Genomic DNA, 144,179 nt, shown 5'->3' with positions numbered 1-144,179 from the left:
GGCTTTTAACTTAATTACTACGTTGTATAGAGGTGTTTTTAGCATTGACCTATATGAAAGTGTCAAGGGGATTAAAAAAATTCGTCTTATCGAGGAATTCGTTTTATCGAGGTTCGTACAAACGAGGTTCAACATACTGAGCGCCACTGTGTGTATGTCTCAGCTACCCTCCAGGTAACCAGCCGTAATTCGGGGACCAGCGTATATGCGAGTATGCGACCTGCCCGGCTCCACTGTGTTTTTACCCTTACTCATACTTACATTAGATTGTTCATAATAACACACAGTATTGTTATAGAAAAATTAGAACTCTGTCTTAACTGAACCCCGCATCCTGTGCTGTGGTGTGTAGAAAAAGGTCAGTAAAGCAGAATTCGTACACAGCAAGTCGGAAATGTAGTATACAACCCCGCAGGAAATTGTATTTTTTAGCGGTGAGATAATATATCAAATAGCTGAGAGCCCCGCATCAGTTGTATGTAGAAAACAGCAAGCGGTAATTTAGACCTATTATTTATTAGCTAAACCTGATCCCGCATATATCCCTTTGATTACGGTTTAGTATTAATTTAAATTTTTTAGGTTATTCCTACTGCAATAGGAATAATCCTACTGCAGGTAGTTTTGTTCAAAAACCTGAGATCTGAAAGTACAACAAAATTTTACAAATAATTTACAATATTTAAATATAGATCTGCAATTTTAACATGCAACACCGATTCGGTTCATTTGTCCAATGTGTAGAACGTGGTGTTCTATAACTTCTCTATGTTTCCATAGTTTGTAAATCGGCTCTTTTTAATGATTACTAAGAAATGAAGCACAGTGATGATTCAGTTTTCTTTTTAGTACATATATCAAATTATCCTGACTCTTTCTCGCGTTTATCCATTGTAGTATTTACGTCAACCCATATTCAAAAAGTAAATGTTTGTAGCAAACTGTAAAAGAAGCAAACTTATTGACTGCTTAAAATTAACATATGTTCTTCTTCTCACTTAATTTCTGACAACATCTGCAGTTGCATAACAAATTTTGTTTCCCATGTTAATCATGTAAAAAGAAGGTTTCCTGCACAACTTCACGTTATTCTCTTTCCAATGACATCTAAAACATGTCAATCGGTCCAGTAGTTTCGGAGGAGTAATCGTCACAAAAACCTGCTTGTGTATTAAATAAGTAAAGATATCTACTTTTTTTGACATTTTAGTAATTTAACTATTTTTGCCCACCATCGCGGGAAAGAAATGATTCACAGCTTTACAGCTGCACAGTACCCACCTGCCTGGCACCTGCCTGTTTTGATGAAAGTCAGACATCGGACGCATAGAGCGGGTAATCGTTTGTAACCATTGTAACTCGCTGTCGACCACGGGCCGCTGTGACTGTCACTGTCACTATAATATAGTGACAGTGATATAGCCTTCTCACACTGATATTATCAGTGTGAGGTCCAAAGCGACTGCATGTGGCTCCCAACACACAATGAATTTCTTTCTTCTTTTCTTATTATTATTCTGTTTTCACTTAAATCAGCTGAATGGGATGTTTACTTATTACTTAAGTTTAGACCTGCATTTGACACAACTGAAATACATGATTGATAATTCAGTTCATTTTTGTCTTTTTTAGAGAGATGTTTCCCATTTAAATCTTACTTTAAAAAAGCCCTAAATTTTTCGTAGGTCTATTTTTTATAAAGGCTGGTATTAAAATGTCGCTTCTGAATCGTCCTAAACATTCCAGTTACATTACAATCATATCCTCCATCAAGAATAATTGGTATTAACAATCATAAATTATTTCCATCAAAGAAAGCTGAGTTTGACCGATTGCAAGGGTTGAAATAAAGTCAAATTCGTTTTTTATGTAGCACAGTTTAATTTAAATGTCAAATTTAATTTTGTAAAAAATTAAGTCCAATGTTTTTGTTGTAGGCTACAGTTGAATTGGAATGTTAAATTTCCTTTCTCTTTTTATACTTTAATGCTCTTTTTGGATGTTAATATCAGATTCCAACTACTGTAATAGTTTACTTGTCCAAACTACCATAATCCGCTTTTGGAAGAGGTATCTAATAACAAGATAAAGTAAAAAAACTAAATTTGAAATATTAAAATTTTTATTAATAAAACAAGCTTGACTTTTTTTACATTTGGTTACTTATACAAATATCAAATCACGTTTGTTCCGCTCAACTCGCTTTCACCTTACAATTAATACAATTCAATAAAATACAATTCAATAAAATAGTTTTTTCCTACAGTCAATCGACAAAGTTGGCTTCCTTAATAATGTTTATTGAGCGTAGCTCTTTGGGATCAATTTCAATGCAACAAATAAAGAAACATCACTCAATAACGGGTGAACGCATTTCAGCCAACTTAACAAAATTACTTAGACTATTAGTGAGATGGGTTTCAAAACAAACAAATTTCAATTAGATAATGCTAATTCAATTTAAAACGAACTTAAAATTTCCAATTTTTATGGTGTGGCTTATGGGAACTAAAGTAGCCATGACAGTTTTTTTTTGTTTACAAGAAAAATTTAAACAATAGAATCATTGAGGTATTTCTGAACTTTCTAGACTTTTCTTTTAAACCAGTCCTATAATCTTAAAAAACAAGAAAATACCGTTAAAACCTTTTTTAAAGCGCGGAATTCACTGCAAATTTCGAAAATATACGGAACAACTTTCTCAATGCGCGGAGCATATCGCAGTGACTGTTTACTCTTGGGCACCTATTTATGTTGCCAGCTGATTAGAAACGCAATTTAATACGCAAAGCATGTTTTTTGACAATTACTCCTCCGAAACTACTGAACCGATTGACATGTTTTTGGTCTCATTGGAAAGAGCGTAACGTGAAGTTGTGCAGGAAATATTCTTTTTAGAGAAATAATCAGAGAGTGAGGCCCTGGGGCCCTTTAAAGTTTCGTATTTCTCCATAAGATTAACATGGGAAACAAAAATTGTTATGCAACTGCAGATGTTGTCAGAAATTAAGTGAGAAGAAGAACATATGTTAATTTTAAGCAGTCAATAAGTTTGCTTCTTTTACAGTTTGCTACAAACATTTACTGACTTGGTTGAAATGAAATATTTACTATTTGAATTCGGGTTGGCGTAAATATTCCAATGAAAAAAGTGAGAGAGCCTGGATAGTTTGATATATTCTGTTACGTACATCTTGAATATTTCCATAATCTTTGGGTCGAATGTTATAAAGTCATCAGAAACTATGCACGTTATTCCTTTTAAAATAACGCCTCTAATGCTTAGAAATTGTTCGAATTCGAGCAACAGGGACACTAGTAAGGATTTAATAAGCGATATATTGATCTGCATCGAAATCGGTATTTAATCCCATAATACCTCATATTATGTTGAATACATCGCCGATACAGTAAGTTATTACACTTAATAAAACGCAGATTGAACACTGATCCAATTTAGGCATGTGGGGAAGGTAGGTCAAGGTTTATGAGTATTCGTGACTACATTGTGTTTTGAAGTAAGGTTGCATTAAGAAGGTAAAGTGTAAGTTATAGGTAGGTGATCGGTTGTTTATTTGTGTTGCACCATATTATTTTTTCTTTTGGAATAGTTGGTTAAACGGGGAATCGATTAAAAAAAAATGCTTGCATATGGTCTTAACAAACCATTTACAGTATTATAGCATTGACTTTTATACAAAGTCAATGATTCTAGCTAATTACTATATACAGACCAAAAGAAGAGAACATTTGGATTTGACCATAGCAAAACTCTAACATATAATTGATGAAATGTGAAAAGTTGTATGTCATTAAATACTATTCTGTAATATTAATAATTGTTCGGAAAATCCTCATTTTAATGGCTCGGCTAAATATGGAATCTGCATTTTGTGAAACAGTAATTTGGTAACAATTCAGTAATTTAAAATGTTGATAACAGTACCCTATCCCATATAAATACTTTTATTCGATTGCCAAGCCACGGACTATACATACGTCCAGTTACAACCATAATAATAAGTAAACGAGCTGTTGGCCCGTCCTAAGTACGGGAATCGAGTAGTCAATTAAAACTGAATATGATTCAGAACAGCTAGTTCACAACTTGGTGGCCGATTCACACACACACACACCCAGGCTTTGAGTACAGTAGCTACATACCACCTTCCACTGCATACTATCACTTACCATACCTTATTTTACCTTGACCACTGAAACCTCTAAAATGATCCTGGCCTCCCGTTCTCTTCCATCCCATGCCATTTCTAAGAAAGATACCAGTCTGAGGATGTCTTTCATTACTTGGTCTTCCAAGTGGTCGTCTACCTTGTAGTACTCCTTAGAATACACTTTTAAAAGTTGAAGTATCTTATCTTCGCCATGCAAAGCCTGCCCAGCCCATCTGAGATCCGAGCCTTTTGGTCTACTTTTGGAATATACCCCTTTATAAAGTTTCTGAATCATACAGTACTACTGTACTGGGATAGTTATGATATGGTATGAATCGATTTTGGTTTCCACTGACACCCTGCAGCTTACTGGTCAGTTTTCTGGAGACCTACTACGCCGGTTGACATTTTCATTACGAATACAATGTGTACTGTATGCATACTACTACTACTTATGAATACTGTATGTATGTATACTTATATTCAAACATTTAGAAAAAGATGTATCAACACGTAAACCACTTATATTTTAAATTATTAAGCACTTAGGCCTATACTTAGACGGATTGCATTTATGACAAAACTTGATTATACGATTAGATGTTTAGTTCATAACTAAACAATCCCCTGATAACATAGATCTTTTACGGTAGCAAAGAAATTACATTCTAAAGTGAAATAGTGTGTAGGCGAACTCAGACGATCCAATATTTTTGTATACAAACAACTTGTAACATAAACATTTCAATGACAGTTAGAAACCAGCTGTTAGTTAAACCACCATTAAAACGACTTAAAACTCGCCCGTCGGCTGCTAGATTTTTTGAAAATTTAAACTTAATTTCTAAAAAAACTGAAACCCTAATCTAAAATTATGGCTTCGACATTCCCTAGTTCTCAAAATGATCTTTCGTTCAACACAAAAATCATGAAAATCCGTCAAGTGGTTGATTCAGAATCGTGAAATAAAGAAACCCTGTCACGTTTTAATACATAGGATAATTAATTACACAGGCTTATAGAAGTCCACTTTTAACCACGGTATGGATAAAATGTCTAGGATATAATTGTATAGCCTATTGAATAATTGTTTGTAGTTTATCAGAAAAATGTATTTTATTTATTCTTGCTGTCATTCATTATTAGGAATATAACTTGCATAATATTTAATTAATTCATTCACTGTACTACAATTTATTCAGTTCTAAAGCCAAACAGCCGGGAGATGGACCGGCCAACGCTTAGTCGCTTACTACAGTATGATCCATTCGCCAATCGTGGGAGTACAGCTGTTTTAAAATAAAATTAAAATAAGCTCAAATTCAATAAAAATTATATAATATCTAATATAATTAAAATTAATTTTTGGTTCTAATATTCCATCAAGGCCATTCTAGCCTAATTCGAAAGGGCTTTTCCCAACTTTAATAGCGTAGTCAAGTAATCAAGTAATCAACATAATCAATTAGTCACGCGACATGTTAAATACCACTTCCTTAACCGTCTCAAAAATAGTATTGTTAACAAAATTCAAATAAACAGCAATCTGACACATACTTTCATCCAGACCGCCTACTAGCTCCGAACAAGCCTCTCACACGAAGTATACGACAACGCGCAACATAACGCTACGATTTTATTACGAAGGTTAGCTACGTTTATTTCCCGTTATAACTTACGCATACTCATCTGCCACTTATTTTACCCGCTCCAAATTAGATTTTCAATATCTAAATTTTAGTAACTTAGTTTTGCCGACTCTTATAAATCCCCACCAGTTCCTACCTGCCAGTGAATAGCGGTGGATATATTTCGGTTTGTTTGGATCAATTAGCTACGAAAGTACATTTGTTCCGTTCGCTTAACGAATAAGTGTTACGTACATTTATTTGAGTTAATTCGTTGTTTAAATACCCCGAGACTCGTCATCTGAGTTCTAAACCCCGTTTTTTTTTGTTTTTTCTTGGCGGGTGAAAGAACCAAGTCTTGGGAGTAGGTTGATTCGAACAATCAGCTACGAATATTAATATAAAATTTGTTTTAAACCGTATCGTGATAAATTCTCCGTTCGATTATATTAAGTAAACCCCGACAGCTCTGTAGGGATTTTATTCAAGATTTTGTTTATTCGATCGTGGAATTTTTATTAATTTTTACTAGAGCTTTTAGCATCTTGTGCTTGTATGAAACACTTGCATTAGCGAAATGCATTTGTTTTAGTGTTTACCGTCCACTAAAAACCAGTTTGCTGACCACTTAGACCAGTAAAATTAGCTAAAACATTTGCCGTGCCTTTAAATCATTCTCGAAAACCTGGAAATTGTTTTAAAGTGTTTATTTTATATGTAAGTAAAAGGAATTAAAATTTATCCCACAGGGGGATGCCTCAAATCAAAGAAATAAAATAAGCCAACTTAGGCCTATATTACTTAACATAGGTTATCAGTAAGGCAGCAGTTATTTTTTCAATTCTCGGTGCAAATAGAGATACTTAAAATTAGTTTCTCCAAAAATCAACATATTACTCCAACTGTAAATTAAACGTTTGGTAATTGGTAAGGCTCGAACCCGTGAACTTCTGGCTCATACACAGCCAACTACTAGGATGAAACATAAATTCAGACCACCCATCATCCCAAGAGTACATAACACCTACGAAATGTAAATTTAACATCCAACATTTGGTGGCCTTTACAAAGACCATTTTTTATGCTCAACGGTAAAGTTCCACTTAAGCCTTCTTTCAGTTGTTTTTAACATTGGATACATGAATTATCATTTTTGTTTTGCATTTGTTATGGACTACAGCAAGTAGATATGTATAAAATAAAATAAAAATATATAATGTTTTGTTTGTGATTGGTGGGAATCGAACCCGCAAACCTCTGAGATCAAGGACTCACACTACTACCACTACGATACGATACGATACCATACCAAAAATCAACATATTACATCAACAGTAAATTAAGCGTTTTGGTGATTGGTAAGGATCGAACCCGTGAACCTCTAGTTCATACATAGCTTCATAAACTACCAACCGCTAGAAACAAACATCATTTAGATTACCTCTCATCCCAAGAGTACAAAACACCTACGAAATGTAAATTTAACATTTAACATTGGTGGCCTTTACAAAGGCCATTTTTTATACTCAACTGTAAAGTTCCAATTAAGCCTTCTTTTAACTGTTTTTAACATTCGATACATGAATTATCATTTGTTTTGCATTTGTTATGAACTACAGCAAGTAGATATGTATAAAATAAAATAAAAATATAACGTTTTTTTATGATTGGTAGGGATCGAACCCGCAAACCTCTTAGATCAAGGACTCACGCTACTCCCACTACGATACAAGGAGGGAGAGAGCTTCTTTGAATAAATATTGTCTCCGTCATTGTATTTCCAGATCTCCGGTATTAAACAACTACCGCTTACAGAGCAGCATTAACCTACAGAATTAAAAGTAATACTAAACTGTGATCAAGAATGTTTAGAGTTGGAAATATTTTTTCATACAGTGCTACATTACCGACTTAGATAGTTCAAATTCAAAGTAGCGTACTGCTTTACCCACACCGCCCGCAGGTGTGTGTGTGTGTGTGTGTGTCCACCAACGGAACGATTAATGCGGGTTCAAGTTTTTTGCATTCAACAGTAGTGTACTGCTCTACTGAATACAACCTTTTTGTACATCATACAGGCAGGTGGACAGTTATACTCTGTACGGCACGTAGCAGATAAGCTAATGGGGGTAATTTCAACTGGGAAATTGTTTAAAAGTACCAAATTTTATATATGAACACCAAACGGTTGGGACTTCATAATATCGTAGTAAAAGTCATACATTCGTACTTTGCTCAAATCTAATATGGACATACCAATATAGATTGGTTTGTTTAAAATCAGGGGGAAAGAGGTTCACACAGGTCTAGACCAAATAACCCTGTGCTATGGAGACCCCCCTTATGCAAATTACTTCAAGCTTAGTCTGTCAAAAGCGAGTGTTCTTCTTCCATCTCGACGAATTCTTCTTGTGGAATTTTTGAGTGTCCCCATGGTAAGGAACTTATCCCATTGGATAAGATGTATCTTTTATCATCATGAGTTGATAATGCAATCTTATTAAGCTCAATGGTTTGTTTAACATCACTGTGGTTTTACTCATATGAATGCCTACTAAGTTTTCATTGTAAATGGTTCGGTCGATGCAGCTATTTCCATTGTCAAAGTCCTAATGCCATCATTACAACTGTAGGCTAGCTTCCTTTTTTTATTTTGCATTCAACAGTAGTGTACTGCTCTACCGACTTGTTGCACAGTCAGTGAGCTCAGGTTTTCTTTCTGATTATCACACAGACTGAATACAACCGTTTGTACATCATACAGACAGATGGTCAAGTACTTCTCTGTACGGTACGTAGACTAGACACGTCAGTTAAGGGGGATAGTTTGAATTTGGACATTGTTTAAAAGTACCAAATTTTAGATATAAACAACCATTAACACCAACGGTGGATGAATCAAATAAACTCGATGTAGAGTAGATTGCTTTGTTGAATAGAAGTTTCGTCTTACTCATATGTACAGCTGCCAGTTGTTCTGTAAAAAAAAGAAAAGATGACCTTCCCAAGATCTCATTGTACACTGTTCGATCTATAAAGTTTGGTTTGGCAATCAATTTTTCAGCTATTTCCAATCTTACACTCGAGTCTCTATTTCTGACTTATTCCATTTACACTCGAGTTTAGTCAAACTTAACCTCGTTCTCCATCTTTTAATTCTCAGCTGTTTTGTAATGTCCCCACGGCAAAAAAGTCCTAATGCCATCATTACAAACGAATCTTTTATCATCATAAGCTGACAACGAAATCTTGTTGACTTCCACACTGTACAACTTACTCTCATTTCTTCTGTTTTCTATAAATAAAGAATAAACAAAAGAAAGAAGCTACCCTACACTATAACTGTAGAAAACCATATGATCACCCTCATACACCCCAAGTACACATCACCTATGACGTCAGCTCAAACAGTACCCACCACGTCACTTTGTGACGTAGCACACCCGCATACACCAAATTACCTCAACAACCTACGTCACTACCCACATACGTCACAAGTGACGTACCACCGGAAATCCGCTATAATTACGCCATTTCCGCCTGATGGGCTTTAAACTCAATTAATTCACCCCACCTGCCCTGACAGGTGGTGCGATAGGAGTGACCTTTGGCTACTACTCAATATTATGTTCCATCAGAGAATATAAAGTATAGGGTGCTTATTAAAAACCTTTACGTCTTAAACAACGATAAAACTTTAATTTTTCCACTCAAATAGATTTGTTAGCATTAAATTTAAGTTATTTAAGGATTTTGTGTTCGGTAGAGGGTTTTGTGTTCAGCTCACGAGTTTTTTTGGACTGTTCACAAAAATGTCGCACATCTTCATGCTGACACGGGGCTGGCCGTTCCCTTCATTGTGATGCACACTGCCGTTGTAAACTTATATAACCATAAGCCATAAACTTATAGTACCAACCTCTAATTTTAAGACTTAAAGGAGGATTCTGATCGTTTCTTAGCCAAATAATTCGTTGAACAACAACGTGATAATTGATTTCAATAAACTACACCACACAATACACTTTAAAAGTACGAGCTTTAAGAATCCATTACGATTCTAACGAGACTCACAAATCATTTGATATTATTACCATGCAACAATATAAACCAATCAGCTTATAAAATTAATATTGATTACAAAATTTTTGAGCTACTCTTTAATGTAGAGTTTTTAGAAAACTGTTATGGAATATGGAAAGAGGATTGGAGGATGGCAAAGCTGTAAAGAGTTTGTATACACCCTGTACAATGGATCCCATGCAGCCCAGTAAGCTTTACGAATTTTTTACTATATGTTTCAAAGATATAATTAAAAGAAATTTTATATTACAACAAGATTTTGTGTCTTCGCCCCTCCTATTATTTATTGCTCAACTTTGACGATTTGGGTGTCAAAGATTGACTTTTAAAATAATTGTTAACAGTAGTTACCGGTATATACTATAATATCAGGTTACTTCAATTTTGAAGATATACAGAACTGTGTAGATGGTTAAAACGTTGTTATGGTTGGGATATGTTTTATTTCAGGTGAGGTATTTCTGGTTGATAGACAATGGCCAGTTGATACATTTTTTCAACTTGTTTATATTCGTACGCTTTTGTTGTGGTTTACGATTCCAAAGTATTTGACTTGCAAAACAGCCTGAACGAGATTAAGCTCGTATAGGAGTCGACCCGAAACGTAAATCACGATTATAATGGAGAGTCGAGTCTCCAAAATGTGGCTTGAAATCAGGTTACAAAATACTATTTGGTTTCAAATTGCGCCAATCTTTGGAAAAACATTACGTTTAATCTTCGTGTCCATATTTTACGTATATCCTTCGGATGTTATGGTGTTAAAATCAGTATTTTATTGTCATTATAATAATAAATATATAAAAAACAGCGCAAACTGTTATTGTTGTAAAAATACGGTTCAAATACTTGTGATAATATATCATAGTTACTCCCACCTTTTACCCATGATAAAGGTTGTTGACAAGGTAATGAGAGAATGTATGTGTTCGATTGCTGATAACATTTAATGGTACAAGAAAATTTATTTTTATATCTCATTTTTAATATTAACTTCCTTTCAGAAACCTTAAGTTCTGTGCTCAACACGAACGTTGAACAATCTTTGATCAATATAAAGCTCGTGACACTTTGCAGTTTGGTTAAAGAACACGCCTCGCTAACAACCAGAGTGATCTCTCAACTGATAGCGAGAACCCGTGACTCGAGAATAAACTGGTAAAGGAAAATACAAAGCAAAAGTATAAAGTTGTAGAACTTGTATAGCAAACTTAGTTCTAAACCCTAAAACAAAAATTGCATTACTACAAAATATATACACAAAATATATCCTACGTACTATTTTGTTGCATGGAAATGTAAAACCTAAAATATACAATGAAAGCTCTAAAAATAAGCGTTGGCCGATTGTTTACAATATTATTATCCTTAGGAGTTATATTGTGTTGTTATTGTGGTAACGAAAGTTAATATTTATCAACTAGTGTGCATGTTGCTCGAATTCGAGCAATTACAAAGTATTAAAGGAGTTATTTCAGAATTAATAACAGTCATATTTACAATGAGTTTAAAAGAGTCAACTCAAATATTACCGTTGTGTAACTCAGACCCTGGTTATCTTCGTTATTGATAAACCTAAAGCATTCCGGACGGTTCTCTCCTTCTCTAAATGCCTCGCTGTACAGGCAACACAGGTCATTAATAGAGGGCCAATTGAGAACGAAAAGTCGTTTTGGGGTAGTGTAAGGGCGCATTTGTTACCAAATAGTTAAAGTTGTCCAGGTTCAGGTTCAGACTGTGATGAGTTAAGCCTATTACGCGCCACTGTTCTGTAGCTGTGGTCGTTATCACGATTACGCCTCCTGTCTATGTTTCGTTGTCGTTGCGTCGGAGACATTTAAAAGAAATAAACAACAATTAATAAACCAATTATAGCTACACAAAACAACGATAAATGCACAAATTTAAGTTACAATCATGCTAACACAATCCATCATAGCGATACAAAACAACGATAAATACACAAATTTAAGATACAACCATACTAACACGATCCGTCTTGGGGGTTATGTTTACACAAACTCAAATAGTAAATAAATGTACTCAATGTGTTTCATTGAATTGAAAAGTAAATAACAGCAATAAAATTATACAGCTGATCAAAATGTAAACAATTATGTTCTTCATAAGGATAAAATGGGAACTTTCAAAGCCACTGGGGCAGAGCCCAAGGGACATTTTCAAAAATATAAGGTTAGTTTGCAAATCTACGCGACACGCTCTTTCCAATGAGACGTCAATGGATAAAATCGGTTAAGAAATGGCGGAGGAGTTCAACCGACAAACTTTCGTGTAGCGTATTAATTATATAGATGATCCAAGGAGATAGCTTCCCCTAAAACTCTCTATATTCCCTTAAGCTTGGATGTAGGCCCAAAACGCTTGTTCAGCGGTATACCGCAGCATTTAAGGTGGCAATAATTTATTTGGATGTCAAATAATTAGTTTCTCGTTAAATGCTATTATTTGACATTCAAACATCATAAAACTCTAAGGCTAGTGTAATATACAGAATTAATTAAAAGAATTAATGACAAAAGTCTAATATGCCTAAGGTGTATTTAAAAAGGATATAGTATCTTTCAACTTTGAGCACAGTGTGTAAAATCAAAACTTTGTATTTTACTCATACATATACGTATTCGTACATAGACGTACCCAGATCGTACCCAGATTGTAGGGTATAGGACGTACGAAAATGACAGTTTTTAATCGTGTTTAATGGTGTTTTTAAAGAATTACATTACAAGAGCAGCATTCTTCAACCAGAAAACCGCAGACCAGGAAATATTATTTATATTTATTTTTGTTGAAAATAATTTTTGTTTTTTTTTATCTTTAATCACACATACACAAGTACACTCATAACCTGTAGAATAATTTTGATTTTATAATTTTAAGTTAAAGTTATTTATTTAATTTGTTATTTATTAAAATGTAAATAACAATATAACTCTATGAAATAGGTATTTTCTATGTTGTATTATCACAAAAGATGGTCTGTCAAAGACAGAGGAGTAACTGTTAAACTGTCTTTGACACAAAGTTTGACTGATAAACTTATCTGACAGATAACGACCTTCATATCTGTTATCTTTGTATAGTTCATTGTACAGTATAGACACAGAAAGCCATGAACAGCACAGCCACTTTTTAAACAATTTTAGTATTTGCTGCCATCTAACGGATCGTAAAAATGTGTCTACATCAAAAAGGATTTAGGTGCTTTCAAAAATTAAATTCAAATAATTATGTAATTCTAGGGTAAGTATACTGAAGGAAATGAGTGCAAATAATAACAAAATCAGAAGGTATGAAATGTTAAGGCAACCTAGTTGCAAACTAAAATTTATTAAAGCTACCATAGATCTTGCAGCAGGAATATTGTGTAACTATAAAATGTTAATACAGTGTAGAAAGAGATTAAACAGTTATTCAGTTCCGATTGAATTCATAAAATGTATTTAGTAAAATTTAATTTTGATATGTTTGAATATCTAACGTTATACACTTAGGCCTGCACAATCGTTCATGATGGTAATTGGCTTGTTCTTTTGTAACATTGTAACATGATATACACATAATATAACATAAAATATAACGCTGGCATTGCCTACACTTACACTAATCTCATTTTGATTAAAGCAATTCACTTGCTAAACAGGGCTGGTCTAATTTCCCGCTAAATGTCTCTCGGTAACAGCTGATACGTGCCGAGCATACCACGTGATGCCCAACGTTTCTTAAGTTCCCTTGGCAAGATAGCTGGGCTAATACTTGGACTTAAATATTAATATTATATTAATATTATAATATACAATTTTAATGGCAGTATGAGGCTGTGATTTTCTCATGGTGTATACAATTTAACAACAGTTAGTTAGCCATATAATATCTGTTCTTTAAAAATGTGGGACTAATGTTTGAATTTTTAACGGAAGGTGAATAAAATATATTTTTAATAGAAATAATAATTTACGAGGTGTTAGCCCGTCCTACGTACGGGAATTCAGTAGTCAGTTAAAACCGTGTACAATTCAGATCAGCTATTTTAGGCTACATATAAATACAAAGTTTCTTGCAGTTTAAATGTGAAAAATCATCTTGTAAACCAATATTGTGTGACCAAATATGTTTTTATTCCATCATAGGCCTATACGATATGCATTTTGAATCCGATAATTTTACAATAAAACAGCAATCCTGCAATTTTTACGATGTGAAAAGCGTTGAAGTGAGATTTGCAGCCGATTCGCACAGACGCACAGCCTAAAGTAGAGTCAATTGAAAAGTGTATAGACACCTAGTCAACGATACCACCTTCCATAGCTTACCTGCCTCTTCCATAATTAATTATTGTCACCACAATACAACAACTATACACAATTTCCAGTAGGTCTGAATAAAAACAACCTAAAATAAAACGACAATATCCAAGAAAATTCACAGTACACATAATTTAACTTTGGTGTCCTAACATCAAAACTAATCGTCACACCTATCCTTTATATCAATTTTACTGCATTAGTTGCAAAATAAATAAGTGTAAACAAAGAAAAGTAAAAACAATAACAGTTTGTTTTGAAACAACTGTTTGGTTCAAATAACATTCATTTGAAAAATAAAACTGGTCACATGTAGCAGGAATATAAAAAGTAAACACGCTAGTAAAGCTAATGACGTAATTGTCAATGTTTATTATCCATACCGTTATCAGTTCTATCCTTGATAATTACCCACCCTCATTGAATAAATGTACATCGTAATTTCCCATATTAGTTAATTTAAACTACAATATATTCATAGTTGATATAAAAGTGATATTTTCACGTTTGGGGGCGCTGATATAGGCACCCCCAAACGTAACCACAACTGAACACGATTTCATAAAAGGATGGTTTGTCTAATTGCAGTATCCTAGGTCAATGACGATGATGTTGACGTTGTGTTCAATCTATATGTCATCCATCTGTTTATCTTTGTATAAAACCCGGCTGAGGTTGTGGTGGTAATTTAAAATCATGATTCCTGGTTATTCTTGATCTTCTTTTTATGACATCAATATTTCTGGGCCTAATCCAAACAATGTTAAAGCAGACAAACATTAATTGTAAACAAAAAGCTAACATGAAGAATTAAAACATGTAAACATTGTTATTTTTCTAATCTTTCCTTGAAAATTGGAGCAGTAAAATAATGTGCATTTATCCTTTTTTATTAAAACTCGTGTACAGAGCCTCGATTTGTACTGTGGTTTAATTAATTTTGGTCTAAACTATTTTAAACTGTGGTCTAACTATCTCTACTAATCTAACTTATTTCCTAAAATCAATGACAAAATAAGAGTAAATAAAATAACCTCATAGTTCCATAGTTTATATTTAACCAGCTGTTAGTTAAAACAAATTATATTGATCTAAAACAAATCGAAGATTACAAAGATTGCTTTAAAAAATAATTTAAAAATCCTAGTATTTTACTACGTGTATTTAATTAATCCTGTCATCCTCTTACAGAAGAATTGAACGTATCAATGATTAGCATTATACATAGTATAAATAAGTCAACCCTAAGTATGTCTTTACATTTTTATCCAAATGCTGAATTTGTGACACAAAAGCTGAATGTTTACAGCTGTTATGTTAAGCAAATTATTTTATGCCAAAAACTAGTTTAGAATCTTAGCGTCGGCTGCTAGACTTTTTAAAAATTAAAACTTAATTTCTAAAAAACTGGGACCCTAAACTAAAATTATGGCTTCGACATTCCCTAGTTATCAAAATGATCTTTCTTTCAACACAAAAATAATGAAAATCCGTCGAGTGGTTGATTCAGAATCGTGAAATAAAAAACACTATTTCGTTTTAATATTATAGATTACTTATTGCTCGTAATTAATTATTATTAGTTATAATATGAATTGTAAAGTAATCAATACACACAACCTTTATATAATAATGTTAAACTTCGTTAGAAACAGATCCGTTAGTTCGGAATGTTTATTTGAGAAGGCGTAAGGGGGATAGAGGAATTGGAAGGTTTCAGCTAAATAGACATTGGTTATACAGTGACCGTTTAGAAAGCATCGATAAAGACATCACATGGATCAACTCGAATCAATGCAAATTTGCATTATAGTATTAATGCAAAATTTGTTTGTTGAAACTTAAAATAATTAATTGGAAAAGGTCTTAAGGCAAAGAAGATTAATAATAATAATAGGTTAAATACCTTGTATACGTCCTCAATCCAAGTCGTCTTTTAAAATGACTATAGTTTCGGGGCCAACAGCCCCATTGTCAAATTTTCTGTCTTGTTAATTACTGTTTGTAGCATTGGTCAAACGTTGAAGTACACATATACACATACACTGACACACGAAACATTTATATTTACACGTAACATTGAAAAATTATACTTTTTGGCCGGCCTAAACAAAAGTGATTACATCATTGTGCGGACCGGTACACTGACTGACTGATTCATGTTAGCCGATACCCTGGAGACGTTGACCTTGGCCTTGGGGGAGGGGGGTGATCAGCTGTTTGTCACTATTTCTATTGTTCAATGAATCGATGCGATCGAACAGAATGTTGGAATTGAAAGTTAGTTTTCCATTTAACACATCGTTTGGCGATTTTTTGAAAGCTTTATAAATTTCATAGCTTTCTAGGACGTTCATCACGGGGCCTTTATTGCATTTATGTAAAATTTCTAATCCTCCATTGGAACTTTTTATGGAATGGTTTTCTTTTTGCAGGTGTTCGGCAATCTTAGAACGCTGTGAATGCAATTTAGGTTTAGGGAGATGTTCATTAAACCTTGTTCTAAAGGAACGACCAGTTTGCCCTATGTAAATACTTGGGCAATCATTGCAGTTTATTTTGTAAACACCCGTGTCGTCCAAGTTGTTGTCAATATTAATACGCCGATTCGTGGTCAAATGACGTTCTATCTTGCTTGAGGTTTTGCATGCCAGGGTGATATTTTGTTTCCTAAGTTCATTTTTAATAGTGAAGTGGAGGACATTGCCGTATTCAATTGATACGAACTTATGATCAGACTTATCAATTTCTCGTTTAACGGTTCTGGATTTCTGTTTACTGATTATTTTATCTATGATATTACTTTGATAACCATTTGTCACTGCAATGTGTTTTAAAATGATGTATTCGTTGTCATAATCATTTTTCGTTAATGGAACTTTCAATAGTCGGTTTACAAAACTATTGTATGCAGCCATTTTGTGGGATTGGGGATGGTTAGAAGTGGCGTGTATCGTATGATCAGTTGCCGTGGGTTTCCTGTAAATTTTGTATTTGAAGCTGTTATTGTCTTTTAATAAGGTCAAATCTAAGAAATTAATAGAATCGTTCTGTTCGATCTCCAATGTGAATTTGAGGTTATGGGAAATACTGTTGAGATAGTTGTTGAATAAATTAAGTTGTCTTGCACTACCGTTGAAAAGTACAATTGTGTCGTCCACATATCTTTTGTAGAACAATATCTTGTTGGCAAATTTGTTGTTATGAGAAAAAATATGTTCATTTTCGAAATGGTTCAAATATATCTCGGAGAGAATACTTGATAAGGGTGAACCCATGGCCAAGCCGTCATTCTGTAGAAAGTATTTATCATCAAAAGTGAAGTAATTCTGCTCTAGGACCGTCTTAAGAAGGGTTATTACTTCATTTATGGCTTCGGGGCTAAGTTCTGAATTATGCAACAAATTATTCATGGTTATGTCGAGGGTTTCTGGAATCGGGACATTAGTATATAAATTAATAATGTCGAACGAAGCAATTGTGTGTCTGGTTTCCACTTTCATGTTTCTTGTAAAATCTATTAATTCTAGACTGTTTTTGAGGCTGTGGTTGTTGTTAAATCTTATATGAGTGCGGAGTAATTTATCCAAAACTTTAGCTAACTTGTAGGAAGGGGCAGATGTAAAATTAACTAGGGGTCTAATGGGCATACTGTCTTTGTGGATTTTTGGCAGTCCTCTTAGTACCGGTGCTCGTGGCTTAATCATTTTAAGGTGGTTGGATTTTTTGCCATCGAAGATGTGTTTGGTCCTGTTTAGAGTTGTTTTTAATATAGTCTGGAATTTGTCAGTTGGATCAGAATTAATTTCTTGGATGTCATTTTTATTTAAAAAATCAAAAACCTTCTCTTTGTAATCACTTAGTTTCAAAATTACTATTGACTGACCTTTATCTGCTTTAGTGATGATGCATTGGTTATTAATTAATTTTTCTTTAATGCTTTTTATGATTTTAATTCCATTATCAAAACCGTTTTTATGTTTTTTGACATTCAGAGTTGATTTAATTTTCTTATCAATGACATGTCTAACATAGTTTCTTGCGTCTTCATTCGAGATTGAATTTATAGCTATTTCAGCATTTAATATTTCGGAGATAAGATTTCTGTTTCGATTTCCACTAACAATATTATGTTTTAATCCTTTGTTAAGAACGTCGATTTCGCTGTCAGTGAAAACAATGTCGGTGTAGTTCTTAACTCTTGGAAAAAACTGGTGGTTTATAAGAAACTGTTCAAAAGGTTTTGTTTGTTGTTCAACTAATTTGTTAAGTTTCTTTTCATTGGAAAAACAATAAGGATCCAACTGACAAATTCCAGACTATATTAAAAACAACTCTAAACAGGACCAAACACATCTTCGATGGCAAAAAATCCAACCACCTTAAAATGATTAAGCCACGAGCACCGGTACTAAGAGGACTGCCAAAAATCCACAAAGACAGTATGCCCATCAGACCCCTAGTTAATTTTACATCTGCACCTTCCTACAAGCTAGCTAAAGTTTTGGATAAATTACTCCGCACTCATATAAGATTTAACAACAACCACAGCCTCAAAAACAGTCTAGAATTAATAGATTTTACAAGAAACATGAAAGTGGAAACCAGACACACAATTGCTTCGTTCGACATTATTAATTTATATACTAATGTCCCGATTCCAGAAACCCTCGACATAACCATGAATAATTTGTTGCATAATTCAGAACTTAGCCCCGAAGCCATAAATGAAGTAATAACCCTTCTTAAGACGGTCCTAGAGCAGAATTACTTCACTTTTGATGATAAATACTTTCTACAGAATGACGGCTTGGCCATGGGTTCACCCTTATCAAGCATTCTCTCCGAGATATATTTGAACCATTTCGAAAATGAACATATTTTTTCTCATAACAACAAATTTGCCAACAAGATATTGTTCTACAAAAGATATGTGGACGACACAATTGTACTTTTCAACGGTAGTGCAAGACAACTTAATTTATTCAACAACTATCTCAACAGTATTTCCCATAACCTCAAATTCACATTGGAGATCGAACAGAACGATTCTATTAATTTCTTAGATTTGACCTTATTAAAAGACAATAACAGCTTCAAATACAAAATTTACAGGAAACCCACGGCAACTGATCATACGATACACGCCACTTCTAACCATCCCCAATCCCACAAAATGGCTGCATACAATAGTTTTGTAAACCGACTATTGAAAGTTCCATTAACGAAAAATGATTATGACAACGAATACATCATTTTAAAACACATTGCAGTGACAAATGGTTATCAAAGTAATATCATAGATAAAATAATCAGTAAACAGAAATCCAGAACCGTTAAACGAGAAATTGATAAGTCTGATCATAAGTTCGTATCAATTGAATACGGCAATGTCCTCCACTTCACTATTAAAAATGAACTTAGGAAACAAAATATCACCCTGGCATGCAAAACCTCAAGCAAGATAGAACGTCATTTGACCACGAATCGGCGTATTAATATTGACAACAACTTGGACGACACGGGTGTTTACAAAATAAACTGCAATGATTGCCCAAGTATTTACATAGGGCAAACTGGTCGTTCCTTTAGAACAAGGTTTAATGAACATCTCCCTAAACCTAAATTGCATTCACAGCGTTCTAAGATTGCCGAACACCTGCAAAAAGAAAACCATTCCATAAAAAGTTCCAATGGAGGATTAGAAATTTTACATAAATGCAATAAAGGCCCCGTGATGAACGTCCTAGAAAGCTATGAAATTTATAAAGCTTTCAAAAAATCGCCAAACGATGTGTTAAATGGAAAACTAACTTTCAATTCCAACATTCTGTTCGATCGCATCGATTCATTGAACAATAGAAATAGTGACAAACAGCTGATCACCCCCCTCCCCCAAGGCCAAGGTCAACGTCTCCAGGGTATCGGCTAACATGAATCAGTCAGTCAGTGTACCGGTCCGCACAATGATGTAATCACTTTTGTTTAGGCCGGCCAAAAAGTATAATTTTTCAATGTTACGTGTAAATATAAATGTTTCGTGTGTCAGTGTATGTGTATATGTGTACTTCAACGTTTGACCAATGCTACAAACAGTAATTAACAAGACAGAAAATTTGACAATGGGGCTGTTGGCCCCGAAACTATAGTCATTTTAAAAGACGACTTGGATTGAGGACGTATACAAGGTATTTAACCTATTATTATTATTATTATTCAATCCAGGAGGCAAACATGGATAAAAAAGAAGATTAGTTCCTACTGAGGGGGCATTTTTATATCCAGAATAAATAAATATATCTTCACATTTAATTCATTAATTCATAGTCAAATTAATCCAGAAGCATTCTTCCGATAAACCAATTACTTAACAAAACCAACAAGTAATTAAACTTTCGTGTTAAACATACTTGTTTGTCCTAATATGCTAGGCATGAGCCCGGGATGTGTATTTTACACATTTATTCTGGCTAACCCTATGGGGTTGCGGCATTATCACTTAGGTTAACTCTATACTGGTGATTTATTTGGCGGGATTTTAACCCAGGACCTCAGGGCCGAAGTCCCGTCGCTCTAACTACTAAACCAGCTCGCTCACCCATGTTAAACATACTACCGAGCTTTGAATTGTAAATACTCAATTAACCGTTGAAGATCAAGTTTAGGTTTTCTCATAGGCTAAGTGATTTTTTTAATTAAATGAAATGAAACTAAGTTATAATTCAAGACCTGTTGAGATTAATCATTAGATTTTGTCTTTTGCTTGAATGTCTAATTTACATTTATGTCAACGGTAATTAGTAATTTGATATTTCATTAACTAAGTCCAAACTAAATTTCCAAGACGCAACAGTTGTTTCCTGGAAGACATTTCATTTAAATGCTAAACGCCATAACACCTCCAACTGCTACCTCCATAGCAATGTATTACTGAGAAATTTGTTATCATCATTATAATACACCACCTATTCATATTGAGGTAGCCACATATGCTTAGTGCAGACTTGTTTACTACTACTCTACTCATAAAACTGTCAGCCAAAATACTAAGAACAAATGTACAAGTTTTTACTTTACACGATTTCACGCCTTTTACAACTTGTTAGAGGATAAAATCCTCTTTGTTTGCGTAAACAAGGCAGTAAACACAGGCTAAAACTCAAGCGAAGAGCGATACTGGGACTGATGTGTCAGTTTACAAGAGTGACTTTTAGTTACTAACATTTTTTGTTTGTTTTGTGTTGGAAATAAAATTGTGCATTCGAAAATCTGAAACAGATGGAATATCTAATAAACATCCTTACGCGTTACACAAAATATAACACTAACCAATTATCATACTTTTACCGTAAGGATTACATATTAACCATGTTAAAAGGAGCTCGTGGAAAATGATAGCAGTACGATCAATGTCAAAAACTAACAAACCTTAGGATTAACTAAAATTGTACGAGCAAATGAAGTGGGCGAATTTTATGGATCAATTTCCATATATTTTTTGGGGGTTGAAAATAGCCTCAGTTTAGCCTCAGTTTACACTATTGGAGTTAAGTACCAGAAATGTTAGCCTTCACCAAACAAAGTAATGTTTTAAGTAATGTATGATTATGTGCAACCGTTGTAAGAAGTTATTGAACCTAATCCTGTTGAAGTGCGAAAATATGGCATAAATGTAACACGACCAAGTTAAATCATGCTCTTTATATTTCCATGATTAGTGATATGAAATAGGGTGAATTAGATTAAGACACGCTACGTGAAGCGATGGATCTATGACGGGTTTTGTTGGTAGGTAAAGACTTTAGCAAATGATATTACTGTTGGTTTATATTTTTGCAATTGACTTTTCAGTTAAATCTACGTTATAACTGATAAACACGCCAGCTATCAATGTACGGTAATTAATGTCTGTTTATAATTGGTAAACTCTTCAGCTGCACAGATCACCACACAACACTGAGTTTTTATGATGTAAGTGGCAAATGTCATCAGTGGTTTGTTTCACATTCAGTAACACAGCATGACTGTCATAAACTGCTGACTGGCCTGTCATAAGCGGTTGGGGCAGATTTATAATAGAGGCCGTTAAGCTTTATAGTAGGGCCAACTATTTAATTATCAAATGATTATCGTACTGAAGCTGTACCTGAGAAAGTATCTAATTAAAAATCTTTAGTTAACTTTTAGGGTGAGAGAGGAGGGAGATATCTGCACTCCTTGTTAGAGACACGTATAGTTTTAATCTATATCGGAAATCTAAATACTAAGAGAACCGAATCTCTAAGTCACAGTATTATGAAAGCTTGAATCTTTGGGGTTTGACTGGATCTGAATTCCTGTCTCCACATAGAAGTTCCTCTCTTGCTCATTGGACAAAACACGTCCCATTGATTCTTAATTATATCGTAGTTTTATTTTTATATAATTGGAATAATCACTACTTATATAATAGGTACTTTAAAAAATATAGTACTAAAAATAAAGAATTACCCATTATAATTATAAATAAACATTTACTATTGAGTCGGTTTCTCATTCGGTAACGTCACGGACTTCGGGCCCAAGCCAGCGATGTCGTGGTTTCGGATTCTTGTCACTAAATCTAATTTTTACCACTAAAGTTCACTCAGTTGTAAGCGAATGAACAACTAAAGACATACTAAAACAAATTACGTCTTAAATCTTAAACTATCTGTAAGATTTGCATTTATAGGTTCTTAGTAATGAATTCTCCAGCTGTGTCTAGGGAGTAATACAGTGTTCTTGTTTAAACCCTTTAAAACGTTTATCTATTACACACACAGTCCTCTATCGAGTTAATGCGTTACAATATGAAGCTACAGAAACTAAGTTAACTAATAGAGTAAGACAAGAAGATTACTTATATTACGCAATATTTGACTTGTTAAAAAATACAAAACTTAAATTAGAAAAGGTTTAAATACCTGCTATTAAGGAATCCAATTTTGTTGTTAGCACAACTAGTTTCGGTGTCTGTGTGACACCATCATCGGGCTGCACAAGGACAGTTTTCTTTCTTTGTGCTAACAACAAAATTGGATTGCTTAACAGCAGGTATTTAAACCTTTTCTAATATTATTTGGCAATCTGGAGGCTAACAACTACAATGAAAACGTAAATTTTACTATGTTATTTATTTTCAGGATCCAATTTAGATTCTTTACTGACATTGCAGCTCAAGAATCCTTAGTGCCTAGCTGGGCGAACTCATAAAACAATAACGAAATAAAAATGATTAGAATTATAGTGCCATGGATATTTAAATTAGGCTTACAATCACTTTGGCATTTAAAAAAATATTTTCAGATGGTGAATAACACTTCAGTGGCATTGTTCTTATAGCGTGAAAATTCAGATGGCCGTTAACCTCATAGGACTCCCTTGGAAAACATTTGCAAAGCCATAATGAAAATTTCTGTTCCCATAGCGCCCGGAGGATTCAAATTACAATCACTTTATTATTTGGAAGAATATTTTTTATTATAAATAACTCTTCAGCAGCTGTTTGAAATTAATTCAAGATGGTCACTAGCCTCCAAGGACTCTTCAAAATACAGACGCAATATGATCCTGTATGCTTAAAGATACTTTTTTCTGTTTGGTTGCTTAACTATAGAGTTCTCACTATCGAATTTAAAAAAGAAACAAAGCTATAGTATACCTTACCCAAAATATCTTGGCTCTCCCAAGTACTGTATTGAGTTTATATCCTGCCAATGACAGAAACCTTTTAGCTATGTGATCAAGTCTTACCTTAATGGCTTGGATTTAGTTGTAGATTCAACTTGAATCCACAACTAAATCCAGATTCAACTATCAGCAAAGAAAAAAAATGACGGGTTTCTAAGCGAAGAGTATTAAACACATTCTTAAAGACATAGGGTATTTGATAAATTCGTTTTATCATTTATATTTATACTTCATGTATTATTAGTCTTTCGTGTGTCAAGCACATCTTGTTTGCCGTATGTTGTTTACTTTGTAAGGGAAGTTGGTTAGTCTTAGTTATATTTTGATTCATAATTAATTAATTATTACTATTAACATGAGAGCTTTAAGAATAAATTAATACAAATAATGAAATACTGCAATCCGTATAATTGATATTTCAATTAATAACCAATCTGTCACTCTGATTAATTCGTAATTAAGAACACATCAAGCTGATGTATAACTATGACACTCCTCATTATGGAATGTAGTTTATATTAGCAGAAGTAACTAAACATATTCAGAAACAATGTTTAAATCATCCCAATGTAATAGCAAATATTATAGTTGTATGCATTACTTTTAATAAATTTAACGAGATTTATTTTGTTATAGTGCATTGCCTGGTTTTAGTACTATCGAATCATTTAACTGTGTCATTGTTTCATAGGTATTTTTATGTAAGATATATTTTAATTCAATAAATAAAGAGCAATATTTGTTATTTGAAAAATTAATAAAAAAATATGCTCACTAAAGAAAGATAAGTTAACAAGGGTCTACAACGAATCGTAGTGACTGTACAAGAAGGGGTTTGGCAGCAGACTGTACGTTAAGTGGTGTAAAGCTAAGAGCTTGAAAATGTCAAAGTGAGGAAGGATAAGTTAGATAGTCTTTTACTCATCATTATCATCTCGGTATCACTTTATACATTGTTCAGAATTCCGTGGAAATTCCTTTTTGATATTGTAATATTTTCACAGCTAATTTCAATTTCTCTATATTTATTTTGATTATTAGGCGGTGTAATCTGTACATCAACACCTTATGCGGCCATTTTTAAAGGAGAAAATTTATAATATAGCATATACAACTAGTAGAAATAAAATGAAACAAGTCATTTTCATATATTGGTATGAATACTCGTGATTGTAGGTAGGACATTTGAGGAAGGTTAAAATCCAAACTGTATGCTGAAACTATTGCCACCCACTGTATAAAGAAATCTCTATTACATCTTTAAGTTCTTGAAATTTCTATTGCCAGTTTCAGGTATTGTAATTGCATCGTGTAATGGATAACAATATTGTAGGTCATAATTTAGAGCATAATAAATATAAAGGAGTTTAATCACCAACAGACAGAATGTAAATATATTGTGCTAATACATTTTCTATCCGGACGATTAACTAAGGTACTAATATTTGTTAGTATTAAATATAAAAAAAAACAATTAATTATTTTGTAATCAATGGTGTCCAACCATTACTAAAGCTAATAAAAAGTTTTCTTTTTTCAAATAAGCTTCCTGTTTAAACCGTAAAAAAATATGTATAACTCAAATAAATCCATTCGAGAAAGTTGAATTCATCGTATGAATCCTTAACCTTTTTAGTATCTTGTCCTCAGAATTTTCAAAGCAAGCCAACTCTGAAGTTCAAACACTCATTTATTGTAAATTGTGAATTAATTTTTTGAAACTGCATTCAAATTAAATTTTAAATTAAATCTTTTATCATTCATAGGAAGATTTTTCTTTGGATTATACATAGAGTTGATTATAGATGTATTTATGTGTGAGCTTACTGAAAAAATTGCCCTTCTTGTCTAAAGTGTTCTTTTGGAAACAATATTTAATTCAGGGCAGTTTCTGAACTTTGAACAGAACCCTTAAACCAACAATAACTCCTGACTTGCTGAGACAATTGAAATTGGCCGACAACTGAAACAACTATCCTCGCATTCACTGTGAGTTGCTCTTGTAACTTGGGAGTGATCAAACTGGGATGGCTGTAGAAACAATTATTCATTTAATTTAATATATGTAATTGCGAATCAAGTATATTTGTAGACGGAACTGTATGAATTATACACATGTGGATCGCAAGGTAAGTTGCCAGGAATATGTGTTTATAACATTTTTAAAGTCTGAAAGCATTCCATAAGAATTTCTTCCTCCATACGGATGCCATTGAAAAAATGTAAGTAGTTTAGAACTGTAAATACTTCTTTAAGATCAGGTGCTTTAAGTGATAGTTTGGTAGAATTCATAGTTTTTCTCCTCAAATATAAGTAAATAGTAAATCGATTGTTATGAACCAAATTAAATAAAAACCCTAACAAAAATACAAGAGCAAGAGAGATTATATTTACGTTGAAACAAACACACAGACCCACATTACAAATTTAATTGATCGTTGAATTTGTGTACATTTTACCTTGAATACTAAGTTAATAGTTTGCTTCTCTATGACAAATTCACCATAATTATTGAGGTGTTTGTATGTCAGTTATATTACAGTATACCATGTGAAGTGTAGGTATACGTTTTTTAGAGTCCTTACTTTAGAAGTATTGGCCACATTATACAGTGTATATGGTGAATCTGTAACGCTATAAATTTAACGGTTTTTTCTAATGTTCAGTATGTCTTATAACAACCTACATTAAACATTTTAAGAATCTATGACTAGTACGAATCAAATTGTGACTAATATTTGCTCAATAATAAAATAGATTGACACATTTTAACGTGTTATGAAAACCTTTTTTAGCTTTACAGGTTTTAATTCATTTTTTAATTGCTGATTTAAATTAGTTGCGTAATTATAAATAACCTCATATTGTATAGAGTGTACAGATTCTCTTAATGAGGCCTATTAATTCGTTTCACTGATTAGTGCTGGTATCTGTTGTAAAAGCCTTTAAAAGGCACTTGAGTGATTTCAACACAAGACTGTGTTTTATCTTTTATGGAAAAAAGATCTCTTACACCTCCATAATGGAACCCATGACGTTGTGTATGTTTTGTTAAGAGATTTAAATTGTTAGCTAAGAAAAATTGAAATATATAAATACAACTTGTCCATCTATGATAATAACCACTTAAATGACTTATTGACTTATAATCGTTGATTTATAACTCGTTTTCGTTTTTACCAGTCTTTAACTTGATTAACAACGTTAAATCCTCATATATTTAACCCCAAAACTTGTCATTATATTTGTTTTTCTCGCTAATAATGGCGAATCGTTTGTTAATTGTTTATTTTTGGGTTTACATCCACGATTCTTTAGGTCATGTTTTCTAAATAACTTCTTGATCAGCACTGTACGTGTTATTAAATTTACTGAAAGTAAATAAAAGAAACGCCTTATAACACTTAAAACATATATTTACGCTTATACTGTTACTCACAAGACGGTAAATATACAAAAGAGATGGTAAGGGGCGATCGATTTCGATTGGACACTCCAATCATCATCAGACCCAATAGGCGAATGTTGGCGAATGATAGGCGTAATTCGCCAATTGGGTCTGATGATGATTGGAGTGTCCAATCGAAATCGATCACCACTTACCATTTTTTTTTTTTTATATTTACCGTCTTGTGAGGAACAGTATAAGCGTAAATATATATTTAAGTGTTATGAGACGTTTCTTTTATTTACTATCCGCCATGTTTTCTGTAATGACAAAGTCAGATTAATACAAACCAAGACATTTTAGGTAGCTTTTAATAATTTAAAGACGTTTTGGGAAGAAATTATGAAGATTAAAACGTACTATGAACAACTATCACAAATCTAGTCATGTAAAATAAATTATTGTATTGAATTTTACTTAAATGTTTCGACGCGATAATTTCAAAAACGGTGTATCTGTACACACGCACAGTGAAATCGAACTTAAGCAGTATATAAAATGCCATTATTTTCATTTATATACAAGGTGTTTCCAAATTGTCTGGACATATTTTGTGAACTTGTTCCTTGGGCCAAGACAAACATAAAATTCCGTATAAGTATGGGTCTAAAATGCCTAGATTTCTGTTTGTCGGTCTGTTTGTGATGTTTAAGAATTATTTTATATCTTAAGCATTTTTCAAGATAGACATTTCAAAATCGCATAAATGTCTATTTCAGTAGTCAAAAAGGGTTTACAAACTTTCGTTCAATTATCTCGAGCCGTTTCAATTTGGCGAACATTTAAAATCTTTAATGCCAAATTTCATTAACACGGTAAATATTAAGAAAGTTGTTTTTCAGATCAAAAAGATAGAGCATTTAAATACAAATCAAATGATACCTTTTTCATGGGACGACAATGTTCTTAATATTTGCGGATTCATGAAATTTAGCAATGAAGATTTTAAATGGCCGCCACATTGAAACGGCTTGAGATATTCGAACGAAACTTTGTAAGCTCTTTTTACATACTTAAATACACAGTTATTCCAATTTTTAAATTTCTATCTTGAGAAATGCTTGAGGTATAATATAATTCTTAAAAATCACAAACAGACCAACACACAGAAATCTAGGCATTTTAGACCCATAGGCCTAACTTATACGGAATTTTATGTTTGTCTTAGGTCAAGGAACAAGTCCACAAAATATGTCCAGACAATTTGGAAACACTCTGTATATATTTTTTAATAGCTATGGTACTGAGCACCACATACAGAATTGTTATAAACATACATATAAAAAAACATAAAAATACTTGGTAATTGGTTTAAAGTAGAGGCATAAGCTACTTTCTACAGTTTTAGGTTTCTTATTCTATTTGAACCACAATTAAAATGAATCCAAAACACTCGTAGTGTGCCAAGACTACACAAACAGACTTTTGTCTTGTGATTTCAAATTAGAAGCAATTAACGAAAGTTTCGTCTTTCACCAAGCAATTAAGCATCAACTCTGTCACATGTTGAACGTAACTTCGTGCAGTAAGAGGTTTTCTGTAACATCATTACTTGAGATTTTCAATCACATTTTACTTCTAATTGTCTCCAAACGTAACCTCAATTGAATATTGTACTATTTTCCTTATTCAACTAATTTAAGTCAGATTTACAATAACTGTTGAAACTTTTTTCTCTTTATTAGGGCTAGGAATTAATTATTACATTTAATTAAATATAATTTATTACGAAAAAATGACAATAAAAGTTAATACTAAGCGATGCCTTTTAGGTTCCACCAATAAGCAATAACTTTATGACACGAATAACAATAATTAAAATACTTTATTAAATTTATGAATTTTCTAACTGAAACACCTATACTAATCTTAAAACATTATTGCTTTTGGTAATAAAGTAAAAATAAATAATATTCAACACGTGATTTTTTGCAATCTAGTGTTAATTTAAAAAAATTGAGCGAAAAAAAGTACATAAATTTTAATAAAAAATAATCTTTAAATCAATCTCACCGAAGAAATTTCAGCAGTCAGTATTTGACTCTACGATCCTATGAACACATATCACCTGAGAACGTCACCAGTATTTAGCTGTAACCTTAAGTTATATTCGGTAGGCCTATATATCTTACAATTAGCCACTAGTTCACAACTACCGGAACTTGATCAATAATTATTTTTTATATACTCTCTTTATATGCATATGTTACAAATCCTTTTTACTTCTTCTTTATCGAAACCCTACTGAATTGCTTGTTATTTTTTTCAAACTGCCGCCCTATTTTATCATCACAGTTTTAGAAGAAGATGCTTAGATTTTGAAATGAAGATTATAAATCACCTTAGACAAATCAATCTACTAAGAAATCACAGTTCATATGTTTTGTACAAGATTATATCGTCAAAATATCCCAATAGCCAATGAAGCTGTTCGTCATCTTTTTTTATATGTACCTAATACAAAAAAAGTTGTTAGTTATACTTCGGAGAACAAGAACTTTGCAGCTCTTGATTGAGCACCGATATAAAACATCAATAGACCTAGATGGCTTACTATGGAAGTGAATTGGTATAAATAAGATTAATGATGAAGGCTTGAATGCGTCTTCCTAACGATATCCCATATTTTACCTGGCAGTGATTTATGAATATTAGCTGAAAGGACATAAAACCGATAAATTTCGCAATATCTCGGGCTGCCGAGATTTACTTCATTTATCTCTTACCATTGTTCACCTGGTGAAAGTAATGAGCTCCGTCGCTTACATATTTTTAATTTTTTTTTGGCTTAGATATTTTTTGTCTTCGTTCTAAATAAGCTATCGATAGGAAAGCATGGATATGTTTATGGCTCGGTTAGACTTTTTTTCTTTTTTCCTCCTCTATAATATTCAATCTAATTTTTCATCATGAACTTTTTAGGTTACAATACATCAAATTTAAGAAGTTGTTTTACTCTTATGTGCCAATAAATGAAAATCGGAATTCCATTCTGCCAGCTGGAACAGTATTAATGGAATTAAATAAAATATCAAATGAAATGAAATGAAATCAAACAACACTCTGCAATCGACACATGAGGTTGGCAATTGTAGAAACAAAATGAAATTATCGTATTGCTTTAAGCAAAGACAGCTTTGCAATAGAAAAGAAAATTATTTTTGCCTGAAAGACATGTATACTTAATAGTTATCTTGAGGCATGGAAGTAGCAAAAGTCGTAGATATAAGGAGCTGGGTAATTTAATTTAACCGTATATCATTAAAGCGGTGGGATCTCGAAAGAGGCTACAGGCAAAATGTCCCACGATTTATATTGGATGGGTATATTACTTAAATCGTAAAATGGGTAGGGGGGAACAAGGATTTTGGTTTAGCTATCCTTCTACGGAACAAATGTATTTGATATACATGGAATTATTTGTGTTTTCACGTCATGATTACTTCTTTGTATTAAATTATATTTTACATATTAAGTCTTATAATGTAAAAGAACTTACTACTTATCTTAACCATACCCACATTATTGAAGTGCTCATCAAACAATGGCATATGAAAACAGCATATGAGAAGCGTTTTAAATTGGTCCCAAAAATTCAACTGTTTTTTAATTATAGATAAGACATTGGAACAGACTTGTCAAATTCAAAGTTAATAGTAGTGGTTAGGTGTTTGGTCCAGGAGAGTTTCGTCAAAGTAGTCCATCCAATCGCCAATGACAGGTTTCTAAGTTCAAAGTTTGTATCAATCAATCAAGAAAATTACAAAACAAGTTTTTTAGACCAGATAACTTTTTCATTATCAGACATTTCTTCTGTGATATGCCTCCCAATAATTCATGACCCAAGTTTGTAAATATTAAAGGAAAATCACTCATCAGAACTACGAGTAACAAGTAATATGATGGCCTAAAAATGATACTTGTCAGAAGAATAATAAACAAACTTGAGATGCCGTAAAAGGAGGTCAAACGTGAGCGTCAAAAGCATAGCTTAGTCTGGTTCAGGTTTCTCTTATGGATATTTCATATCTGAAAGAAAACTGAGATATGATATTTCTTTTAATACGCCTTTAGATTTTTATGAACACCTATGTAAAAGTAATAATTTCCATAGGAATATTAACGTCTCATTTAGATAATTCTTTCCCTGTATTAAGCTGTTAGCAATTATCTACCCAAGAAAGAAGTAAGGTAACTTACTTCTTTGTGCCTACATGCTAATTAAAGATGAAGTTGATTATATTTAATTTAAGAAAATGTAATCTCTAACTAAAAAAGATTATGTCAAACTTCTTTATCAACGTACACCTTTTAACTACAGTGAACCCAATTTACACTTTATGTGCAAGCCAAACAAGAGCAACCGATATCAATAACTTGCATCATTGACTAAAGTGTACATCTCATCGTTTATGGACTATATGTAGCCTATTTTTATAGAAAAAGGTAATTCTTAAATGACCACCTGAAGTAATATGCTACATTGTAGTTATATTTACCCTCTTAATATGTGTAATTAGGACAGATTATGTGAAATTAAAAATGTACAATGTGTTTCCAAATTTAACACTAACTACATTTTTCTAAATCCACAAATAATTTTGTGTCTGCGTCGTAGTAAAATTATGCTACAAACACAAAAGGAAAAGTTTTGATAAGTTGTCTAATTAAAGAAAGCAATAAACTGACTTTTACAGCAAAATTGTACCAAAATGAAAAGCTTTGCTGAAATAAACAGTTTACAACAGCTTTTCTCCTGCAGCGTCTGAAGTTTTATTACAAATGTCTGTTAATGACAGACACTTGTCAGTTTCGTTTAATTAATCAGATTTAAACATTCATTACATTGTTTCAGAAAGATTATCTTATATTCCAAAATTAACTTTATTTACAGTGGTCCCCTTGGATCACATGAATAGAAGTAGTATTAGTGCAAATTATAAATAAGTATGTATAGTGCATAGTATGAATCGATTTATGTAATATACCTTTATAACTTATTGGCGTTTTTTTTTCGAATTTTTGCTATAGCAAACAACCTCAACATAAAAATTCAAAATAAAAATGGATGACTGGAGGCTTAGAAGCGATGCTGTCTTTCTATGATAAAGTATTTTAACCATATTAGCACTACAACTTATTGTAATCTATAGCATTAATGCAACAACTATCAAAGATACAAAAACCACTCTATAAAATATAATTTTAGACTTAAAAACACTCTTGTGTCATTGATAGCTGTTGAATAGAAAAGAACGTTGGCTCGTTCTAGTATTTTTTTCACAGCAGTAAGACTTGTTACCAAAATTGCATTCAACTGGAAGGTCATGATTTAATATTTAGTATGGTTTAACAGCATGATTACTGAGAAATGTATAAAAAAACTGTCATGCAGCTCCAAACACGATCGTATCTTCTCTTAAAAGTAAACCATCTTTAAGGTTGGTTAAGTAAACCAACTAAAATAAATGAGAAAATAGTCACTGTGCTGAATAGTCTTTTACACCAGATCTCTTGCTCATAATTAACTGTTAACAATTGCAATATATGATTTTGTTTATGAACAGCAGGTTTGAATGTAATTTATCAGATTAGGCTTAACTACTATAGACCTATTTAAAGCTACGTCGAAACCATTCTGAAAGTATCCAACTTAATTAAAATATAGGCTTTATATTATATTAATAAAGGTAGAAAAACATCCATCCACTTAAGACAATAATTAATTCTCTTTTAATTTTTTTTCGAATTCTAAATTATCTAATTAATTGTGTGTATAAAAATGCCTTCTGGCTATTATATGAAATTAATCATTAATCATATTAGACATTTATTTCCTCTCCGAGGCAATCATAAACGTAATGTAAATAGCCATGAAACTTGTGTAAGCAACACTTTTGAACAGTGAGGTGTAGTGTTTGCCAAGCTTTCAATGTTATGTTTGTTTTGATCTTTCAACTAGCCAATTATCGTATTAAATAAATAGCTCAGCTTGTTATCAAGTAAACAATTAATTAAATAATGTATACGAAATAAGCCATATTTTATCTATTGTCAATGGATTTACTGTTTTACTGTTAAATTACATAATAAGAGTAATTCATAATGACTAAGTAGTCACCTAACTATAAGAGCCAAGAATTAAATATTTTTTTAAAGTTTTTAAAACTTTTTTATGATTTTTAGACGTTGCTAAATTTACGGTTTTTATTAGCAAACACAGCAAGAGGAATTACAGACAAAATGAATTACAGAAACATGTCCTTTTCTTCTAGCTGTCTCTTTGACAAATAGCAACGAGGTCTGTTGTTTTAACTTGTTTGTATTTAAAAATAGTAAATTAATACAAACTATAATAATTCCCTGGTTGAAACCACTTGGAAAACCTATTTTTATTTTCATCAATTTTTAAAATTACAAGGGTTCTAATCTGAAAACTAATAACTTATAATAATATGTATGTTTCATAATTTTATTTCCCCTTTTAAGATAAGCAATCATATTTATTTTAGAAATAAGGGTAAAACGGAAATATTTACGCAGAATCACAGTCCAATAGGAAAAGAGTTTCAAGGTATTTACGGCCTACGTTATCTATAATCAGATATAGGCTGCATGGATACAGGTGCTAAGAACATAACCTTTGAGGTGGCTTTTGTGTGTTAACCGGGTTAACTCATTAATTAAAATTGTTCATGATATTGAGCATTCACTTGGCCGTCATAATAATTTCCTAGTACATGGATTTTTATAGTTTAGAATATGGATGGACTGTGAAATTGCAAGAAACTGTTTTTAAGAGGAGACTATGAAAGAAATCGTTATTTTAATGCAAGTGTTAAACAATATGCTATGAAATTCAGTGCAGGTTATCGGTGTAGATCGGATTCGACGGATCCCTTCAAGGAGTAAGCAGGTCTGTCTATCAGCCACTTGTGAAGCTGTGTTTTACAGGTCCTAATGTAAATCACTAGTAGTATGCACTACTATGCACTAGTAAAGTAAATCACCCCAGGTCATAGTTTAGAAAACGAGAGTTTTAGCCTGCGTCATTATTTATAGTATTGTTTTCCTTGTTAAGGCTTTGATAAGTTTTACCATGTAATTAATTAAAATCCCTGCTTTTTTTATTTGTGTCCATTTATATTTCTTCAAAATAGTTTATTCTTAGTAGTAATCAATTTTCTCTATATTGAAAGCCATTCTGCATTTGTTTGTCTGAAGATAAGCTTTGTTATTTAATGATAGATTCACAGCCTGCCTACTACTGTGTTATTACCAGCAAACCAATGTCTATGTTAATGGCACAGTTAACCAGCACCCCTTGGCCTTCAATATATACAAGCTATGTTTGTTTAGTAGTGCTTCAGGACAATTTGGAATTGCATACCCTTTGGACTATCAAAGATAAACGAAAATCTGTTATCATATATTTTTTTTACTACCAACAAATCAACATGCCTAAATAAAACTCATGGAAATTATCTAATTAGTATTGCAACAGATATGTTACAGCAATTAAAGATATGTATACTATTACCAATGTACTATGGATTAATTTTGTTGATATGACAAATGGGATTTAATAATGTATGTGGTTACGTAGCTTATGTTTTTGCACCACCAAAACCTCCTAAATGGTTCTCAAACATTGATAATGTATATTTTTATTCAAGTAGGTGATGACGCATTCTCCGATCACTCCACACAAAGCACACTGTATAGATACCCAAGCAGGTATTGAACTCCATTTCCCAGATTGCAGGTCTCTATACTCATATCATTTCGTCGTTGTTACAAGGCCCGATAGTCATTTCCTGATGGTCCTTTTGCTTTCAGTGTGGGTTCTGTCCATGCAATCTTCAAGTGATCCATCTCATTTGTCTTCAATAGTGTTCTGCCATTTTGAAATGTTTGCCAATCTCCAAAAGCAATAACATAAATCTGTATGTAAAGGGAAAAGTATTTGTTGACATAGAAAAACGTGATGTTAACAATGTAATAGCATCATCAAAACAGTGACGAATGTTCTAAGTCATCTCTGAACGCATTATGGCAAATTGCAGACCATATTCCAGCTTGAAATTGTGTAGTATGTCTAAAGGATAAAATATTATATTTGACATCATATTACTGTTAGGGATGGAATCTCGAGTAGCATTATGAATAGGCCTATGATGTTGCAATGCACAAGTTGTCTTAAGGTATCCTATTATTATTATAAGAAATCACAGAATTTGCAATGCATTCATCTGGGTGTTTGATTACAAATCCTAAATCTTTGATATTATTGGGGAGATGACCAAGGAAGACTTGAATTTGAGGATCCATCAGTTAAATCGTTGTTCCCCGTACAGTTGACAAAACGGGATTAAAATTGATATACAAGTCCTCTCTGATATGGGAAAATATAATTTAATAATGAACACAAATTACCTCTCTTGTAGTAATTTAGACCCTATCAGAATTAACTGTATTAGGTATTTATCTTAAGGCGGAATGGAGTATTTTTTCATGTCCCACCTTCACACCTTACGACTTCAGCTCTGGTCCATAATTAATATATACAATTCTTTAGGCTAGGTATAGAGGCTTGCAGCATTATCACTTAGATAGAAATCCATTGAATACTGGTGGGATTTGAACTTGGAACTTAGTCTTTCAAGAAGTTATCTTCTGTTAACTTTCTGTTTTTGTTTTATTTTTTTTATTTTTTATTTTTTTTTTTATTTTAGGTAGTTTACATTAGGTAAACGCATTTTTAGTTTTCAAGCCGTTGTTTTTACAGTACATAAAAGTTAGAAAGTTCAGTAAAAATACAACTTAAGATTTGACTCGGACTTTTAGTTTTTTAACCTAGCTTTAACGGTTTCACGACTTAAATGTTGATTACGCCTGATTACAATAAAAATGTTGCTTATATCGTCCAAAAAAGTACATTGAGTATTATTATTGGTTATACTTTTTCTGTCAGGTCACAGAATATACCACGTCATCCATGGGTATCGTGGTAGTAATAAAATAAGCAAGAACATTTGTGAACGAAAGTTGTACTGTGTTATCGCGATAAGAAAAGTTAATGCTTACAAAGAAGAGCTAACGGATTATGTTAATGTGTCCGGAGATTATGCTAATGGATTTCAAATGGAGGTTGGGTTATCCGGCTGCTTACTTGGCTCGTGGTTCCGGTCTTTACAGTTTGCTAAAGTGAAAATCTGCCAAACGATCTTTACATTCATTTAGTCAATGTATAAGGATTTTATGTTATTACCTTTTGTTCTATTTTTAATGTTGTTTGGAATTTTTCAAATAAAACGGATTGAAAAAATTCCTAAAAATTCTCAACTGTGAACGAATAGAAGGATATTACTCTAACATAATCTAAAATGTAATTGATTGATATTAAGTTTACAAAATGTTTTAATTACCATTAAGACTTGCCATCTATCTTTGTACATCTAGCGTTGTCTAAGTTAACTACATTTCTATTGGATATAATTCTACCCGAAATACATTAACAGCTAAGACATGTTAAATACTATTTAACAGTATTTTGTTACTGGATTTTTAACTCTCTGATGCCTGCTCATTTAATACTTTCCATTTGAAATATGTTAAAAATGTATATTTCATCCACACTCTAGCAGTTTTATTTCCAAAATAAATCTTATTTTGTTTAATCAGAGGTTAAAAATACTATCTTATAGATTCGTCATCTAAATGAATATATTACCGTTTACTGGTGATTTAATTGTAGCCTATCCAACTAGCTAAAAACTGTCAATCAAATATCTCTTTGTAAACGTTTGCTTGTCCTCCTTTTTGTAAACATTAGCACCTACCCTTTATTAACTGGGAAACATTTAAATGACATTAACGAACCATAAAATCATTCAATTATACGAGTACAAAATAAAGACATCGTACTTAATTAAGACTATACAAAATAAATAAATTACTTATATCGCAGAGAGAATCAACTGGATATATTATTTTTTTATCAGATGAACAAACGGTAAGAGATAAATAAAGTAAATACACAGTCTCGACAGCCCGAGGTATGGCGAGATTTATCGGTTCAATTATGTCCTTTCAGCTAATATTCATAAATCACTGCCAGGTAAAATATGGGATATCGTTAGGAAGACGTATTTAAACTTTCATCATTAATCTTATTTATACAAATTTAATCAGTTATGTTACCAACATTATTTATATTGATACGGATGCATAATTACTCGACAAAAACCTACGATGTTTATTTGTTTTACTTTGCAATATTTTTCTTGTTATACATTAGGTATTGATTTATGGCATTGACTATATAACACTAGTCAATGTTTATGGTTAGCAAACAAGTCATGATTACGGATCCAACAGATAGGCTTTGTTAACTAATATTTTTACAGACATTTAAAATGTTCATTTTAAAATTGTAATTATTTAATCTTGTGTCAATCGTCGATAATATTTCTCCAGATAATACTTTGTTTGGACCTTGATGGTGGTCGTCTTCCGAACGATATGTACAATATTTGCATCACTATTCCGATTAGACAATGACTTGTGAAACTTAAAACATTCTATATCCATTTCAACACCTTTAATGCATGGGCTTATTTAATTCCTGTAAATATAACCCGTTTAGGGTTTACACATATTTGTTAGCGTGCACTTTATTGTATCCATAAAATATGTTTTGTAGTTTGTATTATCTCTCGAGGGGACTGTACAGTAAAAGAGAACGGTATGTCAGATTGTAGACAACATCGACAAGGAAGTCTAGTTTGACTAAGACGGTAAAGTCCTTCGGGAAATTTGAACCAGACACTTTAAAAGCTTCGTTGTTCTTCGTGGTTCATCCACTTCAATCATAAGTAAGTGGTATGTAATTTTTTACAATTCTCTGAAACATGTATGACTCCTATCAATTTAATATTATTTCACTTGAGAGTATTTACTTGGATAGAAACATGTTAAAACACTATAGTAAAATTAAATTACTTGTATTCCAAACTGTTTACTTCAGCCTTGTGTTTAACTTATTTTTCTTTCAAATAAATACGTACATTAGAGTAGAGTAATAACGTAACAGGCTTCTTTATCTGGCTTAAGTAAACCCAACAAGCCATAAATGAGGCGCAGTCGTAATAAGTCAAAACCAAGCAGTATATAAGACTACAATGTAGAAACAAGAACAATAACCTGTACGATAGCACTATGGTTTCAAACAGAAGGGTGATGTAGATTTATAAACACCTAGTATGATAAGAGTTTTATTTGCGGTCTCGAAGCTAATTCATAAAAAATGTTCGTATATAAAAACCACCCATGAATCATCCTGCATTTAATTTTGACGTCACTAGCAGAAGAATAAATAAAATTTGCCATTTATGTAACTAAAGTATTCTTGGGAAATACTTCGTAAAACGAGACCGACAGGTGCCTGTCGTTAACAGACAACTGTAGAGTAAATACTTCAGACGTTTCAAAATGAAACGGTTTGAAAAATCATCGTTTTATCTCTTTTCTAATATTTGTATATAGTATATACTACATAGTATACATGTAACAACGTATTAGCTTTCAATAAAACCCCATCCTCTGCTGTTCCGACCTTTGCATCTGATGTTGATTGTTACACAGACTGTTGATTACATGTAAACTAAAAATCTTCATCAGATTGGTTTACCAATTGGCATACTTAATTAATAGGTTTTCATTGAAATGACTAAACATAGTTTTTCTTGATAACATAGTTATAATTACATTGATGTTTTACCTTTCAAGTTGGGATGCAAAAAATAATTGTGTTAACTAAATGATTTTTTAAATATGCTTTTAAAACGATGTGTAAATATACATAATTAGTTTGTTTCTGTTGTTTTTAAAACAATTTCAAGGATATGACCGCTTGGTTGAACAAACACATATTCATTAAAAATATTATAAAATAATATAACTGAACTGACAGTGCCAGTTACATAGTAGACATGCAAGCCTCAAAATTATTGCAACCAAGGAAATATTTGTCCTGGAAAAATAAATACTTTAGGAAATTCTACTCTCAAAATTACTTTAAAATATTATTTCGTTTAACAGTCTCAGAGCCTAATGTCGTTTGAAACAATAAAATACAATCCCGACAATTAAATTTAAACAAGAAACTGTACAAGGGTGTATAGTGGTTGCTCACAGAAAGCTTGCAAAAGTTCCACAAGCATCTTTGTATTAATTTTGAGTAGTTTGCTGTAACTAGTGTTCTTGAAGACTTTGAACATTTCAACTCTGAGTATTCTTATGTCAAGGGCTTCCTAACAAGCATATCGGTACAAGAAAACAGAAATTGACGTGATTCCAATTCCAGTAATTATTACAAAGAATATTTTATTTTAAGGTTATACAGTACTACTTTTTAGTGATGCTTCTATTATCCGAAAGTATATAAATAATAAAACTGCCTTTTATTTCAAGGGTATACTACTTGTTGGTGTTGTAACTATTATATGAAAGTATATAAATAATAAAACTGCATTTGATCAGCTAGCATTCGACTGATACGTCCAATTTTTAGAATTTTCAATCGTTAATAATTTTTACTTCAGTAACAGGTTAATAGCCTGCTGTTTTAACCTGTTACTAAAGTATAAATTGTTAACATAAACAAACTATAACTGACAATTATTGTTGCTGGATGTAACCGAAAGTTTTGTTTGGTTTATTTCACATTGTAGAAACAGAATAATATACATATTTTGGAGAAAATCTCGTTTTAGATAATTTTTATACATAAGTGGATACATGTGAGATAAAACCCACAACCCCTACACCAAAGTAAAATAGCCCCTATTGGCAAATTTATCACCATCGACAATGATATAATTATCGTGAAATAAGTGTAAAAATTATTAGACTCAAACAGTGAGTAGCGATAGAGAGTTTTACTAAATTATAATGAAAATAAAAACCGTCAACACTGTAACCACGGCCAAAACTGTATTGTAATTGTTTCTTTTGTAAAAAGAACTTATATCCCTATTACTAATAGTCGTCAAAAATTTTAAGTGCATTGTGAAATGTATAAATTTAATGCAATTTAATTTCCCGACTAAAAATCTCAGCACTCCAATTGGTGAAAAGCGGAAGTAAATTATCAATAAAATATTAGATCAAATAGTTAGATCAAATATTATTGGTATCAGGCGGTCATTCAATAATATGTGTGCTTCACCCGGATATTAGATGCATCACGATATAGTTCAACAAAATAATGTTTTAATCAAAAATAAGAATCGTTAACGGATATATTGTTAAAGGATGTAAAACGTTACATGAAAGAAACTGGATCCAGATTAAGCTAAGCGTATGCCGCGCACGTTTTGACCTACTTTTACTTTGGGACGTCAGAAGCTTTTAACATTGTTACAATAATTTTTAACTCTTATTTCTTATATTTCTTATTTTCTTTTTTCTCTTTTTTCTTATTTCTGTGTGTAATACTAGTTTCTTTCACACACAGCTGTAGTTAGAGTTATTTGATTTAGCTCAAATTAAGTCAGTGTAGTACCCTTATTGTATGGTAAAATGTTACACCATTTGAAGCGTTGGGTTTGGTGGAGGGGGGTTAAAGTTAAACTTTTTTCAGTTTTTCTGTTTTCATTAAGTGTTTTGAAACCCAAGGGTGTTTAACGCTAAATACGTGTATACGAAAATGATCCATGGAAAATTTCAAACAAGAGTGGTCCTCTTCATGATCTTGCTGATGTGATCAGTTAGTTACAAAGGGTTATAAATAGACATTTCCTGAACACTTTCCTGAAGTTTGTATAAGATAATATCTGTATACAAATTTGATCAAACATACTTTATTGTCGTAAAAATATATTTGAATGAATTGACTATTTTAAAAGATTATAGACATCCCAAGAACAAAACAACCTGCGCAAACACGAAAAGATCACGTGGTTTGCGCCGGTAGGTGTGGCGTACCATTCAAACCTGCGCGGCTCAAAATGGCCCGGGGTTCTTTTGTTTCTGGTATGTCTATTCTGGTATTCATGGGAAATCCCCATGTATATTCAAATAAAATGCTGGTAAAAATGTATGTTTAATTACGGTACGAAATTACTGGACCAAAAAATTTTTTCTGATAAAACTCATTTTTTTTGTCAGCAACAGACAATTTCATATACGATCATTTGAGAATAAAGGAAGTGCCACGTAAAAGCAGGTTTGTGCAAGTGAGTGCTGGTGCTATCAACTTTTAAACATGTAGATTTTTTCATAAAGTGATAATTTAATTCTGTCCACTAAACGCTGGATCTCACAAAGCAACGGCGCAGTTTGACAGTTTTCACTTCAATCAACTTCAGTACAATATTGTTGTGTCTTTGATCATTAATCCACTAACTAAGCAATGCCGTCGTCAGCATATCACGTAAAGTTTAATCTCATTTGCAACTCAAACCAACGTTATTTCAACGTAAATCAATGTTTAGTTGGATCTTTTGTAATATTAGAAAATGCATAGCAGTATTTTCTGATCGCTTGGATGGAAACAAGTAGCCATTTTTTTTGACGAAACAAACTACGCTTGTGATTTATGAATGTAGGTAAAACTGCGACATTAAATAGAGGAAAAAATTATAAAATGTGTAGAAATATATTTTAAATGTGATCCAAAATCAATCCAGTTAACTCAATGTGGTAGGGCTTAGTAAAAGTCTAAAAAAATGAACAATAAGATGAATATTTTTTATGTTTATTTTTTTATTTTTATTGATTTTAATTTTTTGTTTACTTGTATAAATTTTTACAGTTATACACTTTTTAAAGTTGCTAGAAGCGTTACACATTTTGGCGTAAATAATAATTTTTAGAAAACAAAAATACACTAACAAACTGAGACTTAGGCTTGTATCCAAAACAAAAATAAAATTTTATAATCTTAAAAGTCATAAAATTAATCAAATTTCCTCTCGCACATAATACTATAATGGAATGTGAATTTGGTTCCTATTTATGTTACGAAAACACTTTTATGAATAACTTTTTTATGCGTTAACTTTATTCCACTCATAGTTCACGGACTCATTGTTATTCATTAAATAATTTTGCTGACGGATAAAGTCAAATTTTCAGCCGATTTTGTCAAAGGCCGGTTTTGGTTGTGGTCAAAGCTGGTGACAATGCTATAAGAGGCTTTTACTTTGACGGTCCGGGTTTGACATTCAGTTCATTTCAAAGGCAGAGCTCAAAAGTTGCAAATCCCTTCAAATACTTTTCAAAAAGAGGTAAGTATTATACCAACCAATGTCAGCCTGCACAAAACTATTATCCGTGTTACTCATAGGATATGCTTTCTAACGTAAGAAGAAAATAAAAAGTAAAGTTTGGGCAAAAGTAAACATTATAGCGACAAGGTTAAACGAGATAACCCCACAACAGGCTGGGGAAAGGCTTCTATCGAATATCATTAAACTTCGGAGGTTTATTGGAATCCAGCCCTTATCGTTACCGCTAACCCGGTCCTTATCGATTGTGGTTTTGATCAAAATATTGGGTAGATAGGTTATACGTGCTCTCCCTTCCGCATTTATAAATTATACAAATCAGCGAAAACTGTATGTATATTTCTGTCTGTCATACGTTAAGGTGTTTCTTTGTGTTTTTTCCTATATTTTTCAACGCCACATTAAAAGTAATGTATTTAAAAAATATATCCATATGCATTTCTAATCCTCTGACATCAAGGCATAATATTCCTAGTAATCTTTTAATGCTATCGGTGTGTTTCATGTACGTTAAGCTGAAGCTGTTTCTTAATATATTAATGCTTTGTTTGAGTGAAATTGAGTTCGTTAATCTGTGTAGCTCTTTTACTAAATACTTAAACTGTTTCTTTGGATAGAATTTTGTATTTATAAACAGCAAATTAATTAAGTACAGCTAGGTGAAGTTTGAAACAATTAAAGGGTTACTGATTTTTAAGGATTTAACCAATAATCTTTGTAGAATTTGACATATAAATTAAAAACTATTTAGTAAACAGCGAACAGTTTCTATGTTGACATTTACACCGAACGCACAAATCGAACACGGAAACACACAAATATCATGCTCCTAATTTTATCATAGATGATAAAACAAGGAAAACATTTTTTTAAGAAGGACTGTTAAAAATAGTTGAACAGTATTTTGTGTGTTATGGCCCTTGTAACTCCTACAAAATATTATTTAACTACAAAACGCTTTAAAGATTACGGTCAAAAAGCTATTGCAATATTCGTTATTTCGCCGACAAAGTATCATCGTTACTTCATCTGCTTACCCCATAATAAGGGTTGTCAACAAGCTAATGGGAAAAAGTAAGTCAGTTTGCTGATACAGTTTAATATGTTCTATATTGACAATATTATTGTAGTTTGTTTTTACTTCAGTTACTCTAATATCGCAAAGTTTGAAATTCTTTCAAAACTATTAAAATTCTTAAATAGTTTGATACAATATGAGTTAATTTTCGTTTCAGTAATAATACTCTAGTTGGATGGCTGAAATTAATCATTGCTAAACGTTCTGAAACTTTCCAAACTCTAGAAATATTAAACTCGCAATTATTTACTGCGGTTAAACTTATTTTAACAAGCGATTTTTTACATTTGGTTGGTACTTTTTTGTTAATTCAAACTCTTTCAAACTTATTCTAGACCAACTATGTCAAACTCGTAAAAATAACGCTGTACGTACATGCCTTGAATTCTTGTAGAATCTGAAGCGTGGTATATTTTTTTTAAATAAATTTGGAGGAGTATGTAGTTTTTGTAGGAAAATATTTTAGCTATTTTTTTAGAAACCTTTTCACTGTGGGCCTGAGGTATATAAATGCAGAAATATTAAAACATAAGAAGATTGAGTACGTGTTCCGTCGACAAACAACATAATTAATTAAGTAAAAAGATTTTAGTAAAAATAGTTATTATTACATTTTATATACTCTCTAGGCTCTGAATTAAAGTAAAATGTAAAAATAAAAAGTTTAAAGGTTGCTTGAAAATGTAATTTTAGAAGGTAATAATACATTCACTTTTATATTGCTTGATTTTATTCCACTGTCGTTGTTAGCGAATAATTACTTGTCAAACTATAATCGTTATGAAATAACATTAAAACTTGATCCAAGCTACGAGTTTGCGCTCGTTACTCAACCGTTAACAGCCGTCGTGTTTCATTTCTGTGAAGTAAATTAAGTTGTGTCGTAAAAGTAAGTAATTAATCTTGTTGTAAAATGTCGTCAGCTCAAACTTAGTTTTTGTTATCGCTTTTGAATTAATCCAGCTAAAAAAATATTGCAAATTGATCTTTTCTTTTACTATGCCTAACTATTTTGCGTAGCACATATCCTTCTGTGGAGTAGAGAGATAAGCTTAAAGCAAGGAAACGAGATAATTAATAGTTTGTATTTAAGTAAAATAGTACGCCCTTAAAAAAATCACAACACCTTTATAAGGATCATGCAGAAATATCTAGCTTAAGTATCTGATCTTAGTTTAATGATTGGTTTACACAATCCAATAGATTATCACAATGTGGCATTATTATAATATATATAGTATTAGCTTGTGATATTGTTTTGTTTTAACAAAATAGTCCTGTGTTTACTATATTTTTATGTTGTAATATTAATATTTATTATGTCGCATTATTTATTATCTTGAGCAAATGAATATACAGGATGAGTTTAAAATAAGCCCCCCCCCCTTTTTCTACATTTCTTAAGATATCAACTTCGGACCAGGTCAGATCATTGTAGAGTAGTAAGTACTTCATTTTGACTTGGTATACATTTTTTGCCGCCATCTTGGATCTGCCATATTGGATACAAAGTTTTTTTTTTTTTTAAAGTAAAGGTAGGGTTGTGACCCATTATTTCAAACTATAGTTTTACGCTGATTACAATGCCGCAGTCAGTTTTTAAAAATCTTGATCCGTTCTAAAGTTATAAGGACTTTTTATAACTTTATTTTTAGCCCGTTTTAACATTGTGCGTTTACAAACTAAGACCATAATCTCAAAATTTTATTAGATAAAGATATAAACCACCAATTATTGTCGACCTATTTTCACTTGGTTATGACGGATGTATTTTTTCGGCCGCCATCTTGGATCTGCCATTTTGACATGTGATAAATTAATTTAAATATGAAGGTGGTGTTCTTGGTTATCACGTTATCTATTTTTATGACAATTATTATCTATCTATTTTGATATGTAAATATAAAATCTGTTTTTGGTTATCACGCTTTCTTGGTGAAATATTAAAATTATCTTATTAAAAATTTCAATATTTTAAAAACCAGATAAAATGGAAAATGGAAAACGAATTGGGCATTAAGTTCAGCATAAAAAAATAGTTTGAAATGATGGGTCACAACACTACCTTCATATTGAACACATTTCAAAATGACAGATCCAAGATGGCGGCTGAAGAAAATACATCCGTCATAACGAAGTGAAAATAGGACGACAATGGATGGTGGTGTATACTTATCTTTATCTAATACTATTTTGAGATTATGGTCTTAGTTTGTAAATGCTCAATGTTAAAATGGGCTAATAATAAAGATATAAAAAGTCCTCATAATTTTAGAACGGATCAAGATTGTTAAAAACAAACTGCGGCATTGTAATCAACGTAAAATTATAATTTGAAATAATGGGTCACAACCCTAACTTTACATTTGAAAAAAACTTTGTATCCAATATGGTGGATCCAAGATGGCGACCAAAAATGTATACCCAGTCAAAATGAAGTACTTACTACTCTACAATGATCTGACGTGGTCCGGAGTTTATATCTTAAGAAATGTAGAAAAAAGTAGGGCGGGAACTCATTTAAAACTCATCCTGTATATTATAAATTATTGTATAATGGTTATACCGCAAATAAATAAATAAATAAAAATATGGGGTTTTATTGCGTTGCGTCGTATAGTATAAACTAAATCAAAACAATGTATTATTTTTACATTTTCATAATTATAGATACAGTATTGTACTTCAACTTAAATATATGATATTTTATTAGGCCTGTTATCAAGGTTGACTTCTTATCAAGGTTTAAAATAACGTGTTTAGGGGTAAAATAATTTCAAGGGGATTTGAAAACAACCCTTGTTATCAAGGGTCTTGTTATCAAAGGTTCTACTGTATTATGATTTTTGACCCTCTAAACACAAAATTTCCCAATTTCTCTTTAGACTTTTTTAAAGAGCTTAAAAACAAACAATTTGGTATACAAAAGTACTATTGTACGGTTATTGGTAACGGAAAAAAATTAAAAAAGTTGTAAATTTTAAATTTTCATGTTATTTTTATGGAAAATATTGTAAAATGTTGTAGTTTGCTTGTTTATGGATACATTTTGATCAAACTTGGCAAATTTATTTATTTTATACTAAGCTATTAAAATTTTACTAAAACACACTTTATTGGTTTCCTTTTAGCAGCAAACCTAGGAACTCGTTAAAACTAATGTGTTTTTTAAATATATTTAATTGGAAATCGATTGAGACAAATGGAAATTCGCTTAGTCAGCAGGTTTGCTGCAACGGGGGTATTTATGATTTAAAGCAATCAAAATTATAGCACATAATCAATGCCTGCCCCTAAAGTTGTAAGCTGAATGTCTGTCTGATCTCAGCTGATGATTTTTGTTTTCTCTCGTTATATCCATTTAGTTCAGTTCCAATTTCAGTTCAAGTTCGCCAGTTCAGTTCAATTAATTGTTCGTTGTTCAGTTCAGTTCGTTCCAGTTCCAGTTGTCTGTATCTCTGTCTGCTGCTCTGCGCCCTGCGGAAAGTGTGTGTTTTCTTTACCGTCGTGAAGTTAGCGGCTCTTTTCATCGGCGCTTTTTCGGTTTGTAATAGATGTGGGTTGGTACGCCTGCGGACGCCACAAACGTGTTTTGCAGGGATGTCGGAAACACAAATCAATGACAATACGATGCGAAATGATGTTTTTATATTTATATAATGTCAATAATACATTGATAAAACGTGTATACCAGTTAAAACTAATTATTTGACGTATTTTAAAAGGCATATTTGAGACCGTACTGTACATTATACTTAGCTACGTAACGCGAACAATTAAAACTCCGAACATAAAAAGTGCATAATCTTTTTCCCAAGCCCATCACATCAACTTTGAGCTATTCTAATGGTAATACACAATGTGTAGAATACTCAGTATAAATATGATTGAGGCAGTCCAGTGAATTACGAAGCTATAAGGCAAAATCTATATGGTTGATAGTAACTCGTATCAGGAAAAAGTGCACAATCTTTTTCCTAAGCCCATCACATCAACTTTGAGGCATTCTAATGGTAATGTACAATGTGTAGAATACTCAGTATAAATATGATTGAGGCAGTCCAGTGAATTACGAAGCTATAAGGCAAAATCTATATGGTTGATAGGAATTCGCATCAGGAAAAAGTGCACAATCTTTTTCCTTAGTCCATAACATCAACTTTGATGTATTCTAATGGTAATATACAATGTGTAGAATACTCAGTATAAATATGATTGAGGCAGTCCAGTGAATTACGAAGCTATAAGGCAAAATCTATATGGTTGATAAGAATTTGCGTCAGGAAAAGTGCACAATCTTTTTCCTAAGCCCATCACATCAACTTTGAGGTATTCTAATGGTAATATACAATGTTTAGAATAATCAGTATGAGTATGATTGCGGCAGTCCAGTGAATTACGAAGCTATAAGGCAAAATCTATATGGTTGATAGGAACTCGCATCAGGAAAAAGTGCACAATCACTTTCCTTAGTCCATCACATCAACTTTGATGTATTCTAATGGTAATATACAATGTGTAGAATACTCAGTATACATATGATTGAGGCAGTCCAGTGAATTACTAAGTTATATGACAAAATGTATATGGTTGATAGGAACTCGCATCAGGAAAAGTGCACAATCTTTTTCCTAAGCCCATCACATCAACTTTGAGGTATTCTAATGCTAATATACAATGTATAGAATAATCAGTATGAGTATGATTGCGGCAGTCCAGTGAATAACGAAGGTATAAGGCAAAATCTATATGGTTAATGGGAACTCGCATCAGGAAAAGTGCACAATCTCTTTCCTTAGTCCATCACATCAACTTTGATGTATTCTAATGGTAATATACAATGTGTAGAATACTCAGTATAAATATGATTGAGGCAGTCCAGTGAATTACGAAGCTATAAGGCAAAATCTATATGGTTGATAGGAACTCGCATCAGGAAAAAGTGCACAATCTTTTTCCTTAGTCCATCACATCAACTTTGATGTATTCTAATGGTAATATACAATGTGTAGAATACTCAGTATACATAAGATTGAGGCAGTCCAGTGAATTACGAAGCTATATGGCAAAATCTATATGGTTGATAGGAATATTCGTCAGGAAAAGTGCACAAGCTTTTTCCTAAGCCCATCACATCAACTCTGAGGTATTCTAATGCTAATATACAATGTGTAGAATACTCAGTATAAATATGATTGAGGCAGTCTAGTGAAGTACGAAGCTATAAGGCAAAATCTATATGGTTGATAGGAACTCGCATCAGGAAAAAGTGCACAATCTTTTTCCTTAGTCCATCACATCAACTTTGATGTATTCTAATGGTAATATACAATGTGTAGAATACTCAGTATACATATGATTGAGGCAGTCCAGTGAATTACGAAGCTATATGGCAAAATGTATATGGTTGATAGTAACTCGCATCAGGAAAAGTGCACAATCATTTTCCTAAGCCCGTCACATCAACTTTGATGTATTCTAAAGGTAATATACAATATGTAGAATACTCAGTTTAAATATGATTGAGGCAGTCCAGTGAATTACGAAGCTATAAGGCAAAATCTATATGGTTGATAGGAACTCGCATCAGGAAAAAGTGCACAATCTTTTTCCTTAGTCCATCACATCAACTTTGATGTATTCTAATGGTAATATACAATATGTAGAATACTCAGTATAAATATGATTGAGGCAGTCCAGTGAATTACGAAGCTATAAGGCAAAATCTATATGGTTGATAAGAATTTGCGTCAGGAAAAGTGCACAATCTTTTTCCTAAGCCCATCACATCACCTTTGAGGTATTCTAATGGTAATATACAATGTTTAGAATAATCAGTATGAGTATGATTGCGGCAGTCCAGTGAATTACGAAGTTATATGGCAAAATGCATATGGTTGATAGGAACTCGCATCAGGAAAAGTGCACAATCTTGTTCCTTAGCCCATCACATCAACTTTGAGGTATTCTAATGCTAATATACAATGTATAGAATAATCAGTATGAGTATGATTGCGGCAGTCCAGTGAATTACGAAGTTATATGGCAAAATGCATATGGTTGATAGGAACTCGCATCAGGAAAAGTGCACAATCTTGTTCCTTAGCCCATCACATCAACTTTGAGGTATTCTAATGCTAATATACAATGTATAGAATAATCAGTATGAGTATGATTGCGGCAGTCAAGTGAATTACGAAGCTATAAGGCAAAATCTATATGGTTTATAGGAATTTGCGTCAGGAAAAGTGCACAATCTTTTTCCTAAGCCCATCACATCAACTTTGATGTATTCTAATGCTAATATACAATGTATAGAATAATCAGTATGAGTATGATTGCGGCAGTCCAGTAAATTACGAAGTTATATGGCAAAATGTTTATGGTTGATAGGAACTCGCATCAGGAAAAGTGCACAATCTTTTTCCTGAGCCCATCACATCAACTTTGAGGTATTCTAATGGTAATATACAATGTGTAGAATACTCAGGGTAAATATGATTGCTGCAGTCCAGTGAATTACAAAGCTATAAGGCAAAATCTATATGGTTTATAGGAATTTGCGTCAGGAAAAGTTTCGGTTTGTAATAGATGTGGGTTGGCACGCCTGCGGACGCCACAAACGTGTTTTGCAGGGATGTCGGAAACACAAATCAATGACAATACGGTGCGAAATGATGTTTTTATATTTATATAATGTCATGATAACTTAGCTTAGCCCTGGGACCGTTTTAAGGGTACCCATGTTAGGGATTTTGAAAGAATTTTTTTGAAATACGCATTAAAAATAACTGTACTATTTTTTATCTTCAAAACTCAATTCAAAATCAATATTGACTATTTTGTTTAAGAATTGATAGTAAAATATCCAGTTAGTATAATTTCTTTGTTTGAAAAATATTTGTATGGTAAAATATTCTATAGAACTATGAGGTTATTTGATTTAGTCTATGATTTTGTCATTGGTTTTAGGAAACAAGTAAGATTAGTTGATATGAGTAGACCACAGAGATAAGTAAGACCATTGATGTATATACAAATCGAATGCTCTGCTCCCGAGAACTGTTTCAGGGGTTTCAAATTATCGAATTTAAAATTCATAACGAACTGTTCTGAATTAAACACAATTTTAACTGACTACTCGATTCCCGTACGTATGACGGGCCAATAGCTTGTATATATTAAAACGTAACAGGGTTTTTTTTTATTTCACGATACTGAATCAACCACACGATTTTTGTGTCGAAAGAAAGATAATTTTGAGAACTAGGATATGTCGAAGGCATAATTTTAGTTTAGGGTTTCAGTTTTCTAGAAATTACGTTTTAATTTTAAAAAAGTCTAGCAGCCGACGCTAACCTTCTAGACTAAAGCTTTTGCTATAACTCCATTTGCTTAACGTAACAGCTGTAAACATTCAGCGTTTGTGACACAAATTCAGCATCTTCTATATAAATAAAATTAGAGTTTTGTCTGTACATTGCTTAGAATAATGAACTTTTTGGTTATTTTTACATTTCATAGGTCAGAGAAACCGAATCAAACCTTATCTCAATTTCTGTCTGTCTGTCTGTCTGTCTGTCTGTCTGTCTATCTGTCATTCTCTTGGTAACGCTAAAATACGCACTTTATTACAACTACTCCTCAATAACTATAGCACTGTCCCGCCTGAAACTTATTTTCCAAATACTATACATATATGAGATGGTTTTAGACGTATTTCATCGAATATGAGACAGTTAGATATTTAACAGTAAACCCTTGAAAATCAAGTTTTTGTCGATTTTTGACGTGGAATTTCTGGAAGCCCATGTTAACCTTATGAGAAATGAAATTATTGAATCTTAACAGCTGTTTCAATTAAACAAGTTGGTTCTGTTCTGTGATGTTCAATAGCATTAAAGTTACAAGGATTACCAACAGGGTGCAGCACTAGCACTATTATTTCTTTTACATTTATGACAACAGCTAATTTGCAACCTGGAGGCGAGTGAGCGTAGCGAACGAGCTAACCTGAAGGCAAGTGAGCGTAGCGAACGAGCTAACCTGAAGGAAAGTGAGCGCAGCGAACGAGCTCCAACATACAGGTGAGTGAGCGTAGCGAACGAACTTCAACCAGGACGTGATTGAGCCATGCAAACGAGATCAGATAGTAAAAATAAAAGTAAGCCTACCGTTATAGGATCGACCGGCAGACACAGAGGTAATTTAACCTTTTATTGATTGTCATACCGATCCGGAACAACAAAAAACAACATAAAATGAAGCTATGTATAATAGTTTGGCCAGCATATCTTAAAATATGCAAACCAACTGCTGTTCGTTATATAAGAAGGTTTCAACTGAATATTATAAGATCCCCGTGCGTAGAACGGGTACACAGCTAGTTTAAAAATAAAATGAAATACAGTAGGGTGACAGGGGATTACAAGGGTCACTCAAGAATTCAGAGGATAAGGAACAGATTTGGGTTTGGAGGTGGCGGGACGCGGAGATAGCGGGAGCACACGCCTCAACAAAACATGAAAAAGATTAACCAAGTGCAATTAGACATAACCCTCAACATCCAAAGTGAAAGCTAACTTTTGACTCCAAAGTGTAAATTATTCAATTTACAAGTCCCCTTAATACCTACTAAAATACCTGTCAAATTGGAGTATCTATGTAATTAATACGCTACATGAAATTTTGTCGGTTGAACTCCTCCACCATTTCTTAGCCGATTTTATCTATTGTCGTCTCACAACAAGTCTCTACAACAGTTTCCTTATTCTCAATAAGATTAACATGGGAAATCTACACTTCAAAATACGAAATTATTTGTTTAATAATCCAAAAAGGGTTAGGGAGAAATTGGGAAATAGTTATATATCGAGTGTCAAAAATGAGAAAAACCAATTTTTACCCCATAGAATGTGATCAATTATCATGCCAAATTTCAGCCCAATCTGACCAGTCCTTGCGTGATTGAACTTAAAAAAAAACAAACACACAAACTTCCACATTTAAATCTTATATAGTACGGTATGATGTTTGCTAGACTAGGTAATCTATTAACTTACTTTGACGATTGAGATCTGCGTTGTTGTATAGGCCTATGTGCTTTATTCATGAGTGCAATATTTCATTACCAAGTATTTGTAACCGAACCAATTATAAATCCATACCAACGAGTACATTTGGATTTTTTATAGATTTATTATACGTATTCCTATAAGAATAAAATATTTTCATTACAATACTGTTAAATTACCTGTTTTCGTTACATAGTTATTACCTGCAAAAATTCATAATTACATTGTTTACTACTGCTAAAGTAAATAATAACTTTAAATTGAAGTTATGGCCTGAAACATTTTATGAGTTTGACATGTTAAAAACACAATGAAAGTGGGTCCATACCAGCGACCACAGAATTAAAGTTTTAATTATGTGATCGCTAATCTATTCATGTTGCCATTTAAAGTGCTCGATTAATCTTCCACTTCAGACGTGATCTTAAATATTTAATTAATAACTTTCTACTCTTGTTATGAAATAACATCTTACGGCTTTAAAAATAAAAAGTAAACTAAACGTCAGAACATGGACACATAAAATAAAATTAAGGGCTAACTTATTACAGTATGTATTTTGTCAGAACTTGTGCTTCAATAACTACATTTTTTGTTATTGTATTGGTTACTGGAATGTTAAAAAATGCCTAGGGATATTGTTGAGCTTATTAATGATATCAATTAACTTTTTAGTAGCACTTGCCATGAGGGTAACGGCCGGCAGCCGCAATCTAGCTGAAGAATAGTGAAATGCACTTGATATTAATACATTTTCATTTGCAGGAAAAACATTTATAACATTTTACCAATAACATAATTTGTTTTTAATACTTGTCATTATTGTTACATATGCGATTACTGCTGATCTGTGGGGACATTGGAGATGTGTCGTCCTGCCTGTCCCGTCAAGACTGTGTGTTGTGTGCTTCACTGTTGCGGCGGAGGTTCACCGTTGAACGGACAACAGCACCAATTCTGACACCGGCATACTTGGACGTGCTTCAAACAATGATAGGGACGAGTCAACTTACAGTTTGACATCGCGGCTACACTCGGAAGATAAGACAGTCGAAATGCTCCACTTTTACATTTCATTGGCCTAGTAGTCCTTGGAGCCTAGACGTTCTGATTCATAAAACAATTTAGGAAATTTTCCATTTAACAGGGTGCTGTATATTTAAATTACAATCACTTTGGTATTTGAAAACATATTTTGAGGTGGTAAATAACTCTTCAGTGGCTATTTAAAAATAACGCATTTAACATTGCTCTTATTGCGGGAAAATCTAATATGGCCGTTTGCTTCCATGATCTCCCTTGAAAATCAATTCAAAACAAACAAGACAATTTTTAATGTCATAGTATTGAGGATATTTAAATGATAACTTTGGTGTTTGAAAAACTATTTTTGGATCATTAACTCTACAGCAGCTGTTTAAAACTATCCAAGATGGCCGCTAGCCTCCAAGGACTCTTAAAATATTGTTGTTGATTATATTTGTTTTACTGTAATAAATTGACACTTTGTAGCATAAGAAGTATTACTAAAAATAATACTAAATATGGGTTTTAAGACAATACACTAGTACCAACAAGCATGTACAGTAAGTTTTTTCTGTACATCTAGCGACAATCTTACCAATTAATAAATCTTACAAGATAGTTTCTAGGTGTATAGAAACCTTATTGTAAAAGGTACTATAATACCAACTAGTAGGAGAGTCATCATCACCTTTGGTTTGTGTGATCAGTTATCGGTGGAGGGGAGGGGGTGGTTTCAGGACGAGGGGGTGCTGAAGGTGAAGAGTACAGTATTTTACGGTACAGCAATACGGCATTACGGCATTTTAGCAATACGTAATAAAATAACTGTACTACGTTTTTAATTACAATCTCTTCTATAAATAAAATACACAAAATGTACAAATCTACTAAACAAAACCGGCAGTTGCTATTATATAAATTGTATCCAATTATCAGCGCTCTACATCGCCCTTTATTTTTATATATACAGTATATAGCAATTTAGTTCAAATTGCACATTTTTAAATGACGTGGGAAGCATGGGAATATTACCAAAACATGTTTGTAGCGTTTCTCTGGGGGTGATGAAGATTCTTATCTGAAGTGATCAAAATGTCGAGGTTTCTTAAGAGTCTAGCCTAGGAGGATTAAACATTAAGGAGAGGGCATGCGAATAGGGATATACATGTTGCGGTGAAGCCTAGTACCTAATAGCGGTGAAGCTTATGGTAGAACCGTTAAGGATTTAAAGTCAACGGTAGAACACTCGAGTGGCAAAAACCGTAGCTACCTATAATAAACATGGATGAGATTGGGAAACTTTTGCGTAGAATGTTTTCTGTGCTTTTACTAAAAAGCGAAATCTTTCTGCTATCGCATCCTCTGACGCCACAGTGCGTACGTAGAAGACCCTATCATTATTTTATAGTTATTTGATTTGTTTTCATGCAAATATTTTCAAATAGGTACTTCTACTTTTTTATGATTTGAGTATATGATTATGAACCACACAATCTATATTAACACAACTAGCTGTTACACACGGGCTTAACCCCGTTTGACTTCATAAGTATTAATAAAAATATTGGTTGGTTAAGTTAAACAGAAATTAGCAAAACATAATACAGTAATACAAACAAATAATAACACCTAAATTTAATTAGGTAATAAATTAAAATATTAACAAACAAATAAGTACAGCTGAGGTATTTTTAACATTAGGTATATAAGTGTTCCCTTTAGAAAGGAATTGCGACCTTAAAGGGCAATTTATGGCATAATGGATAGTTTTGCGCAAGGTTTCTCGTAATGACAAACATTTTAAGTATATGGTTTATGGGGGTGTGACTTGTATTTTTCTCATGTGGGATTTATGGATAGTAGTAGGACAAAAAACACGAATCCTTTTTAAAACCATATTAACTGGCCATCTTAGTACATATTATTCGTTCATTAATACATTCTTCCTCTTATGTAGGTTTCTAATATTCCGATTCCATAATATGAGTTATTAATTTTGTTTGCGTGATTTATGTAGACCTATATAAATCTTTTATTTACTTCACTGCTATTTCAGTAACTTAATCTCTAAAATGACATTCTAACGGTCCTAATTGGTTGGCGTGTACGGTTGCCTTAAAAACGTTATATTGTAATGCAGGTATCTAAAAACCCCCCCCCCCCACACACACACAAAACGGATCGGCGCGCGGTCGGGCTGGCTTCAACAAAACTAGAGCTTTTCCTCTATCCTCCTAAAATTTAATCCTCCTACATTCTAGCTGTGTTAAATTTGCTACTATAGTTCGGCCGCTTAGAAAGCGACCTCCTCCAGCATTAGTTTAGCATTAGCGCGCAAGTCGTTTTCTAAGCGGCCGAACTATACAGTCAAAATCATAAGGGCATTTGTTATTATTATTCAGTTTGTTTACGTAAATATTTCCTCAAAATCTTCATTATAACGAATCTTGAACTTTTTACTTTATCACTGTAATTTGGTAACTTTCTATGTAGTTCTGTTTGTACATCAGATGTACTAGTATTAGGTATTGGTTTTTCTTGAATATTTTAGTCTCCTTTTGTGTTAGTCGTGTGTTCATCAGAGCCGGCCTTAGGTACAATGCCCACACATTGGGTATAAAATACAGAATAATTTTTAAAAGTATTAAAATTTTACAATATTTATGTTAATTATAAAAAATTAAAAGGGGGAATTATTTTATCATCAATTTTTTGTTTGCACCATCCAAGGCCGGCTATGGTGTTTACAGTTGAAATCTATTTAAACTTCGATATCTATCTCCACTGATTTGACAGAATTAAAAAAAAAGAATCGGCTTTATTACCTTATATAACGTATCTATTAAATTTTGAAGTAATACAAATTTTATATAAAATTCTTTTCAACCCATTTTCAATGTCTTAAAAACAAATCATTTATTATGTTGAATAGTTGCTAAGGCTTAAAGTTAAAGAAAAACATTTATGAAAAACATGCAAAATTTAAATTTCCATGTTATTTATACATTACCTACATAGAATAATTAAACCGTTGCAGTTTGCTTGCTTATGAACACATTTGTATGAAATTTGGCAAATAAATTTATTTAGTAATAATCTATTAACATTTTACAAATAAAATTACCCTTCGTTGTAGCAACTCGCGTGATAACTCATTAAACTTAGGTTATTATTTAACTTCGGTATAAACATGACTATTTAAGGAGATATTTTGATGAAAATCCAATCGAGCAAATAGAAATTCACTTATTCCGCTGGTTTTCTGTGGCTGGGGTGATAAAACATTGATTAAGCAAATAAAATTATCCAACTATTGTAATACAGTGGAACAGTAAAGCGCTACTCATAAAACTCACAAAGAAAAATAAAATAATACATTGTCGACTTAAGCGTACAGTGACACTAACGTCTTGAAACAAACATAAAAAATCGTTTTACAATAGGATGAAAAGTCTATAAGCTAATCGGCACAATAAATTCGGACACCTAGACTAAAATCTAAAACTACAAATAAAATTATTTGATCCAGAGGAATCATGGATCAGAGTTTCGGTAAAACATTACAGTATAATGGAACAAATTAGATATTATTCTAGTTAGTTGTTTTTTATCTTTATGTTTTCCAACATGTTTTGCTTACGTTTATAGTTTAAGGTTGTGTAAATAGATTATTTTCATACACGATATGTTTATAAAGTAAATAAAATAGCTTATTTAAATTTTTATCTTTTTGAAAAAGCAGTTTCATTTTGTTTCCCTTTCGTTAAGGTTACCTCTCCTCAGATTATACCTCAGATTTCTCCACAGATAATTGACTTGATTGCCTCAATCATATTCATAAATATTATACACTACGATGTATTTTACAATTGGAATAGCTCAAAGTTGTTGTGATGTGCATAGAAAAAATATAATGCATTCTTATTTGTTGCAAGTTCCTATCAACCATATACATTTTGCCATATAACTTGGTAATTTAGGGGGATGCCTCAATCACACTCATACTGAGTATTCTACACATTGTATATTAACATTAGAATACCTCAAAGTTGATGTGATGGACTTAGGAAAAAGGTTGTGCACTTTTTCCTGATGCGAGTTCCTATCAACCATATACATTTTGCCATATAACTTGGTAATTTAGAGGACTGCCTCAATCATACTTATACAGATTATTCTACACATTGTATATTACCATTAGAATACATCAAAGTTGATGTGATGGGCTTAGGAAAAAGATTGTGCACTTTTCCTGACGCAAATTCCTATAAACCATATAGATTTTGCCTTATAGCTTCGTAATTTCTCTGGACTGCCGCAATCATACTCATACTGATTATTCTAAACATTGTATATTACCATTAGAATACCTCAAAGTTGATGTGATGGGCTTAGGAAAAAGATTGTGCACTTTTCCTAACGCAAATTCTTATCAACCATATAGATTTTGCCTTATAGCTTCGTAATTCACTGGACTGCCTCAATCATATTTATACTGAGTATTCTACACATTGTATATTACCATTAGAATACCTCAAAGTTGATGTGATGGGCTTAGGAAAAAGATTGTGCACTTTTTCCTGATACGAATTACTATCAACCATATAGATTTTGCCTTATAGCTTCGTAATTCACTGGACTGCCTCAATCATATTTATACTGAGTATTCTACACATTGTACATTACCATTAGAATACCTCAAAGTTGATGTGATGGGCTTAGGAAAAAGATTGTGCACTTTTTCCTGATACGAGTTACTATCAACCATATACATTTTGCCTTATAGCTTCGTAATTCACTGGACTGCCGCAATCATACTCATACTGATTATTCTAAACATTGTGTATTACCATTAGAATAGCTCAAAGTTGATGTGATGGGCTTGGGAAAAAGATTGTGCACTTTTCCTGATGCGAGTTCCTATCAATTATATACATTTTGCCATATAACTTCGTAATTCACTGGACTGCCGCAATCATACTCATACTGATTATTCTAAACATTGTATATTACCATTAGAATACCTCAAAGTTGATGTGATGGGCTTAGGAAAAAGATTGTGCACTTTTCCTAACGCAAATTCTTATCAACCATATAGATTTTGCCTTATAGCTTCGTAATTCACTGGACTGCCTCAATCATATTTATACTGAGTATTCTACACATTGTATATTACCATTAGAATACCTCAAAGTTGATGTGATGGGCTTAGGAAAAAGATTGTGCACTTTTTCCTGATACGAATTACTATCAACCATATAGATTTTGCCTTATAGCTTCGTAATTCACTGGACTGCCTCAATCATATTTATACTGAGTATTCTACACATTGTACATTACCATTAGAATACCTCAAAGTTGATGTGATGGGCTTAGGAAAAAGATTGTGCACTTTTTCCTGATACGAGTTACTATCAACCATATACATTTTGCCTTATAGCTTCGTAATTCACTGGACTGCCGCAATCATACTCATACTGATTATTCTAAACATTGTGTATTACCATTAGAATAGCTCAAAGTTGATGTGATGGGCTTGGGAAAAAGATTATGCACTTTTTATGTTCAGAGTTTTAATTGTTCGCGTTATGTTAAGCCTTAGCTACGTATAATGTACAGTACGGTCTCAAATATGCCTTTTAAAATACGTCAAATAATTAGTTTTAACTTGTATACACGTTTTATCAATGTATTATTGACATTATATAAATATAAAAACATCATTTCGCATCGTATTGTCATTGATTTGTGTTTCCGACATCCCTGCAAAACACATTTGTGGCGTCCGCAGGCGTTCCAACCCACATCTATTACAAACCGAAACTTTTCCTGACGCAAATTCCTATCAACCATATAGATTTTGCCTTATAGCTTCGTAATTCACTGGACTGCCGCAATCATATTTACCCTGAGTATTCTACACATTGTGTATTACCATTAGAATACCTCAAAGTTGATGTGATGGGCTCAGGAAAAAGATTGTGCACTTTTCCTGATGCGAGTTCCTATCAACCATATACATTTTGCCATATAACTTCGTAATTTATTGGACTGCCGCAATCATACTCATACTGATTATTCTATACATTGTATATTAGCATTAGAATACCTCAAAGTTGATGTGATGGGCTTAGGAAAAAGATTGTGCACTTTTCCTGACGCAAATTCCTATCAACCATATAGATTTTGCCATATAAATTCGTAATTCACTGGACTGCCGCAATCATACTCATACTGATTATTCTAGACATTGTATATTAGCATTAGAATACCTCAAAGTTGATGTGATGGGCTTAGGAAAAAGATTGTGCACTTTTCCTGATGCGAGTTCCTATCAACCATATACATTTTGCTATATAACTTCGTAATTTACTGGACTGCCTCAATCATATTTATACTGAGTGTTCTACACATTGTATATTACCATTATAATACCTCAAAGTTGATGTGATGGGCTTAGGAAAAAGATTGTGCACTTTTCCTGATGCGAGTTCTTATCAACCATATACATTTTGCTATATAACTTTGTAATTTACTGGACTGCCTCAATCATATTTATACTGAGTGTTCTACACATTGTGTATTACCATTATAATACCTCAAAGTTGATGTGATGGGCTTAGGAAAAAGATTGTGCACTTTTCCTGACGCAAATTCCTATCAACCATATAGATTTTGCCATATAACTTCGTAATTTACTGGACTGCCTCAATCATATTTATACTGAGTGTTCTACACATTGTATATTACCATTATAATACCTCAAAGTTGATGTGATGGGCTTAGGAAAAAGATTGTGCACTTTTCCTGACGCAAATTCCTATCAACCATATAGATTTTGCCTTATAGCTTCGTAATTCACTGGACTGCCTCAATCATATTTATACTGAGTATTCTACACATTGTATATTACCATTAGAATACATCAAAGTTGATGTGATGGGCTTAGGAAAAAGATTGTGCACTTTTTCCTGATACGAGTTACTATCAACCATATACATTTTGCCTTATAGCTTCGTAATTCACTGGACTGCCTCAATCATATTTATACTGAGTATTCTACACATTGTATATTACCATTAGAATAGCTCAAAGTTGATGTGATGGGCTTGGGAAAAAAGATTATGCACTTTTTATGTTCGGAGTTTTAATTGATCGCGTTATGTTAAGCCTTAGCTACGTATAATGTACAGTACGGTCTCAAATATGCCTTTTAAAATACGTCAAATAATTAGTTTTAATTTGTATACACGTTTTATCAATGTATTATTGACATTATATAAATATAAAAACATCATTTCGCATCGTATTGTCATTGATTTGTGTTTCCGACATCCCTGCAAAACACATTTGTGGCGTCCGCAGGCGTTCCAACCCACATCTATTACAAACCGAAACTTTTCCTGACGCAAATTCCTATCAACCATATAGATTTTGCCTTATAGCTTCGTAATTCACTGGACTGCCGCAATCATATTTACCCTGAGTATTCTACACATTGTGTATTACCATTAGAATACCTCAAAGTTGATGTGATGGGCTCAGGAAAAAGATTGTGCACTTTTCCTGATGCGAGTTCCTATCAACCATATACATTTTGCCATATAACTTCGTAATTTATTGGACTGCCGCAATCATACTCATACTGATTATTCTATACATTGTATATTAGCATTAGAATACCTCAAAGTTGATGTGATGGGCTTAGGAAAAAGATTGTGCACTTTTCCTGACGCAAATTCCTATCAACCATATAGATTTTGCCATATAAATTCGTAATTCACTGGACTGCCGCAATCATACTCATACTGATTATTCTAGACATTGTATATTAGCATTAGAATACCTCAAAGTTGATGTGATGGGCTTAGGAAAAAGATTGTGCACTTTTCCTGATGCGAGTTCCTATCAACCATATACATTTTGCTATATAACTTCGTAATTTACTGGACTGCCTCAATCATATTTATACTGAGTGTTCTACACATTGTATATTACCATTATAATACCTCAAAGTTGATGTGATGGGCTTAGGAAAAAGATTGTGCACTTTTCCTGATGCGAGTTCTTATCAACCATATACATTTTGCTATATAACTTTGTAATTTACTGGACTGCCTCAATCATATTTATACTGAGTGTTCTACACATTGTGTATTACCATTATAATACCTCAAAGTTGATGTGATGGGCTTAGGAAAAAGATTGTGCACTTTTCCTGACGCAAATTCCTATCAACCATATAGATTTTGCCATATAACTTCGTAATTTACTGGACTGCCTCAATCATATTTATACTGAGTGTTCTACACATTGTATATTACCATTATAATACCTCAAAGTTGATGTGATGGGCTTAGGAAAAAGATTGTGCACTTTTCCTGACGCAAATTCCTATCAACCATATAGATTTTGCCTTATAGCTTCGTAATTCACTGGACTGCCTCAATCATATTTATACTGAGTATTCTACACATTGTATATTACCATTAGAATACATCAAAGTTGATGTGATGGGCTTAGGAAAAAGATTGTGCACTTTTTCCTGATACGAGTTACTATCAACCATATACATTTTGCCATATAACTTGGTAATTTAGAGGACTGCCTCAATCATACTTATACAGATTATTCTACACATTGTATATTACCATTAGAATACATCAAAGTTGATGTGATGGGCTTAGGAAAAAGATTGTGCACTTTTCCTGACGCAAATTCCTATAAACCATATAGATTTTGCCTTATAGCTTCGTAATTTCTCTGGACTGCCGCAATCATACTCATACTGATTATTCTATACATTGTATATTAGCATTAGAATACCTCAAAGTTGATGTGATGGGCTTAGGAAAAAGATTGTGCACTTTTCCTGACGCAAATTCCTATCAACCATATAGATTTTGCCATATAACTTCGTAATTCACTGGACTGCCGCAATCATACTCATACTGATTATTCTAAACATTGTATATTACCATTAGAATACCTCAAAATTGATGTAATGGGCTTAGGAAAAAGATTGTGCACTTTTCCTGACGCAAATTCCTATCAACCATATAGATTTTGCCTTATAGCTTCGTAATTCACTGGACTGCCTCAATCATATTTATACTGAGTATTCTACACATTGTATATTACCATTAGAATACATCAAAGTTAATGTGATGGACTAAGGAAAAAGATTGTGCACTTTTTCCTGACGCAAATTCCTATCAACCATATAGATTTTGCCTTATAGCTTCGTAATTCACAGGACTGCCGCAATCATACTCATACTGATTATTCTAAACATTGTATATTACCATTAGAATACCTCAAAGTTGATGTGATGGGCTCAGGAAAAAGATTGTGCACTTTTCCTGATGCGAGTTCCTATCAATTATATACATTTTGCCATATAACTTCGTAATTCACTGGACTGCCGCAATCATACTCATACTGATTATTCTAAACATTGTATATTACCATTAGAATACCTCAAAGTTGATGTGATGGGCTTAGGAAAAAGATTGTGCACTTTTCCTAACGCAAATTCTTATCAACCATATAGATTTTGCCTTATAGCTTCGTAATTCACTGGACTGCCTCAATCATATTTATACTGAGTATTCTACACATTGTATATTACCATTAGAATACCTCAAAGTTGATGTGATGGGCTTAGGAAAAAGATTGTGCACTTTTTCCTGATACGAATTACTATCAACCATATAGATTTTGCCTTATAGCTTCGTAATTCACTGGACTGCCTCAATCATATTTATACTGAGTATTCTACACATTGTACATTACCATTAGAATACCTCAAAGTTGATGTGATGGGCTTAGGAAAAAGATTGTGCACTTTTTCCTGATACGAGTTACTATCAACCATATACATTTTGCCTTATAGCTTCGTAATTCACTGGACTGCCGCAATCATACTCATACTGATTATTCTAAACATTGTGTATTACCATTAGAATAGCTCAAAGTTGATGTGATGGGCTTGGGAAAAAGATTATGCACTTTTTATGTTCAGAGTTTTAATTGTTCGCGTTATGTTAAGCCTTAGCTACGTATAATGTACAGTACGGTCTCAAATATGCCTTTTAAAATACGTCAAATAATTAGTTTTAACTTGTATACACGTTTTATCAATGTATTATTGACATTATATAAATATAAAAACATCATTTCGCATCGTATTGTCATTGATTTGTGTTTCCGACATCCCTGCAAAACACATTTGTGGCGTCCGCAGGCGTTCCAACCCACATCTATTACAAACCGAAACTTTTCCTGACGCAAATTCCTATCAACCATATAGATTTTGCCTTATAGCTTCGTAATTCACTGGACTGCCGCAATCATATTTACCCTGAGTATTCTACACATTGTGTATTACCATTAGAATACCTCAAAGTTGATGTGATGGGCTCAGGAAAAAGATTGTGCACTTTTCCTGATGCGAGTTCCTATCAACCATATACATTTTGCCATATAACTTCGTAATTTATTGGACTGCCGCAATCATACTCATACTGATTATTCTATACATTGTATATTAGCATTAGAATACCTCAAAGTTGATGTGATGGGCTTAGGAAAAAGATTGTGCACTTTTCCTGACGCAAATTCCTATCAACCATATAGATTTTGCCATATAAATTCGTAATTCACTGGACTGCCGCAATCATACTCATACTGATTATTCTAGACATTGTATATTAGCATTAGAATACCTCAAAGTTGATGTGATGGGCTTAGGAAAAAGATTGTGCACTTTTCCTGATGCGAGTTCCTATCAACCATATACATTTTGCTATATAACTTCGTAATTTACTGGACTGCCTCAATCATATTTATACTGAGTGTTCTACACATTGTATATTACCATTATAATACCTCAAAGTTGATGTGATGGGCTTAGGAAAAAGATTGTGCACTTTTCCTGATGCGAGTTCTTATCAACCATATACATTTTGCTATATAACTTTGTAATTTACTGGACTGCCTCAATCATATTTATACTGAGTGTTCTACACATTGTGTATTACCATTATAATACCTCAAAGTTGATGTGATGGGCTTAGGAAAAAGATTGTGCACTTTTCCTGACGCAAATTCCTATCAACCATATAGATTTTGCCATATAACTTCGTAATTTACTGGACTGCCTCAATCATATTTATACTGAGTGTTCTACACATTGTATATTACCATTATAATACCTCAAAGTTGATGTGATGGGCTTAGGAAAAAGATTGTGCACTTTTCCTGACGCAAATTCCTATCAACCATATAGATTTTGCCTTATAGCTTCGTAATTCACTGGACTGCCTCAATCATATTTATACTGAGTATTCTACACATTGTATATTACCATTAGAATACATCAAAGTTGATGTGATGGGCTTAGGAAAAAGATTGTGCACTTTTTCCTGATACGAGTTACTATCAACCATATACATTTTGCCTTATAGCTTCGTAATTCACTGGACTGCCTCAATCATATTTATACTGAGTATTCTACACATTGTATATTACCATTAGAATAGCTCAAAGTTGATGTGATGGGCTTGGGAAAAAAGATTATGCACTTTTTATGTTCGGAGTTTTAATTGATCGCGTTATGTTAAGCCTTAGCTACGTATAATGTACAGTACGGTCTCAAATATGCCTTTTAAAATACGTCAAATAATTAGTTTTAACTTGTATACACGTTTTATCAATGTATTATTGACATTATATAAATATAAAAACATCATTTCGCATCGTATTGTCATTGATTTGTGTTTCCGACATCCCTGCAAAACACATTTGTGGCGTCCGCAGGCGTTCCAACCCACATCTATTACAAACCGAAACTTTTCCTGACGCAAATTCCTATCAACCATATAGATTTTGCCTTATAGCTTCGTAATTCACTGGACTGCCGCAATCATATTTACCCTGAGTATTCTACACATTGTGTATTACCATTAGAATACCTCAAAGTTGATGTGATGGGCTCAGGAAAAAGATTGTGCACTTTTCCTGATGCGAGTTCCTATCAACCATATACATTTTGCCATATAACTTCGTAATTTATTGGACTGCCGCAATCATACTCATACTGATTATTCTATACATTGTATATTAGCATTAGAATACCTCAAAGTTGATGTGATGGGCTTAGGAAAAAGATTGTGCACTTTTCCTGACGCAAATTCCTATCAACCATATAGATTTTGCCATATAAATTCGTAATTCACTGGACTGCCGCAATCATACTCATACTGATTATTCTAGACATTGTATATTAGCATTAGAATACCTCAAAGTTGATGTGATGGGCTTAGGAAAAAGATTGTGCACTTTTCCTGATGCGAGTTCCTATCAACCATATACATTTTGCTATATAACTTCGTAATTTACTGGACTGCCTCAATCATATTTATACTGAGTGTTCTACACATTGTATATTACCATTATAATACCTCAAAGTTGATGTGATGGGCTTAGGAAAAAGATTGTGCACTTTTCCTGATGCGAGTTCTTATCAACCATATACATTTTGCTATATAACTTTGTAATTTACTGGACTGCCTCAATCATATTTATACTGAGTGTTCTACACATTGTGTATTACCATTATAATACCTCAAAGTTGATGTGATGGGCTTAGGAAAAAGATTGTGCACTTTTCCTGACGCAAATTCCTATCAACCATATAGATTTTGCCATATAACTTCGTAATTTACTGGACTGCCTCAATCATATTTATACTGAGTGTTCTACACATTGTATATTACCATTATAATACCTCAAAGTTGATGTGATGGGCTTAGGAAAAAGATTGTGCACTTTTCCTGACGCAAATTCCTATCAACCATATAGATTTTGCCTTATAGCTTCGTAATTCACTGGACTGCCTCAATCATATTTATACTGAGTATTCTACACATTGTATATTACCATTAGAATACATCAAAGTTGATGTGATGGGCTTAGGAAAAAGATTGTGCACTTTTTCCTGATACGAGTTACTATCAACCATATACATTTTGCCTTATAGCTTCGTAATTCACTGGACTGCCTCAATCATATTTATACTGAGTATTCTACACATTGTATATTACCATTAGAATAGCTCAAAGTTGATGTGATGGGCTTGGGAAAAAAGATTATGCACTTTTTATGTTCGGAGTTTTAATTGATCGCGTTATGTTAAGCCATAGCTACGTATAATGTACAGTACGGTCTTAAATATGCCTTTTAAAATACGTCAATTAATTAGTTTTAACTTGTATACACGTTTTATCAATGTATAATTGACATTATATAAATATAAAAACATCATTTCGCACCGTATTGTCATTGAATTGTGTTTCCGACATCCCTGCAAAACACGTTTGTGGCGTCCGCAGGAGTACCAACCCACATCTATTACAAACCGAAAAAGCGCCGATGAAAAGAGCCGCTAACTTCACGACGGTTTTTCTTTTCTGTGTTGTCGTTGTCTGTTTTCTGTTGTGTTGTGATTGTATTTTAGTTGGCTGTATCTTGATATATAAAATGTAACTTATGTAGAAGAAATTGTTAGTTCCACGTGAGCTTGGAATTTAAAGCGTTGTATTTGAACTTATTTAACAAAAGAACACCATGATATCTTATCCATATTACAACTACAAAAGCATGCTATCCGACGAGGTAAGTTAGGTGGTAGGCCATTGCCTACTACAATGGTACTTTACTTACTCAATGATTGTCCGTTTTGGCCTTAATTCATAGAAAGTTCCGAAGTTGTTAGGCTACCTGAAAATTATTGTGTGTTTCTAAATATCTTTCATAAAGAATAGGCCTACCTTATCTCATATTGTTATGTGTCTCTATCTTAATGTTCTAAAAAATGCAAATAAGTTTAACCCTAGGCCTATAAGATGCCTTAGGCCTAGGCCTATCTACAAATGATTGAGGAGTAAGAACTCTTCAGTGATGAAAAATTAAAATCAATGTGTACGGTACCTTATCCTGTAGCCTAAAATCTAAGATCCTTTCTTAACCGACCTCGCATTAACCGATAAGTTGATCGGATTATTCTGCCCTTGCTTGTAATAACTTAGGCCTATATTGTAAACTTAAGCTTAGCGGTTCGGTTTAACCGCTACTTTCTATGAATCTCAACATTTCCGCTTTCCCGCTCGGCGATGGGAGTAATAACTTAGCTTTAGGCCTACTTAACTTACGCTAACTCTACAGGATTTCGAGGTTTAAGTTAGGCCTACACAAGAATAAGCTAAACTATTTATTAGAAGGCCAGGCTATAAATAATCCGCCTGCCATGTAGACTAGGCTATAAAGTTACCGTACTTAATGAAATGGTTGGTGTATCTTAAAGTTAAAAAATTACTTACCCTACTTCTGTTGTATACTGTATTAAACTTACAATAGATTTGGAAAGCATAGGCCTAAGTAAACTTATTCCTAAAGGTAAGCTAACTTAGTAAGAATTTTTATTGACTCTTTGTCTGTTTATTCCGCTGAAAGTGGTACTGACTTAAGTGGACTTTGAACTTTTCCACTGAAAGTGGACTTAATCCTGTTTTGCATTTATTTGTGACTCTTCAATCGTCATTAGGCCTAGGTAGAGTAGACTCCCTCTTATCCGGATACCTTTTAACCGGACATCGGTTTGACCAGACTAGATCGGCAGGAAGTGGGAGGTACTGAAACGAATGTTCTCGTGGGAAAGATTTAAGACCAGATTAAACTTACAAGTTAAACACTGCATAGAGTAAGTTAGTTGAACGGTCCGTTTTAACAAGATTTCGGGGACGTCGGTTTAGCCGGAAAAACCGTTATCCAGACTGACCTCGGTCCCAAGAAGTCCGGATAAGAGGGAGTCTGCTGTACTTAAGAAAAAAGATGAACTGAGTGTAGCCTAATTTATTTTGTAAATAATGCACGGACAACTTCAAAATATTTATTCGGTAGCCTAAATATTTTTTTTTATTTTTGGGATTGCCCATTTGAAATGACCTTTTGTGTTATCCGACCTTGGTTCAGACCCGTTAGGGTCAGTTAAGAGGGGGTCGACTGTAATTGTGTCTGAAATATTAGTCAGAGACTTGGTTTGCACTTACCGTTACTGCTGGGCTAATTGAAATAGGTACAATTTGAATTGATGTAACTCGACTGGTGAGCCATTAGTAAGTTTAGGCCTACAGCTACATAATTGTAGCAAACTTGCCTGAGTTTCTTTTCACAGTAGGCCTCTTAAGTTTTAATATTTATTTTCAGCCAATGATGGGCCACAATGAAGAAGTCAACAATGATACTCTTCAGAACTTAAAATTTGCATGTGGTTGGACTGACTGGACCTACACAATGAGGAGAAGCATGCAAGAAGTTGTACCGGGACTGTTTCTAGGACCTTATTCTGCTGCTCAGAAAACTAAACTGAACGATTTAAAAGAAAATGGAATCACACACATTATTTGTGTACGACAAGACATTGAAGCACACTTCATCAAGCCTAATTTCCCTGGTCATTTTCAGTAAGTAGGCTATCAATCAATCAATTATTTAAAATTCGGGACGCCATGTGCGTATTTTAACCCAAATATGAGTGAAGGATGAGTGTAGGATGAGGGGTGCTCGCTATCTTGTAGACTTGTTAGTGACTAAGGCCGACACGTTCCTTCGGCCCAACTGTTAATTAATAGCCCATACAGCTAATGGCAACTAAGGGGCCTACAGTTTAAAATAGTGGAATCCAAACCACATTTTTTCCTTGTAATTTACGAAGTGGTCTAGTTATCGGGATAGTACTGCGGATGCCTAGTACTCACTAGTGCGGACGTTAATCCACACCAGGGAGCACACAGGGGCAACTTACAATCAGTCTCTAAATTGAGTTTAAGCCTCGGCAAGGGTTAGTAGCCTATTTGTGCATCCAATCTGGTTGCCAGAACATGTAAATTAACTACAGTAACTGTGGCTGCATAACAGGCAATGTGTTTTTAGATTCAAATAGTTTTTAATATAATACCTTTTTTCAGCTTCTTCTTATGTTTTATATAATTAAAAAAACTCCCATTTAAGTAGCCTAGCCTTAGTGGAAAAAATAGTTCCAATAAATTGACAAGATTATATTTACATATAGGCTATTTAGCAAAAACAGCACAAAACAGCATTTAACGTAGCTTAAGATTTGTTACTTGTTACTTGTGGGTGTTCGCCTCCGCTGTCCTTAAGAAAGGGGGCTCGTCCGGGTTTATTCTTCATCTTTAGGCATTAATAGCTTCAAAGAATTCTTTTATCTTGTAGTAGGGTCTTGTTGAGAAGAAGTCTTTAAGTTTATTTTTAAAGCCGTTTGTATTTTGAATATTTTTTAATTGATCTGGGAGGTGGTTGAAAAATTTTAGTCCTATGTAGTTTGGATGGTTTTGAGATTTTTTAAGTCTATTGTATGGCAAGTCAAATTGTTGTTTTCTTCTTGTGTTGTGGTCATGTATGTCTTCTCTTCTATTGCTTTTTGATGTTAGGGAATGGATGATGGTTTCGTAGATATAGATGGATATGACTGTTAAAATTTTATTGTTGATAAAGTATGGTTTGCAGTGTTCTTCATCCTGCAGATCATTAATTGCTCTTATAGACTTCTTCTGGACAGTTAGTATTTGGTCTAGGTAGATTTGCGGTGCTGATGTTATACAATACAAGATACAATTTATTACCAGCGCAAGTACCTAACGATCACGCACGGCTATTTATATATACACACAAGAGGTTCTACCCGCAAATTCACGGGTGTACAGAAGCCACCATTAAATTAATTTAATCATCTTGTGACTTTATATTTCATTTAAAGGGCCCAAGTTCGAGAAATTGTAATCTGAAATAAGCAGAGGAACCTTCATACCTCCTTTACGTCCTAAGGTTAAATCTCATGGAACACCGCGCTAAATAACATCCCTAGTAATAGTATAAAAAATAACATCCCTAGTAATAGTATAAATAACCTTCTTTTTATGGTAAAAAAATAGTAGAAATAAGTTAGAAAACAGTTTTAATATGAATCACTTATCGACACTGTTCAATGTACTGTAAATATGTGCTAAGTGAATCAAGATTGTTTGAAATGATATGAAAAAACATTGTATAAGTAATAGATATATTCTATGTTAACATTTTTTTCACATGCATGCATTAAGCCATTCTTTAAGATTGACAAGACTTATGACAAGATAATAATGTTGAAATTGGCATTACCTTACTTATCTTAAATTTTAAGCAACAGCATAACACTTGCATTTTTAACCCATTTAATATTTTTCAATTTGTTTGTAGATATTTGACTCTAAATATAGCGGACTGTGTAACAGAGAATATAATTCGCTACTTCAAGACAGTCAAAAGTTTTATTGACCAAAGTTTAGCCAGTGGTGGAAAGGTATTGATTCATGGAAATGGAGGAATTTCCAGAAGTGCAGCCTTGGCCATAGCCTACATCATGCAAAAATACAGCCTAAATATCAAGTAAGTACATATGATAGACTACTCAGTGTAGTCCTAATAGGTTGGCTTACAACTTATGGTTATGGACTTCTCTTCCCTGAAACTTTTTTTTCTCTTTTTAGCTCCTTTTTCGATTTTCAGCTCCTAATCAAGCTATGTCAAACACAAAAGTGAGAGAAACAAACTTCCATCAACACTTTTCGTGCAACTATGTATGCAAGCACAATTCTACGTAAAAAAAGACAATCTATAGGCCTACCTACTGAACCTATGCTCCAACCTGAAAGTCAAATTTGAAGTAGCCTACTATTTACGTTCAGGGTTTAATGCCAGCAGGAGCTTATCTCCGGTACATTCTAAGACCGATAATATAATTTCTTTAACCCAGATCTGAATTAATAAAAGTTTTGACTTGTGACGTAAAATTCTAGGGGGAGGGGGGGGGGAGTAAACTTGTATTCAAAAATCAGGCTAGGCATACCCTTAGAATCTGCCACACTCAAATTTCTTCCCTGGAGTGCGAAGAATGAGCTGATAAAAATCCAGGGGTCGATACGAAGCTGTTCACGATTTTGACTGATTAATTATTTTAAATTAATTGAAGGCCCAGAGCTTTAGAAGCGCTCAGGAAATCCTGTAGACGCTCAAGTGGAGCTTTCGCGCCTTCGTTAAAGTGTGGCAGAGGAGTATTCTATTCTAGCCAATTTGATAAAACTATTCGTATTACATTTTGAACTATTGGGCAATGTTTTAAGGACTTTGGCATTTTAAACTAGAGGTCGTGTTTTGTTTACAATTTGTTTCTTGCTATTTTAGTAATTGAAAGCCTTGTTTAGCCAAATAATACAATCTTATCAGAAACAATAACTCGTCCCCTAGTTTTATAAATAAACAGTAAAGAACAAATCAAGAAATGAACCCTAAAATAATAGAAACTAAATTTCATTGACACTAGCGCCCAGTGTCATTAACTAGTACATTAACTAGACACGAAAAACGAGCTTCAAAATTTACATTGTGATTTTAGCTCAGTCAAGACCTATGTGCTCTGGTGGAGAGGTAACAAACTAGTCCACAGCTAGCGGAAGTTCACCCGTTGACCCGATCTAGTTTTTGTCTGTCAAAACGAGCACTAGTCTTGAGGTTACGTTATGCTATTGTCGGCGTTAAATATTTTTAATTTCGGTCGGTTTGATTTTATATGCTGATTTGAAGTGTTATCATAAGAAAATGTGTTGTGTAGGTGTGTGTTTGTACTTTATTGAGTTTTAAACTAGGCCTACCTTCTTTGGCTTATAGCCCAAGCTATGGCCAGCACATAGGCCCTAGAGTAGGCTATTGTGGATGAAAACTGGTAAGTCCTGGTGTTTGGTTGATAGCAGTACGTTTATACCAGTACGTTTATATCCCCATAAAATTTGGTACCTTTCAGACTGAAAATGTATTTGATTTTGGAGTTATGGTTTTTAAAATTTTGTCAAAATTCAAAATTGTTTAAATTTGTCTTTTAAAAACGACTTATTTTTTACTTCCGTCAGTGTTCAAGTGTACTGTACTATGGTGTTCTAAGCCAGTCTGCTGACTGAGTCACTGTCCACTAGTTCACTGCACTGACTATAGCGTGCTGTGTGATTGAAGTGGCTGTGGCCTGAGTATTGCTTAAACCACTGCACTAGCGCTATGCCTGTGGCGAGATCGTTAACTAGCATACAAAAGTGCTTTTTCGTCATCTGATCAGTGAGCAAACTTCCTCACTTGTTACAACTTTTATCTTATTATTTTTTATCTATAATAAAGCTAACAACTAACAAGGATCACATACTTTTGAGAAAACCATAAACGACCAAGAAATACATCTCCAGGGGTTTTGTAGAGGGTATATAGGCTAATAGGCCTTCCGAGTTGGAGCTGAGGCCTTTACATTGATCTCAGTGCCACTGGAAATACTGGTAGCTGATATCCTTTTATTACACTAATTCAATTCAAAGGAAGGATAATTATTATATTTTAGTAACCTTCCTTTATTTTGTTACCTAAAGAATCGTTTTTTTTTTTAAATGTCTTGGTGTTAATACATCTCTTTGCATTACAGGGATGCTTTCACGCTTGTTCAGCAGAACAGGTTCTGTATAAATCCCAACGAAGGCTTCATGGCACAGTTGGCTGAGTTTGAGCCGATCTACCGAGCTCAGCAACAAACAGTGGAACTCGGACAGCGTTCTGGAGGCTCGAGTTGCAACAAGAGATCACTAGATAGGTGACCGTGACCACCAACAAGAGTTTCTTTTAAACTGACTGAGTGACAAGTGACCGAAAGACATGTATATATTTTAATACCAGATTAAACTTTGTGAGGAGGCCCCTTTAAGTTCTGACCTTGTGATATTGGACAAAAAGCTTTCTTTTCATACTCTTGTAGATCTGTAATTTATTTTCATCACTCATCTCTTTTAGTTATGTATGTAGGAATGTTATGAAAAATGTATGTAATAAATACTAAGGCAAAGTAATTTTTAGAAAGCATTTTGCAAGTATGAAAGATTTTTTATTTATAGTTTTCATTTTTTATTTTGTTTTACATTTATGTGTATTGTTTTCATCTAAAACATATTCAAAGTTATCACTTACGGTAAATTAGGTGTTAAGTTACGTACTGGAGATTCAAAAACCTATGAATTCAAACTAGCCTATAATTTAAATTTTAGTAATGAATAATTTTTTTTTTTATAATTTGATCAGAAAAACAAATTTTAAGAATAACGAGTTTTGCTTGTTAAGTGGTAGCAATGGTGTTTGATGTTAACTTGTTAAGGAGGAAATTCAACAAAATTTAAATCCTATCCTCAGTAGTAGGGTACTTTAAACAGTTGTGTAAAAAAGTTCCATGAACTATATAAAAGTATTAATATTAGCTATTTAAAATTGGCCTCAGCCAAGTTTGTAAAACTTAAAACAATTTTAAAGTGTCATTGTTATTTTTGGTTTAAGATATTTTGATTCTATCATGTAATATTCTGTATATTATATGTAAAAAAACCTCTGTGATTTGTACAAAGTATATAAAATGTTATCTGGTACTTTCTACATTAAGTGTGCATAAAAAATAAACAATGCAGCTCTTAAATGACGTTTCCACTTGTTTGAAAACCCATTGAACTAACCAAAGTTTTCTATAATCTCAAGTAAAGGAATTTGACTGTAAAACATTTTAGATTTTTTTATTTTTTGTGAGGAGGAGCTGTTTAACAGGTTCAGTCCCAGCCGTCACACTCCTCTGTATGTATGGCATCTCTCTACACGGGAGTGAGTGTGTTTAATGTGTAACACACTGAGATGCTCAATGTCCCCTCAGTCGTGCTGGACTCCTACAGGATCAATGTCCCTGGACTACTGGCTGAAAACCCCCTCATCTCGAGAACTGCTGAGCACATTACTTCGGGCTACGCCATTAGGGTTTTCCTTTGTATTTTCATCCATTCTTATTTTCATGCATGTCACTCTCAATAAAACATAAATAATAAATGCATGCTAGATAAATATAATGATAGGGAAACAAACCATGCAAAAGAAAACTTAAGTAAAGACCCCAACTTTTGTGACTTTAGCTTAGCCTTTGAAGTATATTCTCCAAACTGCCTGACACAGTTCCAGGTGCTGAGCAAGGACATTGTCGGAAGTGATGTTGATGCCAATTTCAGAGTGGCGGTTGCAAATAATTTTTTTTGCAGTTTGTACCTACTGATTCTATTACAGTAGAACTCCGATTATCCGAATCAATAGGGACCAGACCCCATTCGGATAATCAAAAATTTGGATAATCGGAGTTTTACCGGAATTCCGGGAATTTTAAAGAAAAATTCTCATTTTCGGTAGGCTACTAAGTGAACTTTTAATTAATAATAATTTAAATCAGAACATTTTTACAGTTTACAATGCTCATAGTACAAGTGTTCTATACATGTTAATAAGTCAATAGTGTTCCATCAAAGTCCAAAATTGGCTAAATGTGTTTAATAACAATTCTTTGATATTTTGCAAAACTTATTACTGTAGCTTTACGTTTTTAAAATTGTTGAAATAAGTGATTCGGATAATTGGAGTTTCGGTTAATTGGAGTTCGGATAATTGGAGTTCTACTGTATTTCACGCCCCAAGTCTGTACTCCATAACAGATTGTAGATCACACTATCGCTTGATAACAAGAGATTTCGGCACAACAAAATAACTTTGAAATGGCATCATACCGAATTTGAAAAATTGATATGATGAATAACACTTGTGGCACAACCAAAATATCAGGCATTGGCTTAACCCCTTAACCGCCACGCACGAGATATGCCGGGCGATACTAGTTTTCAGAGCAACCGCCACGTACAAATTATCTCGTGTTGACGTAATCAGCTGTTGTGTTTGATTTTTAACAGTTCACTTCCTGCCTTATCTCTGATATACGTATGTAAACAAGTTGCTGACAGTGCTGCTTGACTAGTGCTGCAATCTGGTGGATTTTAGTGGTATTAGGTCAGTAATGGTCCCGATCAGTTCCGTTCGTAGTTTCAGTAAAACTCGTGCTTGCGGAAGCTTACGTTTACTGTGCGTGTCATTATAATTGTGGTTTTTGGTGGTTATTTTTACTTGGTAGTGTTGAATGAGTAGTAAATATTAGTCGTAATGGCTGGTGACATGCTTGAGGATGACGATTTATTAGAGTTGTAGACTTTATTGTAGGCCTAATTTTTATTATAACTCAAGAAACCCCCACCTCCCCCCCCAATCTCAAATTTTGTTAAAGCTTAATGTTTTTGAAGATGTCTACAAACAATATTGATAGCTATTTTCTTTAAAAAAAAAAACAACTGGTACCATTTTTTAAATGACAAGTAAAAATCTTCAAAAACGGCAAAAATAAGTGGCAATGGCGAATTTTGACTAGGCTACTTAGACGTCGGTTAAGGGGTTAATAACTCAATCAGAAACAAAGTACAAAAATGTATTTAAGACAATAGGAACATACTTTTAAAAAATCACAACCGATTCTCTAAACAAACTATAAAACATATTTAGACTAAATATCATATTTTAGACTAACATAATTTATGCTTGTGACTAAATTTCTTTGGAATGTTAATTGAGCATAAAACATAAGTAATATCTAAATTTGTATAACAATAATACAACAAAGTTCATGTCTAAAATAATAGACAACAATAGAATCATCATTAAAACAAAGGCACCACACTGGTGATATAGGATTATGCGCATAAATAAGTTTGGAAGTCTGGGTTCTTCTGAACTAAGTTTCATCTTGAAGACGTTCGTTTATATCCAAAGTAAGCTTCTTCACTGTTTGTTTTTCTCTTTTGGAAACCTAAACAGAAATGATTAGGTTAATGAACTGACATTTCTTTAACTAATGCCATAAAATGAGTGAGGCAGATTTCATCATTGTCATTGGCTACCAAAAAAACACACCCCCTAACACAGAATATAACCGTTTGATCAACCATGCTTCTGACTGCAATGGTGGTTTTTTATCTGTGGATGGTTTAAGTGTGAGTTTGGCTGCTTACTTAATACAATCATGAGTTCAGAGGCCAATAGACCAAGAAAATAAATCTCACAACAACACAGCTAGCTATTACCGAAGTCATGGAAACTACAATTTACTCTCAAGTCTCAAGGGTGTTGCCGCAGTCGTGGGAGATAATTACCGAAATCGCAGAGACTGCAAGTTACGCCCACGGGTGTTGCCGTCATTGAGGGAGACGATTACCGATGTCACAGTGACTGCAGGTTATGCTCCCCCTAATATCCGACCTTTTGGCCATTCTGACCATGACTGGTCCCATCATGTTCAGATATGAGGGGTTCTACTGTATAGCTAAAATAAGAAAGTCACATCGACCCAGTAAAATAAAATGTAACAAGAACTACAAAGAACAACATTTAGTTGAGTGAAGCGAAGCTCTTTGGGATAAATTTCAATGCAATATTTATAACACTTAATCTCAATAACGACCGAACATATTTTAGCCAAACTTATCAAGGTGGTTTTGTCAAATGTTTGGATGGTTTAGAAGTAACCAATTCCAATTTTTAATAATGCCGATATAATTTTAAAGAAACTCAAAAGTTTTTAAATTTCAACGTTGGCCTCATGAGTTGCCATAATGATTACAAAATAACGACGTAAATGTAAACAAAACAAAGAATCATAGCATATGTTCAAATCAAGCCACGACATAAACACAGTACAAAGGAAAAACATTTGGATGATGACAACTGATCAAATAATACAGAGAAAGTCTTAGGTTTACATTTAAGTTGCAATTTGGAAACGACCACTGATCGAAAAGGCACAGTCATAGATAAAACATATTTTCTTTGGTACAGTATATAACAGATTTGATTTACGTAGCAAAATTTGTAAATCATGTCGTAAACCATATATATATGATAAGGTTATATTAATAACATTTTATCTTAAACAATTCGTAGGTGAATCACATTCTGCCATGGTGTGGGAACCATTTGTGGCAGTTACATTAATGCAACTGCAATACTATAATGTTATGGGAAGGAAGGGAAACAGGCCCACAACGTAGGAAGTGGTGAAGGAAGTAGTAAAGGCTAGCAGTGCAGAGTGTGGGAACGCTTTGGGACAGTTCTAGATTAATGTATCCAAAATATTAAAATGGTATGGGAAGGGAGGGAAACAGGTCTACGACGTTGTAAGTGGTGAAGGAAGTAGTAAAGGCTAGCAGTGCAGAGTGTCGGAACGCTTTGGGGCATTTAGATTAATGTATTTAAATATTATAAAATGCTATGGGAAGGTATGAAACAGGTCCACGACAAAAGTATTGGTGAAGGAAGTAGTAAAGACTAGCAGTGTGGAGTGAGGGAATGATTTTGTGCAGTTAGATTAACGTAAAACATAGATTAACGCAGTTATATTAACATAGATTAACGTCTAAAATACTAAAATAGAATGGGAAGGAAGGAAAACGCGCATAGGAAGTGGTGAATGTAGTAGTAAAGGCTGGCAGTGCGGAGTGTGGGAACCGTCTGTGGCAGTTGGATTAATATAGCAATCCTAAAATGCTATGGGAAGGGAAGGAAACAGGTCCACTACGTAGGAAGTGGAGAAAGAAGTAGTAAAGGCTATCAGTGCAAAGTGTGGAAACATTTAAATTTGTATTTTGGATTATATCTATTAACTTTTTTTTATTTATTGCTTCCCTAGCTGTGTGCCTAATCTACGCACGGGGATCTTATTGTAGTCAGTTGAATGTTACATAAATCACACAATGTTGGGTTTTTGGACATATGTAATTTTATTTCTTAAGTAGGTAGGCCATGTATTCTATGGAAAAGTACCGATATCAAGGATCGTCGTCGAAAAGGTTGTTATGAATAAATAGGTAGGCGTACGTATTCAAGAGATGGCTATTGGCTATGGGCCTATTAACTGTATGGTCCAGCGATAGCATCACACGGTGAGTAGAAACAGGAAGTGACACATTGGGAAAGCGAGTTTAGCATCATTCGTAAACCTCTGTTACAATCACCCACTGCAGATATGATTTTTTTTACTTTACACTTTACACAATCACCATTGAAGCGCCGTCAATGAGTGGAAACCTTGTTTGTAAGCTATTGGCGACGATCATTAAGTGTCCCAGCCCTATACAACACTGATTCAAGGACTTTTTCTAGTTATCTTAACTCAAGAACAGTTTTATACACAAAGAGTCTGGTTCCTGGTCAGGATTATGCCTAGTTATTTAACTTAATTTACGGTTACACTCAAATATTGCACTGGTGATTAATTAAATCCGTTATGTAAGAAAAGCGTTTTTAATCTCACTTGGTTGGAATTTACTTTCAAAACAAGATTGGAAATGGTTGCGGTATTTGTAAACATATCAGTGACAGCTAGAAAAAATAATCTTGATCCAAACAGCTGTTTGTTATGTCATAGATGATTATGTGATAAAAATTGAATGAAAATTTGACAAAAATCGCACAAAACTGCATTTTTGAACGTCTGTAATTTTATTAACAAAGTAGTGAGGCCATATTTTAATGGCTAAAGACACTCTCACAAATCTAGTGAATGCATTGAAATGACTTGGATCTTGATAGGTACTCTCGTTTTCATGGAGAAGATTGCGTAAAATGTGATCTTGAGTGTTACAGAAAGACAGGCAGACAGACAGACAGAAATAGAGGTAAGACTTGTATCTGCTTCTTTAATGTATAAAACATAAAAATAACCTAAAAATATATAATTCTGAGCAATGTACAGACAAAACTCTAATTTTATTTATATAGATTAAAAACCATGAAACATGATTGCTCCAATCAACTGGCTTTCACTGCTATGAAAGCAATCCTAGTTTATACTTCTTGCTTAACTTGTGGAGGAAAATTAGAACATAAAGGTCAACAGTTTTAGAAAGATTCAGATGTAGTTTGTGAATATTATAGGATGAGGATATAAGAGAATAGAATTAAGGAGGAAGAGATAATATAAGGAGACTGAAAGGAAGGTTATAGCTAATATTGTGGACCAAACTAGTGAATGTAGTTTAACTTGGATGGGATAGAGGCAAGAGGTAGAGAAATTGAGGGGCATTGTTCGTGCCGCCAAACATTCACTTAGATGTACACATGATTTGAGAGTAAAGAGCTTACATTCAGGGTTATAAGTACTGTTATTAATATTTTTTAATATCAGACTAATACAATTATCTGAGGCTGTAATATATACCCTAATGGCTTTAGGTATACAGTAAAACGTTACATCTGCATTAAGTATGGAGAGCTAAGGTGCTCAGGATAAAATCTTACAAGCAACTTACCTCTTCACGGAACTTGAGGTTAACTAGAAGTTCGTGGTCTGATGGCAAAGTCAATGTCTTGAAAGTTTGCTTGTTCCCTTTCTTGTAAAGAAGAACAAATTGGGATTTTTCGTCTACAAAGAAAGGTTACCATTAAAATTATCTAGACTAACAAAACAGGTTTACTACTTGTTCTATGAAACTATTTTTTTTTATCATCATAATACAAAATTATTACTATGGAAAACAGTTTGATATGATCCTTTAATTAGTTATTTATTTCCAATAATTTTGTGATCAATAATGTTATTTTTCACCATTAAAATTTTGTACCCAAAACACTCAACACTATTATGTCTATATCCTCTGAGTATTACAGTTCAAGGGTGAAATATAAAATTAGAGTTTCCAATATTGTAGGCCTAGTTGGTTGTAGGTAGTCTACAAATATACTTTACGCCATACTACACTGTTTTAACAAACTTCCCACGCAAGTATTTAGTCCAGAAAACAGCTGTTTGCCGCCAGCTTAATCAAATGGGGTTTCATTGCGTACTACTGTTATGCAATGAGTTTTACCGGACACCAATCAGCTGATTATAGGCCTACTGTATTTGGGTGGCAATGAGTGGTTTGGTTGTAGACAAAAACAGAACCTCGCTTAGAGGTTATGACTAGTGATTTTTAGTCCTTTAGTTGGTCCTTGGTGGTAATATATAAGGATTTGTAGAGATTTAGTAGTATGGCGTAAACTATCGTACGTAACTCGTCCAAAATGTGTTTACCGGACTCGTATGGTAATCCCGTACTCGACTTCGTCTCGCACGGGAACAACCACACTCGTCCAGTAAACACTTATTTTCAGGACTAGTAACGTAATATACTATTACCTTATCAAAAACTAAAAAATTAAATATTAGACTACAGTTTGGACATGAATATCTCTGATTTAGCAACTTGTACAAGTTTGTAAACTTGAGAAGAATTTGAGAATTTTGTCTAACAGTCATATTTTTATTACTCAACTATGACCTGAATGTAACTTTTCTAATTCAGCATGACAACATAACTTAATGTTACCCATTAGTGATGTCTTAATACCGGATCTCAAATCTCAAAACCATCAAAACTTTGGAAAAGGTTCGGTTTTGTTTTCAGATTCGATCACCGAGTTTCAAGATTCAAAAGTTTAGAAATTGAAGATTTTTAAACTTTTTTGAAACTCCTGACATTTTTTGTGTCATTATTATTGTTAATAACACTGTTTACACACAAGCTCGTAGCAATAGAGTAAACATACTATAGACTAACTCGAACGACATACGATTCAGTTTCATTATCAATATTTCATAACATAAAGAAATATTTACTACTAAATGTTCCAATTAACCTTATATTCATGTTCATGTTGGTGTTAAGGGTATAATTTATTTTAATGTTGGTTGATTATAAAAAAAATATGTTGTATTCAGGTTTAAGATTATCAGACCCATATTTATGTTATGTCAGTGTCAGGAGTCGATCTCTTTCAGTTTTTATTGCATACCTAACAATTTATTTTTACCTGTACTTTTTGTAACGTTGGCCTTTGTAACCAGCTAAGTAAAAATGTTTTGTTTTTAGGTTTTGAGATTCGGGGTTCGGTTTTTTAAAGTTTTGGTTTTGGTTTTGAGATTCAAAATTTCTGGTGGATGACTCTGCTACCTAAAGCTCTACAAACAATATACAGTAGATGAAAAATATTTTATGAGAACTAATATGAGATTGGATTGTTTTACACTAAGCTACATTCTCATTACAAATCTTCATGAAATAAGCTCAATTCAAGCATCGTCTATTGATAAAAAAATGTGTTGATCTATTCTTGAAATGAAAGTTAGGCTCCTCTAAATTACTACATTGTGGTTTTTGAGATAAAGATACAATGAGATGGCTAGACTGCAAGTGATCTTTATCCTTAACATTGATATTGATGTACATTGAATAGAAACCATCATACCTTCCAATGCTCGTCTGTAATTAAGAGGTACTGCAATGTCTGCATTAGGTTTGACCTTTGTATCCCCTTCCCTTACGCTGTCTGATATGAGCTTGCTTAGCTCTTGCATGAAAACATCGTCTGCATCTTCCACTTTCTGCAATCACAAAACATAAAACATGATGATAAAAAAGAGGAAATTGTTCAGGAATAGTTAAGTAAGACTTAAAGGTAATTTTTTTTGAAGTTGGCTGGGCATTTTGCCATTGTCTGCCACATAACACTCAGTGAAAGGATAGTAAATACAACCTTAACACGTTCACTGCGGCCTACTGCTATAGCAGTAGTGTGCTCCCCTGCCAAATATTGCGTCTGTCTGAGCCCAGCACTCGGCCGGGGACGATGTTATATGTTGCCAGGCTGTAGCTTAGAATACGAGTTTTATTTTGTTGTATGTTGGTATTAAACATTCCGTAAAATCCCGTTTGGCAATGCTTTTGTCCTGGTTTCGGGGATTTTCTCTTTTTGGAGCCATATTATAAAGACACTGGTTATTGATCCAGGCAGTTCTGCTACTGTCGGGTGTTTCAGTGAACTACAACCACTTTCGTCGTAACGCAGAACAACCACCACTGCTCTTTTGTGATTGGAATGCCGATTGCGATAGCTGATTCAGTAGCACGCCAGGGCTCAGCCGCAGTTTGCGAGTGCCTGTTTAAAGATTTTCAGCAGCGACCGTGTTACGTGACATGAGCGGGTTGGGTCTCTTCTGACTGATGTGAGGTTAACTGACTTATTGACCATATTTTAGAAGAATGAGACCTCAAAGTAAAGGAGGATGAAGACAAATAATGCTAATACACTGAACACTATCTTGGCCACGTAACATCTTAGACCATTAGCCAATAATCAGGTAAAAGACTCCTCTAATGAAAAAATTACAAATAAGTTCTGAATTTCATCACTTTAAAAGCCACTACAATTTTCAGTCACTTAAGAGTTGTTGGTTTGGTTTTGTTTTTGCTCTCCCATTCTACATTTATAATAAATTGGACATTGGTTGACATAACATGGATTAATATTGAGTCCGCACCAATATCAATAGAGATGCTGAATAGTTGATCAAAAGTTAGCTGGTAAATTTTAACATGTCTGTACTAAAATCCTTTCTTTAAATCATCACACCAAGTCCACTGTGTTATTAACATGAACAATGTTTATAGTTCTTAATATGAAATGAACACTATCAAAGACATATTTGAACATTAAATCCCAGGAGAGTCGGTTAGGTGATGGACGGACAGTAAATCCACGGCAATGATGTCAAGAGTTTGCGTCCCAGAGCCAAATCTAAAACTTATCAGAAGAATCTGTCCTAGTAATTTATTGACAATATCTCTTGCTTTACTTGATACATTCTACGCACAGTCTATATTTTTAAATTACTATTTTAAAAGTTAGGCTTTAGTATGGCCAGCAAGAACCTAATTAAAATACAAATACCTGTGATTGTTGATGAACTTCCTTGGAAGCAGGCTTTTCACCTGAAACAAAAGTCTACCGTCATTCATGATCATCATCGATAGTTTAGAAAATATGGTGAAACATTGATGACTAAAGATTTGCAAGGTTTATCTTTAACATGGAACACCACACTTGCAAAAAGAAACGAGCTGGCTATTTTATAACCCTAGGACTGCCCTGGCTTGATTAATGGAAAAATGCCCTGGCAACTTTGGCCATTTTGCAGAGGTTTTTTTTTAGTTTGCAGTGCCTAAAGTACTGTTGATAACCTAGTCACATTCATACTTGTTTTGTTCAAAAAAGGAGATTTTGAATAAAATAAATATTAGGAATCCCTGTTTGTGTTTTTTTTTATGTAAAAAAATGCAATCTTTTGGAATTTTTTCAAAAGCAGAGGCCTAACATTTTTACACCAAAATTTTACAGTTAATCTAAGATAGGTTATGAAATGTAAGCAATTTATTTCCTTACTTGGAAATGTTATTGTTTTGGTTCAAATAGTTTTTTTACCAGGATTACATTGGGAAAAATCAACAAATTTGGGCTGAACATTTGAAACATAAAAATATAATCAGAAACAGAAGTATAAAATTTATATTAAAAAGTTAACAACGATACATTAACGATACATTACAAAAGTTTTTGTAACGATACATTACAAAAGTTGTTATATTATTAAAGGTAGGTAACAGCAATACATTTTTATTCAGAATAATGTCATATTGTACAAAGTTATAACTGTTGAAAATGCCTGCCTTTTGTTATTTGTAATAGTCATACTACAGATGATGTGAATGTTTATGTTTGAGTCTCTGAGCCTCCGATTAAAGCCGAAAAGGAAGAACTTCAGAAATTCAACAAATCCACGACTCACGCAAAAATAGTTATTTCTCAGTGCGTTAGTGATGATTTACATCAACGTATTTCCGGAAGATTGTCAAGTAAGGAAGCGTGGGACATTTTGATCGAGCAGTTCGATAACAAGGCAGAAGATCAGTTGTTTCGTCAGTGTTTGGATTTCTTCAGTATGGAATGGGATGATACCGAGGATGCCCCAACCGTGCTTTCAAGATTGAAGAATGAAAACCGCGAATTTGCAGCTGGCCTCAAAACGTGTAACATCCAAACAGTCGAAGATTTTCTTGAGCTCCTGTTTGTGTCAAAAGTGTTACACATTTTGCCGAAGCGTTTTGAATGGTTCAAGTCTAGCTACTTACTTATGAAGGCAAACGAGAGCAAGAAACTTGAAGATGTTTCATCTGCATTGATCCTTCATGAGCGTAATGTTGCTCCTACGTCAAAAGCTGGTGACATTCTTAGTGCCACAAACAGCGGTGGTCAGAAGAATAGGAAACCAAAAGGTGACACTTTGTGCAAATACTGTTCGGGGAAAGGTCAATGGATTTGTCAGTGTTCTAAATGGAAAGCTGACGGCAAGCCTGCGTATCCAGCTCGAGCTAACGGCATTAGCACTAGTTCAAAAATGAGTGACACTGATAAGAAGAGAACTAAGGGCTCGCAAGTTAACAAGACCGACAACCGAAGTGCGCTGATTTGCATCAGCAGTGACATGCATATCGTGACCACGAACGACCAGTGGTGGATCGACAATGGCGCTACGCAGCATATTACGTCAAATCTGAGTTGGTTCACGGAGTACAAACCTTTTCCTGCAAACTCGAACGCAACAGTAAAGGCTGCGGGAAAGGAAGTTATAAAAGCTCTTGGCAGTGGAGTCGTTGAAGTAGCGAACTATGAAAATGGAAAACTGGAAACGTTCACACTCAACGATGTCTGGTATGTTCCTGGTGTTTCTCGGAACTTAGTGTCCATTCTCGCAGCTCATGATCGAAACCCTAATAGCAGGTTTGAATCGAATAATACCGAGTGTCGGTTCACTATTAACGAACAAACTGTATTCAAAGGCACTCGAAACTGTGGTGGAACTTTGTATAGTGCCTCATTTCACACAGTTCAACCATCTGAGGTTTGCGCTAATGCAGTAGAAGACAATCGCATTCTGCAGTTATATCATGAGCGCTGGGGTCACATGGTTAAACGCTACTTCCGATCGAAGCTCGAATCCGAAATGGGTATCAAAGTGCCAGCCAACTACGAGATCTGTGAGTTTGGAAAGGCACACCGTCTACTATTTGGAACACGAGAACACCCCTCAGCCCCCGGTGAGTTGTTATCCGGTGATGTTTGTGGCCTGTTTGACCCATCCTTCGGAGGTCGCCGATACTTGATCGTCATAAAAGACCACTTTTCAAGGTACCGATACTGTTTTGTCGCAAGGGAAAAATCTGCTGTGAAGGAAGCGTTGCGTGAAGTGTTGTGTAAAGCATGCACAATTGGTCATAACGTCAAAGAGTTTCTTAGCGACAACGGTGGTGAGTTTGACAACGCTGAAGTTCATCAAATTCTCAGAGAATACGGTGTTAACAAACGTCTGACAGCGCTGTATTCATCCGAGCAAAATGGTGCTGTAGAGAGAGAGAACAGAACGATCGTCGAAATGGCCCGTACCTTCAAGTATACCAATCCAAATGTGACATTTCCTGCAGTGATCTGGGCTGAGCTTGTCATCACTGCTGGCTACGTTTTAAATCGAGTGGGAAAGTCAGCAGTTGCCAACAAATCACCTTTTGAGCTCTGGTTTGGTCAAAAGCCGAGGATCAAACATCTGCGAGTGGTCAGCTCAAAGTGCTACGTCCATGTTCCTGTTCAGAGGAGTCGAAAAATGGACAGGAAAGCTGTGGTTGGATACGATGGCGAAGAACGATATCGAATCTATGTTCCAGAGAGAAGAGATATCGTATTCTCTCGTGACGTCCTTTTTTCACGCCAATGACATCAAAGAAGATTGGCAAGAAGTTGATGAAGCTATTGACGAGCCTAGTTTTCCAGTGAAGGGTGATGATGAGCCTATACTAACTGAGGACACGTCAAGTAGCGGTGATAGTGAAGATGCAGAGTTATCCAACGATCCTGCAACCCGGCACTCGACTCGGGAAAGAAGGCAACTCGAGTGGCTAAACGATTAAGTCTCGTCAAACTTTGCCGAAGTTACTCTTGTTGACGATGAAACTAACCCTATACCTCAACCAAGACTCAGTCCTGCAAGAAAATCTTGTACTCTCGGCATGATATGCAAATAAGGGAAAGTGTTGAAAATGCCTGCCTTTTGTTATTTGTAATAGTCATACTACAGATGATGTGAATGTTTATGTTTATGATCAGCTGTCTGTTTTGTTGTCCAATATTGTTCCTTGTCATGAAAACATTAATGAGAAATACATTTGGTTATTTTATTTTATAGTTTAAATTCGTTTTTCCTCATAGTTTTACTTAGATTATCCCTAAACACATCAACTTGGGAGAATAATTCAAGAATAGCTTTGACTTGAAAAACAAAATTTTGTTATTCAAAGTTAGATCTAATTTTTGTACTTTACTATAATATGATAAAAACTACATGTATTTACAGGAAATATATTTATTTATGAACACGAAGATATACATATGCAGTAATATAAACAAACAAAGGTTCCAGAAGCATTATTCTGGCATGAGACACACATACCATTGTAGGCTGGGTTATGATTTAGGCCTAGGTTATAGGCATAACCTCTAAACAACCACTATTTCAATAACACAAATTTGGACATAAATAATAATACTTATCCAGCGTAATATGGATAGATAAATACTACTAGTAACTCATACATCACCTAACAATACACTTCTTTTACACTAAAACACTAACCTCTGATGAAAATTAGCACAGATAATAATGTAGCCGTACTGTAAACCTTACTTAGATTCCGGGGAGCAGAACGCAAACAACTTGTTTTTCCAGTTACAACTAACTAATGTGTCACCTGAATCTCAATAATGAAAGGCATCAAAACATAGAGACAGGGCCGCGTTAAGGGTCAGTGGAGGCCCTGGGCAAACCCAAGAGCAGCGCCCCCCTTTTTTTTCCTAGTGCTGGTGGGCAGTGGTTTGGGGACACCAAGCAGGCGCCCCTAAACCACCGGCGCCCCTGGGCATATGCCCAGTCTGCCCGTTTACAAAAGCGGGACTGCATAGAGATAGAACGTTTTTTTTTGCTACAAGTAAGTTGACTCTCATTAGTGATTTAGAAACCTGGGCAAAATGGCCAACTGACAAAACAGCTGTTTGTTTTCAAAAAAATATTTTTCAAACTTCATAACATTGTATGACAAAGTTCTCTATACGAAAATAAAGAACAACTCAAGTTCTTTCCAATGGTGCCAACCACTTCCTGTTTAGGCCAAAATTAAGACTTGAAGATTTTTTCAAGAAAACGTGTACTACAGTAGAACCTCAATTACTCGAACCTCAATATCTCGAATTCCTCAATATCTCAATTTTGTTTAGATCCCCTTGAAATCCACATTAATCATAATGTTAAAAGTACCTTTATAAGTCGAAGTTTCTAAATATTTAACCTCAATAAGTCGAATTTCAACAACTTTTGAACAGTAACATTCTACCTCTATAACTCAAATTTTCCCACTATCGAGCCTCAGTAACTCGAAGTTTACCTTTATAAGTCAAAGTTGGCATGAATGTACCTTAGAGTTAGATTATAAAGGTTTAACACGTATAAGTCGAGTTATAAAGGCCGTGACGTAACATCACTGTCAGACCCCAACACCTCAGTATCTCGAACTTTTTCAAATGGAACTTTCATAACTCGAACCTCACTAACTTGAAAAACTTGATAACTCGAATTTTTATCATAACCCCTTCAGATTTGAGATATTGAGGTCCTACTGTACAGGATTTTGTTGATCGCGGCTCGAAAATGTTTTCGCGCAAAATATTGTTCAAATTATAATAGCAGTTATATTGGATGTGTTATTGCTACGAGGTACGTTTTTATATGAAAATAAAAGTTCAGAATCTCCTCTTTTCAACGGTATCAAAATTATTACTCTTCTGGATCATTTTCATTGAGTAATAAGCGTTTGAAAAAAAATCCCATTAAAGGCGTTTGGGCACCGAGCGCACACATCAGAACATTGTTTAGCCTAAACGGCGCAAGGCAGTCCTAGGGTTAAAGACATTACACATTGTTAGTAATATGACATAGTACAGAAAATGTAAAATTTTTGACCAGGATGAGAATGTTACATTGAATAGATTTAAATTGTTAATAATAAAGAGCTAACTAACTTTTATCTTCATCGGAATCCGTGTCACTTGATTCATTATCTTCAAACACAGTACAAAGAAGTGAGTCCAAATTCTGAAAAAATATACTTTCATGAGCTCAGAATAATCTATACAAAAACAGGTATTGAATGTTCGGTATTAAAGTATTAAGGAATCAAAGGTATTAAAACCACAAAATGAACATTGTTACACTTGAATTGATGTGAATTTTAGAATCAACACATATGTATTTTTACATAACACCAGATAGCAGATTTCTGTTCACTTTTTGTCTGTCTTGGGTACCGGACTCTCATTCCTTTTTAAGGTTTGTACCCTTAGCATTCAATCAATTTGGAGTTTTAAATTTTTGTCATGATTTTAATGATGCACTAAATATGTACGATAAGTGTTCACGTTCACATTAACGAGTGTCATTAGCAAAAAAATGTTGGATGTTCAAGATCTCTTCTACTAAGTCTTGATTCTAAAAATATATAACATCTTTTGCAATCCGATAAAATAATACTCACAGGATTATCAGTGGCAGCCTTAGAATACATCTTGCTGTTGATATTGTTAACGGCATTAATGGCCGTCACAAGGTCCGTCGCTGGTTTCATGTCAGGTGACAAACTATTCAAGGTATCTTCATACTGGAAGACTATGTCTTTAGGAAACGGTTGTTCATCGTTCCAAATGTGGTTTGACTTTTTGATCCAGTAGTAACGCTATAACAATCGCAACATACATTGATTACAATAATTACAAAAATTTAAACTAATAAGTTGCACAAAAGGTTCAAGTATTTTCCTTAGGTTTAAGTGATTAGAGATTATTGAATAGTTGAAACTCAAGAAAAATATGATCCAGGTTTTTAGGGCTGAGCGGTAAAAAAAAATGCTAAATAAATGTATGCGCTGTAAATACCAAGGTTCTTAACAAATAAGCCTATTCAATTTATAAACACGGCTACCAATAAGTATCAGTAAAAGATTTATTTTATAGATTTCAAGATAGAAAATATAAATGAATCTTTTTACAAAACTACTGTGAAACCTTGTTTATCGGACCTCAAGCCATTCACCTTAGTTTCTGGGGCTACGGAAAAATCGTCAAAACCTTTTGCGGTCTTGTAGACATCATCATTGTAGAGATGTGCGAGCACAGGTTTTTCAGGTCGAGTCGAGTTCGAGTCGAGTAATTGGCAAAAGATTCGAGTCTCGAGTTCGAGTCGAGTTTAAACCCAAAAGATCGAAGAATGTGTAAGTTTAAGTAACTCCTTAGGCCTAGAGCATGTAACTTTTAAAACAACCTTGTTACAAGCTGAAATATGATTATAAATAAATTAATTATTAATATTTGTGCAGTAACATATCAATATAATGCATAGAAAATAATTTTAAAACAACAACAATAGAGCTCATAAATGAACTTCTACTTCTGTGAAAAATAGGTAAGTGAGCATATATTTATTTATCCACAAATTAAATACAATAATCCCTATTGATAAGTAATATTGCATAATACTTGGCTAAAATTACTTAATACTTGCATCTATTAGTTATTAAGGTTGCAATTACAATAATAAGTTTAATAAAGAGATTTATTCTAAAACTTGAAATTTTATTTCCTACCTTTTCACCTTTAGTTTTGTAAGTTTATTACCATTATTCTTTTAGTTGGTGTGGTTTTTGTAACAGTAGGCCTACAAAATTTCCAATGGTTTGACAGTGGGTAAAGTAAAAATAAATTTTGAAATAAAGAAAAATAAATTTTTTAATCTTGTATGTTAATTGTAAACAAACATTCTGTCAAAATACTCAAAATATATGTTAAAAATAAAGTACAAATAGGCCTACAAGTAGTCTACCTTACTGATAAACAAAACAATTGTAGATTGAAAACTGTACTGAATAATGTAATAGGCTCATACAATAGTAGTTATAGAAATCAAATGAAACCTAGACTTAGGCCTAACTCACTATAATCAATTGTATTCCATGCACATTAACCACATTAATGCAAGTTGTCATGAAGGAAAACAAACTATGTAATCTAGAAGGCCAAGTGCTAGCACTTAATTATTTTGAGATATTTGTAAGCTTTTTTTAGGAGTGCTACTATTGTCTTTATGAATGAATTCATACTTATTTACCCAGATAGCAACAGTCCTTGATTCAAGGGCAACTTCGTTCTTGAATTTTGCTTAAAAATTCAAGTTGATATTTTTGGCCTGATTCAGGACTGTTCCAAGGACAACGAATCGTGTTTGGTACTCCGGCTCCTGTTTATTGCCTGATTGTTCCTTGTAGCTTCAACGGTTGTTTACCGACGCCACCGCAACGCAGCGCTAGCGGTAGCGCTCCCCCTAAACTACCCTCGCCTCAACTCCGCCATTTGCAATATAGCAGTCTAAACTTTAACTTAGTCATCGCTTGAACTCTCCTGCTCCTCAGATCTCTTTTTGTTTTAAGTTTACAGTTATTCTAACTCAGTTAAGTGCTTATTGGACTTTTCAATTCTAAACTAATTAAAGGTAAGTTCTTCAAATACAACTGTATTCATTATAAGAGTTCATTATTTCACTTGCTACAGGAACAAAGTTACCATCTAGGCTACTCCTGTCTCTAGGCTTTGATTTTGTCATGTATGAATTTGATCCTAGGATTATTTTCAATCCAACTAGAAACCGTTCACATGTTACATTGATTGTTTTATAAATTGCTCACTTATAATTGTAATAATCACAGGCCTAATTTAGGTGAAAGTAGCCATAGCTAACTTCTTTAACCTCAAATAAAGTTAATCAAGCGCCACTATTTTCAAAGGTGTAACTTAACTTTCGACTTTTATAACTAAACTAAACTTAGACCTATACCTATTTTAATATCCCACATGCGAGACTGTGACCTAGCCTGTGTGTATATTAGACCTACAACTTACAGTGTGAAATTAATGTTAAGGCTAGGCTAGGCTATATTAAGCTATGTTTTGATTCATAAATGTTTTAATTTTTACAAGGTAGCCTGAGTAAGGCTTTTAAATATTGGCCTAGGCCTACCATAAAATGATAAATAAATCCCTATTCATATTTGCATTTAAGTAGCCTAAGTTACCGTGGGTAATAATTGTACTAGGGACCAGTAGTCTAGTCTTAAATGAATGTAAATTAAACACAGGGTTACTTGTTAGGCGTCGTATAGGCCTATGTAACTTACATGAAAGCCAAGTAAAAAATAGGTTCGGTAACTTAACCTTTAGCCTACTAGGCCTTACTTAAGTTATAGCCTATCTACTCTAGGGGGTTGAGGTAGGCTTCATGCAAAGTCTAGAAGTATCGATGACAATTAGGCTACAACAGCCGAAAAAAGCAATATCGGTAGGCTAATAGGTAGGGCCTATTGGCAATAGAAAGTCTTGAATCCATTTCAAATATTGTCTGTCATACAATTCGTTATAGGCCCTATCTCTAATAGATAAATTATGTGTCTTTTTAGTTTAGGCCCACGGTATATGAGAACTTTCATTACATTCATCCGTGACCGCAGCGTCATACCGACGATCGCAGGCCTAAGACCTGCCACAGTTAAGCTTAAAGAATTCAAACAAATAAAATAATTTAACCTAGGTATAACATGTACAACAATGCATAAGTTATAATATTTTAAGACATTTTTATTTTATGGAAAAAAACATTAGCCTAAGACCATCTAATTGAAAAGCCCTCTTCTCTTTTAATATACCGACAGTAACCCTTGAGCTCACATGTAAACTATATACATCTCCCTAAGAACTTACTCGGCTTTTTGATTGCCCTTTTAACTGTCAATGGGGTTAAGGGTACCCTATAGGCCTAACTTACACCAATTGTTAATAATAATTTTTATCGTTGTCGAGCATTGCGATTCTTAAATTGTGTATTAACTTAGGTACCTTATTGAATTGTGCTAGGCTATGAAATTAACACAAGAAATAAAGATTAGACTTGTAAGGTGAACTTATTCCTTAAAGACTTGTGCTACTAAAAAATTCTCTTTAAACTCAGTTGGTGCCTGTCCTTCTCTTTCAATGAAATAATTATGTTATCATGAGAATCTTTGTATGGTTGTTGAAATAGTTATTTTACTTCATGATGTAATTTTAACATTTTAACGTAAAAAATAGGTTTAGAGTAAATGTGGATAACACAAACATTTAACTTCAGCTACAGTTTCCTTATCGGTCCACATCTCACAACCTCTAATAACTTGGGGTTTATCTCTACCTACTGAAAAATTCAAGTTTAAGACACCAGTCATGATAGGGGTGTGGAATTTTTAGCCATTCAGGGGTTTCTATTCCAGAAAAACTAGATCTGTGCGGCATACGGTGTTGGTAGTTGCAGACATAACAAGATAAATTTCAGACGCTTAAATTTCCCCCCCCCAATACTCCGGAATCCCAAATCATTTAGTAATACTTGGATGCCAAATGTTTTATTACATGTATTAGCGTACATTTAAATGTTGTAGCCTCTGATTGAGAACCTCTAAATTTTGCTGTTTGGTTGTTGTTGTAGATTAAACTTATATTTGTCTTAATGTTGCAGTGGCTGCAAGAAAGAACTTTTCTGAGGCTACAGAGGCATCAATAAAGACGTTGATTAGTAATTGGCTACATCAAGCCAAATTCAGGACGAGCAGGAGGTATATTTCTTATTATTATCTGATTGCAACTTTATTTACATTCTAAGCTATGAATTGTATTGTTAACTAATATGTGTCTTTTACAAGGAATGAATAAATAAGCGGAATAAACCAATTTAAAACTTCTAGGTTAGGGTAAAGTAGTTTACCGTAAAGTGGGACTTATTTATTGCCGCTGAGTGTGTTGCGTAACATTACAGTGATGTGGTCAATGAATATTCCTAACTAATATGTGTCTTTCACAAACAATGAAAGCCCCACAAAGCTTGAGTTTGTGTCGCACATGCTTAGTCGGAATAAACCAATTTAAAACTTTTAGGTTAGGGTAAGGTAATTGACAGTAAAGTGGGATTATTTATTGCCGCTGAGTGTGTTGTGTAACATTACAGTGATGTGGTCAATGAATATTCCTAACTAATATGTGTCTTTCACAAAAAAATGAAAGCCCCACAAATAAGCTTGAGTTTGTGTCGCACATGCTTAGTCGGAATAAACCAATTTAAAACTTTTAGGTTAGGGTAAGGTAATTGACAGTAAAGTGGGATTATTTATTGCCGCTGAGTGTGTTGTGTAACATTACAGTGATGTGGTCAATGAATATTCCTAACTAATATGTGTCTTTCACAAAAAAATGAAAGCCCCACAAATAAGCTTGAGTTTGTGTCGCACATGCTAAGTCGGAATAAACCAATTTAAAACTTTTAGGTTAGGGTAAGGTAGTTTACCGTAAAGTGGGACTTATTTATTGCCACTGAGTGTGTTGTGTAACATTACAGTGATGTGGTCAATGAATATTCCTAACTAATATGTGTCTTTCACAAAAAAATGAAAGCCCCACAAATAAGCTTGAGTTTGTGTCGCACATGCTTAGTCGGAATAAACCAATTTAAAACTTTTAGGTTAGGGTAAGGTAGTTTACCGTAAAGTGGGACTTATTTATTGCCACTGAGTGTGTTGTGTAACATTACAGTGATGTGGTCAATGAATATTCCTAACTAATGTGTGTCTTTCACAAACAATGAAAGTCCCACAAAGCTTGAGTTTGTGTCGCACATGCTTAGTCGGAATAAACCAATTTAAAACTTTTAGGTTAGGGTAAGGTAGTTTACCATAAAGTGGGACTTATTTACTGCCACTGAGTGTGTTGTGTAACATTACAGTGATGTGTTCAATGAATAGTGTTCCTAACTAAAGTCCCTCAATGCTTAAGTTAAGAACCTGTCATCTTTAACCAGCCTTATGGTCATAAGATTTAAAACTAGGTACCAGAAACCCTAACATTCACATTTTTTCACATTGTAAAAATTTTGATTTTCTCTAATAAGATTGAAATGCTTGTTTCAGGAAGAAAGAAGTAGCCCCAGCTCTGGACCACGATTTGGATTAGGTTGGCCGCTGTATATACCTTATTAACTCTATTATTTTTTATTGTTTTATAATAATTTTCTAATAAACATTATTTCTATCAAGAACAGTTAATTTTGTTTTAATTCTTACCAGCACACTTCTCTGTAATTTACTTAGTTCCAATAGATGAAAGTAAAGTAAAAGTGTAAAAATGGTTATACATTTTTTGTTATGTTCTAATTATTTTAACAGTTTTATGGATTAAATATATTTTTTATTATAGATAGATTAATATTTTATAACATGCTGAGTGCCAATTTTAAGATGCAAAGTCAAAAAATATATCATTGGGCAGAAAATACTTTTTATATAATCAAAAATAAATGATATATAGCCAGTAAAGTGAAATAATTTTCAGTGTAAAAATGAAATAAGTTATCAAATGGTGGTTGATAAAAAAACTTCATTTACCTAATAAAATTACTTAAGAAATATTCCTCTGAATTAATATTTTATATTCTGACCATTTTTATAAAAAACATTAGAGTATTATACTAGATTATGAAAAAGTTATAAAAAGCAGTAAGTATTGAACTAACAATTCCATATGTTTCAAGCTATTGTGTGGTTTTGGTTATTGAATTTACTCAGTTACATCTCATGAAAATTAGGTGGAAAATGTAAACTAATTTTTAAGACATGTAACCAAGTAAATTTAGATTAATTTTGCCAATAAAATTCAAAATTTAAAAAAAATCATCCTTGGTTCAGTCAATAATTAACCTTGTTTATGCCTTGGAACTTGAAATTTCCCTTGAAATCTGCTTGGTTTTGAGCTTGGAACAGGCAATAAAATTCAAGGCTGTTTCAACCCAAACCTGTGTTGACTTGGATGCTTGAATCAGGCCTGATTTCGCCTTGATGTCTTGAATATTGTTCCTTAATTCAAGGTTGGTGTCTTGAAAATTGAGGGCCAATTCAGCCAACAAACAACCAAATTTTGCTATGTGGGTATGAGTTATCTAATGTTTTACAAGTTTACAGAATAATTATTTTCAACCACGGTAGCATCAATTTATAATTATCAACTTATAACAGATGCGTTAAGAAGGTCAATGACCCAAAACATCATGATTGTGCAATGTTGTATTTTGACATAAAAATGTAAATCATGGTATTAACTCTAATTTGAATATTTCTCCTGGTCCCTTGCAGATTGTATTTTCAATGCTAAATAATTAATTGTGGTCAATTCAAGTCAAACCAGGCAAGGAAAAAACCTGCTATTGTAATCCCTCTGCCCCTACCCAGCCATTTCGGAAGTGGTGAAAGTCTAGTCTGGTCTAAATATAGCTCCAAGGTCTTACCCTCCCCTTCCCCCCAACCCCCTACACCACTCGCCGGCTCAGTTGCAGTTCGAGGTCATTGCACAACCCCTCCCTCCCTTCTATTGTTTTGCCTTTTGTAGTGTTTCTATTCTTTTTAAAACTTAACTGACTTTTTTAAACATAGATTTATTGGTTGTAACAGTTCAGTAGTGGAATTTTCTATTGTGAAACAGTACTTTAAAACAAAATCACTACCGATCATGTCATTCAGTGTCAAGTCCAGCCAGATTATGCCATTGCCATTGCCAGTCAGTCGCCGGCGACTGCTTTGAGTTGACCTATTCTGTTGTGACAGCTATAAAAATAGGTTAGGACAACTACCTCTTGCTTATTTCTACACTGTAGAAATATTTGTATTACTGTAGAATCTATAGTAATACAAATTATAAAGCATTTTATGTAAACACAAGTTACATTTTAACAAATATTGATTTTTTACAATTTTAAACCAAACTCGACTCGAAACTGCCGAGTTCAAAGATAAGCTCGAGTTTCAAGGCCGTACTCGACTCGAACTCGTAATCTCGAGTACTCGCACATCTCTACATCATTGTCTTCGCAATTGTAGAGAAACCTTGAAATTCTCCTACAGTCTTGTACGCATCATCATTGTCTTCGCAATTGTAGAGAAATCTTGAAATTCTCCTACAGTCTTGTAGACATTATCATTGTCTTCGCAATTGCAGAGAAGTCTTGAAAATCTACAGTCTTGTTACACATCATCATTGTCTTTGAAATTGCAGAGAAATCTTGAAAATCTCCTACAGCCTTGTACGCATCATCATTGTCTTTCCCTATCGCAGCTTTGAAGTTTGAATAATTTTTCATGGATTTGTGGACATCATCATTGTTTTCCGAGATTGCGGCAAAATCATGAATATCTCATGCCGTCATGTGAGTACATAATCATCGTCTCCAGCAAAAGTGTTAATTTTCCAATCATGTAATCTTTGCAGACACGTTATGTTATGTGATTGCGATAAAACCACAACAGTAAAAGCTCAGCTCAAGCTTTATTTTCCAACTTTGGAACTTAGTTATATTCCAAAATTGAGCCACTTGCACACGTCTAAAAATTAGGTACTGTTAATTATGTTCTAAAACATTAAAAACTAGACTGGTACTAAAAAACCAGTACTGTTTCCACTACAAAGCTTTAGCAAAAATCTTGTTACCAAATATACCTGAAAATAGGTAATGAAGTAATCCAATTTCTTGGCGGTTTCATCGTTGTCCAATGGTAAAGCACAGCTGTTGAGCAGTAACAATACAAGATGTATCCTCATCACACTGGTGGGAGGATCGACTGGTGAGGACACATCAGCTGACTGTGACACTCCGAAGGATATCAACGAGTACAATGTCTGTATAGACAACACAATCAATTATCAATCAATTCTTTGTGACAATGCCGCATATATTAAGCTGAGTATAAATGACGGTGAGTGTACAGTATAAGGAAGTGAGATGATCTGTGTGGTTTTGTTACTCACCAAGACGACAAGTTGTAGTCAGGATCGTTCATTACAAGCCTTTATGATCAAATGGTACAGCTGGACCTAGTTTCAAACTATCAAAAAGCTACAGACTTATTTCAGGTTGAGCCGGTGACCTCCTGACTACAGGAGCAAGCACTTTAGCTACCAGCTATTTAGATATAAATTGTATCTACTGGTGAGCTGCATGTGTTGAGTAGTGGTAACACGGTAACACACAATGTGTCCTCATGACACTGCATAGGCCTACTATCACTTACCGTACCTTATTTTACCACCTTGACCACTGAAACCTCTAAAATGATCCTGGCCTCCTGTTCTCTTCTATCCCCTGCCATTTCTGGATGACAGGAAGATACCAGTCTGAAGATGTCTTTCATTATTTGGTCTTCCAAGTGGTCGTCTACCTTGTAGTACTCCTTGGAATACACTTTTAAAAGTTGAAGTATCTTCTCTCCACCATGCAAAGCCTGCCCAGCCCATCCGAGATCCGAGCCTTTTGGTCTACTTTTGGAATGTACCCCTTTATTCCAAACTATACTTTATTTTAACTTTCTGAATCATACAGTACTACTGGGATGGTTATGGTATGAATCGATTTTGGTTTCTACTCACACCCTGCAGCTTACTGGTTAGTTTTCTGGAGACCTACTACACCGGTTGACATTTTCATTACGAATAAAATGTGTACTGTATGCGGTCATACTTATATTCAAACATCTGGAAGAGGATGTATCAACACATAAACCACTTATATCTTAAAGGATTAAGCACTTATACTTAGACGGATATCATTTATGACAAAACTTGATTATATGTTTAAAATGTTTGGTTCAAAATTACACAATCTCCTGATAACATGGATCTTTTACAGTAGAAAATAAACTGTATTTTAAAGTAAAATAGTGTGTAGGCAAACTCTGACGATCAATATTTTTGTATACAAACAACTTGTAACATAAACATTTCAAAAAATAGTTGTTTAGCCTCCGGATTAATGTATTATACTTAAAATGGTTTACAATACCTGCATATAGTAATCCTTTGTTGCTGATTTTGGCAACTAGTTTCGGTTCATTATTGAACCATCTTCAGGCCTCAAGGTGTCAACACTTCATTCGAAGGTCGTTAATAACAGAGTTCAATAAATAAGATATATATAAAACACGATACACTGAACAGACACACATTACAAAAAACACGTAAAACACGAAGGGACATTGACAATCGATCGTGACCGGGCTGAGGTAAAGTCTAGACTAGCGTTCAAAGTGGTCTATGACGTTGTCTCTGTCTTCTTATCACCGGTGCGTGTTCATTCATTCATTGTTCCCCTCCAGTATCCTAATAGCTGTATTGCAAATTTAGTTGGATTGAAAGGAGAGTTTATCGTTCAAAAAGTTTTGATGGTCAGCTTTAACTGCTCTGTATATTTCAAACTCCTCCAATGTGTTTCTGTTTAAACGGTCCTGCGAAAAATGTAAAACTTCCATATTACTATTGATGTTTGAATAATTGTGGTTGTGTAATACCAGATGTTCTGCGTAATTTGATGTTTGGGGAGCTGTTGTCTTTCTCGGCATATGTTCCTTAAACCTCTTCTTAAACGAGCGTGAAGTCTGGCCAATGTAATATTTCGTGCAGTCATTACAATTTATTTTGTACACTCCAGACTTATCGTAGATGGTTGAATTAGTTTCTGTTTTTTCTTTCAATAGAGATCCAAGTTTATTGTTAGTCTTGAACGATACGGTGAATTTATTTTTGTCCATGATATTTTTAAGTGTGCTACTCCCTACTGATATGTGAACATTTAAAAATATCATGGACAAAAATAAATTCACAAAAACTGACAAATGACTTAAATTAATACTTAAAAAAGTTAAGCCTATTTAGAAATTAGAGGAAACTTTATTAGATCTCATCATAGTCAAATTCAAACATTTACAGTATTTCAAAATAATTAACACTCTTGTGTAATGGAAATCTGCAAGCGACTGAGGCCGAGGGCGAGGAAGGGCATATGAACCAGGCTTTAGAACAAGGGCAAATTCTGCCAAACTTTCTCTTTTCCTCCCCCATGTCCCGTTAGACGGTCAGCGGGGCTTCACACAATAAACAGTTCATTCATTCACAGTAGAGAAGAGTTTTTGTGGCAGTGACGTATGTCTCTTGTCTGCTCTTCAAGTTCACACATCTGGACTTCTTTAAAACAATTATAAGTGATAATCTTTATTAAAAATAAGTGAAAAACTGTTGACATTTTCAAGGAAAAAAAGTTAAGAAATAAAAGTGTTAAAAATTTTGTCTGATTAGTTATTCTGTTTTCAAAAATATCCTCATTTATGTATATGTTTTCAGCTAGACTTGGTGACTTTTTCATAGTTAAACAAATTTTGAAGATATATCATTAGTGAGAAAATGTAATTATATAGGAAGTTAGTTTTTACTCACTTGGGGGAAAAAAACTTACCTTACAAAGAGTATTTGTAGACCAAGATGTAGGCTACGTAATTTAAAAAAAATTATAAACTAATGAGTTAACTAAGACAATTTCATGGAATTTCAAATAAATACAAAAACTGAGAAATGACTTAGATAAATACTTATAGACCCTGTACACTTGGGAGCGTTGCAACGCGCGTCCTAGAAACACAGCAATCAAATGCCACTCAAACAACTTTTGGGGCGCTGCGTGTGCGCATATGTGCGTACACATGCAGCGCCAGTGCTTCAGCCAACGCGCGTTGCAACGCGCGCCTCAGAGGTTCATCGTGCAACGCGCGCTAGCAGCGCGCCTCGAGCTACGAAGGTTCTTATGGAACCGTACACATGTGAGCGTTGTAACGCGCGTTTTGGGGTAGAGGGGAGTAGGTTTTATGTATGTTTACTGTGTACTTCTATATAAAATACCTTATGGTAATTACGATGATCTTTTCTGTTAAAATCCAATCCCTAACAATGCTCTTACAAGATGCTAGACAAATTTTAACTTTCGTTAAATGAAGCAATTTGCATGCTTTGGTATTTAAATGCTGACGTTCGTATCCTCGGTTAGGTTACAAAGTAAGAAAGAAAAAAAACATACGAGCTAAACTTTCTTGTAAACAGTGTTCTTAGGAAATTTTCCCCGACACAATTACCCGGGGCTGCTTTACTTTTTCCATTTTGATGTCCAAAAAGGAAAAAACATCATTAATTTAATATTTTATAATTGAAATATTAAACTAAGCTGCAACGAGGGTATTTAGATTTTTTTCTTTCTTTATATCTATAGTACAACTCCCTCACAAAGAGTTAGTAAAAACTACCTTTTCGACTTTTATGGCTATGCCAAGACATGCTATGAGACAAAATTGCTCAAACGCTCGTTGCAACACTGTCATGTATACGCAAAGGCTTATCTGAAGCGTGTTACAACGCGCGTTGCAACGCTCCCATGTGTACGTAGCCATAAGCCTATTTATAAATTAGAGGAAACTTTATTAGATCTCATGCTTTAGTCAAATTCAAACATTTACATTAGGCCTATTTTAAAATAAACACTTAGTTCCATATTTTTGCAATTGTTTTTTTGCAATTAATAATAAACCTTTAACACCAAAATATAATCTTCAGGAAGAACTGTTTATATTGGAATTAATACTAATTTGAAATAATAACTCCGCCAATATATATGAATTTTTAATTTTATGAGGCCTTTCGCCAGCTATGCTGGCATCATCAGACACATCACAAAACTGAAGGTTATGTTTATGTTTACAATTATAAATTTTAAAGAATGTGACATATGGGTAGTTAAAAATAAATGGGTGGCTAAGTATAATGGATACGAAACAAAAATTGTAGACAATATGTTGACAAAAGCTTTGAAAAGAAATGAGAAAAAGAAAGAACTAAACTGGAACCAATCAAAGTAAAGAAGAAATGGGTAAGTGCTACCTATACTAAGCAATATAAAGACGTCAAGAAAACGTTTCAGAAAAATGCTGAATTAATGGTTTCATTTAAAGCGAAAAACAAAATTAAAAACATTCTTGGAAATCCAAAAACAAAATTAGAAAATACATCAAAATCTGGCATTTATCAAATTCAGTGTGACAGTTGTGAGATGAAGTACGTTGGACAAACAAAAAGAAATATTAAAACTAGATTCAAAGAACACACTTCTCACATAACACACAACAGACCAGAAAAATCAGCAATAGCAAAACATTGCTTAGAAACGGACCACACAATATCAATCAATAATACTAAATCACTAAAAAATATAACAAAATCCAATGAACTAAATGCATGGGAATCATTATTTATAAATAAAATGGACAATTTGGTAAATAATGATAACGGTCCAATTCAAAATGTTACATTACTAAATTCTAAATTTACTAAGTTATAAGTTAATTCCTGTTTGATATTTCATTTTTATACATATATGATTTATTTTTGTAACTTTAGCTAAATGAACTTAACAGAATAGTTTTTATTTTTAACTACCCATATGTCACATTCTTTAAAATTTATAATTGTAAACATAAACATAACCTTCAGTTTTGTGATGTGTCTGATGATGCCAGCATAGCTGGCGAAAGGCCTCATAAAATTAAAAATTCATATATATTGGCGGAGTTATTATTTCAAATTAGTACCAAAATATAAGTTTGACACACATACATACTGTATTGTGTTTTTTATATGGTTTAAAAGTTTTTAACCAGGTCTATTTTTGGTGAATTGAGAAAGGCTTCGTTTGTAAAAATGAAGATGGAATATATGTAAAATAAAATTGTTGATTTTCTCGTGAACTACTCGACTCGACTCGACTCGATACTCGAGTACTAGGGCTAATTACTCAACTCGACTCGACTCAACTCAAAAAAACACTAATCGCCCATCCCTAGTCTAGACTTTACCTCAGCCCGGTCACGATCAATTGTCAATGTCCCTTCGTGTTTTTCGTGTTTTTTGTAATGTGTGTACGTTCCGTGTACCGTGTTTTGTATATGTCTTATTTATTGAATTCTGTTATTAACGACCTTCGAATGAAGTGTTGACACCTTGAGGCCTGAAGATGGTTCAATAATGAACCGAAACTAGTTGCCAAAATCAGCAACAAAGGATTACTATATGCAGGTATTGTAAACCATTTTAAGTATAAACATTTCAATGACAGTTAGAAACCAGCTGTTAGTTAAACCACCACTAAAACAACTTTAACTAGTCCGTCGGCTGCTAGACTTTTTGAAAATTAAAACTTAATTTCTAAAAAACTGAAACCCTAAACTAAAATTATGGCTCCAACATTCCCTAGTTCTCAAAATTATCTTTCTTTCAACACAAAAATCATAAAAATCCGTCAAAGTGAAATAAAAAAAACCCTGTTTCGTTTTAATATATAGGATTATCTTAAGTTAGCTTATTTAATATTTTATAAAATTCCATTTCTCTTTTACCATACATATTGCGGTGGAAATTGCATCTGCATGGCATGTGAAAAACAAATAAATAAACAATAATTACTCTGAGGATATCTGAGGTATCCAGCATCCTATAGTTGTAAAGCTCCCCAAGGTATTTGATCATTGCTACACGTCTTTGGTTCAATGACGCATCGTTCACCTCCATTCCAAGTCTTATATCTTCCAGCACACCATCAATCACTCTGCACACAGCATCTTCCTATAATAAACATACATATGGTGTAAGATTAGTTAACGCATATGTTGAAAAACAAATATACAGTAGACTTGCTTGGTTCTGACAACTACCATTGTAGGACTCATGTAGAATTGTAGATACACACATGTGCCACTTTGTTCATATCCTTGTAAAAACTGTTCTTCTAGTGTAGTTGTTTAATATAACTTAAAGCCTGTGGGCAAAATTTTTCCTCATTTCCTACCTTTTACAAAAAAAAAATTAAAAATCAAACAAAATCACAAATTAGCTACTACATAGCTTGTCCTTTTATAATCATAACCAATAAACTTTCTTAACATGTGCCAAAATGTAAGTTCAATCAAATCAATTAACAATTTTATAATAATAACTAACCAAAATTAATTACTTAAGCCTAAAATTAACTAACATAAAAACTCTTAAATTATGTCCCTTCAAAGTATTTGTATATCTCCAAAAACAGTGAGGATACACAAACTAAAGGATAAAGGGTGCTTAAGTAGGTTAATATAGGATGGGCACAGCACTTGACTTTGTTCAGACAAATAAAACTTTTGATCCCTTTGTATGGTTTAAAAACGTTAGTCTATAAATTTATGTTAAAAATTGTTTTATTTATATAAATAACTACCTGATAGTCAATCAGCGCACAAACTGTAAGAGCCAACCCTCTGATTCTGTTGTAGCACAACTTGGAAGCATTTGTCAGACAAGAAATTGTAAAAGAGGCTATCTCTGGGTCATTCCAGTCCAACTGTCTTAAACAATTCATGATTTTTATCTCCGAATCAGGCTGGACCAAATCCTGAAACATATTATTTTAAAACATTAAACAACATAACACTGATGATATTTCATCCCCTTGTACGACTTCGTCAGTGGGTAATTTCATTTTGTGTTGAAATCACTTTTTCAACCCATAATCAAGGAAATTAAATGTGCTTGAATTCAAACAGTAAAGTGTGCTTTGTTTAGTGTTGACCCCACAACCAACAGGTAGCTTCTCAAAATCTCTACTACTTGGTTACCCAGCTAACAACACCATTACTTTCTCCTGTTTCTTATGTCCTACCTTCACATTAGGATGCTGGGCTCTAGTCCGGAAACATTTTATTTGACATATTACTTTAGGCAAGGCCAAGAGGGTTCTGGCATTATCATGTAGCCAAAAGCCCTAGGTTGTGGAATTGAGCCTGGGACCAGAAGGCCCACCACTGTGCTCTTTACATATGCTTTGTAGCAGGTTAACACTATCATCTGTGATAACCCCTGTGCTAATAAACATAAGGGGAATTCAGTTAATGGGTTATGACATTAACACCATTTGCTTAATGTCTGCAAATCCGTTCCCCTCCTTATCCAAGAGTTCTTTGTGTCAACATCAGATGTCAAAATGGTGAGTCAATATTCTGATTGGATGTTTAAAAAGGTGTGGCAATATTTTTCAATTTTATGGCAAACATCCAATGTAAATGGGCATGCCAGCCATCCATCGAACTGGAGTCTCGTCCCAGATTCCCCCTCTCACGGGATAGCCCTCCACAAGAAGATATTGCTCTCATGAGCACTTACCAGACCAATGATTTTTGCTACGCCTTCTTGTGAAGTAACTTCGTTCAACTATAAATATTCAGCAGTAATCAATGACCACTGAGCTGAAACATTTTTTTTTTACTATGATTTTACCTTTTTTTATTTTTATTTCGATATGACAGTATGTGCTACTCTAAAAATGACAATTTATAATACAACTTTTGGTTTTCAGTTTTCTCTATTAGTTACAGAGGTTTCCAGAACAGCTTTCAAATTTCAGCTCTTACCTTGTATATAAGTTTACAGATGTACAACTGCATGGGAGTCATCTGTTGTTTCACTGGTAGAGGTACTGGATCAGGAGGCAAGATGTGGTAGTAGGTACTCTCAATCAATGTCACAAAGCGACTGTCTAGCTAAGCTCTTACCTTGTAGATGAGTTTACAGATGTACAACTGCATGGGAGTCATCTGTTGTTCCACTGGTAGAGGTACTGGATCAGGAGGCAAGATGTGGTAGTAGGTACTCTCAATCAATGTCACATAGCGACTGTCTAGCCAAGCTCTTACCTTGTAAATGAGTTTACAGATGTACAACTGCATGGGAGTCATCTGTTGTTCCACTGGTAGAGGTACTGGATAAGGAGGCAAGATGTGGTAGTAGGTGCTCTCAATCAATGTCACATAGCGACTGTCTAGCTAAGCTCTTACCTTGTAAATGAGTTTACAGATGTACAACTGCATGGGAGTCATCTGTTGTTCCACTGGTAGAGGTACTGGATAAGGAGGCAAGATGTGGTAGTAGGTACTCTCAATCAATGTCACATAGCGACTGTCTAGCCAAGCTCTTACCTTGTAAATGAGTTTACAGATGTACAACTGCATGGGAGTCATCTGTTGTTCCACTGGTAGAGGTACTGGATAAGGAGGCAAGATGTGGTAGTAGGTGCTCTCAATCAATGTCACATAGCGACTGTCTAGCTAAGCTCTTACCTTGTAAATGAGTTTACAGATGTACAACTGCATGGGAGTCATCTGTTGTTCCACTGGTAGAGGTACTGGATAAGGAGGCAAGATGTGGTAGTAGGTGCTCTCAATCAATGTCACATAGCGACTGTCTAGCTAAGCTCTTACCTTGTAAATGAGTTTACAGATGTACAACTGCATGGGAGTCATCTGTTGTTCCACTGGTAGAGGTACTGGATAAGGAGGCAAGATGTGGTAGTAGGTGCTCTCAATCAATGTCACATAGCGACTGTCTCTAGCTAAGCTCTTACCTTGTAGATGAGTTTACAGATGTACAACTGCATGGGAGTCATCTGTTGTTCCACTGGTAGAGGTACTGGATCAGGAGGCAAGATGTGGTAGTAGGTACTCTCAATCAATGTCACATAGCGACTGTCTAGCCAAGCTCTTACCTTGTAAATGAGTTTACAGATGTACAACTGCATGGGAGTCATCTGTTGTTCCACTGGTAGAGGTACTGGATAAGGAGGCAAGATGTGGTAGTAGGTGCTCTCAATCAATGTCACATAGCGACTGTCTAGCTAAGCTCTTACCTTGTAAATGAGTTTACAGATGTACAACTGCATGGGAGTCATCTGTTGTTCCACTGGTAGAGGTACTGGATCAGGAGGCAGGATGTGGTAGTAGGTACTCTCAATCAATGTCACATAGCGACTGTCTAGCCAAGCTCTTACCTTGTAAATGAGTTTACAGATGTACAACTGCATGGGAGTCATCTGTTGTTCCACTGGTAGAGGTACTGGATAAGGAGGCAAGATGTGGTAGTAGGTACTCTCAATCAATGTCACATAGCGACTGTCTAGCCAAGCTCTTACCTTGTAAATGAGTTTACAGATGTACAACTGCATGGGAGTCATCTGTTGTTCCACTGGTAGAGGTACTGGATCAGGAGGCAAGATGTGGTAGTAGGTACTCTCAATCAATGTCACATAGCGACTGTCTCTAGCTAAGCTCTTACCTTGTAAATGAGTTTACAGATGTACAACTGCATGGGAGTCATCTGTTGTTTCACTGGTAGAGGTACTGGATCAGGAGGCAAGATGTGGTAGTAGGTGCTCTCAATCAATGTCACATAGCGACTGTCTCTAGCTGAGCTCTTACCTTGTAAATGAGTTTACAGATGTACAACTGCATGGGAGTCATCTGTTGTTCCACTGGTAGAGGTACTGGATCAGGAGGCAAGATGTGGTAGTAGGTACTCTCAATCAATGTCACATAGCGACTGTCTCTAGCTGAGCTCTTACCTTGTAGATGAGTTTACAGATGTACAACTGCATGGGAGTCATCTGTTGTTCCTCTGGTAGAGGTACTGGATCAGGAGGCAAGATGTGGTAGTAGGTACTCTCAATCAATGTCACATAGCGACTGTCTCTAGCTAAGCTCTTACCTTGTAAATGAGTTTACAGATGTACAACTGCATGGGAGTCATCTGTTGTTCCACTGGTAGAGGTACTGGATCAGGAGGCAAGATGTGGTAGTAGGTACTCTCAATCAACGTCACATAGCGACTGTCTCTAGCTAAGCTCATACCTTGTAGATGAGTTTACAGATGTACAACTGCATGGGAGTCATCTGTTGTTCCTCTGGTAGAGGTACTGGATCAGGAGGCAATATGTGGTAGTAGGTACTCTCAATCAATGTTACATAGCGACTGTCTCTAGCTAAGCTCTTACCTTGTAAATGAGTTTACAGATGTACAACTGCATGGGAGTCATCTGTTGTTCCACTGGTAGAGGTACTGGATCAGGAGGCAAGATGTGGTAGTAGGTACTCTCAATCAATATCACATAGCGACTGTCTCTAGCTAAGCTCTTACCTTGTAAATGAGTTTACAGATGTACAACTGCATGGGAGTCATCTGTTGTTCCACTGGTAGAGGTACTGGATCAGGAGGCAAGATGTGGTAGTAGGTACTCTCAATCAACGTCACATAGCGACTGTCTAGCTAAGCTCTTACCTTGTAGATGAGTTTACAGATGTACAACTGCATGGGAGTCATCTGTTGTTCCTCTGGTAGAGGTACTGGATCAGGAGGCAAGATGTGGTAGTAGGTGCTCTCAATCAATATCACATAGCGACTGTCTCTAGCTAAGCTCTTACCTTGTAGATGAGTTTACAGATGTACAACTGCATGGGAGTCATCTGTTGTTCCTCTGGTAGAGGTACTGGATCAGGAGGCAAGATGTGGTAGTAGGTACTCTCAATCAATATCACATAGCGACTGTCTCTAGCTAAGCTCTTACCTTGTAAATGAGTTTACAGATGTACAACTGCATGGGAGTCATCTGTTGTTCCACTGGTAGAGGTACTGGATCAGGAGGCAAGATGTGGTAGTAGGTACTCTCAATCAACGTCACATAGCGACTGTCTAGCTAAGCTCTTACCTTGTAGATGAGTTTACAGATGTACAACTGCATGGGAGTCATCTGTTGTTCCTCTGGTAGAGGTACTGGATCAGGAGGCAAGATGTGGTAGTAGGTGCTCTCAACCAATGTCACATAGTGACTGTTTAGCTAAGCTCTTACCTTGTAGATGAGTTTACAGATGTACAACTGCATGGGAGTCATCTGTTGTTCCTCTGGTAGAGGTACTGGATCAGGAGGCAAGATGTGGTAGTAGGTGCTCTCAATCAATGTCACATAGCGACTGTCTCTAGCTAAGCTCTTACCTTGTAGATGAGTTTACAGATGTACAACTGCATGGGAGTCATCTGTTGTTCCTCTGGTAGAGGTACTGGATCAGGAGGCAATATGTGGTAGTAGGTACTCTCAATCAATGTTACATAGCGACTGTCTAGTGTGGTCATTGTCTTCAATCTCATCATTTGTTCCTGTTAAATACAGAAATCAGAAAATCTTTATTGTTTCATATTTATTTACAGGCTTATACACAGAGTAACTTAAGAATAACTTAGATTGACTAATTCACACAATTATTTAACTATGAAACAATTCATCCCTAGGTCAAAGACCTGTTTGGGATGTTCTATTATGTATATACACATATAAAAACAGCTCAAAAGATGGGATCACCGACATCAATAAATGTTACACTCTAAAGCAACTCTAAAAAAAATAACATTACTAAGCTTCATTGTTAAAATAGGACTAAATACCTTAGACCTGATAAATATGAAAAAAAAAACTGTACAAATATTAAGGGAGAGTAACTAGATGCATTTAGGATATAAAAACTATGTGGTTTAGAATTAATATGTTGATCATTAAGATTAAGATATAGAAATAAAATACGATAAATTGGGAAATGGATACACGTCATAGATAAACTTGGCAACAATTTCGATAATATGCATTAGAATTGTTGGAGGATAGAAACATTTTTGTGAGATAACAAAATCGTCTTTTGTTGAAACAAGTTTTTATATCAATTGGCAAATAATTAAAGGAAGTTGGAGCAAGATAAAGATAAACGTTTTTAAAAGCTGTTGAATTTGGTTTAGGGACTTACACATTGAAACATCTTCGAAGGGTCAATGCCCGAGGACCGATATTGTGCCGGTCTTCCCCACTTTTATCAAAGAAAGCTTTTAAAACTTTAAAAATATACAAATTTTTAAATGTAAGAATTTGTAAATCTTTAAACAATTGTTCAGAGTGTTCAAATTTTGTTTTGTTTGATATTATGCGGACAAAATACTTCTGTATGGTTATTATTGGTTTAAGGTTTGAGTAATATGCTCCTCCCCACACCTCAATCCCATACTCGATTTTTGAACTTATCAGAGCATAATATATAGATTTCAAAACATTTTTCCTACAGATTGGCCTCAACATATAAAATATCCGGATGTATTTCAATAATTTTTGTCTGTATACAAGAGGTTAAGTTACCTTGATTCTGTCCAAGTAATCCGTAAGTCGTCATTAGTGCGACCGGTTTCGATGTCTATGGCATCATTGTCAAGCTGAACGTAAAAATCGAAGGTCGTCATGAGTCTTGAAAACACGTAACACATAACACGTACACAAACAAAAAACGATAAAATGCATGGCCACACAACTAATCTACAACACGGCGGCGGGTACAGGGTGTAGGTCTCACTAAGTGTGTAAGTCCCTAAACCAAATTCAACAGCTTTTAAAAACTTTATCGTTTTTTGTTTGTGTACGTGTTATGTGTTACGTGTTTTTCAAGACTCATGTTGACCTCCTAGGAGCGATTTTTACGTTCAGCTTGACAATGATGCCATAGACATCGAAATCGGTCGCACTAATGACGACTTATGGATTACTTGGACAGAATCAAGGTAACTTAACCTCTTGTATACATTCATGGAAACGTAGGAATTGGCTAACTCTGGAACTCGCTAACTCGGTCGTGTGTCGGAACTGGCTAACCGTCCCAGTCAGGAATTGGCTAACTCCGGAACCCGCTAACTCGATTTTGTCCCGCGGCGGAATTCGCTAACTCTGGAAGTCGCTAACCCGGCCGCGCCCACTGCACGGAGCGTTGCCAACCTTGCACGACGAAATAGTCGTAATCTGCCGTAATTCAAAACGTCAGTGTCAATAAAGATAATTGTTACGGTATTGGTTTTTATTATCAAATCCATTAGGGGGAATATAATAGCTACGTAGCTCAAATCAATTAAAAGGCAATTATAACATCATTAAGAAGTTATTTATTATGTTGGTTCACCTTGTGATTGTTTCATGATGATTGTTGAGTTTTATTGAAAGTTTTATTCAAGAACATGGCAATCATAAGGTAAACCAACGTAATAAATCCTTTGTTCTTGAAGCTGGGAATGCCACATAAATTCTAAGAGGTTATGGTTTTGTATTTTGCTGTTCAACGTCCAATGAATTGTGTTATATTATTTATATCTAAAATGAATGCCAGAGTTATAGGAAAATAGCAGAACATGAAAATTATTGAGAATAGTAGGCCTACCAACTAAACCACGAAGAGATTGTAAATATAAGTGAGCCCTCTAACACGGATACAAAATTTGATCGTGATGTAATTGAAATAAAGCCTTTAACCGTGTTTTATAAGTAACTAGCTGGCCCGACAGACGTCGTCCTGTCTTAATGTGGTTTTATGTGAAATGCTCGTTCATTTTCAAGATGAGCTCATTCACATCGCTCAATCACGTCCTGGTTTGTTTGCTACGCTTACTCACCTTTAGGTTGGAGCTGGTTCGCTGCGCTCGCTCACCTTTTGGTTGCAAATTAGCCGTTGTCATAAATTGAATAAAATAATAGTGTTGCGTGTTGGTAAACCTATTAACTTTTTAATGCTATTGAACATCACAGAATCAAACTGTTTAGTTGAACCAGCTGTTAAGATTCTTTCATTCCATTTAAATATCAGTACTCTTAAGGTTTACATGGGAAACTCCAGAGCAACTGTGGCGGAGCCCTTTTGACGGATCTGCACCAAAATTCACACAAACCATCCTTGAATAATGTTTAATAATGCCTGAAAGTTTCATTACAAACTGTCGAGTGGTTTCGGAGTCCATAACGTTCAAATATGTATATACAAACTTCCTCTTTTATAAATATAGATTTTTCAAATCAAAGGTTCGTTGTTGAGTCGTCAAACTTATGTGTAAAAATATTACATACGTTTCATAACAGTTAATAGAATAATTGTAAACCTAGGCAATTGACAACTAAAGCAATGTAAACCTAGGCCTACATGCAAAAAGCTAGTAGCCTAAGATTTGTTTATTTTATTATTAATAATGTTATATGATTTGGTGTTGGAAGGAGGATAGATTTAAGGAAGGTAAAGTCAAGGTTTCTTTAGTTTAGGGTTTCAGTTTTGTAGATGTCAACTGTTTTTTTTTTTTAATAGTAGCCGTCATTATTATTTTGAGTAAGTTTTAATGTGGTTTAAAGTGGGTTTCTAAGTGTCACAAAAATGTTTACTTTACAAGTTGTTTACAAAAGTATGCCTATCTATTTATATGAAATAAAATGATGAAAAACAAATCTTCCCCAAATGGGTTTCGAACCTTATACCTACGTGTCATGAGCCTCTTACCTTACCTCTGAGCTATTTGTTTATTGACACAATGTGTTTTCAAGCGGTCAAAGAACAGCCGACAGTTGCAATGGTCGCAATACTTGAAATATATTTTTGATACTATGATTCTGTTTAGACATCAATTAGTTGAATTGTTTTTCTGGGAGTTGGAGAGGAGACTAGTATTTTAATATAGATTCATTAATTACAATTAGTAATGTTATTATGATACATTTGTATATGCATAATTATTTTTTCCCTTAAAAATGTTCAGCTACTAGTTTGCTCAAATACGTGAACAAATATTAATTAATATAATTATTTGCATTTATTATTATTATGTTAAGCAGGTGTTCGACTTTATCTAGTACTCAATCATCTAGTACAACTATCACAACATCATCAGATTACATTTATTATAGATCAAATTTTCTACAACCGTCTTAAATATTCTGCTGCAGTGGCGTAGGCAAGGGGTGGGGTTTGGGGTCACCCCCCCCCCCCTTGACGAAAGGATTTTGCCCATAAAAGATCATAAAACCTCATAATAGTCCTAATACTGTATAAATGTATATTATTGTGATTATTAATTTGCTTTTCGCATAGTCAAAGTAAGTTACAACTAACTACAGTATTATTGCTCAATAATATTAGGTTGTCATTAACATCTTAGTTCAGTAATAAAAACTGTAACGTTTAAAATAATAACTACCGCAAGTTTTACTCATTGACCTTGAAGCTATCAGCCGATTCGTTGTTATGCTTCCATTTTATGTTTGTCAAATAAATTGTGACGTTTCAAAAAGAATAATGTGAGTACCTGTTAAATGCACCTGTTAAATGCACCTGTTAAATGCACCTGTTAAATGCATATAAATAATGGTAAAAAACTCTCTCGAATGAGTCAGTTGCTCCCTTTGCTCACTAGTTGCACAAATAACTATTGTGCAACTATTGAGGCAATTGCACTTTGCAGTTGCACTCGAGTTGCACATTATATTTTTCCTACAGATACCATAAAACAAATAAATTGGTAAAGAAACGTAACATATTTTTACACAGAAATGAACTTGTAATATGACATTTTATGACACAATAGTACAACAGCTAACCAGCTGATTTACAGGCAGTGCTGCCAACGTATTTCGCGCGCTTACGACCTTGTCTGCATGTTACGCGCTCACTTCACGTTGCAAATCTGGAGTGAGACAAAGTAATTAGAGTGAGACAATGTTAACATTGTCTCACCGATGAGAGAAATTGGCCACTTTGCTTTCTCAAATCAGTGAGAGAACATGTACATTGTTAGGTAACTGTAGGAAAAGTGTATTATAATAAACTCAGTATTAATATCAGTAAATAATATTTTTACATTGGATAACTGTTGGTTGACTTGAACAGGAGACACTATTATAGGCCTAATACTGCTTCAATTTAGTTACATTTTCCCAGCAACATAAATAACGTAACAACAATTAAATTCTTTTGTTAGGCTAAAGTAAAGACGAAATATTGTCATACATTGTTCCACGTTTCAGATTTAAATTATTAATATTAATGTTACAAAGTATATCATCTACCTATACAAATACCGAGCCTATTTTATTTTTTTATTACCATTACGACTCGAAACTATTTCGGTAATCATACAGAACTAGTGGCTTGTAGGGACATAAGTCCCTAAAAAACTCAAATGTAAAACACATTATTGTAATATTTAAACAAAATCAGAATCAAATTATCTATGTGTCAAGATATATATATCCCAGTACAACATATCTTTTGTCAACCACACATATTTAACATCAACCACATATTGCTCTTACTGCGAATTATTCATTGGATACGATATTATGGTACCGATACGATCGTAGGTACTACACTTTCGGCAACACTGGCCAACAATCTTCGTGCTTTGCTCCTATTGGCCGGCGCGCGAGGCTTCTGATTGGAAGTTAGCGAGTTCCGCCGAGGGACCGAGTTAGCGAATTCTGTCCTAGTACGGAAGTCACTAACCCGGCTCTAGAGCGGGTTAGCGGGTTCCGGAGTTAGCCAATTCCGAAACCGAACAAGTTAGCGAGTTCCTCTCATCAACCAAATTTTAAGATAGGGCGTTTAACATGGGGTTAGCGAGTTCCAGAGTTAGCCAATTCCGCGGACCCCATTCATGAAGTAATCCGGAAGGCAATACACAAGATGAAATTTTTGTCTAACTGCCTCAATATGCATTTTCCAAGATATCTTCGAGTCAACATTTAAGCCTAGATATTTAATTGAGTTTACCTGTTCAATGTCCGCACATTGGCACTGTAGATCCATTTTACAATTTAACAAATGATATTTTAATGGCTCAGTAAAGCTAATGTTTCGAGACAAATTGAAGATTATGTACTTTGTTTTAGGACTCATGACCATAAAGTGTTTTGTGAACCACACTCTTAGCATCTTTATATCAGCTTGCATTTCTAGTCTAAGCTGCTCTAGATTTGAACTGCTGTAAAACAGTGCAGTATCGTCAGCAAACGCAACTAGTCTGCCATTAGTTACACCTTCACAAAGATTATTTACATAAATAAGAAATAATGGTCCAGATAATACTGAACCCTGTGGAATTCCGTGCTTAATAATACCTATTTCACTAACAGATTCACCTACTCTAGTTACGTGGCTTCTTTCTGATAAATATGAACTGAACCACTTGAGAGGGATCCCTCTAATACCTGCTTCATACATTCGAGACAGTAAAATAGAGTGATCTACTGTGTCGAATGCCTTCATTACATCTACGAATATACAGGGTGATTGATATAAGTGTGCCAGCCGTTTTATTCGAAAACTATAAGAGATATCAAAAAAAGTTAAATGGTAAGTGCCTTGGATTTTTTATTTAAAAAACAAAAAAAAAAATATTTTAGCCGCCATTTTTCCAATATGGCCGCCAACTTTGATTTTTCTTACGGAACACCCTGTATTTTATGATGTTTTCTGGTAGAAAAAGTAATTTTAAGACGATTTTATTCTTGTGATTTTCTTCATAAACCTAACCGTTTTAAAGATAATAATGGTTAAAGTTTTGAAATTTCTGCATGAGAAAGAGTTTCGATAAAGGCCTAAGCAAGCATGCCAGCTGTTTTGCTCGAAAACCATTCAAAATTTCACAACTTAAACCATTATTATCTCTGAAACGGTTAGGTTTATGAAAAAAATTACAAGAATAAAATTGTCTTAAAATTACTTTTTCTACCAGAATACATCATAAAATACCGTAAGAAAAATCAAAGTTGGCGGCCATATTGGAAAAATGGCGGCTAAAATAATTTTTTTGACTTGACTATAATTTTTTTAATAAAAAATCCAAGGCACTTACCATTTAACTTTTTTTGATATCTCTTATAGTTTTCGAATAAAACGGCTGGCACACTTATATCAATCACCCTGTATATCTGCACAGCATTTACCTTGATTTATTCCATTGTAAGCCTGAGACATAAAATCTAACAAAACATTACTTGTGTTCATTTTACTTCTAAACCCGTACTGGGTTTTACTAAAGAAATTAATTTTATTCAGGAAGTTAATCAAACACTCCTTTACAATCTTTTCTATTATTTTTGATAGGATAGAGAGTTAGGCTATAGGACGGTAGTTAGTGGGATTAGTTTTATCGCCTTTTTTGTACAATGGCTTTAAAACAGCTCTTTTTTAGAATATTAGGAAATACACCCGTAGACATACTAAGATTTATTAAATGAACCAATACATTATCTATGCTGTCTATGATGTTTTTAATGATAACATGTGTTAACTCATCAAAACCTGGGGCTTTTCTATCTTCTAATGCACTAACTATACTTTTAATTTCAGCTGTATTTGTAGGAAAGAAAAATATGGATTTGTTTGAATAGGTTCGTGTTGGAAACGTGATGTCGAACGCACTATTTGAAGTTTTAATTCCCTCAATATCTGAGACTATGTCATCTCTAAGCTCATCTGCAATTGTAAGGAAGAAATCATTGAACATATTTGCAACTTCAGTTTGATCTTGAACCAAAACCTCATTTTCATGGGTAAGTATTATTTTCTGATTCAAATTCTTTTCACAACCGAATAACTCGTTTATTGCATTCCACTGTTTTTTTGTATTATTTTTATTTAACTTGAATTTTTGTCTGTAATACACTTCCTTAATAGTTCAGAGTTCTAATTTTATTTATTAACCTGTTTTTGAACTCTTTATAAGATTGTTGAAGTATATGATTGTTAGGCTGTTTAGCTGATTTTTTAAATAGCTTATTTTTCTCTTTAACCATACTTGCTAAAGTGTTGTTCATCCAAGGTTTCAGTTTTTGTTTAGAACTTTTAATTTTACGGATTTTTGATTCTGCTACAGCTTTATTTAGGATGCCAACGAGCATTTCAAAACCTAAGCATGTATCGTTTGTTAAATATATTTGGGACTTGTCAACGCTTTTTATATTTGTTTTTAGTTTAACAAAATCTATTTTGGAAAAGATTGATTTTTTAGGAATGGATTTGGTGTTACATATTAAAACAAGATTTACAGCAGTCATTCTATGGTCAGTAATTTCACTATCTATTACCACAGAAAATGTACTACTATAACCCAGAATGCCAACCGCATGGTAAAAAGCATTAAGCGGTTTGAGAGAGCTTTGCCTGTCAATCCGAAGGCAGCGCCACCAGCGTTGCCATGCAATAGCATAGCAACGCTGGTGGCGCTGCCTACGGATTGACAGGCAAAGCTCTCTCAAAACACTTAATGCTTTTTACCATGCGGTTGGCATTCTGGGTTATAGTAGTACGTTTTCTGTGCTATTACCCAGCTTTTATAATCCATCTTATGGTTGGCGCTACGTCTAAATAATATGTGATCTATAGAAGTGTTTGTATCTTTTGTTACACGTGTAGGTTCTTCAATTAGTGAAAATAACCCATGCCTTGACATTTTCATTAAATAATTGTCTACATGTGGGGATTTTTTTATCAAGTCTATGTTGATATCACCAATAATCAAAAGATTGGGACTATCTATGGCATTTAATAATCCATCAAATTCATCGATAAAAATATCTACATTGTACTCATGCAATCTATAAATTAATGCTAACGATGGATAGGAATACTGGTTTATCTGTGCTTAAATCGATTTTTAAACATAGGACATCCGCTGTCTGCATTCCAACTGAATCAATACAATGACCAGAAATGCGGTCTGATAAGTAAATGATCACGCCACCAGCTCTATAGTTATTATTACAATTTGCGTACGTTACATAACTGGATAAACTATACTTAGGCCTAGATATTTCGTGGTCTTCAATCCATATTTCACACAATACGACAATGTCAGGTTTTTTTGTTAAGTTCTGGAATTTAACACAAAATAGGCCTAAATCGAAATTTTTTCTTACACTCCTTATGTTTTGTTGGACTGTAATGAGACCGGCACTACAAGTAGTAAAACTGTCATCTTCAAGAACCGTTGTCATAATTAGTTAAATAAAGACAATTTAAAAAATAAGCTAACATAAAAATTTACAAATCTAATTCTATTTACACAGACAACCATTTTTAAATGTTCGATACCTTAATCATCGGGTTGACTAGAGCACATCTACTCAGCACCATCTGCGGAAGTCGTGGTGTCCGTGGTACTTGTCATGTCGTGTTGTGTGGATGGTGGCAAAGTACTTGTCGTGTCCTGTGGTGCCAGCTGTGGTGCGAATGGTGATGTACTTGTCGTGTCGTGGTCTAGTAGTAGAGGAGTGTCTGTGTTGCGTGGTCCGGTCGGGGACGCTGTTGCTGACGGGATGTTGCTGACGCTGGCGATGCGTACTCTACGTAGTTCTTCAATCTGCTCCTTTGACGTAATTACTTCTACCCTCGAATCCTCTTCAACTTGCAGAAGGATTTTTCCGTTTCGTACCCATACATACTGCACAAGTCCATCCTTCTTTAGTTGTCGTGCTGCGTTTAGGATCTGTCTCTTGGCCACGCTTAGACTCTCGTTCACATAGACTACCTCGGCTGGACCGGTACAAAAATCCAATGTCTTTCGTATTTAAGTTACGTTTAGTCCTTTGGTCAACAGGTTTTCCTTTATCACTCGTCTGGTAAACTTGACCATGATCCCCCGAGATCTGTCACTGCCGCCGGCATTTTGTTTTGGTCCTAAGCGATGACATGCATCGATATCATTATCCTTTATCTCTACACCCAGGCTACTACCGATCTTTTTCACTACCTCAATGACTTGTTCGCCATTCTGCTCAGGAATACCATTTACCTCTATACAATTGGATCTTGAGTATTGTTCCAGCTCTACGATGCGACTTTCTAAATCGTTTACTCTCTTTGTTAAGGCTAAGTTAGCTTGATTGATAGTTTCAAAGCGTTTTTCATAGTTTGTTATTACTTCTGATTGTTTATCAATTTTCTTTGAGAGTTCATTTATGTCATAATGACATCTTTCAACAGAGTTACCAAGATCAGTTTCTAAATTACGAATTTGCGCTTTGGATTCTTCACGCATTTCTTGAAGGAGATCAAATACAGCTTTTATACTCACATCTTCTTTCTCGAGCTGAGACTTTACCTGCATAATTTTCCGCCTCGTCACGGAACATGGGTCACATCGCCAAGCCTCGTTGTTGTCGTTTAGGTAGTCCAAATCTTCTTTAGACATTTTCACACAGGACGCATGATAAAGCGATGCACAGTCACAGCAGTGAATTTTCAGGTGGCGAGATGTAATTGATTTTCGACATAATTTACATTTATCCGCCATTTTGTATTATTTGGTTTAAAATTGTTTAAACCGAGAAAAAAATAAAACTTTGAAACTAAGGAAGCCTGCACACGATCGTCGAAATGCGTTTTCAGAGTTCACTATCTTATCTCCGCGGAGGTCGGTGAAAGCACGTCCGTTCCCTTCAAGCTCTGTCCCATTACTCAAATTATTATCAAATGTAGCCTATTATACAATTCATAATACATCTATATCAGCTCAATTATTTTATCAAATTAAAAGTACCTGTCCTACATTAGGTTTTCAGTTTTCACATAGCCTAAATAAATATTTCCCTTTAGAATTATTCCAAGACTTTTCAATATTTTGGTGTTTTTTGACACTTGAATTTTTGTTTCAGTTTCAACCATTAAGTGTAAATGAACAAGATTACTATAATGTGTATGTCACGTGTGACAGTCTATGTTTTTGTGTATTAGCAATTCCATAAAGGATGAACATCTGATGATGGCACTGAGATGCTGAAACGGCCGTAACATTTGTTACCCTACTATAAGCTGATTGACGAAGGTAAGTGATTAATGATTTAGTCTCAAGATCAGCTCAGGGGCTAAATGTATGGATTTTAATTAATTTTATAATTTGTAACTACAGGGGTAATATGGTATAAAGGCATAAGGTTACTCTTATGTTCATTTAGAAACATACAAACTTTAAGGGTACACAAGTTAATCACAGATCGTACCAGATAATACTTAGTGGGAAGATGGGAGTCTGAAGCAGCATACAACACACAACCACAAGTGTCCAACAGACAACAGACCATCTCTACGTTGTGGTGTGTGAAGTCGTACAGTAACAACTTGAGTGCCCGTAGTGCGTCCTTCTTGGGATACAGGTTAAAGTTGACCAGTTCACCAATAAACTTGACCGTCTTCTTCTTGGACTCGAGATTCACTTGGTCCTAAAAATATTGCTATATTACTCATCTAATATGAGACAGCATTTAGTTTATGCGTTTTTATGGTTAACAAAATTCAATGGTTTAAACAGCTGTTAGGACAAGATCCCCTCAGAAAAATACCACTATAAAAAAGTACCTACACGGCTATGAAAAAGTATTGCAGTAAATTTGTATATTTAAAAAATTTATATTTTTGCAAAATGTAAAATCTGCAAAGGAAATTACACAAATATATTTTAGTCTAACAACTATGTATATCAGCTTTTATATTTATAGAAGAATAGACAGAGCCAATTTTGTTCACACAGCCTGAGGGAACAATATATCAAAAGCTTTTATATCTCTAATAGTGATGGGCCGATTCCAAAATTTCTCGATTCCGATTCCGATTCCGATTCTTAAATTTAAGATTCGAATCTCGATTCCGGACTCGATTCCGATTCCAAATTCAATTATGTTTTATGAATGTGTTTAAAATTGTGAAATCAGTACAAGCTTACCAAGCATGTTATCTATATGTAGAATTTAGAATGTCACACATTCAATACACATTTACAAGGTTATTGTAAAATACTAGCCATAGAATATTATAAAATAACTTTTATATGTACTATAAAAAATCATTCATTATCATTATAAAAAATCAGCCCCTATCCAATTCTTGATTTTTAATTTATATACAAACTAACCTAACCTTATATAAACTTCTAGGAGTAGGCCTAGTTGAAACAAAAACATAATTAATTATACAGCTTAAGCAATAGATCAATAATATTAATATTTGGTATCTGATCTGCATTTAAGTCACACGATTCACAACAAAAGTAAGTAGAAAAAGTCAAAAAGGAAAAAAAACAGTGTTAGGTACATACATATTTGTATGTAACTATAACTAAAAACAAGGCAAGCTCAATACGTTTTACTTTTGGGGTTAAAGTTGATCTTACAAATTGAAAAGTTACTATTTCACAACAATACGATTTATTGATGCCGTCCGTACTGGAGCTGGAGCATTTAAGTATTTTTCACTTTATCAGTGTTGCCACTGTTGGCAGACAATAACGGAACCTGCAAAACTACTCTGCCTATCGGCCATTAAAATACCCAGTGTTCGATGATTTACCCGTTGATTGCAACACTAAACAAGTTTATTTACAATTTCGCGCACTTGAACATTTATAGGTAGTTAAAACCTTCCAATTCACTGTACAAAATTATATTCCCAAGCCCAAGCCCCAAGTCGCTTTTAGGCTATAGGACGCTCGCTCTAGTCTCGTTGAGTAGTGACGTTTCGGGACCGAATACGAAGTGTTTTGTTATACTTTGGTAATGAATGGTAGCTCAGCTCTGTTTAGGGATGAGCATCGATAGTAGATGTTTTCGCATCACTGATGTTTTTCTATAGATTTTCGTTGTTTTTCACATCGATGTTTTTGACCAAGTGTAATTGAGATATCGATGCTTTCCGTTACTGGAGAGTACAGAGACCAGACGAAAAATTGAAGAAAAAAATCTATGTCTTAGTCCCAAAAACATCGATGTTTTCACAACGATATTATCGGTTACTGATAACATCGATGTAGCGATGCAATGATTCAGTTAGTAGCACCAATACTAGAAAAATACCGGTATGGATCATAAACATAAACAAATGACGTTGTTGGCCCGAATCCTCTACGAATAGCGTTGAACATATGTTTTGGCAGTTCAATTTAAGCAATGTGAAATAATGTGTATTTTCGGGCCAAAAATGTCATTTGTTTATGTTTATGATCCATACCGGTATTTTTCTACTTTTCTAGTATTCGTGGTTAGTAGCCTTGGTACCACTGGTTGATCTAAATCGATGCTCATCCCTTTCCTTGTATGTCTTGTGAGCTGTGACGCAATGCTTACTCGCTCCAGTCCAGTTTGCCCGAATCTCCAATTCCCATCTGTTAACTGTTTCTCATTGTAGGCTACTATCTGTATTGAGTTCGCATCTATTATTTTTGCAATACGCTCGCTCTAGTCTCGCTGAGTTAGTGACGATACGACCAGGACTTGTTGTTTGCTCAGAGTTGCAAGCAAATCATTAGCAATCTGAATTTATTTTGTTTCTTTGTTGCTTTATATGACGTTTATGGCTTATTTTAACCAATTTTATCAAAGAATCGAAGAGAGTCGGAATCGATCCCAAACCCACGGAGATTCGAATCGAATGCTCGATTCGATTCCGGCGGAATCGAGAGTATTTTGGAATCGAGAATCGGAATCGGCCCATCACTAATCTCTAATCTATATACCTTTTTATGTATGTGCCGCAACATTTCAGACTTCAGTTGTTGGCTTAGTGTAGTGGCAACTTCTGGTACTACTGGGTGAAGGATGGCAATAAACCTGGCATACAACGGCAGCAACTGAGTCTTGGTTCTGGGTACCGTGAACAAAGTGCTGGAAAACCATACAAGTTAGACAGAATTGTAGCATAATTTAACAAATTAATGGGCCATTATAATATATTGGGAGCAAACTGGATTAATGGTAAAGCGTGGGACTTGGGCCTGCAATGTCACGAGTTCAAATCCCAGTAAGTAATGTTAAAACTGTTCTAAGCTTGAGCCTAGCGACCTAGGATGTGAAGATCGGATATAAAAAATGTAACGGATTAGGTTAAATCTGTTGGGCACCAACACCTCAGAGTGTGTATTTTATGATAAGGATGATTGTTGGTTGAATCAATAAAACCATGATAGCCTGCTTACTAACTAATATCAGCTAGATCTTTAGCCAAGACCATTTATTTAAAGTCCAATTATCAAGGCCACCTGCAGATTCAAACCATCAAATATGATGACTTTACTCAGAATTTACCAAGCGACCTTCTGCATACGACAAGCTTTACATCCTATCAGCTTTATTAGGTACTATTTGTATCTGTTGCACTAACCTATTATTACATTTTTTATGCAAGTGTAAAAAAATACAAAATGTCACATAATTAGTTTTTTGTGTAGGCCTACCTACCGAGAGTTAATGGAAAATGGTAAAAATCACCTTTAAAACTAAATAAATAACAAAACTTACAAACTATTGTATATTAGGTTATTGACAACAAAACAAATTACAGATTTTGTGTATTGAAAGTGGATGTGGTGAGTGCTTCAATACTGTTGAAAACCAGCTGGACAATTATTTGTTTTTTTTATAAAAGTACTAGCTGACCCGGCGAACTTCGTATCGCCTAAGTTATAGGTTTCCCCTAAGACAGACCGATGGAAAGAAAGTACCGTTACGTTTAATTTTCAAGATGATCTCGTTCGCATCGCTCAATCACGTCCTGGTTGAAGTTCGTTCGCTACGCTCACTCACCTTTGGGTTGGAGCTCGTTCGCTACGCTCACTCACCTTTAGGTTGGAGCTCGTTCGCTGCGCTCACTTGCCTTCAGGTTAGCTCGTTCGCTACGCTAACTCGCCTCCAGGTTGAAGTTTGTTCGCTACGCTCACTCACCTTTGGGTTGGAGCTCGTTCGCTACGCTCACTCACCTTTAGGTTGGAGCTCGTTCGCTGCGCTCACTTGCCTTCAGGTTAGCTCGTTCGCTACGCTAACTCGCCTCCAGGTTGAAGTTCGTTCGCTACGCTCACTCACCTTTGGGTTGGAGCTCGTTCGCTACGCTCACTCACCTTTAGGTTGGAGCTCGTTCGCTGCGCTCACTTGCCTTCAGGTTAGCTCGTTCGCTACGCTAACTCGCCTCCAGGTTGAAGTTCGTTCGCTACGCTCACTCACCTTTTGGTTGCAAATTAGCTATTGTCATAAATGTAAAAGAAATAATAGTGCTGCACCCTGTTGGTAACTTTAATGCTATTGAACATCATAGAACAGAACCAACTTGTTTAATTGAAACAGCTGTTAAGATTCATTAATTCCATTTCTCATAAGGTTAACATGGGAAACTCCAGAGCCACTGGGGCGGAGCCCTTTTAAGAATTTCGAAACGGGAAATAGTTTACGTCCGATTCGCATACCTACAGAATTTACACACCAAATTTCATAACGATCGGTGAAGTCGTTCCGGAGGAGTTTGCAGACAAACACTGTGACACGACAATTTTATATATTAGATAACTTTGGTTTTGTTTAAATGAGTTGCTATGGTTACCTAACAGTTCATTCCTGGTTTTAATTCATACACTGATGTTTTTTGTCATGCTCATTAAATTCTATTTACTATCAGTTTCTTGAATAATTTTATCATAAAAGTAACAAAAATAGTTAAAGAAGAACCTACTTCTTCAGTGGTGACCCCGACGTGATCATTTTTTACCAAAATTTAGCAAAATTGCAATACTATGTCTACTACTCAAGAAGGTAACTCCCTAGAACGAATTACTGTGAAGATTCCACAATTTTGGCCAGCAGATCCTGAGCTGTGGTTTGCGCAGGTCGAGACCCAATTCTCCTTGGCTCGGATCACATCTGATGAAACAAAATTCTTTTATGTTTGTGGAAACCTTGATGCTAAATACGCTGCTGAAGTGAGAGACATCCTCACAAGACCACCAACCGAGGGAAAATACGAAAAACTGAAAACAGAATTGATACAACGCCTAAGCTCTTCACAGGAACAGAAGACCAGACGTCTCCTGGAACATGAAGAAATGGGAGATCGAAAGCCCTCGCAGTTCCTCAGACATCTTCGTGCTTTGGCTGGTACCGTTGTGCCTGACACTGTGCTGAAAACTCTGTGGATGAGTCGTCTGCCTTCATCAACTCAAGCCATTTTAGCAACACAAAAGTCATCTGAGTTTGATGCACTAGCCGAGTTGGCTGACGCCGTGCTTGAAATTAGCCCGCGTCATCAAGTTACAGAAGCAGCTGTCCCTACTAACAGTCCCAACTCTATGGAAGTAATGATGGAGCGACTGACGATCCTGATGACATCTAAAATGGGCGAAATCGTAAGCACTCTTCAGCACGACATTTCAACTATCAAAGAAGATCTGCGGAGTAATCAAAATCGTCGTCCAACATGGAGTTCAAGTCCGGTTCGGCGATCAAGATCACGCTCCAAGAGCACGACAAGAGACGATGTTTGCTGGTACCACAAGCGATTCGGTAATGCAGCAACTAAGTGCACCAGGCCTTGCAGTTTCCAAGCCAACAACTCGGGAAACGATCTCGGGAGTCTCTAATGGCGGCCAGCGACTCCTCAGATCTACAGACATCTCGCCGCCTCTTCGTCACAGACAAGGTAACAAAACAACAGTTCCTCATTGACACTGGAGCAGATGTTTGCGTCTATCCACGAAAAATGCTTTCAGGTAAAATACTAAAACAGGGTGTCCACAAAAGATTTGTCATTAATTTCCATGACTTTCCATGACTATCCATGACCATTTACCATTGATTTCCATGACTCACGAACTTTACAAGCAAATTATATAGGAACATACAAACACAAATAATACTGCTTGGACATGTTATTTTGCAGAAAATACTGAAATATGTAATAACAGATAACAATGGAGTACAATTGGTAAACAATGAACTAAAACAAACCGAAAACTCATAAAATAATACAACTGTAATAAATTGAATTGTCGAACATTTGTGAAAAATCCTGAAAAATGCTACAACAGTCCGGGTTTACAGCTGACTAGAGCATTGAATGGTCCCCTCAAATCCATCCATAATTGGAAATTTCCATGACTTTCCATGACTTCTTGCCTATTTCCCTGACTTTCAATGACCAAAATTGTTTTCCATGACTTTCCATGACTATCCCTGACTTTCCAGAATGTGGACACCCTGCTAAAATCTGACTATACACTATACGCAGCAAACAACACCGAAATTGCCACTTACGGGTTGCATACCTTATCTTTGGACCTAGGCCTACGCCGAGCATTTGTGTGGCGTTTTATCATAGCTGATGTTGCCAAACCGATCATTGGAGTTGACTTTCTTCATCATTATGATCTATTAGTGGATGTTCGACGTCAGTGTTTGATTGATCAGGTAACCTCTCTCGTTTCCACTGGTCGCGCAACATGCTCCAATTTGGTAAGTGGTATTAAAGCAATAAATGCAAACCAACCAAATGTCTACATGCAGCTCCTCCAATCATATGCGTCCCTTATTCGACCGGCAGGTAAACCTTCTGTCCCTGTCAAACACCAAACAGAACACCATATCCAGACAACCCCAGGACCACCAGTCTTTAGCAAACCCCGTCGTCTAGCCCCGGACAAGTTAAAGTTAGCCAAAAAAGAATTTGAGGTTATGGTCCAGTTAGGTATAGCTAGACCTTCTTCTAGCAGCTGGTCATCCCCTCTTCATATGGTTCCCAAAAAAGGAGACGAATGGAGACCATGTGGAGACTACAGAGCCCTAAATGCCAGAACCATTCCTGATCGCTACCCTATTCCTCACATTCAGGACTTTTCTCTAAATTTGCATGGTAAAAAAGTTTTCTCTACTATAGATCTTGTTCGTGCTTACCATCAGATCCCTGTAGCTCCTGATGACGTTCATAAGACTGCTATAACAACACCTTTTGGTCTTTTCGAATTTCCTTTCATGTCTTTTGGACTTTGCAATGCTGCCCAAACCTTTCAACGTTTCATTGATGGTGTACTCAGTGGCCTAGACTTCTGTTACGCTTACATTGATGACATTCTCGTAGCTTCAGAATCCGAAGAACAACACCTCATTCACTTACGACAATTGTTTGACCGCCTATCCTCTTTCGGAGTCTTTGTCAACCCCAGTAAGTGCAACCTAGGAGTTCCCATGGTTAGTTTTCTCGGATATCAAGTTTCCGGAGAAGGGATAAAACCCTTACCTGAAAAAGTGAAAGCTCTTGACTGTTACCCCAAACCAAAGACTGCAAAGGAATTAAGAAGATTCACTGGTATGCTAAACTTTTATCGTAGATTCCTACCCCATTCAGCGTCCCAGCAGAGCACACTAAATGACCTTCTGAAAGCCAATCTAAAAGGTAATATGCCTATTAATTGGACTACAGAAAGTGAACAAGCTTTTGAAACTTGTAAAAAAAGCCTCAGTGAAGCCGTTATGTTGTCTCACCCTGCACCGAATGCCTCACTTGCAATCTTCTGCGATTCATCAGACTATGCTGTAGGAAGTGTATTGCAACAAAAGGTAGGACAAAACTGGCAACCACTATCTTTCTTTTCCAAAAAGTTAAGTCTAACTCAACAGAAATACAGTACTTATGACAGAGAACTAACAGCAATTTATCTTGCCATTAAGTATTTCAAACATATGCTAGAAGGAAGACAATTCATAATTTTTACAGATCACAAGCCTCTGACCTTTGCTTTCCGTCAAAAACCTGATAAGTGTTCTCCAAGACAGTTCCGTCACTTGGAATATATTGGACAGTTCTCAACTGACATTCGCCACGTTTCTGGACAAGAAAACGCAGTTGCAGATACCTTCTCTAGGATAGAAGAAGCCACTGCCTCCTTAAACTTCCAGGCTTTGGCAGAGTCTCAAGCTCAGGATGAAGAACTACAACACTATTTAGAAACAGAATCCAACCTAAAGCTCAAGCAAGTGCTGCTACCAGGAACGGAAATCTCACTTTATTGTGATGTATCTACTTCAAACCCCCGTCCTTTTGTCACAAAACAATTTCGAAAAAATGCTTTTTACAGCTTGCACAACCTGTCTCATCCCGGGATAAAGGCATCCACAAAACTGGTTAGCCAACGTTTTGTTTGGCCTTCAATGAAATCGGACTGTCGTTCTATGGCTCGCTCCTGCCTCTCCTGCCAGAAGTCAAAGATAACACGTCACAGTTCAACCCCAGTTGGTACGTTTGTTCCACCATCTTCTAGATTCGAACACATCCATATTGATCTAGTTGGCCCATTACCTGTTTCGGAAGGTTACAGGTATTGTTTGACTTGTGTTGACAGATTTACACGTTGGCCTGAAGCAGTTCCACTTGAGAACATAGAAGCTGAAACTGTAGCTCGTGCATTATTCACCAACTGGATTTCAAGGTTTGGAACGCCACTGCGCATAACCACAGATCAAGGTCGACAATTTGAATCATCTCTTTTCCAGCAGCTAACACAGCTAACTGGATCAACACGTCTGCGAACGACTGCCTATCACCCTGCTGCCAATGGACTCGTTGAACGCCTTCATCGACAACTCAAGGCAGCCATAAGGTGTCACACAACAGATCGTTGGACCGAAGTATTGCCAGTGATACTGATGGGGATCAGAGCTGCGTGGCGCGAAGATATGCAAGCTTCCTCTGCAGAACTCGTTTACGGTCAACCTCTACGACTTCCTGGAGAGTTTATGACGCCCAGCCAAGATGGACATCAATTGGATCCACCAAACTTCGTAAAGAGCTTACGTCAGCACTTCAACAACCTGCGTCCAGTCAGTGGAACTAGACATGGTGCGAAGACGCCATTCGTTTTTAAGGACCTCGCTACATGCACACATGTCTTTGTGCGGACTGACATCCCCAAGGGAGCTCTCGAACCCCCATACTCTGGCCCTTACCCTATTATCAGCAGAACCACCAAGACTGCCGTTGTGGTGATTAAAGGCTGTAATGTCACGGTATCCATGGATCGACTCAAACCGGCATACTTTTGGTCCGAATACAAGAACGATGGATATGCACCAAATAGGACAGAAAGCAACAAATCCACACAAGCACAAAGCAAGACACAAAGCATGGATGATCCTAATTATACCAAGACAAGTTCAAGCGAATTAAAACCTGCGATTAAGACAAAATCTGGGAGACATGTACGCTTTCCTGTACGATTTCAAGTATCATGATTTACTTAAATTAAATCATTAGCAGGGGGGTACTGTGGTGAGTGCTTCAATACTGTTGAAAACCAGCTGGACAATTATTTGTTTTTTTTATAAAAGTATAACTTTGGTTTTGTTTAAATGAGTTGCTATGGTTACCTAACAGTTCATTCCTGGTTTTAATTCATACACTGATGTTTTTTGTCATGCTCATTAAATTCTATTTACTATCAGTTTCTTGAATAATTTTATCATAAAAGTAACAAAAATAGTTAAAGAAGAACCTACTTCTTCAGTGGATATAGTAAAATGATATAGTAAACAAACAAAAAACATACATGATAAGTTTCTTGCGACTAGGTTTTGAATTAAAATATAGGAGAAATTCCAAAGCAGCATTGTCAATCATGTCTTTGGTCTGACATTCAGGGAGTAGTTTTAGAAATGTGTCAAAGCCCGTCTTCTTGTTTTGATTTTCTGCATCTGCAAGACACAAAAAAATTCTTTTTTTGACAATTGGATCAAATTATAAGTTTTAACAACAACAATTTCCATTTGATAAAATACACAAGTGACTAATTAAGATACATGTTTGTTTCAGTTTCTTTCCATTAGCTTTTAAAATATAACTTATTTAAAACTAAAACCCCCACTGCAGAAAACCTGCAGACTATTCAAGTTTCCATTTGCCTGATTGGATCTTCACTAAAATATCTCCTTCCTTACAAATATTATATCCATTCCCCATTTTAATACAACTAATTTAACAAATAGGCTAATTTAAATTTAGGTTCTAGGTACTTAAGGTAGTACTTAGCCCAAATACATGAATTTCAATGGATGGTGTTTTTGGAATCCCCGACGTCAAAACAAAAAGTAAATTGGCCCTGGGTACAGGTCTTACTATGAGACCTTAGGTAATAGCTTAAATTCCCTAAATGGGAAATTTGCTAAAACTATAACTTTAATTCTGACAAATTCGGTACAACTGTGGTACACAGTTATCATTGCTAACCCTATTCGATACTACTCATATTGATTGAACAATTAGAGATTAAAAAAAAATAAATAGAACATGAACAACAGTATTTCAACCTAAGGTTGGTTTACAGCTTGTCTGCAATGTATAGTAATGTTAAAATGGTTATTCATAAAAAAATTAATTTTGGTCAATATTTGACAATGAAGTCACATTGATAAAAAAATGTAAACGTTTAACTTTTTAGCTTGAGAGTTTACTGGTACTTGGAACATGGAAGTCTCCAATACAAAAACAAGGAAGCAAACCTGTGACTTACAGCTTAAAATACAAAGTCTTCAATCAAAAACCTACATTCCAGTGAGTGCTAAGATTCCCAAACAATATAACCCATAAGAAGGTGTTAGGAATTGGTTTGGGACTTGTTGCAGACCTGATCATGAATCCCAGAAAAGAGAAGGTTCAAGGCAACAGTAAAGACAAAAGGCCTAAATCAGTAATAAGTTTGGTAACATCTTACCATCAGCTTTGAGCAATTCGTTCAATTGGCTTGGGCTTGGGATATCGGTTTGATCAGTCTAAAACAAAATGAGAATTAAACATCTAACAAACAACAATATTAATTAAGTATTATAATAGCTAGTCATATTTACTCTCCTTTTGTATGTAACACAATAGCCATTTTTTAACTAGTTTACTATATTGTTATCAATCATTGTAAAAAGGTTTATTGTAAATTTAAATAAACACAAGTACATAAAAAATATTCACAGAAAGTAACTATAAATAGTATACAGTAACTATAAATAGTATACAGTAGTATAAATAGTATACAGTAGTATAAATACCAGTAAATGAATTGATTACTGAAAATGTTTTAAAATTTCAACTTTTTAAATTATTAAACTAGGCCTATCAGTTAACTTTTTCTATCAGTTAAGTTTTCTAACAGCCTCGGCAATGTTGAAGTGAAGTTGAAGTATGAAGTTACAAACAATAACAATAAATAATATAGGAGGTGTGAACATCATGATATCAGGGTGCCTAGTTTATTTCCATTTTAAAATTCAAGACTATTTCCAGACTAGTTTTTTCATAATTTAATGATGTCGATACAAAAATTTATCGATTTTCGATACCGGTCCCTGAAAAATTTTCTCAATAATACTCAATACCAATAGCCTACCATTGTTTTTATGAATTGATTGTACTACATATTACATTATACCCTGTCTTAATGTAATGAATATTTTTGAGACAATGGAGTTTTTTCCAAGTAAAGAAAAAAATGTATGCAGCAATAAAAAATTTGATATAGCCAATTTGGGTTTAAATCCGTCTTTACACATTAAATAACTAACATAGCCTATAAATGGTAAATGAAGATCTAACGATAAAAATAAAAAAAACAATTTTATTATAACTAGAGGTGTGCCACGGTTATGTGGACATTATCATCGTCTCCTGCAATAGCGCCAAATTTCTGGTCACATCCCGCCAGCCTTGTAGACATCAATATCTTTTTCACGGTCATGTAGTCATCATCATCGTTATGGTGGGATATAGCGGCAAAACCATAAACATCTCTTAGAGTCATGTGGACGTTATCGTCGTCTTCAGTGATAGCAAAAACATTCTTTTTATCTCTCGCAGCCAGGTAGGCACCATCATCAATTCACGCGGTCATAAAAACGTCATCATCATCTCGCACGATCTGGGTAAAATGTTGGGTAGACTTAATCATCGACTACCGTGGTGACTAAAAAGTCATTGTCGTCTTGCACGATCGCGGCAAAATCTTGAACATCCTTTGCAGTCGTGTATGGACATGTAAACTAAAACTTCATCATCGTCTTGCGCGATCGCAACAAATTCATTAACATTTTTCAGCCGTGTAGACATCACTATCGAGTATCGACTTCCACTATCGCAGGAAAAATCTCATCATATTCTGCGGCCCTATAGGACATCATCATCGACGACCCCGGTCACAAAAACGTCATCATAGTCTTGTGTGGTTGCGGCAAAATCTTTAACATTTTATTAGATTTTATATGGTCCATAGAATTAAAATTCCTGACTTTTACAACAAAATAAAGACTAAATCCTGACTTTTCAAGACCATTTTGAGATTGAATACTTATTACAGACTTTCCTGTTCTTCTCAACTACTACACACCCTGTAATATACTTGTGTTGCCAGGGTCAAATGTTGACCTGACCAGAGATATTGCGACAAATTTAGGTCCATCTTCAACAGAATAAGATTTTTTTGTGAATAGTTTATTTGAGCAATTACCTTCCTCGAAGTCAATGCCCAGCTCTTGTTGTTTTTGATAGATAGAGTCAAAAACACAAAAAAAATTATATATACATAATTATAACTTAACATTACCGGTACGTCATAATATTATAACTTAACAAAATTACATAGGGATAAAGTGATATGCAAGTGACCTGCTTGTTGATCTGTTGAAGATATTCCTGCACATCAGGCAGTTGAGTGTAGAAGCGTCGTAGATCTTCATCTTCCCACACTTGTCGTCCACTACATTCTTCTCCATCTCCCAACACTAAGTCTGCCAGATCTGGAACGGTTTGAAGCAAATGTACTGTTGTTTTTATCTTTTCTTTAAACAAATATTCTGGCTTACAATTATTTAGAACTTTATAAACTGTGTTTAAAACATTAATTAATTAATAAGTTAATTCTCTTCTCTCTTTGATCTTTAACCAACCCAACTGACAATAATATCTTGTTACATGATCACCCAGTCTTAAATTAAATATATCTAATACAGGGATTTTGAGCAACTTGTAATCTACTAGTAGCAGAGACCGGAAAGTGTAGCGTGCTGCCATTTTACTGACAATCGGAGGGCAGGGAATGTTGTTATTGTGAGTTTCCATAACGAGAGATGTTCCCCAATAGCTTTGGTACTCTATCGGCAAAACTGGGAAATACCAAGATCAGCCAATGCACGCTGTATTAAAAGGTGAGTATAGTTTTGTCCATAGCGTTTTGTTTGGGCAAGCATTCATCTACTATATTTAACTAATTGGTAAGGGTTAAGTTAGTGATACATACCTGTGTCTGGAAGATCTGGCATTTCTTCGTCCAACAATTCAGATAAAGTCATTGCTCCACTGAGTAGATTGTTTATTTCTGTCCTCATGACCTAAAAACATACCGTAATATAACTGATTTAACTGCATTTTCATTATTTTCAATTAAATTTTGCTTTTTAGTTAGTAAGGGTGGTTTGTGGGCAAGGTTATAAAAAGAATTCAACTATACCATTCCATTGGTGTTGCTTGATGTTTTATTTCTTCTGCCTCATCCACTCCTACCAATATGCTGATCTTGATAATTTTATGTTTGTGGTTAGGGTAGTTTAGTTACTGATCTAACATAGCCTACCATACATATTATTAAGTATTTTTACCTTAATAATAATTTAACTCATAAGCGTATTTAAACAATTAAAAACACAAGTTTGAGGAGTACCTATTTTTTTATTTTTATTTTTCAATTAGGACTTGGAGGATCAGGTGTTGGGATTCAAAATTTAGGATTCCAGACTAGAGATTCGGTTTTTTGAGAGTAGGATTAGAGATTCAAAATTCATGGATTCACCATCACTGTTTTCCATTTCCACAAGGCTGTCACTCAGGTCATCGTAAATACAAACACTAGATTACACTATGTTTCTGAACAGTATTTTTGTTATCGTCGGCTCTTATTATAAAGTTTTTCACAGTCAGAACTGTCAGAATCGTCCATTGTGAACTCAAAATAAATAAAAGGTTAAATTTTTAGAAAAAAAAACTGTTAAAAAACATATTTTACAGTACACAAAACAAAACAAACAGCAAATGTCAACTTCCCAGTTGTACAGCAGACAGCGTAACTTTCTTCTACGTAAAAGAGAAAAAGGCATAGAGTAACTATCCACAACTCTATCTAACGAATATGGCAAAATTAAAAATATTAGTGTGTTTGTTGGACTATCTATAACGCCAGTGCATTGATTTTACTGATGTCAATTTTTTTGGACATTGGAGTTTTGGGACATTTTCCTAACATCCAATATCTCCTCGGACCACAGAGTTTTCTGCTGAAATGGGTGCCCTTTTTAAGGTTAGGTTTGCACTATCCATGATTTTGATTATCACTCGTTATCATGGATAATCGGGAATCTACTGTAATGGTCCAAGGATAGTATTGCACATGGTACCTAGCCAAAGATGACACAGTGCAGGCAGCTGCTCTTGAACCATCAATGTTTGCTGGGTAGCTCAACAGTCCAAGGGCCAAGGCACACCAATGAGCAACCGCTATGGTATTTTTACGTTCCAGATATTATTAAGTTTGTGGAACAGTATATTCCTCGTGGCTAACAACGAGTACCACTTACACAGTGAACTTACCTCTACATTTGTCACCCTATCAGGTCGCAGCTCCCCCTTCGCCATCAGAATATGCTTGTTCTGAGACTCATAAGCATTTAGTTTCTTCATTTCCTAAAATAAAGAGCAAAAGAGCTTACAAACTCATAAATATGCAATATCAGTTCAGTATATAGACCAACTGTAGCCAATCTTTTACTTAAAGAAAACTTGCTTGTTAGGACTGGAGTTTTATTTCTCATATATTGAATCCATACTCTGTAGAGAAAGGGAGTAAACATTAAAATTTTGCAGTTCTTTACAAAGTTTATGCACAATTAAAAAATTGTTTCCCGGTCATCAAAATGCATATATGCTACGATTCCCGGTTTCCAGGTTGGAATATATAACTATTCTACTTAAATTTAGTCTTTAAAAGCATATTAAAATGAAGAACCGTTGTTACTTATTTGTGGCAAAAGCAAAGGACCATCCTGGCTGATAAAGCTGCAAGACTTGAACAAATACATTTAGGCCTATAGGGAAGTGTCAACTTTCCATACCACCGATTCTAGATGTTGGTACCGGCACCGAGAATAGAGAATATTGCAGATGATGACGATAATGTTTCTGTGACCGCAGGAGAGAATGATGATGTCCACAGGACCGCAGGAGATGATCAGAATTTTTTCACGATTCCAGGGGACTAAGATAATGTCTACACAACCGGACATGTTCATGATTTTGCCAGGATCATGAAAGACGATGATGATGATCCCTTGTCTGAGGGTCATATTCAGTGTCTTTCTACGATGATGCAGAGGACGATGATGATGTTTCTATTACCAAAGGTAATATTCAGGATTTTTGAAGTCTACACAACCGCGGAAGATAATAAACAGCCTTGCTGTGGTCGGGGAAGGCGATGATATTGTCTGTAGGACCACAGGAGTTGTTCATGATTTTGCCATAGTCCCGGGAGACATGGATGAAGTCTACAAAACCATGGGGGTGGGGGATATTCAGGCGTCCGTGGGAGAGGCTTAATTTCTCTACTATTGAGGTATAAGGTGATAATTTTTCTGGTTTGGATTTAAATTAGCTCATTAGTATCTTACATTGCTGCTTTGATTTATTCTTTACTTTAAAACCACCCCATTACCCAAAAATTACTTTGTCTAACGATATAAAGATGGGATTGGTGAAGCGTAGCAAATCCATATAGAAAATTTGATAAGTTTTAAAAACATGGTATCGATATTGAGAATTGATAAATTTAAATTTCTTTCTAAAAAGTAAGGACTGACTAATCTTAGGCTAATCGTTATATTAAGTTGTGGTATACTAGGCTGTCTTTTTACAGTTTACAGTACTTTATTAACTTAAAAAACCACTGAAACTTTTCAGAAACAATTATAACAAAAGTAATGAACAAATGAACCATCTGGGAGATACTTACGTTGGTCAGATGTTGGCACAAAGATATGTAGTAATCCTTCAGCAGGTTCCTCACACTATCCTGTCTAGAGCCTACCATCAGGTTGCTGCTCTTGACCGACACACCAAACTGTTCACTCAACATCCTGATCTGTCTGGGCACCAACCCTACAAACAGTGACATCAGTTACTAGGTAACAGTATTGGTTAGACTCCAAGGTATGTACATAAATAATGTAGGCTACATGTTTTCTATTGTAATGTTTCAGTACGTGGAGAGACCACTGAGGGTGATAGAGGGCAGTCTTCATCAACATAGACTGGTGTTGGTATTATAATGTCTGGATTTACAACACCAAAACTCTGAAAGGTACGTATACATATATTTTAGCCACAACTATAATGGAAAAATCTCACTGTTCAAAAATAAGGTTAATTACCCAACTGTTCTTTATGCTGTCTCAATTATCAGATCTGAGTGGTTGTAAGTGGCAAACAATTTGGATGTATTGCACGACGTCCAATGATATAAGTCAGTGTTCTAAAGTCCTAAATATAATTTTTGAGCTGTTTCACGACGTCCAATATAAAATACCTTAGGCCCTACTGTTGAATGTCGTCTAAATCTCACCATGTCCAAAAGTCCAGTAGCTGCAATAATCAGTCTTTCTACAAGCTTTGGACGTCATGAGATTGGTCGTAGTGAAACAGTGCACATTACACTCTTAAAAAAGTAGCATTTGCACCTCGTCCAAAGGCCCTGCCATTTGCTCAACGTCCAATAGCTGTCCCTTTGCGCCTACACACCTTGAGTAAGCTTTTACTGTCTCGTCTGTAGTACATACTAACCTAACTTAGATGAGCAGATGGGTAGATATTGGTCATAAGCTTTAGAAAGGCTCATGGATACTTCATACTGCATATTAAACAATGGATTGAGTATGGATTAAAGAAAGGAGTGAAGTTCGACAGAGTGTGAAGGACTACTAAAGTACTAGGAGTAGGCTAGGAGAGAGAAATAAATGAAAAATTTATTTAAAATTTTGTTTGAATGGAGTAAAATGAATATTGAGTAAAAGGGAAGCAGACATAGATATTATTTTAGAGCAAGATGGATGGATGATGTGAGAAGGGATGTGAAGAAAGGATTGGATGGTAGATTGTAGAAAAAGAGAACTGTGACAGAACACAAGAAGGTGAAGAGGTCTAATGAACACTGAGATCTGGAAAAAACCTGAATAGAAAAAACACTTCATGTATATTGAACATACGTATCTCTGGTTTGTAAAACACTAGGGTCTGATGCTAGCCAGTAGTTAGCATCCCCGAATGAGGTGTGAGGGGGTTTGAACTGATTTTCCTTAAAAGCGCTCATGTTTCCACTGATGTGACTGGTGTATGTAGATACTGATTTTGAAGTCTGCTATAATAATATCTATCACAACTGGTGATAATTACCAGCAAAGTCTGCGCCGCAGTGTTTACAGAAACTGAGTATCAAACTGAGTGTGTTGAATGTCTTGTCCGCAGTCAGAACTGTAAGAGCAGTCCCCAACACAGGCAATGACTGTCGCGCAGAGATCACTCCACACAGACTTAGTTCTGCGTAGAAACATACCTCTACACGTAGCTTGTTAGTGTTGGCAACCTGGTAAACAGTTTCATTTTTTTTAGTATCATTATTACACCTGATAAAAGTATTTAGACCTTCAAGGCAGGATTTTTGCCTGCTGGACCCTGCTGCAGTATCCTTTCCCCCAAATTGTGCTAAGCCATCCCACGTTTTGCCCTTTGCTATTTTGGCATAAGAGATGAGGCTACTCATAATTAAATTGATAATTTTATTATAAAAATAAAATTTAAAAATACCTAGGAAGCTACGAACTGGAATTCTAGGAATTATCAAATTTATCATTGACTACGGTATAGGATACTGAGGTCCCACCTATCCCACATGGACCAGCTATCGGTATTTTCTTTTTAAGAACGTTTTGTGAGCCAGTCACAGAATGCACTAGGCCTATTGTCTAGAATTCTATTTTAAACCTTTTTTTAGTGGGTCATAACAGTTTGCTATAGCTCACCATAAGTCATTCCCTAAGTCTTACTTGGCAACCAAAATTTGTGAATTCAACAGAAATTAGTAATTCAGATCAGCTCAATCTGTCGTTGCCTCACATCAACTACGATGATTTTGATTTTAAAATCTGGCTACAAATTTAACATGGGTATGGAATGTCTAGTTGTATTGATAGTCAAATGTATTATATTTATAATGAGGCCTAAGGTTCTTTAAAGGTTTCGTAACCTTCCATATTGTCAATATTTCTTACGGTACCAGTAGTTTTTATGTTTTAAAACAACACATCTGTTTCTAATGCACTCACTACCAACTACAATAGGGATCAACTGTGAAAAATCAAGCTACTAATGGACAGTAAGCTATATATAGTTCTAGTTCAAAATAGTTCACTTATTTGTCGTCAGATGCCACAACCTAGTGGGTTGCGAGCAGGTCTTGGTCTTGTCAAACCATAGCAGTGTCTTTTAAGTGTTACAAGGAAGGCTATTCAAACCGCTTCGAAGGGTTAACACTTGTTTATTAGGTTTGCTTGTTAGAGGTTTTAGATATTTTCTTAGAACTGCAATATTGATTAGACCTACAGTAAAATATTATTTCCTTTGTTCACTGTTTCAGCCTCAAAACTGCAAACAGTAGAAAAACAGCCCACAAAAGGGGGCTTGGGGGCGAGCCAAAGACAAGTTATGACGTTATGTTGAGTTGAGTTATGATGGGCTTCCTTTGATCATTTGATTTAACCGTACTACTGCAGAAAAACAAACATTATTTATTATTCTTAAAAATAAAGTGTTTGTTTTACAAAATAAACGAAAAAATATTAAATTAAAAATAAGACTGCTCACTTACTGGTTCATCCTTATTGATTGTCAATACTTTGATATATTCCTCTTGCAAGAATGAAGAGAACTCAGCGTATGTACAATTGAGTTCAGTGCAGAGCAGCACAGCTGAAGGGATATCTGTAAACTTTATCCTGGCTTCTACAATTGCAACGGCCACTTCACTCAAGTACTTTGTTAGGTTAAGAGTTGCACACTCCTTAATCAACAACTCCATCTGAGCAGCTGCCATGTTGCGCTGAAAGCAAAAAAAAAAACTTAACTATCTTTATTTAAAAGATTATACATAACAGACATTTTTCATCGTTGATGATCTTTGAGTAAAACCAAACTTTCATGAGAATTTTGATTTTGAATCTAAATTCTGAAACCCTCTCAAGTGAGGAGCCCAGAAGATAAAAAGACTGAGCTGTAGCAGAGAACACACGAGGGGAGCTTTGATCGATTGGTGGCTTAGTTGGTAGTGCACTGAGTAAAGCTAAAATGTCAGGGGTCTTTTGGTAATTTTTTATCGGCTTACAAAATTTTCTTTACTGGCTATGTTCCACGCAGAGGTCTAAGACCCATGAACCGGTAAAATTTGGTTAAAAAGAGCCCACCAAACTCAAACAAATTAATTTTTAAAGCAGTCTAACAAAAATGAAAACCTAAAATGATAAAAGATCACCATCAACACTGCCCACTTAACACACAAAACAAACTGCATCATCTGACAAACTTAACATTAATGGAATAATTTAGTAGGCCTTTAGGCTATGTTGAAGTAAGTTAGGATGCAATTACTATTGCTTAAGTACTTAGAGGGTGAAATTTTGGTTGTGTGAGTCGTCATGTCATGTTGTAAATTACTTCCAACCTGAAGAAGAGGTCCAATTCCAACTTCAGAAAAATGTCAAGATCACAAAAAATGTCATCATTATACATTTTTCATCAGTTACCAGACCAACAGTGCGCTCGTAGGTCAAAAGAGTCCAAGCGATATAAAAAGTAGTTTTTTAAGTAGTGTAAAGTAAGAATGCCTTTACTACCGTTTCAATTAACATCAGTAAACATGGACTCTTGGAGCTATATAAAAACCAGAAATCATTGTAAGCTTAATAACAGTTGATTTCTGGTTTTGTATAGCTTGGACTCTTGTTTACTGATGTAATTGAAACGGTAGTAAAGGCATTCTTACTTTACACTACTTAAAACAATGGTTTAACTAGGCCATTAACTCACCACCAAACTCCGTCACGGAGGGAATTGAAACAGTGGGTCCCTATCTGGACTGGGTAAGTGAAAGGCCCATTCCAGATAGGTCACGGCACGAAAAAGGACAAGGATGCCCTGACAAGAGATGAGGTGGAGAAAGACACAATACCCGGAGGTAGATACAGGCAAAATATCTAAAGGTGAATAAAGACGCATTACTGGTGGTCAACAAAGACCTAATACCCGGAAGTGGACAAAGCACGTTTAGCTGCTTGGGGTGAAAGCCTATGCCTACTTTACGGGCCACGGCAACCAATTTACCCGTTCTGAATGAAATCCTTAAACTTGCAACACATGGGCTGTAGACGCTTCACACGTTGCTGAACTGTCTAGATGGTAGTCGTCACACACCTGTGGGAGGCAAAGGTCGATAGTCACTTTTGAACAATGTAGTTTCTCAGGCCATTACTGTTACTTCTTATCTTGATGTATAATCAAATAAATATGTAGCCCAGTGTTTTTTATGAGCAATAAAAGTTTCATTAGTTATTTCATGCATTTTTTTAAAATACCAAAGTAGTACAGTAGTCGCGCAAACCCGGCGTAATGTGGACTGGAAGGGTGCTGAGTTTGTGAAATACCGGGTTATCGGGAAGTAGAGTTAAAAATAAGAACAATACAATTTTTAAGCTATTTTTAACCCCTTTTTTAATTAGATTAGATTTATATTGCAAGTCAGTATTAAGTCATCAGATATAGTTCAACAAATCCTTAGTACAAGCTGCAAATGATTATACTTGAGCTAGCTTGTTTAACTCGGACTAAAAAAATCACTAATTTTCTGAGCCAGGTGATGGCCGAGTTATCCAGACTGCCGGGTTATCGAGTGCCGAGTTTGAGGGACTCTACTGTAATAGGTATATCTAGAGTAGGTAGGTCTACTGTGGGATTAGACATTTTTTTTGTAGTTTTGTAATTTCCTTGGAGGCTTGAACCGCCATCTTGAATTTGTTCGCCATGAGAGCAATGTTAATTTAAACATCTGTTGAAGAGGTATTAACCGTCTCAAAACTTTTATTCAAATACCAAAGTGATTGTAATTTAAATATCCAGGGTGCTAAGAGATTAAATTTCTTTGTAATTTTGTAAAATTCTTTTATCAGTTAAAAAGGCTAGGCTCAAAGGGCCCTTCATAAAAAGTGTTTACTCACCACTTTTTTTATGAAAGTAGAATTTTTCTTGATACTAGGATCTCGCTTGCCCAGTTCTGAAGTACTCGGACGTTCAGAGGAAGCATTGTTGTTCCTTTTTAATATCAATGACTTGGTTGCCAAACTCTTTTCTGCTTCAGTTACATAGGTTAATAATTCTTCTCGTAAATACTGCAAGAGTGGAAATAAAAAACAACATTAGGCCTAAATCAAAATCTCCAAAATAAGTTTATTTCTTTGATGAGGCAGATTTTTTTTAAAACAAAATTGAGACCTGACAAAGTTACTAATTGCCTCCATAGCTTAATGAAGTACAGTAAGGAATTAATAGTAGGCAACATGAGGTATGTCATAAGCTGTGATAAGTTAACTAGATAAGAAGCTAGACATTGTTTGGGATCCGGTCTAGATAAACATAGACTGCATTCCAAACTATGTCTAGCTTCTTAGCACGCACAATACTCTGGTAAAAATGTGGAAAACTTATGCCGGTTGTTTTCACCCTCCCTCATCATTGGAATGACCAAGTCTCAACACAGTTCTACATGATGTTGAGACTCAAAATGGGGCACAATACGGGGAACAGTAGCCTAGAAAGTCTGTCCCACATCGTCGGGAATGCCCAGGCAGTAAGTACAATCAGCTGACACAGCCTGAACAGGCAGGCCTACATAACCATACAGACAAGATCTGCCAAGAAAAAGGGTGAGGTGATGATCCATTTCCACATACCTACAGCCGGTTAACCCATAGGTTGGGCTTGATGATTTAGTCACTGGTCCAGTTCCTCGTTGTCTCCTGTTCCCAGCTCTCCTACCAGGGTCATTGGGTGTAGGTGTGCAACTCTGTTCTTGCCAGGTCCTCCCCACACCGCAGATAAATTGACATCCTCTCTGAGACCAAAGGTTTCACAGGGGGTGACTCCAGCGACTACCAGAACTGGAGCTTCCGACACTGTTTGGTGGGTGGATGCTAGACCCTAAGTGCTGCCTGACTCTGTATAGGGGAACCTGTACCGGTATCCTGTATAGCCTACCTCATTGTTGAGTGTGTCTATGGTCCATCCACACATCCTACCTTACAGACGAACTGAACCATAGGCCTAGATATCAACAGCATTCTACAATTGGACTTCGGACCTTGGACATTAGCTATTAACCAACTAAGGAAACAAGCCACCTTAGCAACCTTGTCTGCCGAACGGAAGAATTAGTCTTGCTAGCTTAGCTGCTTACTGTCTACCATAAATCTACCGTGGCAGCAAAAACTCTTTGCATTTCAATACCCCCTACCCACACGGCAACATTTTGTAATCACTTCCTTATAGAATCAATATCTAGGTTTTACTCAGAGCACCATGGAAGCGAGAGACCATCATGGTATAACATTTATGCTTTTTATGGTACGCATGGCTCGGTCCGGTTTCAACTGGAACAGCACAACATTATGTGCAGCTATCAAAGCCGTGGAAGTCATCAGTGTACGTACAAGTAGCCAACTAAAACTGTTTCCTCGGACATCTCAGATCTCAGTAAACTTAGGCCTATCTTAGGCTGTCACACGCAACGAATCAGAGGTATGGAACGTATCTAAGTATGGAATCTAGGAACAGCAGCCAGAAAACAAGTAAGCCTACTCCGATTTGCAACGCCATCCTCAGTGTATTAATTAATCTTCTTCAATTATGTGTGTGAGATATGCCAGGACAAGGTGTTCTCCAGAGACTGTCCAGCATAAGTAGCCTATCGCACCCAACAAGCAAAATTTTGCACATTGAGTGAAAGGAGCAGTAGGCCTAACTTAAACTGTCTGGTTCTTTGTAGATAATTTTCTTATAAACAAAATTAAGAACAACTTAAGCCTACCATCAATGGTATGAATATCCTAGAATAGGCCTAGGCCTAAGTTAAGTTAATAAGGTATGTGTGTCTTAAGAGTTGTTAACAGCAAAACTACTGGGGCCAACCCCTAACCCATCTGTTTTTGCTAAACCCTAACTCATGTCATTTCTAAAAATAATTTAGCCTGAAAACTAGTGTAATTTAACTTAATTTAAGTTAAGCGGTTTAGTCATTGCTCACAGAATATTCTTCTTCTTGGTTTATACCAAGATCTTCTTGATGTTCTTCACACATTTTCTTTTATTTATTGAACATCCTACCTACAACAGGACAGTGGTTTAGGTTAACTTAAATAGCTCTTCAAAATAACCACTTAGAGCTTAGAACATGAACATCGAACATGTAAAAATAAATAAATTAATGACTAAGTTAATAACAACAATGTCAAGTCAACATTTCAACAATAACATCGCCGAAGCCGGCTCCAGCTGCTTTGGTGGTTTGGCATTGGCTTGGCAAGATGGCAAGGCAACCAAACACCAAACCAAATCCAAAACGTCCAATGGTCCAATTCAAAACCATGTAAAGAAGTGTTTTTGACTCCGTAGAGAATTTTGAGGTTAAAAAGGTGCAAAAGTACTCGGAGACATGAAAATGGCTCCTAGTCCTAAGGATAGTCCTAGTCTCCTTAAAAATATCACATTTATTCCCTATTTAAACAGAAATAGTTTAATGAGTGCTTAGGTTTGCTGCAACAGGGAGGGTAGAACAGTTTTTTTTTATGTAAAATATTAAAAGGTAATATAGTTTAGTAAGAAATTAATGTACCTATTTTCCAAATTTGATCAAAATATGTTCATAAACAAGCAAACTACAAGAGTTGACTTATTCTCCATAAGAATAACATGGGAATTTTAAAATTACAGTACAATTTTTTTGAATTTTCTCCGTAACAATTAGGCGCATAATAACGCTTCAATATACTAAATTATTTGTTTTTTTAAGCTCTACAAAATGGTTTAAAAAGAAATTGTGAAATTTGTTGTTTTTAGGGTCAAAAATGGGAAAAACCTATTTTTATCCCATAAAACCCCCCTTAAACCCCCATTCCCATAGTCCGATCATGCGGGTTCACGAACACATCCAAGTTTATCCCGCCTTACACCTTCAAACCAAATTTTATCAAAATCGGACAAAAATTACTCAAGTTATCGTGCGGATGGACACACACACACACACACACACACATATATATATATATATATATATATATATATATATATATATATATATATATATATATATATATACCTATATTATCTATATATAGATATATAAAAATTTGAACGAATGGTGTTTTTGGCCTCTTGGGACATCAAAATGAAAAAGTAAATCGGTCCCGGGCTTAGGTCTTACCATGAGACCTACGGTAATAGCTACTTAGGGAAATTCGCTAAAATTTAGCTTCGGCTGTTCCGTTCTCCACCATGGTTCCGTTCCATAAGAATGAGAAATCTACTAAGCACACAATATTAAATTAATTCTAAAATAATAGTAACTAAATTTTGTCTAGCAATCAGTGTCGCCGGACATGAACTACACACGATAACGCATTGGTTTTGAACGCAACCATAAGTTTATTCATCAACAAAATGCTACAATTTAAGTATATA

General features: G+C 34.6%; 2 protein-coding genes across 2 annotated transcripts; one reads left to right on the top strand and one right to left on the bottom strand.

The window, feature by feature from the left end:
- The first annotated feature begins 67,307 nt into the window (after positions 1-67,307).
- LOC128986354 (serine/threonine/tyrosine-interacting protein B-like) lies at positions 67,308-74,436 on the top strand. Its single transcript, XM_054406685.1, has 4 exons — positions 67,308-67,515; positions 69,106-69,362; positions 71,158-71,346; positions 73,418-74,436. Exons 1-4 carry the CDS (start codon positions 67,468-67,470, stop codon positions 73,584-73,586), a joined length of 663 nt encoding a protein of 220 aa, XP_054262660.1. The 5' UTR covers positions 67,308-67,467; the 3' UTR covers positions 73,587-74,436.
- A 1,900-nt stretch (positions 74,437-76,336) lies between these two features.
- LOC128986674 (regulator of nonsense transcripts 2-like) lies at positions 76,337-142,979 on the bottom strand. Its single transcript, XM_054407159.1, has 22 exons — positions 142,961-142,979; positions 142,747-142,826; positions 140,666-140,836; positions 138,268-138,498; positions 136,797-136,986; positions 135,361-135,506; positions 133,944-134,036; positions 132,601-132,691; positions 131,970-132,100; positions 130,033-130,090; positions 128,872-129,016; positions 122,029-122,176; positions 119,525-119,743; positions 104,087-104,260; positions 103,297-103,455; positions 97,465-97,644; positions 89,391-89,588; positions 88,879-88,951; positions 83,650-83,690; positions 82,168-82,303; positions 80,190-80,302; positions 76,337-76,693 (listed from the first exon to the last, which is right to left on the bottom strand). Exons 2-22 carry the CDS (start codon positions 142,798-142,800, stop codon positions 76,619-76,621), a joined length of 2,826 nt encoding a protein of 941 aa, XP_054263134.1. The 5' UTR covers positions 142,801-142,826; positions 142,961-142,979; the 3' UTR covers positions 76,337-76,618.
- Positions 142,980-144,179: the final 1,200 nt, after the last annotated feature.

This window comes from Macrosteles quadrilineatus, unplaced genomic scaffold (genome assembly GCF_028750875.1).
Source record: "Macrosteles quadrilineatus isolate MER2022 unplaced genomic scaffold, UCM_ALF_1.0 Scaffold_2__2_contigs__length_208266976, whole genome shotgun sequence".
Lineage (NCBI taxonomy): Eukaryota > Metazoa > Arthropoda > Insecta > Hemiptera > Cicadellidae > Macrosteles > Macrosteles quadrilineatus.
The sequence above is the reverse complement of the archived record's forward strand: the minus strand, read 5'-3'. Positions and strand labels throughout refer to the sequence as shown.

What these genes read in the sequence shown, in the direction of transcription:
- LOC128986674 (XM_054407159.1), bottom strand. Translation starts at nt 142,800, where the DNA reads ATGTGTGAAGAACATCAAGAAGATCTTGGTATAAACCAAGAAGAAGAA. An exon ending in ACCAAGAAGAAGAATATTCT is followed by an intron (nt 140,837 to 142,746) that starts GTGAGCAATGAC and finishes CCACTCTTGCAG; the next exon opens with TATTTACGAGAAGAATTATT. An exon ending in CTACTTTCATAAAAAAAGTG is followed by an intron (nt 138,499 to 140,665) that starts GTGAGTAAACAC and finishes TTTTGCTTTCAG; the next exon opens with CGCAACATGGCAGCTGCTCA.
- LOC128986354 (XM_054406685.1), top strand. Translation starts at nt 67,468, where the DNA reads ATGATATCTTATCCATATTACAACTACAAAAGCATGCTATCCGACGAG. An exon ending in AAAGCATGCTATCCGACGAG is followed by an intron (nt 67,516 to 69,105) that starts GTAAGTTAGGTG and finishes ATTTATTTTCAG; the next exon opens with CCAATGATGGGCCACAATGA. An exon ending in AAATACAGCCTAAATATCAA is followed by an intron (nt 71,347 to 73,417) that starts GTAAGTACATAT and finishes TTTGCATTACAG; the next exon opens with GGATGCTTTCACGCTTGTTC.